General features: G+C 47.0%; 1 protein-coding gene across 11 annotated transcripts; it reads right to left on the bottom strand.

The window, feature by feature from the left end:
* Positions 1 to 48,022: 48,022 nt before the first annotated feature.
* PXYLP1 (2-phosphoxylose phosphatase 1) lies at positions 48,023 to 117,965 on the bottom strand. Of its 11 annotated transcripts, none has more exons than XM_036850982.1 (10): positions 117,896 to 117,965; positions 117,281 to 117,495; positions 116,552 to 116,700; positions 84,334 to 84,377; positions 83,223 to 83,396; positions 80,330 to 80,461; positions 64,558 to 64,716; positions 63,130 to 63,256; positions 55,162 to 55,301; positions 48,023 to 50,447 (listed from the first exon to the last, which is right to left on the bottom strand). In XM_036850982.1, exons 6-10 carry the CDS (start codon positions 80,406 to 80,408, stop codon positions 49,510 to 49,512), a joined length of 1,443 nt encoding a protein of 480 aa, XP_036706877.1. In that variant the 5' UTR covers positions 80,409 to 80,461; positions 83,223 to 83,396; positions 84,334 to 84,377; positions 116,552 to 116,700; positions 117,281 to 117,495; positions 117,896 to 117,965; the 3' UTR covers positions 48,023 to 49,509. The 11 variants fall into 11 exon arrangements, with proteins under 11 accessions (XP_036706877.1, XP_036706878.1, XP_036706874.1 ...); XM_036850983.1 differs by lacking the exons at positions 83,223 to 83,396; positions 84,334 to 84,377 and adding exons at positions 101,380 to 101,472; positions 105,352 to 105,497 and having other exon boundaries at positions 117,281 to 117,426; positions 117,896 to 117,964; XM_036850979.1 differs by having other exon boundaries at positions 117,281 to 117,426; positions 117,896 to 117,964.
* Positions 117,966 to 135,512: the final 17,547 nt, after the last annotated feature.

Raw genomic sequence — 135,512 nt, 5'->3', positions numbered from 1 at the left:
CATTGCCTTGGTATTCAAGGCTTTCCACCCTCCAGCCTCAAACTACCATCTAACTTAATCCTTTGCTACTTCCCTATAAGGCAGACAATCAAACAGATCATGAGTGGTTCCAGAAATACAACCCATGCTTTTCTGCTTCTCTGCCTTTGCTCCTATGTTCCCTTGGCCTAGAATGACCTCTCTCACCACCTTGGTCTCTCAAAATTTAACTTGCCTTCAAGGTCCAGTTCAAATGTTCTCCCTCATCTTCCCAGGCAGAATTGTCCCTTGCTCCTCTGAATTCACAGAATTAGACATACTTCATGTGGTGTTTATCTGTCCCTTTTACAGGCTCATGGACACACAACCTCATTGACTGTATTAGCTCCACAGTTTCCAAATCAAAAGTTGGGTGGTAACAGTGGGTCAGGAAGAAAGAATATTGCAAATCAAGACCATTTCAGAGAGTTTAAGTTATGTGGTTGCCATGATAGTCTTCCCACGAGAGCAGACCATCTCTGTCGGACATAGACTAGTGCTACACGTCCTTTCCTCCCTTGCAGAGTGTTCACCACTGTCTCTCAGGTGGATGAAAGAGCTTGGTTTCCCTTTTTCTCCAGGATGCATGGAAAAATGGGCTTACGTGCTTTTAATGAATGGTCTGTGTTAATGAATTGTCTGGTGGTTAATGAACCCCTGTGTTATATGCCACATAAGTAAAAGCTAGGTTGACTATACACACATTTTTAAAGACTATAAAGGTCTTTTAAAAGAATAAAAGAGAATATTTTTTATAATCCTATGATGGAGGAGACCTTCCTAAATAAATCACAAAATCCCAGGTGCCATGAAGAAAGTCAGTGATGGGGGCTTCCCTGGTGGTCCAGTGGTAAAGAATCCGCCTTACAATGCGGGGGACAAGGGCTCGATCCCTGGTCAGGGAAGTAAGATCCCACATGCTGCAGGGCAAATAAGCCCGTGCGCCACAACTACTGAGCTCGCGTGTCTCAACTAGAGCCCGCGTGCCACAAACTACAGAGCCCACGCACTCTGGAACCCGCACGCCACAACCTCAGAGCCCATGTGCCCTGGAGCCTGCGGGCCACAACTAGAGAGAAGCCCACATGCCGCAACGAAAGATCATGCATGCCTCCACGAAGATCCCGCATGCCGCATCTAAGACCCGACGCAGTCAAAAATAAATAAATAATAAATAAATATTTTTTAAAAAGTCAGTGATGGATTTCTCTCCATAAAAACCTAAGCCTTCTGGATGGCAAAAGATACCATAAGCAAAGTTAAAGGACAAATGACAGACTCTGAGACGATATTTTCAAGAGTTATAATAATTAAAAGATGACTATCAGTACTAACTAAAAAACAACACATTAAAAAGGGCAAAGAATATGAACAAGTGATTCATAGAAAAAATCGAAATGACGAATAGTGTGCGAAAGGTGCTCAACATCGTTAGCACCAGGGAAACGGGGACAATGCAATGAAGGTCTTCTGCTTGTCAGATGGACCACCATGGAAAAGACTGAGACTATCCATCACTGTTAAGCATATGGGGAAAAGATCAAACATATAGTAGTGTTGCATATATACTTTAATATGTATAATTTTTAAAGAGCAATTTCGTAGGATCTAATTATTTTCTGCCACAAACAGGTATTACATTCATAATTCTCAAATCAACTTTTAAAAAACCATTCTTGATGGTTAATGAAGGAAATCTCAAATCCTTCCTATCCCAATTTCCCCATTCTAAGAGGCTTATACTGAGTACACTTTTTTCTTTCTCCCTTTCTTTCTTTCTTTCTCCCTTTCTTTCTTTCTTTCTTTCTTTCTTTCTTTCTTTCTTTCTTTCTTTCTTTCTTTCTTTCTTTCTTTCTTTCTTTCTTTCTTTCTTTCTTTCCTTCTTTCTGCGTTGGGCCTTTGTTGCTGTGTGCGGGCTTTCTCTAGTTGCAGCGAGTGGGGGCTACTCTTCGTTGTGATGCACGGGCTTCTCATTGCGGTGGCTTCTCTTGTTGCAGAGCACGGGCTCTAGGAGCATGGGCTTCAGTAGCTGTGGCTCGAAGGCTCTAGAGCGCAGGCTCGGTAGTTGTGGCGCATGGGCTTAGTTGCTCCACGGCATGTGGGATCTCCCTGGACCAGGGCTCGAACCCGTGTCTCCTGCATTGGCAGGCAGATTCTTAACCGCTGCGCCACCAGGGAAGCCCCTGAGTGCACTTTTAAAGATAATATTCAGGTTGCTTACAATACTGAATAAGGACCCCTGGCAGGATTAATCGTCTTGAAAAGCCCTACTCTATTTCTTTAAGTGAGAATTTAATTTTAAAATTCTCCTTTGTTTGCCTGAACTGATATTAGCCCTATTACCTGGCTTCTTCTTAATATGGTGCACAACCAACTGACTGACTCTATGGGGAGGGACAAGGGTGGGGGAGGGACTGGGGGAGAGAGGGAGGAGAGGACGGGGTAGCTACTGTGTCCCGATTCCCTTCTGCCTGGCTTCCCTTGATCAAGGGTCAGTTGTATGGATGCTTTTCATTTCCCTGCTGTTGGTTTCCCTGCTTTAATATAAGGTTGGGTCTCAGCATAGAGTTTTATCATCTTTACAGTCCACCAAATACGCAGACTTTTCCTGAGCCTGGTATATTCCTTTATCCCACTGTCCTTCCTAAATAGGGCCATATCAGTCCTATAACACATTTGATGAGTTAGAAAAGGGTGTCCCCTCAGGCACAGCCCCCTGCCAGGCTGCAGGGCTCTGTGAGTGGAGCACAGGGGGTCTTCAGGCCCTCCTGACCCCCGGGCCACTATACTAGCAGCCCTGTTCCTCACACCAGCCCTAGACCAACGGCTGCACAGGAAATCTTTGCAAATTGCCGTTTCCTCATTTCGAATGGTCACAGGACACAGTGGCACCTGCTACAGTTAATGCTGCGGACACGTGGCTTGGGTTTCTTTCCTGGCTGCTCCTGCTAAGCTGCCCTTTGAGATTTCATCAGGGGCCCAAATCTCCTGCGTTAATGCTTTTAGCCACCTCACTGCCCCCCCCCAACCCAGCACACACACAAACGCACACCCCACAGGCTCAGTGTTCACCCATGAAACAGAGAGTGACGGAGAAGTCAATCGGTGCCTTATCCTTTTTACTGTTGTGCCCTTATCAGTAAAAAAGAGTGATAAGGTAATTTTCATCTTGACCTTCAGTTTTAAGTTCTGGGCTTGTCTTCCTCAGGGGAAAAGAAATAGTCCTTTGTGCTTCAGAGTCTTAAACAGAGACATTTCTAGGTCCCAGGTTAAGGTCTTTCACTCAGATCTTCGGTTGGAAACCAGTCATATGAAGAAGAATTTTTCAGGATGGTGGAAACAGTTGCTGTTTTGAAAGGAGGGATATTTGGTCCAGGCTTATTGGTGGTGTCCCTGAGATGGAGAATTCTGTGTGCGTGTGTGTGTGTGTGTATGTGTGTGTGTGTGTGTGCATGTGTAGAGGTAGTGGATGCAGGTTTCCAGGGTGGCAGGAGGGTCTGTGTCCCACCATCCCTGCAGGAACTCAGGTGAGAGGCTACCTGAAAGCCAGTGGGGGCTGGACACCACACACTCCTGCTTTGAGAGCCTGGATGGGGGTTTCCATGGATACCTGTGGCCAGTGGCAAGAGGAACATAGCAACAAGAAGCCTCTGCATGGTCCTCCAAGCCAGAAAAGGCCAGCACATGGGGTAGCAGAAGGAGCAGTGGTAACCATGGCGCCCACCATGGCCTACGAATCAGGATATCCCCTCTTTCCTGGGAGCCAGGGACAGGGAGACCCAATAACCATGATATTGGACTCTTCCCCAACCTTGGTGAGTAAGAAATTTGAAGCCAAGTTTAATTTGATTTTAGAGAAATAGAAAAATGTAGCATCCTTTGCACCTGGGTCTGGTGGAGCAATTCTTACCTGTCACCCGCATTTCTCTCTATAATGTAATCTATGGGATTTCCCCTTGGAATGAGAGGGGCTCCTACATTTTGACCAGAGCTTCCTTAACTCCTTCCTCTGATCATAATCTTCACCTCTTAGAAATTCTCTCTTGTCTGAACAACATGCAGGGGACTTCCCTGGTGGTCCACTGGGTAAGACTCCACGCTCCCAGTGCAGGGGGCCTGGGTTCTATCCCTGGTCGGGAACTAAAATCCCGCATGCCGTGCAGCGCGGTCAAAAAAAAAAAAGAGAGTGAGAAGAATCATGAAAATGGGGTCTGGAATTGGGGACACCAGCCTAGACCTAGATCTCGATGACACTAGTAACTCTCCCACTGCCCAGGAGGTACAGCTGGGGACAACTGGATGAACTGCAAGTCCCTACACAAAGGGATTTAGTTCCTTTGAGTCAGAGTTTTAAATTAACACTCACTGCACAAAAAGGCAATGTAGTACGCACTCTGCAGATACAGAGAAGTAAAAGATACGGTCCTTCCAGGAAGAAGGCACCAGCTCGCTGGAGATATAAGACTATGGGCCATGAAATGCAGAATGGGGCTGAGGTGATAGGTAAAACACAGGGAGCCCAGGGAGCCACAAGGACTGGATGAGTCAGGGAAGTCTCCCTGGAGGAGGCATCCTGGGAGGAAACCCTTGTCCCATCCAGTTTCCTGATTTCAGTTGGCTGGAAGAGAGAAGTGGAAGGGAAGGAGAAGTATCCAGGGACTTGAAAAAGGGACAGAGGTGAGAATGCTCACTGCTTGGTTGAGATAGATGGTGATGTTGGGAGTAACAGGGGAACACAGGGAGTTCCATCTGGAGGGTGGGACCAGATTGTGGATGGCTTTCTGGGCAGCAGAGTTCAGACATGAGGTGGTTAAATTTCCAGCACGAGAATTACATGATGAAAGCAGAGTTTAAGGTGGATTAGCAGGCAGCTCCCATGAGAGATGCCAAGTGTTAGAGGTTCTCTGGGTTAGTAATGATTTTTTTGTAATGATGCTTATGGTATGAAAAAAGAAAAGTTGACTTTGAGACGCAAGCATTGTGTGTGTTGTGCATAGAACTTCTAAAGAGGTTTATTCCTTGATGTGACTTAATCTGCACTATTAGTAAAGGAGAGTAAAGGGATTGTTGATTTAGGAAATCAACAAGTCCAATCAGGAGGGTCTGGGTTGGAGAAACCTGGGAACTAGCCTAAGACCAAGTGCCCAAGTGTTAACTTCAGAAGGTGGTCATGAGAAACTGCGGAAGTTGGCTGATGACCATGTTGTCCTGCAAGACCACACTTGAAGGAGGAATAAAGAGAGTGTCCCTGGAGACAACTGCTGGAGTCCAGCACAGCTCCCGAGAAACCATCCCAGCTAAAGGTGAGTAAGTGGCACCTGGGAGCAACCTCACTGCACTCAGTGTCTGATTTTGCCATGTGACCTTACTCATTCACTCATTCACTCAAATGCACTCCTTCATTCAGGTATTTATATGCACTAAGGCGCTATGGAAGGTGCAGACTCCAAGAATGAGACAGACATGCACAGGAATGATGGTAGCTCAGAGCCACTGTTCTCTCTCTCCTTCTTCCCCCTCTCCCTTCCTCACCATCCCCACCCGCTGGAAAACTGAAATCGCTCTTGTATTGGTAGGTGATTGGTTCCCAGTTTTCTTCCATGAGTTCCAATGTCAACTCTTGCTTTCTGTCTAGTAACATAAGTGAAGACATTCAACAAGAAGTTTCTAGAATTCCTTCCTTCTCTGTTCCTTCTAAGGGGTGTGGGTTGGAGGAAGGGTCTTTGGTTTGTCTGAGCTGAGGTAAGGGATGCAAAATGGAACAGGCTGGAGAAGGGGGGAATCACCCTTGGGGGAATGGGGTCAGATCTCCCTGAAAGAAGAGAGGATTAGGGTTGGGTAAAAGAGGGAGAGGAAGGAGGGAGGAAGAGAAACAGTGAGGGTGATGGAGACAGAGAGCTTGGTGGGGAGAGGAAGAGAGAGAGGGTCTGAGTAGTCCTGGTGAGTGAGCAGACGGGTGGGGGAAGGGACGGCTGTCTCTTTGGAGGAAGCTTTGCTGTGTTGTGCTCCCTCCGTGGCCTGCTCTGGGCTACTTTTCAAGGCTCTTGGGTGGGGAGGAAGGTTTTTCCATTGTTTGGGGGTTTTTTTGGGGCTGCAAATCAGTACTAAGACTGAAGGCAGCTTAGTCTTATTTGGGGGTGTTCCTGCTTCAATTATGTGGTCAAGTTTCCTCAGCCTTCTCTGTGCATGTTTGATGTCTGAGCCCACTGGCCTGTGGGCCTGTAGTGATTACAGATGTGACCTTTATGACGACAGCATGGCTTGAAGTTCTTCCCCAGGCCCCTCACACACCGATACTGTTGTTTCTGCCATTTTTTTTTATCCCTTCCCTCTGCTCCGTCTAGCCAGCCATCCCTTGATGAATGTTTCTTCCACTTCTGTTTCCTTCCTCATCTTTCTTTCAACTTGAAAGAAAGCCTTCTTGAAGCTTTCCACTGACCTTCTCCTCATCTATATATCTTCACTCTACAACATACTTTGAATCCTAGGATTCCATGAAATTTGGATTCTGAGAGGTCAGAAGATCACCCGGTTCTTTCATAGCCTATACACACCTCGAGGACAGAAACATAGACGTTTCTGTGTCCCCAGAAGCAGGCAAGGTGCTGGGAGGATTCTCCTTCCCCAAGATAACCACAGGGCTCCTCCCTCACTGCATTCCGGTCTTACAGGGAAAAGCAGCCCTCCTGCCCACTCCCCAGCTCATTTTCCTGCTTTATTTTGCTTTATCACCTGATATATTATACATTGACTTATTAAATTGCTGAATATCTGTCTTCCCTGCTCCCCTAGAATGTAAGCTCTATGAGGGCAAGGACCCCGTCTGCACCTCAGGCCTAGAATCAGGCTGGCATAAATACTTATGAGTATATGAATTCCTGGTAGTTTCAGGTACGCAGTCAATGTGGAACTGAATTAAAGAATTGGAAATCTACTTCTTGAAATATAACCTCATAAAACGAGGCTTTCACTTTGTGTTGAAATCTTGAGCAACCTGAGGTTCAAACTGCATCTTCTCTTTCTTTTCCATGGAGATTTTTAAAACCCTCAAAAAATATCAGCTTAACTCAGATAAAAATAATACATTGTTAGATGAAGATTACACTTAATATTTTCAGTTTATAATATTGCATCTGAGAGAAACAAAAAGGGGAGATGGATGCTATCTATAATTTTTTCTAATTGTTTTGTTTTGTATATTGGACTTGGACTATGTATTTAAATTGGCCTTTGGAATGAAAGTATGTCATATGCCTTTTTTAAAAAAAGGGTGACTCATTTGTCAGAAGAATTCATGAAACATGTAAGTGTAAATGTAAAGCAAAGACTTTATACTTATAAAGGATAAGTGTAAGGCAAGCAACTGGTTAATCGCCCCCCAAGTCAAATGGCAGTGAGGTCAGCTCTGCAGGAGCCCCCAGCGTCCCCTTCCTGAGTCCTGGGCACAGCTCTCTCCCTGACCCAAAGGTAACACAATTCTGACTTGTGTGATCATCTTTCACCTGCTTTTCTTTATAGTTTTACAACCCATGTCTTATAATTTTTAAAGCTTTGTCCAAATAATCATGCACATTGTTAAGAAAAAAATAAAAGCCATGGTTTTCTGTCTTTCCCAGTCCCACTCTGCAGAGGCAACCACTTCTTACCTTCCAAGACATTTCTTCTGGTAGACATCTCCATACCTTTTAACAATATGCTTATGTTGCTATTGCATGATGTGCACATTTTAAGAGGGTGAGAGTAGAGGAGAGAAGTGAGCTTACCAACAGAACAAAAATTTGAATTACATCTGACCTGTCATTAGCAACACTGGATGCTAAAAGACATTGGAGCAATTTTTCAACGTTCCCAGAAAAAAGATTTCAACGTAAAAATCTCTTCCTAGCCAAGGTATTAATTAAATGTGAAAACTGAATACAAGGTGGAAGAAAACTGATTGCCTACACATCCTTTCTAAAGAAGTTACCTGAGGATTTGCTTCAGTAAACCAAGGGAGTAAGACCATAAAGAACAAGATGTGGGGTCCAGGAAGCAACTGAATCCAGGGAAGATACCAAGTGATTCTGGTGCAGGAGACTGGAGAGCAAACTGTCCAAATAGGAGTGTCTCAGGAGCAAAGAAGGGGATTTGAAAGAAAGCCTGACCAGCTAAGGAGATTAGGTAGACTTGAGAATTAAATAATGGCAAAGATTCTCACAAAGGCAAATACAAACTCCAGGGGGGGAAAAACCAAAAAGCTATGCAGGAAAAGACATGTAATCAGAGTGATTACTAGCCCAACGGCACACAATATTTTCACGGTCACAGTAATGTAGACCCTGTTACTCATTTTCAATGTCTAGACTATTGAGAGAGCACGAAAGACTTAGTTTTGGTCTCAGAACAGATTATAAACATCATAGAGGACCTCTTCTACATCCTCGATGTGTAAAATTTATGATTATATGTCTAGAAGACTCATGTCCTTCACCTCTGGGAAACATCTTATATTTCACATTATCTAATTTCTCTTTCTGTAACTTCTGTTGGTCAGATGTAGGACATCCTGGATTAGCCTCTAAGACTTTTTTCTCTTATGATTTCCATCCCTTTGTCCTTTCTCTGGGAGATTTCTTTGAATTTATATTCTAATGCTTCTGTTGAATTTTTTAATATAAATGTGGTTTTTAATTTGAAGGGGCTATTTACACTTCTCTGATTATTTCTTTTTCATTCATTGTATCCTGTTCTTTTACGATGAAATATCTTTCCAGATTTCTCTGAGGACACTAATTGGAGGTTTCTTTCTTCCTTTGTGTTTCGTGTCTTTACTCTTTCCTCTGGGTCACGCCTGTGTTTATTTCCATCTAGCTTTCATGTTGTGACCTTTCTTCACAACATCCTCATGAGGATGAGGCAATAAGATGCTAATTGGTACTTTTTTTTTTGCACATGGATGGGGCTTATTAGTTGTGCGTTTACATTGTGGTGATCTAGCTCTGCCAGTTACTTGCTGTGTGACCTTAGGCAAGTTATCTAACCACTCTGTTCTTCAGTTTCTCCTGGAGTTGTTGTGAACATTAAATGAATTAATATGTAATGTATTCATTACAGTGTTATATGACTATTTACCGCTTCTATTACTTTTACTATAATTACCTGGCAAAGACCCAGCTAGGGAACTCCTAAATCCCAGCATGTCAGGGTCTTATCTTTGGGGCCATTACATTTTGTAGAGAGAAGAACAGGTTGTTGTTTTTTTATTGGAAGGGGGAATGTGTCAGGGGTGGCCTTTCTGGCTGCCAGTGGGGTGAGAGGCCAACTGCTCCTTTGTGCCATTTTATCAGTCACCATAGTTTCAGCCCCATCACTCTCACAGCTGCTGTTTATGAATTGCCTAGTATCCCAAGTTCTGTCTTGCAAAAGATTTCCTTCTCTGTTCTATCTGCCTTCAAATTCCCACTCACATAATATAAGTTTAGCTTCCTCTATTCTCTTTCTTCTGCCATCACTCCTCTATCCACTATCTACCCTCCAGAAATTCTTTGAAATCTCTTATCTGCTGAGAGAGTCCCTTTGCCATTACTGAGTATTTACCACTTTTTAAATGTCATTATTATCATTTTAGTGGGGTTTTTGGTGAGGATAAAATCAAGCATGCTTCATCTGCCATCTTTAAGCAGACATCCATATACTCTCTTGATAGGTACAGTGCCACTTTCTGTGTTTGAAATCCTGGCTCTTTTATATGCGTTTCTTTCACTTGTAGGGCCCTTTAAACTTGGGCAAGGGACTTCCCTGGTGGCGCAGTGGTTAAGAATCTGTCTGCCAATGCAGGGGACAAGGGTTCAAGCCCTGGTCTGGGAAGGTCCCACATGCCACAGAGCAAGTAAGCCCGTGTGCCACAACTACTGAGCCTGCACTCTAGAGCCTGCGAGCCACAACTACTGAGCCTACGTGCCATAACTGCTGAAGTCCGCACGCCTAGAGCCCGTGCTCCGCAACAAGAGAAGCCACTGCAACTAGAAGCCCCGCGCACTGCAATGGAGAGTAGCCCCTGCCCGCTGCAACTGGAGAAAGCCTGTGCACAGCAACGAAGACCCAACACAGCCAAAAATAAAATATAAATAAATAAATAAATTTATAAAAACCAACCAAACAAAAAAAAACTTGGGCAAGATGCAGAAGGGAGGGAAGACAGGAAGTGGTAGCCAAAGTGACTTGCTATAGTTGAGGGCTCTTAGAAGATAGTCTACTAATGCGGTCCCCTCCTGGAATGATACAGTCGATCTGAATTTGCAGTCAGCAGCAGAGAGGGTTTTAGGCAAAGGTTCAGGAAAGATATTGCAAGTAATGATAAACGTAAATCACTTAGAGAGGGAGATATAAATTACTTCCCAGTTTCAGTGTAGTTATTATGAGTATTTCTTTTACTGAAACTACCACCAGATCATTCCTCTGTGATATTATTGCTGCAAGTCAGTATGTACATTAGCTCAAGAATGAATGTGAGCTATTTTTGCAAAATACAAAATAGTGGTAGTTCTATTTTGAAAAACAATCATTCGTGGGCTCATGATGCACTATTTCCATTACATTTATCCTGTGAATGTACTGAGTAAAATTAGGCCACTGCTTTGAAGCTCAAGATGGTAGAATTCACAACCATTTATTTATTTAAGCATTTTAAAATGCTTCTTACTGGCAAAGGCTTATTACTGGCAATAGTAACTTCAACAGATTCTGAACTGCTCTTCAAACAAATAATTACAGATAATAATACATTGGTAACCACAACCCTAATTAAAGAATTTGCTAGTGGCTAACTTACGTTAAAGAAAAATACTTTTTTTAAATTGAAGTATAGTTGATTTACAATGTTGTGTTAAAAATACCTTTTAACCATGACATATGTTATCAGTCAGGGTCTACCCAGAACAACAGAAATTACCACACCTATTTATAACAGAGGGAATTTAATGCAGGTAATTGGTTACACAGTTGATGGACAATCTGAGAAGTTTAGATTAGTGACCGTGGAAGTCACTGCCATGCTTGGGCCAGAGGGAAAATCAGAGGAGGTGTTGTTACCAGAGACCAGCGACTGGGGTCACTGATGTCGGCTGGAAGCACAGCTAGCCCTCCTGGCAGGAGCTGGAGCCTTGCTACAGCTACTGTCAGAAATGTCATAGAAGGCCCGGAGGCTTCCTGGGAGAGAAACACCCTGGCCTTTCCCTTCCCCCAGCCCAGTGCTTCTCATTGGCTGAGCCCAGCTGGAACACAGGTGACCTGGCAGCCTGGAAAAACCACAGTGGCCAGTCCCCCTGAGACACAGAGCAGAGCAGGGGAAGGTAAGGAATGGATCTGAAACCAATGGGCCCATGACCCGAGCAACATGTACATAGCATTATACATAGTATGGACATTCCTTAGGTTAAATATATGTGTCTGTGTATAATATAAATATATATGTGTATACCTCTGCAGCTCTGTTTGCACTCAGATTAAATTGGAGCCATAGTCTTGGCCAGTTGAGCCAGGGTTATCTTAATGGGTTAAGATCAGGTTCGAATGAGCCATAAACTATTGCTAATATAATAACTATTGCCAATTAAATGACACTTTTATTTTTTAAATCAGAAAACATATCAACCAGCCTTTGGACATGGAAACCATTTCTTTCCTCTCATTTTATCTCTAATCCTAATTCTAGGAGCATATAATCTAAGATGCACAACTACAATTTCCATGACGGCATAAATGCCCACCCACACAGAATACATACACCGTATGACTTCTAAACCAGCACCACCAAGTTTAAGATTCTTGGGGCTTCCCTGGTGGTGCAATGGTTAAGAATCCACCTGCCAATGCAGGGGACACGGGTTCGATCCCTGGTCCGGGAAGATCCCACATGCCGCAAAGCAACTAAGCCCATGCACCACAACTACAGAGCCTGCACTCTAGAGCCCACGAGCCACAACTACTGAAGCCCGAGTGCCCAGGGCCCATGCTCCGCAACAAGAGAAGCCACTGCAGTGAGAAGCCCGCGCACCGCAACGAAGAGGGGCCCCCGCTCGCTGCAACTAGAAAAATCCCACGCTCAGCAACAAAGACCCAACGCAGCCAAAAATAAATAAATAAATAAATTTATTTTTAAAGAAAAGCTTCTTCGGTAAATGTCATGAGACTATGAAAGAATAATATTCTGAAACCCAGGCTTTGCAACAAAAATGAAGAATAATTCTTTGATTCTTCCTTTATAAAAGCTAGTAGTGGAAGTGCTGAGCTGGCTGTTTTCCCACACTAATTTCCTCCTGGCAGACAGCAGAATAAAACATTCACAGTAGACAGTGCCTTCTTTCAGAGATTCTGAAATCTACCGGGTATGTGTAGGAGCCTTGAGCCTTAGTCTCCTTCAGACCTGAGCACTACGCCATAAAGGAAACCCCAAGAGTTTGAGACATGCCCTTGGCCTGTGCTTTCTAGAAAGTCGATGGTTGGCTACATGGAGCAGACCAGGCTGGGCCAGACTGGACATTGACTCATTTCCTATTTACCCTGAGTCTGAGCGTCTCACCCCAACTCCCCTCTGCTCCTTCAGCAAGACTTTCAAGCCAAGAGGAAATAAAAACGTTAAGAAGCTGTAGACTGTGCTGCCTTTTTTCATCCTCGCCCTTTGTTGCAATGGAACAACAGCTTGGATGAACAAAAGGCAACTGTACAATGAATTCTAAGTAATTATAATAAAAATGGGTAGAAGGGAGAAAAGGAGAAAGAGTAGAATAAATGAAAGGGGAGGAGCTAACAAAGAAACTTCCCAGCTAGTGGGAAACGTTTATTTCAACGCTGCTACCCTCACCGGCACCCCAGCCTCGAGGTTATTCACAAAGAAAGTCTCCTGGTAACCGGTTGGCCCTGCCGGCTGATCCCAGGAAGCCTTAGCCAAGCCAGTTAAGTGAGAGTCTCTGGGGTGAGAAGCCAGCTGTCAGTAATTTTAAGGTCCCTGTGATTCTGACGTGCAGACAGGATTGAGAACCTCCGAGGTGAGCCCCTGACTTGGGCAGAACGTGGTCAAAGGGTGAACGGCAGGAGTCTGGGAGGTGATTGCTCTCACTGGTGAGAAAATCAAGTCACTATTTAGGGAACTGGCTGCCTGTCGGGGGTTGTTCCAGGAAATATCTTCCCAGACAGTGGCCTCAGTAAGCCAGAAACTGCCACCCCAGCCCCTGCGGAGGACAGGCACTCCCTTCTGCTCATAGGCTCTGAGCACAAGTTCTCCATGCGGCTGATCTTGTCCCCTGAGAGGCCTTTGGGAACTCCACGGGGGTGTTTTCAGTTGCCACCAAGATCGGGGCTTGGGGAGGAAGCTAAGCTGTGGGAGTGGGTAAGGGAGGGATGGGGAAGGAACTAATGTTGGAAAGCTACTGCGTGGCAGGCACGGGGACGGGCACCTGGGAGAGGAGCGGGATCCCACCCTCCCACGTCTCCGGCCCCCAACACGCACGCACGCTCACGCACACACCACGCCCTTCGACAGATTTTCTGAGTTCAGGGAGAAGTAATATGCCAGCGCATGCCAGCTCAGAGATGGAACCCGAGGGGGAGATGGGAGAATACTCTCCTTGCACAATGAGGCAGGAGAATTAGTTCACACGAAAGAAGCTCAAAGTTGAACGAACAGAAGCACCGTGAATCGCACATGCAGGCAGATGGGGCTGGGAAAAGAGGACTCTCTCCTCGCACCGTGAGGTCTGCTTGGCTTTAGATCTTGTGGGACGGAAGAGCGGCAGCCGGAGCAGAACTCCACCTTCTTCAATGCTCACATCCCTGCATCCTCCACGGGCCAGTGTTTACCTCTTCCCAGCACAGGTGGTCCAATATCAGCTGTCCAGGCCCGGACCTTCCATCCCCAGGGGGCACCTCTGTGGTCACTCCACACCTGTGTCCCCAGGACTGACTCTGACCAACCCTCTCAAAGCCTTCTATATATATATTTTTTTTTTTTTTTTTTAATTTAATGTTCTGCTTTCCTAGGAGCACTGCATCTCCCTTTCCCACAGAAACCACCAGAGCTTCTTCCCAGACCAGATATCTATCCAGAGTGGCTGCCTCGTCTTTTCAACCCACCCAAATACAGTTTTACCCAGCTACTTTCTTTTGCAAAAGTTCTCAGAAGCACATCTGGGGTGGGGGGAGGCAGTTGCTAACTCTTGGCAATACTCAGTAAAGTCTAGACCCTTGATGACAAGAAGTGTCTAGATATATACCAGGCCTAGCTACCTTCTCGGGAAGATGGGAAATCACTTTATTTCTTCCCTAGGACTGACAGAAGGGCTTCTGGCCTTACCAACTCTGGTAGGCAGAATAATGGCTCCCCCGCAAAGATGTCCACGTCCTAATCCCTAGAACCAGTGAACATGTCACTTTATATGGCAAAAGGGGCTTTGCAGAAGTGATTAAGGTCATGAACCTTGAGAGGGGGAGATTATGCTGGATTATCTGGGTGAGCACAATGTAATCACAGGAGTCCTTCGAAGCAGAGCGCCAGTGAGAGGGGGGCGTGACTATGGAAGAAGGGCCATGCGGACACAATATCACTGGCTTTGAAGATGGAGGACGAGAGCCACGAGCCAAGGAAGGGGGCCAGCTTCTAGAGCTGGGGAGGGTGGGGAAAAGGGTTCTCCCCTGGAGCCCCCAGAAAGAAACACAGTCCTGCTGACACCTTGACTTTAGCCCAGTGGGACCCATGTCAAACTTCTGACACGCAGAACTGTCAGATAATAAGTATGTATTTTATCAATGGTTGTTCAGCAGTTAGTTGTGATTTTGGTGTTTCCGTAAGAAGAGGTGAGCTCACGTCCTTCTACTCTGCCATCTTGTCTCCTCTATCAATAAGTATGTATTTTAAGCCACCAAGTATGTGGTGATTTTTACAGCAACAGTGGAAAACTATTACAGAACTGACTAAAATGTAGCCAAAAGTTGACCACAGTTTAAGGTCTCCTGTCCTGCTATTACTAGAATACAAAGTACACCCGGGTTCCTAAGGTAAATGGAACACATGAAGCAGATTTTATGCTTTGGACGTACAATTTAGAGCCACGTCTGCCAGAGTTTCCAGGATCCAAGTTTTCTCTCCTCTACTGTTAGAGGTTCTTGGATGGAAATGTTTGAGAATCACTGACAAGAGAATCCGTTGGCCTCATTCATGGAATTCACACAAGCGAGCATGCCATGGGGCATACAGACAAAGGAGACAACTGCCATGAATTCGAGCCACGTAACCTTCTCAAGGTCACACCGCGTTTGAGGCAGAGCTTTTGTGAATATTCTTTTCCCAGAAGGAGAATCATACTTTGAAATCTGCCTGGCCCTGGCTCCACTGTGGTTGCTCAAGATGTCAGTCCATTTCTTTCTCAGCAGTGGCCCCAGAATCTTCAACCTGCTCTGCCCTGGAATCGTCAACCAGCAGGGGACCTAGGCTACCACCCTCTGCTGGTATGGACCAGAAGACCATGCGTGAACTAGAAGCCTTAGCATGCTGTGGTCTTAGGTGCCATCTCCCAGCATCTGTGGCCACCAAGGAAGAAGCAATCCACCTGCTCGGCCCTCTTCGCTCTGAGTCCTTCTCCTCCACCATCTTCCCTCCCCTACTCCTGGGAGTTGGCCAGCCTTGCGGCCTGGTCAGCTCATGTTCTGGCCTCATGTCATCATCTAATCTCCAAGGGCCCTGTGACTGCTCCCTGACGCTCCCGCCACACTGACGTTTATGACTTAACACCAAGCCCCAAGCTCCCCAGTGATGCTGCTGCCCTGCTCCTTGGACGGAACCCCCTGGAAGCTGAGGAAGGTCACAAGATTACACTGGAGTCTGACCCCACTACTGGGGTCGTGGATGCTATGATTTGCCCATTTTTTTCCCTTTGCCAGTTTTTTAATTGGGTTATTTGTCTTTTTATTATTAAGTTGTAAGAGTTTTTACATATTCTAGATACAAGTCCCTTCTCAGAAATATAATTTGCAAATATTTTCCCCTATTCTGTGGGCTGTCTTTGGATGCCTCTTAATCATCCTTACACCCATAGTCTCCAGCACAGTAGGTATTTAATAAATCCTTATTGAATTCAATTGAATTCCTCTTAGGTCTTTTAGGCAAAGTCTTTCACCATCTTTTTTACTCTCCACTCAACTTCAACTTTCTTTCTTAGAGTATAAGAAAATATAAATAAAAATGAACAATACGAACAATGTGGACAGGACATACGCATCTTTGGAAAAAATCTAAAATGTAAGCGGTGGGTTGTTTTTTTGTTTTATTGGCCGCACTGTGCGGCTTGTGGGATCTTAGTTCCCCGACCAGGGATCGAACCCGCGCCCCCTGCAGTGGAAGCACGGAGTCCTAACCACTGGACCTCCAGGGAAGTCCCTTAAAATGTAAGTGGTTTCTACACAACAGATTTTAACAAAGCACTTAACCTCTCCAGGCCTCAGTTTCCTCCGCTGTAAATTGGAGAGCGCCTTTGGGAGCTTGAACTTGGTCATCTCTAAGCTGGCTTCTACTCTAACATTTAACAAATTTAACAATAAAAGAGGTCAAGACCATTCCTGGTGGCGTGCTGGGCTTAAAGCAAGTCACTTAGAGTAATTACCACGTCTGTCTTGCTTGCTGCTATATTCCAAGCACAAAGCACTGTGAGCTACACATAGTAGATAATCAGCTAGATGAATAGTTCTACTCAATTCCCAGTAAACTCATTAAGCGCCACACCTGTAAATGTATCAATGACTCCCAAATGTATCTCTAACGTGGATTCTTTCTGATGTATCCATTTGCTGATTCAACACTTCTGTCTTCAGGTCTAACAGTCATCACATGCTAATGCCAAAATAGAACCCTTGATTCTCCACACCTCCCCAGATTTGCTCCCTAACTCCCTGCCCCATACCAGGCTTTCTCATTTCAGTAAATGGTACCATCTCCAATGAGGTGCTCAGGCAAAAACCCAGGAATCATTCTTAAGTGCTCTTCTTCCCCCTTAAGGGTTATCCAATTCATCAAAAAGCCTTATCAGTTCTACCTTCAAACCATACTCTTAATCAGACCACTCTTACCCTCTCCCCAGCTTACCACTCTGGGCCAAGCCACTATCTTGTCTTCCTGGGATTCCTACAGTGGCCTTCTAACTGATGTCCTTGAATCTACTCTACCCTGCCTTCAATCATCCTTCCTATAGGAGCCTGGATGATTCTCTAAAAATTTAAGCCATGTCATACTACTCCCGTGTTCAAAACTCTCCAATGACTTCCTATCACACTTGGAATCCGTCCAAAGTCCTGACCATGGCCTAGAAAGCTCAAGTGATCAGGGCCTGTCTTCTCGCTGATCTGACCTCCACATCTCCCTGCCTCGTTGTCTCCAGTCCAGCCTTGCTGACGTCCATATGCTCCTTAGACATACTCAGCACGCTCCACCTCAGGGCCTTTGCACCTGCTGATGTCTCCCTGGTTCACCTGAGATTGCAGCATGGCTCGCTCTCTTGCTTCGTTCAGGTCTCTGCTTGAATGTCACCACCTCAGGGAGGCCTTAGCCAACACCCTTTCTAAAGAAGCCCCTTCTGGGACTTCCCTGGTGGTCCAGTGGTTCACACTTTGCCTCCCAGTGCGAGGGTGCAGGTTCCATCCCTGGTTGGGGAGCTAAGATCCCACATGCCTCGCAACCAAAAAACCAAAAAACATAAAACAGAAGCAATATTGTCACAAATTCAATAAAGACTTTAAAAATGGTCCACATCAAAAAAAAAAATCTTAAAAAAAAAGAAACCCCATTTGCAACTCACAGTCCCCTTATTCTGCTTTACATTCATTCACAGTACTTAACGTCCTCTAAGTTACAGTATCTGTGTGTTTACTTCTTAATCGTCTCCCCGACTAGAAGGTAAGCTCTATGACGGCAAAGATCTCCTCTTTGTTTATTGCTTTGTTCACTGCTGTGTTCCTGGTGCTGGGTACCATTTCCAGCACATTACAGACATTCAATAAATATTGTTGACTAAATAAGTAAATCATTGGTATCACAGTTTATCATCTGAGAGCAAGCCCTGGGTTTGTGCCCCAACTCTCCACTCGACAACTGAACAGCTTGGGCCAGTTGTCTAACTTCTCTAGGTCTCAGTTTTCTCATCTGTAAAAATGAGCTAGTGATACCTATTGCGAAGGATGTTGTGGAGCTTAGAGATAAGGGATGAAAGTGCCTGGTATTAGGTACTCACTGCATAGACCTACAATTACTCATAAAAATAAACATCCTTCTTCATGCATTGCTTCTTTCAGGGACAAAGGTGATCATCAAACCTGCTCTCTTAGAACCACAACTTATTGATGGAAAATGGTACATTAGAGGCTGAGGAAGGAAAGGAATCCATTGCAGTGCAGGAGACTCAGAGAGCTGGGCTTATCCACTAGCCAGAGTAGCCAGGCTTAGAGATACTACTTCCAAATTCAAGTCAAGGCACTGCTTTGTCTTGCGGACAGCAGCAGGGTTGGAGACAATGATTCAAAACGACTTCAGCCTTTGTCTCATCTGGTCCTGTGGTCTGGTCACAGGACCAGAGCAAGCAGTTTCCTACGCTGCTGTCTGCTAAGAGGCCCATCGACACGGTGAAATACTGCGAGCCGTCGCAACGGAGAAGGCATTTCTACGTGTGCGGACACGCAAAGAAAGGCCTTCAACACATGTTGCCGAGTGAAAATCTCAAGTTGCAGATGAGATGCGTGTGTACAAACACACACCAGCAACACTCTACTAGACTTGTATACAGGTTTCTATATACGTATGGAAGCACATAGAAACCGATAGAAACCATTACCCTCATTTTCACAGAGAAGTGGGCAGGCGACTAAAACTGGAAGTAGGTGTCAAAAGAGACTTCAGCTTTATCTAAAATAAATTTCTACAAAGAGACGATTACTTCTCTAATTACAAATTAATTTTTAAAACTTCCCAAACAAGCTGATGCTAAAATACCACATTTAAGGTCAAATGAAGCAATTTACTTTCCCCAACTAGCAGTTCTCAAATGGGTCAGTCTTAGCCCCAGCGGGTGTTTGGAAATGCCTGGTGGCACTTTTTTGACATCCAGGGTATTGTCATTTAGTTCCCCAGGGACGAGGGATATTAAATGTCCTAGTGGGTGAGAAAGTCCCACACCACAGAGTAGGATCCCGGCCCAAATGCCAACAGCGGTCTTGGTGAGAGACACTACAAAAGCTTGGATTGGTTGTACTTATAAATTCATCTGTGACTCCCCATTAGGAATTTTCTGTCTTTGATTTGAGCTACCGAGATACCCAGCCCATGATCCATCTGGATATATAAAACAGTAAATTTTATACCTGACGGGCTAGGGAAGGAAGTTGAAAAGCATGCCAGTTGCTCTGGCTGGGAAGCCCAAATGGCTTGGGTTTTATGTCTCCATGTAGAGCGTGTGAATATTTCTGAGAATAAGGGTTGTCTAAGGCACCAGCAAGTGCCACTGTACCTAGCTGAGGCCTGAAGACAAATGTCCCACCGGTCTGCAGTCAGGCCAGGGCTGACAGCCTTCCAGGGAAAGTTGGCAGGGGTCCTTTTCCAGTGGTTAAGTGTTCCCATACAGGACGGGCTGCCCTCAGACGCCCAGCCCTTGGGAAGCAGCTCCCAGCTCACAGTAATGAGAGCTAGAAAGATAACGATAGGCAAAAAAGAACGAATGTGTTATATTTTCCCCTTCAATTCCTACTCTCTGACACTGTTGTGGTACATGCATTCATAAATATTAATTGGGCATCTACTAGGTGTCAAGCATTGCGCTAGGCGCAGGATATAGCAGAGAATGAGACAGCTATCCTTACGTTCTATCTGGGAAGACATCATAACTAAACAGATATACGTAAATCAGATCATTTAAAATAGTGATGACTGTTAGGATGAAATAACATGGGGTAGTGTGATTGACAGAGACTAGGGGTGGCGTCAACATATCACAGAGGCCAGCAGAGACCTCTGTGGGGAGGCCGTCTGAGGAGGTGAGCTGGGCCCTGGGAAGAATAACTGTGCTGGCTTTGGCAGCCGTGGAAGGCCTGTGTCTGTAGGGGCTGTTCTTCCAACCCAGCTGCCTAGGACAGCAGATGTGGACCACACCTTTACCTGCTCCATGGCAAGGAAAATTATGATGAGTAATATTCACACTTCTTATTTTGTTTCCTAGCTGTCTCCACCCAGGATTTCACCTGCATCTGAGAAGCTGATTTCATTTGTTTAGGAGGTGTAGAGGTAGAGTGTACTGGCAGACAACTAGCGTGGGATTTTACAAGTTATTGTCACCTAAAAACACTTGTATGGCACTTATCTTGTGCTTCACAAATGTTAAGCCATTTTGTCCTCACAACAAACCTATATACCAGGCCCTGGGGAAGAGTATTATCCTCAGTTCATGCGTGAGGATGTGGGGCTGTTTCTCCCATCACAGCCCCTTCTGTGACGGTGCGGTGTGGTCCTGCATCAGCACTGGGCTGGGGGACATGGCAGCAGCAGCCGTGGTGTCAGAAATGCAGATTCTTGACCTGCCCAGGCTACTGAATCAGAATCTTTTCTCTCCAGTGATTCTTACGGATGGCCAAGTTGAAGACCATCGATCCAGCACATCTGTTCATTTTTAGGGAAATGACCTGAAGGGTGAGCCTTCCATTGTTAGCTAATTGTTCAACATCAGCTACGTGTTTTGTGTTAAGGTACCTTTTCCCTTCCTTAGTTAACGTTCACTTCTCAGGTAGAGGAACTAAGCATGGGTGGAATCAACCAGTTAACCAAGGCACGTCTAAGCAGGACATGGTACATGCAGATGGCCGGGGTTGCTGGTGCCTGGGTTGGGGAAGGTACAGGGGAGAGGCTGCAAACTACAAGATATTGTTCCTGCCTCAGAGAGCACCTAGTCCCCGTGCGGAGAAAAGATAACAAGCGCCAGATGGGGAACAAATAGAGGTACTGTGCTTCTACAGCGACATCCCATCCCAGGAACAAATAACTGAGGTCAGTGTAACCATAATATATCCTTGGAGGAAAGAAAGAAAGAAATGAGGCAGGGGGAGGGAGGGAGAAAGGGAGGGAAAGAAGGAAAGAAGGAAAGAAAGAGAGAAAGAGAGGGAGGGAGGGAGGGAGGGAGGAAGAAAGAAAGACAGGAGGGAGGGAGGGGCAGGCAGGGGAGAGGAGGCTGGGGAAGAGAAGGGCAGGACAGGGGGATGATCTTAGGTTGTGAAGTATTCCCCCCACATTCCTATGAGGAGATGCCTCAGAGAGAACATGCACTTGCCCATGGAGCTCTCTAGCTGAGAATGGATCTAACATGTAAAGATTTTTTTTCATAACACATGGCTCCCTGAGCACACAGTAATCACATCCCCTGGTTGTCAGCCAAAAAACACAGTCTGCTCTGGTGCTAAAGGAAAAACCGGCTGTGCCGGGTTTGCTGAGAGACGTATGGGTCCCATACCTTATGGGTGATTTAAGGGATTTTCCAGAGATGTTTTGATGACATGTATTTTCATCTTATGTGCTGGCTTCAGACCCTGCCCTGTACGTAAGATACCACACTGTGTAGGAAGGTCTCCTGTGTTCTGACTTCCTCTATTGCCAAAGCTGAGAAGCTTGTTAAGCAGACCCTGTCCCACACTGCAAAGTCCACCCTGGGGGAGAAGAAGCGAGGCTGCAGCCTCCGGAGGAAGCAAGAGGCTCACAGCTGTTGATGGATTCTGACAGTGCAATTCCCCCCTGCGACACCCCTGTGCTCGCACAATGGACATGTGGGCTCAGAACCCCTGCAAACTACAGCGCAGGGTCTGTTAGCCGCTTGCCCTGTTGGGCTTCCTGTGGCCAGCCTGATGCCCTGGCGACCCCTCGCCTCCACTCAGCGCCGGCTGGACCCAGTCAGCCCCAGGGTCTCCCTCTTACAGCGTGACCTGCGGGGCAGTGGGTCAGAGGCCCGCAGGCTCTGGCGCCAGGAGGACCCATAGACTCTGGGCTGGTGGCCACCTTGAGGACAAGGAGGGGGTGACAAGCAGAGGCCGGCAGAGAGAAGCTGGGGTTGAGGGAGGCTGAGCTGAGCAACCAAGAGGGTGGGTGGCTGCCCCAGCCTTCCTCCGCCGAGCCTCACACCGCCCGCCCCTCTCACTGAACCGGTCCGCTCCGTTCTGTCTCCCGCATCCACCCAAGGCTTCACCGGCCCTGGCTTCACGCCGACCCCCGGGGGTCTCCGAGGCCTGCACGGAGGAGACAGGTGTAACCACGTGGACGATTCACGTCAGAGCTTCCATCACTTGTGACCTCTGGTGACCCAAAATGCAAACTTCTAGAATTTAGATGGTCTCAGCAAGTTCATTTGTCTCTTTCTTACAAGTCAGATTTTTTTTCCTGGTTCTGTGTAAAATGCCCACCCTTTGGGCCAAACCCTTCCTTTTCTGATGGTTTCTCAGTGTTACAGGTGCACTGTTCAATGGTGGGCATGAATTTTTTTCCTACTGTTTATCACATGAGCCATGGAAATAATAACAGCGGGATGGCAATGGTTTTCAAAGTTTCAGCACAGATTTTTTTTTTTTTTTTTTAATGTTACTTGAAACTTCCATACAGAAGAGCTATAAGCCTAGTTAGCTCTGGGTTCCTTCTCTCTGCGCCCCTCCCCTACTCTCAGCTGCAGGCTCCCCTAGAACCCAAGGGGCCTGGGAACAAACAGTAGGTGCAGTGCTCAGGGCGGCAGCTTGTTTCATCCTTATCTCAGGCAAACATCAAGGAGCACCCGTTACATATTATAGACATACCATAGCCTGCCCCAAGCTCTGGAAATGCTCTGGAAACACAGCAAAGTGAAAGACCTGTCCCCAGCACAAAGGGGAGGCAGGGCAGATAAGATACCAGCAGCCATCAACCTGGCCCGGTACAAGGGTGTCGCAAGTACACTTAGGGCTACGGGCTCGGAGATGGGAGGAGAGACCAGGCGGGGCTTGGGCAGGGTTTCTGTGTATTTACATAAGAAGAGAAAGTAAAATCTGAGGGGTGGGAGTGATGGGTGCATCCAGACAAGAGGCGCGGGCAAGGGTGGAAATGTCTGTGAGGTGTCCAGGGAGTGCTTAGCTGATGAATTTGGTCGGAGAACAGGGCGTTTGGAATGGGAAAATGGGAAGGAGGCAGAATTCGAACGAAAGGCCAGGAAAATTCAGCTCATTTCAGAGGCCATGAAGAGCCGTGAATGATTCAACTTAGGAGAAAAAAAACATTAGGAAAAAGAAAAACAAGATAAGAGCAAGAATCAGACGTCGAGCTGCTCAGATGTGCCGTTTGACACGGTCTGCAGGAAAAGAGAGTGGTCACCAACGGGAAACGATGACACATTTCCCGCTGCTGACCCTCCCCCAAAAGGGTCACACGCCTTGAGATCAGTGAAGGCAAAATGCATTATCTCCACTTATTCATCAGACATCAAGCAGCGTGGTGACTCATGTGAAGTCACCCAGCTGAGGACTCCAGGGGTCTTGACTCACAGGCCTTCCCAGAAGAATCCTCTCCAGTAAGAACACATGATCTCCAGACACTTGTGCAGCGGCCAGTGAGAACTAGTCTAGTCTCCCACTAGATCTGTGCTTCTCAGACCTTACTCTTTCTGCCCAAATCCAGGAATGGGGAACACCCAAACTCTCTCCCAGCTCAGCCTCAGCTTATAGCCTCAGCTTACGACACACAGCCAAAGGAATTCAGAGGAGAACAGCCTTATGTTGAAACCTCTCCAAGGTCATCACAGTGAAACACCCACTCATGACATGCACACACAGGCATTCTTGGAGCAGACATGAGCAACAGTGATGAATGGGTCCTGGAAAGGTGCAGGCTGCACTCGGCCTGCCCTAAGGGAAGGGCCCTGATGCTACAAACTTCCCTGGGGATGACGGTTTAAGATGTTCCCTCACCAGGCCCAGTTTGATGGTAAAACATTTGGTCTGGCCAGCTCTCTCTGCCTCTGTGTCCCCTACGTAATCAAGAATCCACAGATGTGGGGAAGATGGGAGGGAAGTGAGGTATAGAGTTGAGCATCCTGCACAAGTTTCCCGGACAAGGCGGTACGTGGCCCCCCTCTCATCCTGGTCCTCCAGGTGCACAGGCTCTGCTTTGTCCAACAGCTCCACAGGATGGATGAGAATGACATCATCAGAAAAGAGGACAAAAAGGAAGGAGGACGGCACCGTACATCCCCCATCGGGTGGAGGAAGGCTTTCCGGAAGGTTGTGCTAGACTTCCCAGCACCTGTGCTGAATTCCTAGGAGTCTGTCCCTGAGGCTCTGGGGGCCGGGGGGGGGGGCCACCATGGTGACCTTAAAGTCAGGACAGCATGTCAGCCTTAGTTCAGCCAGTGACTCAGCACTGATGGGAAGGCCAAAGCTCCCTGAGGTCACCGGCTGCAGTCAACACTGGGCTCGCCCCCCTCCCAACGCCCGTCCCCGCGAGGAGGGAGCACAAACCCCCCCTCCTGGCGACTGTGCGTGCCACGCACACAGTATACATGCCTCTTCCACAATATGCATGCCATCCCTTCACTGGTTTGCTAATCCAACTAGTTTCCTAAATTTACAAATATAATAGTGTGCACCTAATTTAAAAAAAAAAAAGTCTCAAACAGTACCACAGGCTGTCCAATAAAAAGAAGCAACAGAGGTTTAAGGATAATTTTCTAGTTCTTGACACATCGGCGCAAGGCAGCTTCACGGCACTTCCGCACTTCCGGTTTTGTAGCCGAGGAAACTAACCCACTTCGCCTGTCCTTCCACTTCTGCTCTCTTCCGCCCCATCCCTAAGCTCCGGGCCCCGGACTATCATGGTTCCATGGCAACAAAGTTTATAACGTCTTTGTTCTGTTCTAGAAATAGAATTGTTTGTGCTTCATCTAGAGCTTGATTCTTAAAATTAAAAACAACCAGCATTTATGATATTCTGATTGTGTAGGAATTGTTCCCTCCAGAGGCAAGTGGACACCCTCAGAGAAGCACATGCAGACGCGCCACTAAACTGCTGCTGCTCTAAGGGAAACGAAATGAACTAATTGGGAGGACTGGGGAAGTGATGGAGTGAGGCATTCAAGTTGTTTTTCCGCGGCACGATGAAGGCATTCCTCTAACTCCTATCCTTGAGTTGGCATGAAGGATGGGAGGAACAAAATCACGGGCCTTCATTCATGGACTATTCATCTGTGTTTTTTGAGCACCAATTATGTGCTGCGTACTATGCTAAGTATGTAAGATGCATGTAAGAGCAGTTCTCGCCTTCAAAATCTCCCTAGGGAGAAGGAGAATCAGAGGCAGTGTGCAAAGAGTGAACACTCCAAGAAGACAGGGTTTTTTGTTCTGTTTTCTGTTCTGTTCACTGCTGTATTTTTAGCCTTTAGACTAGCCAATTACTGAATTAATGACTGAGCTCGATGCCTGAGTTATGCACAGTGGGGGTGGAGTGGCGGGGGGGAACAGGGACTGGATTGGTAGGGGGGCACTTAGAACGCTAAGGAGGATCCCTTAAGGCGCCTGCCTCAGGCTTGAAGTCCCAGAGAACGTTGCCAAAGAGAATTTGGGTCGGATATTGAAGCCCAAGTAGGAGGAGGGCACGGAAAGAAATTGGGCAAGAGAATCCCAGTCATATGGTAGAAGCAGAAGGTGAGCTTGGGAACATGGCATGAGATGAGGGGAGAATGACAAGCGGAGGCTTGTCATTCACAAAGGGACTTGTGTGCCGGGCTGACGAACTTGGCCTTTATTCCAGGGGTGACAGGTAATCTTGGAGGGCGTCTGCAGGGGAATGGCACGGTCAGGTCTGTGTGTTAGAGACACCCCTGTGTGGGCAGGGTGAGGGGTAGATGGGCTGGAGGTGGAAGTCTGGCTAGGGGACGGAGGCTGTCTCTGGGATGAGACATGGTAAGAAGCCGAGCTAAGGCTCTGAGGTTGGAGAGAAGGGCTCAGCTCTGAGAAACATTTAGGAGGTAGAATCTGCACAATTCGGTAGCTGAGGGGCTTTGTGGGATAGCTCAGCACAGGGTGAGCTCCTGATCGGGGTGGCTGAGGGGTTGGTGGCATCATTCACAAAAAGAGGGATTAAAAGAGCAGAGGCTCAGCAAGTTTTGAGGAGCACTGAGCACCTCTGCGTGTTGTGCATGTGGGGACGTTTTAGACATGTGGATCTATTTACAGGTGAGAGAATTACGGCAAGTAAGTGGTAGATGAAGCCGAGGACAGAAAGACGTAGGGCAGTAGGTACATGAAAGTGTATGAGAAACACCACCTGTAAGGATGGATAGACACAGAGAAGTCCATGGAGACTGGGAGAGTTGACCGGGAAAGAGAGTGTCACTGTTTCATTGCAGGGGTGTGTGTGTGAATGAATGAATGAATGAATGTGTATATTAAATGATTTATCCCTGCCTTTCTTCCTGGCTCCTCCCTCTTGAGGTAACTTCAAGCACTAGACTGTACAACTAGAATCTGGTCCCATTAATCTTGGGGTAACAGCCACCAGAAGCAGCACCTAATTCTTTTTTTTTTAATTAATTAATTAATTTATTTATTTATTTATGGCTGTGTTGGGTCTTCGTTTCTGTGCGAGGGCTTTCTCCAGTTGCAGCAAGCGGGGGCCACTCTTCATCGCGGTGCGCGGGCCTCTCACTATCGCGGCCTCTCTTGTTGCGGAGCACAGGCTCCAGACGCGCAGGCTCAGTAGTTGTGGCTCACGGGCCTAGTTGCTCCGCGGCATGTGGGATCTTCCCAGGCCAGGGCTCGAACCTGTGTCCCCTGCATTGGCAGGCAGACTCCCAACCACTGCGCCACCAGGGAAGCCCCGAGCACCTAATTCTTGATGTGATTACAAAGTTTCTCTTGGGTTTTCAGGAAATATTGGAAGTCACGAAGAGTCTCAGTAGTTTTCCAACCTGTGGTTTCTCTGGCAGTTAGTTAGCTTTTTTTTTTTTTAAGTAAACTTTTTATTTTAGAATAGTTTTAGGTCTAGAGAAAAGTTGATACGATAGCAGAGAGAATTCCCGTGTACCCAACACCCAAGTTTCCCCTACTGTTAACGCCTTACCTTAGTGTGGTACATTTGTCGTAACAAATGAACAAATACTGATACATTATTATTATCAAAAGGCCATACTTCATTCAGATTTCCTTAGTTTGTAGGTAATCTACGTTTCTGGTTCTAGGGAAGCATTCAGGATACCGTATTACATTTAGTTGTCATGTCTCCATAGGCTCCTTGGGCTGTGATAGTTTCTCACACTTTTTTTTTTTTTTTTAATGACCTTGACAGTTTTGAGGACTACTGGTCAGATATTTATAGAATTTCCTTCAGTTTGGGTGTGTCTGATGTTTTTCTCGTTATTAGACTGGGGTCATTTGTTTTGGAGAGGACGACCGTAGAGGCCAAGTGCCATTTTCATCACCTCACATCAAGGTGCACGCTATCGACCTGAGTTATCACTGCTGATGCTGACCTTGGTCACCTGGCTGAGGTTGTGTCTGTCAGGTCTCTCCACTGTAAAGTCACTCCCTGCCAGCTTCCATACTGTGCTCTTTGGAAGGAAGTCATGCTGTGCAGCCCACACTTAAGGAGTGCAGAGTTACGTTCCTTGTCTTTGAGGGACGAGACAGTTAGCTCTTGAAATCTTATCCTGCATTTCATTTGAAGAAAATCTCTTCAGCTTCCTTTCCTGTCTTTCAGATACACTTTTAGGAACACAAAGACCTGTCAACTATGGAGTCCAACTTTAAAGGGACCTTTTCCAGGACTTGACATTTCTACGTACGAGGCTAGAATAAGTGAAAATCCCCCACAAGAGGGAAGAATCAGAAAGGAAGTACTTGAAACGAATAATGCTGTTTCATTGTATTATATAGAAAATGTCCTACTTTGTTACAATAACAGCACTCACATCTATAAACCAAGAGTATCACAGTAAAGACACACAACATGGTCAGAGATTGCATCATACAAAGGAGGTAAGGTAAAGAATTTTACACCAAGACTGTAGAAAAGAAGATTATTATTTAAAGACATAGTGAAACTCCAACAAGAATAAGTGCCACGTGAGTCAGGAAACACAGCGCTTGTATCTTAGCATAATAAATTTTTATAATTTAATTAAAAAGTACTGTACTCTGGTAAGACAAGACCCCATCCCCCTGCTTTGGTTCTCTCCAGTGTCTGTGTGCTGCTGCCCCCTGGGGCCTTGCTACAGGGTAAGGAAAAACAAGAAGTGACAAGCCAACTGTTTTTCTCTCTCTCTCTGTTTTCCTCCTTATTGCCTGGACTTTGAAGTTCAGTGTCATATAAACATTAACTTGCTTCTTAAATAAAGCCGCAAAAAGCAAACTGTAATCTGAGCATATGATTTATCCAAACTCTTTCCCATGAGTTCTAAGGATTCTAATTTCTTCTCTACCAGTATGTCTCTATCTCATAGAGTTAGTTTTGAAATAGTCTTAAATTATTATTATTATTAATTATTATTATTATTTTGTTATTGAAGAGTTCTCCAAAGAATGCCTATCACAGATGACATTAGGTGGTAATATCCACTAAGTTTCTTTTTAAATATATTTAAGTTAAAAAATAGTTTAATTTAAAGGAAAAAAAACATGTTAAATGGCGGTACGAGTGGCAAAAAAACAGGACAAAAATGATCACTGACTGAAGTTTGGGACCTACTGAACTCTTGCACTAATCAGTTTCACAGGTGAAATTTATTGACACAAAAGCCTGAATCATCTTATTATAACTTTGGGAACACCCCACAGCAGCTAAGATAGTAAATTTTTTTTTTCTTTATTTTTTGGCAGTCACCAGTCATCATCTACCTACATTACCAACAGTTTTCTTTTATAATACAGTTGTGCTGATCATAATAGTCTAAATCACTCTGGCAAATCCTTCAAAACAAATTACATGCCTCATTAATACAATCTTTGCAAGACTGGTGTCAGAATGGATGTTTCTCTGAATTTGTTTTGGAAATGTTTTTAGATTTTTCTCCTATGTTGTATTTTATTTTCCCCAAATTAAAATGACATAAAATTATAGTGACTTTTTCCTAACATTGAGAACTTTAATATACGTCACTATCTGAATTGCTGAAGAAACAATCCCTTTTGAGATCTTGATTTTATAAAAACGATAGAGCTTAATTATTCCCCTTCTACCTCCATCACGGTGGTGTGTTCTTTTGCCATGTATGTGTCATTTAGAGTTATTTTGCTGGACCTGAACTTTGTAGCCTGTATGATCTTAAATAAATGAAAGATTGATACTAAAAAAAAATGCTAATTTCCATAATCTTTTTCTTTTTCTGCACTGAGATGTTTTTCCTTGACACATAAGAAAATACTTTTGAGTGGTTAATCCCTCTCAACAGCAGGAAGTCTAGATATTTGTAAATTTATTTAATGCACATTAGTTTCTGATTAGTTGACCTTTTCTAAATTAGTTGACCTTTCTGATTAGTTTCTGATTAGTTGACCTTTTCTAAATACCATACTGACCAGTTACAGTCAATTCTCTCACCTCCATGATTGGCTTGCATTTATCCATAAATAAAGTCCTTGATTGTTTTAATTTGCTTTGGAGAACTGGGCATAGACAGAACAAATGGCTATTACATTACAGAGTTTTGAATTTATCTTAAAATATGAGCAGTGCTGTTTATGCTTAAGTTCCAAAGAGCACTTTTTTGTTGTTGCTATTCTGGTTGTCTACTATTTATTTTATCTTTATAAATACATCCTTCAATTTGTAAAGTGATTTAATTTGTTTTATTGATTCTAAAATCAATAAGATGCAAGGTGTCAGTGATAATGCAACTAATTAGCTTTGAAAACACAACTATGTTATCACCATATTATTTCTAAATAATAAATTAGCATTCTTTCCATTCATGGCAATCTCCAATCCTTCCCTTTTTCTCTCCTTCCCTCCTATCTTTCCCTCCTTCCTTCATCAAACATTTATTAAGTATCTGCCTGTCTGGCACTATGCTAGATGTTGAGAATCAATGATGGATAAACTCTCAGTGCCCCATCAAGCTTATTCTGTTGATTTAAAATTTTTTCCTTTTTGTTTATTCCAAAGGTCATTTGGACAAAACACACTAATGAAATGCATGGGAAAGAAAGCAAACATGGACAGCTTTCACTGAGTTGGAGGAAAAGTATGTCACCAACCTTTAGCTGTTGCAGAGAAATCTTTCTTCTTTGGGGGCTCGGGCTATATCAAGAGTTCTTCTTTTCCCCAAGAACTGGCTCTGGGGCGGGCATTCTTCCTCCTCTAGCATAAATAACCTTGGCTGGGAATATTTGGATGGACACCAGTTGGATGAGACCCAGAGCAGCAGGAGAACCCTCCTGGAAACCTTAGGTGTCCACACTCGTTTGGTGTGGCCGCATGAGGCCTCTGGTACAGAGCTCCTGTAGAAAACCACAAATGCACAGGAAATTGGGGAAAATCAGATAAAGGCAAACCATTAAATGACACATGAACAGAAAGGAAACAGTTAAGAATTAACCCAAATTAATTTAAGGCTATAAGAGCGAGTGGTGCAACGGTTTAGTTAATAAGTAGCTGGTCTCCAAAGCTAGGGCATTTGAGCCAAATGACTAAGGGCTTTTAGAGCCATCAGGGGGCAGGTGGAAGGAGAAATGGACCCACCACAAAGAGAATCACAAATTGCTGTGGGAAGTAGGAGCAGGTACTGCATCTTAGACCCAGATAGATTCATACACACACTCATCTACCCATACATACATCTATTGATCCATTCAGCAAATACTTGTTGAGTACCACTGTTCTAGATGATGGTGCTGAGGATATAGCAGTGAGCACAAGCTTGAAATTCAGGAGCCTGCTGGAGGCACAATGAGCAATTGGCTGGAATTTGGGGAGGGATTATACAAAGAAATAGGCAATGCTGAAACTCGAGAATGGGAGCAAATATTTGCAAACGATGCGACCGACAAAGGCTTAATTTCCAAAATATAGAAACAGCTCATACAACTCGGCAACAAAAAAACAAACAAACCAATCAAAAAATGGGCAGAAGACCTAAAGAGACATTTCTCCAAAGAAGACATGCAGATGGCCGAGAGGCACATGAAAAAATGCTCAACATCACTACTTATTAGAGAAATGCAAATCAAAACTACAATGAGGTACCACTTCACAACAGTCAGAATGGCCATCATTAAAAGGTCTACAAATAACAAATGTTGGAGATGGTGTGGAAAAAAGGGAACCCTCCTACACTGTTGGTGGGAATGTAAGTTAGTGCAGCCACTGTGGAAAACAGTATGGAAGTTCCTCAGAAAACTAAAAATAGAATTACCATATGATCCAGCAATCCCACTCCTGGGCGTATATCCAGAGAAAGACATGGTTCAGAAGGATACATGCACCTCAGTGTTCATTGCAGCACTGTTTACAATAGCCAAGACATGGAAACAACCTAAATATCCATCAACAGATGAATGGATAAAGAAGATGTGGCACATATATACAATGGAATACTACTCAGCCATAAAAAAGAAGAAAATAATACCATTTGCAGCAAATGGATGCAACTAGAGATTATCATACTAAGTGAAGTAAGTCAGAAAGAAAAATACTATATGATATCACTTATATGTGGAATCTAAAATATGACACATGTGAACCTATCTATGAAACAGAAACAAAATCAGGAACATAGAGAATAGACTGGTGGTTGCCAAGGGGGAGGTGGGTGGGAGAGGGTAGCAGTGGGAGTTTGGGATTAGCAGATGCAAACTGGTATATATAGAATGGATAAGCAACAAGGTCCTACTGTATAGCACAGGAAACTATATTGAATATCCTGTGATAAACCATAATGGAAAAGAATATGAAAAAGAATGTGTATATATGTATAACTGAGTCACTTTGCTGTACATCAGTAATTAACACAACATTGTAATTCAACTTTATGTCAATAAAAAAGAAAAAAAAAACCTTGAGTCTGCTGAGTTTGGCTAGTTTCTTTGGAATAACAGGGTTCAAAGAACCTTCTAGTGGAACAAGCTGTCACCTACTCCCTCATCCTTTCCCTAGTCTGAGGTTGTCTCCCCCTTTTTTCATTCTCTCAGCCTTGCAAGGCCATATCACTATCCACATCTTTAGGCTCAGGACCATCTATACTCAGGCCTCCAGATGGCTAGCTTCTTGCTGTGTCCTTTGCTCTGTGTGTGCACATCCCTGTTGTGTCTTTTGTGTGTCCAAATTCACTCTTCTTATATAATAAAACCAGTCAGATTGGATTAGGACCCACTCTAATGGGCTCATTTAACTTAATCACCTTTTTAAAGGCCCCATCTCCAAATATAGTCACATTATGAAGCAACAGGTGTTAGGGTTTTAACATACAAAATTTGGGAGGATATGATTCAGCCCATAACCCCACGCCTCCACCCGCTGAAGATTCTTGCTGTTTGGTTGCCCTGTGATTCACTGTGGAAAATAGCATGAACCACAGAGAAAGCCAGTGACCATAGGGCCCTCTACTTGTTAAAATAATGCATGACTCAAACCAAGAGAGAAGAGAAAGAGATCTGCATGTCCTTATGCATACTTACACTCTATTGCAGAGAGAGCCTTCATTCATGCCCTCCCAGGATCTGAAGCAACTTCCCAAGTTTTAAGAGTGACAGACGGGGGGCTTCCTTGGTGGCGCAGTGGTTGAGAGTCTGCCTGCCGGTGCAGGGGACACGGGTTCGAGCCCTGGTCTGGGAAGATCCCACATGCCGCGGAGCAGCTGGACCTGTGAGCCACAATTACTGAGCCTGCGCGTCTGGAGCCTGTGCTCCGCAACAAGCGAGGCCACGACGCCCACGCACCGCAATGAAGAGTGGCCCCCACTTGCCGCAACTAGAGAAAGCCCTCGCACAGAAACGAAGACCCAACACAGTCAAAAATAAAATTAATTAATTAATTAATTAATTAATTTTTTAAAAAAGTGACAGAGGAAGTTTCTACTAGAGGCAGCTGAAATGTCTATTTTGTACCTAGGATCACGTGGGAAAGAGTCACACCCTTGACGGTCAGATAAAGGAGTCTTCAAAGATCTCAGCTGATTTAGAGGCAAACTACAATGTAATAACAGAGCCAAGACAAGAGGAAGTAAAAGAACTCTGCAAGGCACAGTTGGTAGAATTCTGAAAATTAGTGTTTCCTGTTTGCGTCAAACCTCCTGCTTCCACAGGAGCCTTGCTCAGTGTTAACAGGTCCTGTTTGCCAGTGGCTCTGGGTCAATTCACTGAAAGCCAGTTGTTTCCATTTTACCTTCCTAGTCCCTGCCAGTTCCACCCGTCCCCCTGAAGAAACGAAAGTTTCTTCAGTTGTTTCTAATCCGTCTCAGTCCTCCCACTGCCATTTGTTCTCACTTCCCCCAGTCCTTTCAAGCACCTTTTGGTTCCTCCAAACCCTCGACCCTTTCCCCCTCACCCATCAATCCCAGTCTGGTCAAATCACTCCCAGTCCCACAGATCTCTCCCCGTCCCACAGATCTCTCCCCTTACACTCCAGCCCTTTAGCCCCTCCCACTAAGTCATTCCCTAGCCTCGCCCACTCTGTCCCCCTACTAGTAGCTCCCCCTACTACCTCAAAGGAAACACAAGTGTTTTAATGGTGATTTTTTTAAGGTTTTCTTGTTTTTTTAAAAAAATTTTTATTTTGTACTGGAGTATAGTTGATTAACAATGTTGTGTTAGTTTTAGGTGTACAGCAAAGTGATTCAGTTATACATAAACATGTATCTATTCTTTTTCAAATTCTTTTCCCATTTAGGTTATTACAGAATATTGAGCAGAGCTCCCTGTGCTATACAGTAGGTCCCTGTTGGTTATCTATTTTAAACATAGCAGTGTGTTCATGTCAATGCCAAACTCCCCAACTATCCCTCTCCCCCACCCTTTCCCCTAGTAACCATAAGTTCGTTCTCCAAGTCTGTGAGTCTCTTTCTGTTTCATAAGTTCATTTGTATCATTTTTTGGTTAGAATCCACATATAAGCGATATCATATTATATTTGTCTTTCTTTGTCTGACTTACTTCACTTAGTATGATAATCTCCAGGTCCATCCATGTTGCTGCAAATAGTATTATTTCATTCTTTTTAATGGCTGAGTAATATTCCATTGTATATATGTGCTACATCTTCTTTATCCATTCATCTGTCAATGGACATTTAGGTTGTTTCCATGTCTCTGCTATTGTGAACAGTGCTGCCACGAACACTGGGGTGCATGTATCCTTTTGAACCATGTTTTTCTCCAGATATATGCCCAGGAATGGGATTGCTGCATCATATGGTAGCTCTATTTTTAGTTTTTTAAGGAACCTCCATACTGTTCTCCACAGTAGCTGTACCAATTTACATTCCCACCAACAGTGCAAGAGGGTTCCCTTTTCTCCACACCCTCTCCAGCCTTTACTGTTTATAGATTTTTTGATGATGGCCATTCTGACTGGTGTGAGGTGATATCCCACTGTAGTTTTGATTTGCATGTCTCTAATGATTAGCAATGTTGAGTATCTTTTCCTGTGCCTCTTCGCCATCTGTATGTCTTCTTTGGAGAAATGCCTATTTAGGTCTTCTGCCCATTTTTTGATTGGGTTGTTTGGGTTTTTTTGATATTGAGCCGCATGAGCTGTTTGTAAATTTTGGAGACTAATCCCTTGTCAGTTGCATCATTTGAAAATATTTTCTCCCATTCTGTGGGTTGTCTTTTCATTTTATTTATGGTTTCCTTTGCTGTGCAAAAGATTTTGAGTTTAATCAGGTCCCACTTGTTTATTTTTGTTTTTATTTCCATTACTCTAGGAGAGAGCTCAAAAAAGTTATTGCTACAATTTATATCAGAGTGTTCTGCCTATGTTTTCCTCTAAGAGTTTTAGAGTATCCAGTCTTACATTAGGGTCTTTAATCAATTTTGAGTTTGTGTATGGTGTTAAAGAATGTTCTAATTTCATTCTTTTACATGCAGCTGTCCAGTTTTCCCAGCACCATTTATTGAAGAGATTGTCTTTCCTCCACTGTATAGTCTTGCCTCCTTTGATGTATATTAATTGACCATAGCTGCGTGGGTTTATTTCTGGGCTTTCTATCTTGTTCCATTGATCTATATTTCTGTTTTTGTGCCAGTACCATACTGTTTTGATTACAGCCAAATTGCCTACCAAAAATTCTGTACCAATTTAGACTCATATTAACATGGAACTCTATGAAAATTCTTGATGTCAGAAACACCTTCACCAACCCTATTACTCTTTCTAACTATCTGATAATGTTGTAAAAATAAGCATATTCCTGCTGTTTTACCTTGTATTTATCTTGTATTTTCTACTACTGATGTTGAAAACCTTGCCAAATGTATTTCAGTCAACCGTATTTCTGAATCTGTGAATTGCCTATTCATATTATTTGTCCATTTTTTAACTAGGTTGCCTTTTTCTTATTGATTTACATATGTGGGCTATGGCTTTTATCTTTTATATGTCTCATGAATATTTTCTCCTAGACATCTCTTCTCTTCTAACCGGGCTGTGACAGACTGAAGAGCCCTTAAAATGCTGTTATGCAGATATAATGGAATACTGGCCTACTTAGATTTTGGCCAGTATTCCAAAACCTTAGAAATGTTCAAAGGTTGTTTTAAAAATTCCATCCACTATGAATTGCTGTAAATTGTATAAACAGGCAAAAGCAGCAAGTAAGTAGGGTGCATTGATCAGTAAATTGGGTTTCAGCAAATGGGTCTGCTTCCTCTAAGCGTATCTGTCTCAATACCTCAAAATGTGGCTGCATTTCTTTGTTTTATTTGTCTATTTCCCCTTCATATTCATTACCTTTATTCATTTTCTTTTTTAGTCACACAGCAATACACTTTATTGTGGAAAGATTTAAAATATACATATATATGTAGACAATCGTAGCAGACATGTTTTGTACCTGGCCAATAGGCATTCCCCCTTCACCCATGATAGCCAAGCCCAGATTTCGTTCAGGTATCCATTCAAACCTAGTTGGATTGTTGAATTCTCTAATTTACTACTTGATTCATGAATTTCTGAGAAAGTTACATTAAGAGGAGGGGTAGGAGAAACCCAGAAACCATGGTTTCATAGCTCTAGGTCCTTCAGTGTGACTGCGGGTTGCTGGAACCACATGGGTGACCACACTGGGAGAGGGTCCACTCACTCAACAACGGTGTAGTGAGCCTGCCTTTGTACCTGTTGTGGGTTCCATTTAGATGGTGCTCATACAAATTCTAAAAGGGGTCTAAAGTGGATTCAGTGTGTGGTAGTTTGCAGAACTGGTGAGCTGGCAAGCCCAGTTGATATCTACTCTTGTAAGGGCCTTAGATGAGAGAAGTTGGCAAAGATGTGATGCATGACAGACCTTGGTATCCTGCTTGACCTTAGGGGAGAAGGGACTAAACCAGAGCAGGGAAGGTCTTTTTATGAGGGACTTTGTACAACTTGAACTGACAGCCTGGTGAATGTGGTGAGATTGCGTATGTGGCGAGAGGTCTGGGGACTCTCAGGTTACAAGTCAAATATCACAAATACGTTGTTGATACAGGCTCAGAGAGCCATGAAACACACACAAAATTCTTCAGAGCCCAACAATGCATACTTAGGCCCAATATACCAGACGAATATGCTGCAAAACAGACACAACGCTTACAGAGAGGAAGAGGAATCTTCTCTTCCATGTGTTCTTTTAATTTTTTTGTTATAAAATATTTCACATACAAAATAATTTAATATGTAAGAGATAAAGAAGGTGAATAAATATCACATATCAATCATCTAGCATAAGAAACAGAATATTACCAATCCCTTTGAAGACCCTATGTATGTTTCCATTTAATACCCTGAACTGAAAACTGAACACAATGCCTACACCCCACTTCATACGTCATTGGCCAGAACTGCACCGCATGCCCATACTTAAACATGTCATTTCAAGGGTGACAGGACCATCGTGATTGCTTAGACAGTGGTTTTCAAACTTTTTGGTCTCAGAGCCCCTTTACACTCTAAAAATTATTGAGGATGCCAAAAGGCTTTGGTTTATAAGGATTTTTTTTAAAGATTTTTTTGATGTGGACCATTTTTAAAGTCCTTATTGAATTTGTTACAATACTGCTTCTGTTTTATGTTTTGTTTTTTTGGCTGCAAGGCATGTGGGATCTTAGCTCCCTAACCAGGGATCAAACCCGCACCCTCTGCATTGGAAGGCAATTCTTAACCACTGGACCACCAGGGAAATCCCCTGTTTATATGGATTATATCTATCAGTAATGACCATATTAGAAATTGAAACTGAGAAGATTTTTAAATATTTAATTCATTTAAAAATTACAATAATAAATCCAATACTTGTTAATGCAAACACACACACACACTCACTTTTTAAGAAAAAAACAAAAATTAATTACTGAGAAGGGCTGCACTGTTTTACATTTTTGCAAATCTGTCTAGCCTAATAGAAGGCAGCTGGGTTCTCATACTTGCTTCTGCATTCCAGTCTGTTCTAATATTGTTTTGGGTGAAGTATATGAAGAAAATTTGGCCTCACAGAGATTAGTTGGAAATGAAGGTAGTATTTTAATAACCTTTTCAGATAATTTTGGATATTCTTATTTGATACTATACCAAAACTCAACAAATGATAGCTTCTTAAAGCTTAGTAGCAATGTGGAATCTAACACTACATCAATGAACTTTTCATACTCTGTTACATTAAAAACCAGTTGGGCTATCTTGCAATCGAAATAGATTTTTTTTACCCATGCATCATGGTTTTGTAACATCATGCATTGGGCATTTGGAAAATATTGGTTCACTAAATGTAGTGCTATTAAAATATGTCCACGTGTTCTTTGGTCCTCCTCCCTTTAGGAGGTGGAGATTAATTTCCCTCTTCTTGAGTATGGGCTTTACACACGACTCATTCCTAATGAATAGAATATGGCAGAAATTACAGAATGTGACTTACAAGGGTAGATCATAAAAGACATCAGTGCCTCTGTCTTGCTCCTTCTCTCCTGGATCACTTGCTCTGGGGGAAGCTAGCTGCCATGTTGCGAGGATACTCAAAGCCCTATGGAAAGGTCCACATGGTGACAAACTGAGTCTCCTGCCAACAGCCATGTGAGTGTGCCACCCTGGCAGCAGACAGTCTAGCTCCAGTCACACTTCCGAAAATGTGAAAAGGTGAAATAGGCAGTGGGGCCCAGACAGGCGTTGCTGGGGTCTGAGGGATGAGGCTGGGACTGGAGGGTCTGAAGAAGGAGGCTGACTTTCTCCAGAATCCAAGCAATTAAGGACATGTGCTGGACGGGCCCTATATAGCCATAAGGCTGGGGCCACAGGAAAGTTATCCTCTTGGGAACCGGGATAGCAGGTCAGGAACCACAAATTTCCACCCTCCCTGCTACTGTCCACACCTGTCCCCACTGCCCACAGCTTCGACTCCCGCAGCTACTGCTGGAAGAAGCAAAAGAGCTGTGGGACCCACAGGGGGAGCCCTGTGGGTTATGCCCTTAGGGCCAAGGTCTTCACTTCTTCCCAGTGGAAGATAGGCAATGCAGGATTGGGAATAAGGGGTACCTGAGACCATCTAGCCATTGGCCTCTATCCCCAGAGACGCCCAGAGGTGGGAAGAGAGCACGCAGCGGCGGGAGGGCGACAAAGCCGCAGCGGACAGAGTGCAAGGCTGCAGCGGGCCTGACCGTGCGCGCCAGAGGGAACGGAACAATGCACTGAGGGATCTCGCCAGGTCCTTTCCTTCTGAAGTCCCGGTTTCTCTGACTCACGAACGACCCCTGGAGGTAGACAATACTCAAAACCTCGCACCGTTCTACTCCCTCCGAAACCAACTCCACTGCCGGACTCACCCTACTTCCGCTTTCAGGAAAAGAGCGCAGTTCCGGGGTGGGCCCCGCGAGGTTTTGTGGGAAATGGAGTGTTGGTCAGGAGGATTCTGGGGGGTCGTAGTTCCTGCTGGTCTTTATGCGCACGCGCATTTCTGTCTACACGTCCCGGCTTCCAATGCTCCGCGGCGCGGGAGAGAGATGTGTGCGCTTGTGCGTGGTGGGCTTCTGACCTACGGCGGCTTAGGCTTTGTCCTGTGGGTAGGGGTCCCGAGGTGGGACGTGACAGACGGACTTGGGTTCTCTGTCAATTACAGTTGCCAATTGTAACTGGGCAGTTACAGCAGCAAGTGATAATCTCCGCGATGTGAGGGTTAGGAGCAACGCCTAAGGGCCAAAGCTCGGGGTGTGGCATAGGACCAGGCCCAGGGGCGACGCATCTAAAGCCCGGGGCCTGAGAGAGGAGAGTTCCCAGTGAGCAGGGCTACGGCCATGCAGGGACCCTCGAGTCGCATGGAGGAGATGGGCGTTATCCCCTGACAGTGTAAATCTGTTGTCGGTTTCGGGTGGGGCGCGCTGCCATCCTAACTTCATTTTTTAAGGTCACTGTGGCTGCTGTTCGGAGGGGTGGCGAGGGGAGGGCATTGAAGACCGAATAGTAGTCCAGGGAGAGGTGATGGGAGCCGATGGTGACAGTGGACTGAGGGGATGACGGGGGTTCAAGGAGGGGGAGGAGTAGAGGATTCCCAGATTTCTGGTGTGGGCTGCTGGCGTGTCTGTAGATATTCTCACTCAGTGAAATTCTTACTGAGAATCTGTTTCAACCTCGCCCAAAGACTTGAGGGGGTCCACAAGTGAGCACACATGTGTAGATAGTCACAAAACTATTCAGATGTACACTGACCCAAAGGATATTCACGCACATAGCAACACAGCTCTGTTATGCCCACCCTTGTGAGCACACTGGTGTGTAAATACACACAGCCACATAGTTCCTCGTAATCACACGCTCACACATACTCCCTACCCCAGACAAAGGCCCTAGTAAATGTATCCTTTGTCTCAGCTCAAAGAGTCTCTGCCCAGAGCGGAGGGTGCCCAGCATCTTGGGCTAAGGGTAGCCTACAAACCAAAAGGACACACATTGATATCCTTGGGCCTCTCTCTGGAAAATTCACACACAGCTCAGCCTTCATTCTTCCACCCTACTACATCCATGTCCACTATGACTCTCCCAGTCTTCCTAGTTACCTTCTTGCCACCCTGGCCCGATGTGAGAGAGAAATGGGGCTTGAATTTAGGTAAGGGCTTTGCCTATCTGAATGTGTTTGCTGAGGATCTTCCCCGAGCAGTAGTTCTGAAGATATTTGTGTATGCTGGATTCTTTTGAGAATCCTGTGAAAGCTGTGAACCCTCTTCCGAGAGAGCACACATCTTTATAGCCACACTGTTTGGAAAACAGAATTGAAACCCATCTGTGGAGCCCTGGTTAAGAACCTCACTAGAGGTAGATCAGAAGGTCAGTTTCCTGGTTGCCCCCTCTGCAGTCTTGAGGTGGCTCTGGAGGGGAGACGAGTAGGCCCCCAAGCCCGAAGAGGAATCAAGGTATGAGGAAGGGGGCAGCCTCTCCTCCCATCCAAGTGTTAGCCCTAGTTAGAGCCAGGCTGTCAGTCTTGTCAGTCCTCTGCTGGTTAGTGGGTGAGTCGGCCAGGCAGACAGTTCAAGCTTATCAGGTGTAGGGACTTCCCTGGCGGTCCAGTGGTTAGGACTCTGTGCTTCCACTGCAGGGGGCCCAGGTTTGATCCCTGGTCCGGGAACTAAGATCCCACAAGCTGTGTGGCCTAAAAAAAAAAAAAAAGCGTGTCAGGTGGTGTTGAGTTATTTAGGCTTAGTAGGTCAGGTAGACTGTAGGTCAATCAAATGATTTGTGATTTCGAAACTTAATCAGCCAGTCAGTTAGGATTAATTTTTCAGATGGACAGTAGTCCATCAGGATCCATCAGTGAGAAGGTCAATTTAATGGTCTGTCCATCAGGGAGCCAGTTATGAGACTGCTAAACAGCTGGTTCATCAGTTAGACAAAAGGGCAGTTGGGGCGAGACAGTATGGAGACAGTGTGTCTCTACTCACATCTTGAAGACAGCGGACACAGGTGGAGAGAAGAGTTGACTCCTAGGCCACCAGAGGGAGCTTCAGTTTGCTGGGAAAGAGGCCTCATCTCTGTGGGGAACAGGGAAAGAGGGAAAACTGCAGAACAGGGCTAGACGGAGTTGCCACTAGAGGGCGGTGTGGCGCCCCTTCACGGGCACAGGGTGCCCCTGACCATTTGTGGAAGCCCCCGTCTCTGGGCAGCTTCTGAAGAAAGGCTCCTGAAAGGACTTCTCATGTGGGGAGTGCCTAGCCAAGACACACTTGGCTCCATGCTGGGAGGAAGCAGCTAGCTGCTCACCAGGAAAAGGATTTGCCGTTCCTAAGCACTGGGGAGGAGGGAGGATGGAGGAGGAGTGCCTCACTGGTGGGCCCCAGGAGCAGGGAGGGGTGCAGCTTCCTCCAGCGGAGCCATCCAGGGCAGGATCTGCCTTCTGTCGAGGTGCACGTCACTTCCCGGGCTGCTTCTCCTTCAGTGCCTCGAGGGGCCATGGAGGGGCCAGACCAATGGCCTAAAGCCTCCAGACTCCCGTTCCTTTGCTGAATGCTGTGCTCAGCTGCTGCTTCTGCAATGGACAGCCACTCTAATAACTAAAGCAGGAAGCTGGAGGTTAGACATAGATGATGACAGAAACATGAGGAAAGGAAGAGCAATGAGCTTCCTTTCCCTTGAGAAGTAATTGAGATGTTTATGTAAGGTGCCAAATACGACACTGTCACAAAGGCAGGACTCAGAAGATTCAAGTTCTTTCCTCTCCCAAAGAGAAGTGCATGAGCTCAGGGAGTTGTATCTCCCAGTTACGCCTAGAGCATGATGCTGTGCCTCCAGGTGGGCTTCCTGGCCTTAAAAAATGGCCAGGGGGGGCTTCCCTGGTGGCGCAGTGGTTGAGAGTCTGCCTGCCAATGCAGGGGACGCGGGTTCGAGCCCTGGTCTGGGAGGATCCCACGTGCCGCGGAGCAACTGGGCCCGTGAGCCACAACTACTGAGCCTGAGCGTCTGGAGCCTGTGCTCCGCAACAAGAGAGGCCGCGATAGTGAGAGGCCCGCGCACCGCGATGAAGAGTGGCCCCCACTCGCCGCAACTGGAGAAAGCCCTCGCACAGAAACGAAGACCCAACACAGCCAAAAATAAAAAAATAATAAATTAAAAAATTAAAAAAAGAAAAAAAAAAAAGGCCAGGGGCAATATTCTGGTTCTAGCTGGTTTCGGTGACTCTGCACAGTTGAAGCATAAGTGGGGGCAGTAATGGAGGCTCCATTGTGGAGGTGACCCTCGTGCGCGGGGCTTTACCTGCGCTCTCTTGTGGGAGGTGTCGTCCTGGTTTACAGGTGAGGAACCTGAGGCCTAGAGAGACTAGATACCTTGCCTGAGCCCTCATAGCTGGGAAGTGATACAGAACTGGATTTGAACTCGGTCTGTGTGGTTCCAAAGTGCTTTCCTTTTCTGGGATCTGGGGAAGGGGACACAGGTGGGGAAGGGGAGGAGGGTGAAGGACTGGGGGTTGCTAGGTCCTGAGGGAGAGTTGCTGGGGGTGGCTCTGGACAGGACTGTGCCTTTCAGAGACTCTGCAAACCTGACATCCCACATGGTGATACAAAGACCCTTTTTCTGTCTCCCAGGTGTGCAAAAAAAACACATCACAACTACCATCTGTGGACAAGCCCTTCAGTCATGTACTATTGCAAGTAATAAAGCTGAAGTGGTAAGTGGGAGCCAGACCATGAAGGGCCTGGTGAGTCACCTTGGGGAGCTTGGATTTTCTCTAGAAGGCAGTGGAGGGTTTTTAACAAGGAGTGGCATGATTTGCTTTGCACTGACACAAAGGTACAATCCATATATGGCAGAAATTGAGTATGTATTTAGTGCATATTAGTAAGCGCTCGCACATACTTCACGTGGGGCTCCGGGAGGAATGTTTAATATAATGGTACAGTGATCCTGAGCGAGGGCTCAGGGGTCAGGCTGGTTTGACTCCCGGTTCTGTCACTTCCTGCCTGTGAGGCTTTGGCAAATGACCTCTCTGTTTCTTTCCTCCTCTTACAAATGAGAGATGAGAACGATGATTTCTAAGCCACAGGGTTGCTGTGAGGATGAAACAAGGTTATGCTTACGAAACACAGCACAGCGCCTGGCACGTTAAAGCGCTCAACGAATGCTGGCTTGTCCTCACCCTGTGCATCGCCTGCTCCAGTTCCAATCCTCTCGGCCTCGTGTCTTTTCCCAGCCACTGTGTGACCACCAGGCCCCGCAGGCTTTGATCTGCAGCATCTCCTTCTCTTGCTTCCTGCCCGAGGGCTTCTCAGATGCTCAGGTGGACCCACTCATGCATGTTCCACCCAGAAGCGAGGGAGACACAGCTGTGGACAGAGCTGAGGGATAAATGTACCCCCCCCCTTCCCCCAGGTGACCAGTGAGGAGGTGCATTTCACAAGGCTTCTGGGAGGTCCCTCGGCTGGATGGCCTACCACCACGGTCAGCTCAGTGTGCATCCTCGCACTGGCTTTCCCCTCCCTTTTCCCCCTCTCTGTCCTTCACCTTTGTTCCTGGGGACCACATTTCCTATTGAATACCTACACTTAAGGTTTTTTTCTCAGACTCTGCTTTTCAAAGGAACCCAGGCTAAGATAACCATTATAAGATGATCCTAATTTCTTTGAAATGCTGCATTAGAAACTGCTAGAAACATGAACATCTGGAACAGCGATCATTCCCTGGGGTTGGGTAAACTCTTGCCTACACCCCAAGTTCCCAGTTTTACTTATTCACTTGTGTGAGGGTAGAGGAAGGGGTGAGCTAAGGAAGCTGGGAGAGCTCTGTAGTCCAGCCCAGGCCCGAGTCTGCTACTCACTAGTGACTACGCCATCCTAGGCAGGTGTCTGCCTCTGAGCCTCTGTTCCTTACCTGTAAAACGGAGATCATAAATGCCTACTCATACTCTGAGACAGAGACTCTTCAGTTGAGTGCTTGGCCCAGTGTCCAGCCCCTAATATGTGTTCAATAAACAGTGAGTTTTACTGTAACAGCCCTCTGTGTCTCCTGTTGCTTCACGTGTGCTTACTTAGCTTCCGCATTGAAATGGTAAGCCTCTCACGGGCAGTGATAGAAGAAATTTGTGATCAATAGCTACATTGTCTCTTTCAAATAAACGACTCCAGCTTTACTGCCCAGACTAGCAGAGGCCTTAGTCCCTAGGATTTGCTTGCCTTCCACTGCAGCTCGGTTCCCAGGAAGCAGACTCTGAGACAGATGTGGATGTAGGAAGTTTATTGGCGAGTGCTCTTGGTGTCGACACTGTGAAGGAGGGGAAGGAAGCAGGATGGGGCAGAAGAAATGGGCTGCAGTGCAGTCACAAGGCCTCAACAGACCCCGTGGGGAGCGCCAAAGCTGGGATGGCCCCTCAGGGTTGTCCCCAGGTCTTTCAGTCCCTGCGCTGCCCCGTCAGTGGATGTGGCTGCCTGGGAAAGAGGCACCGCCAGCCTGCACACTCCCAGCCACTGGGGAAAGAAGCCCTGAAGTGGGGAATCTGGGTGGGGTAGTATCCGCCACACTTCAGTTCTAAGGGGTGGCTTTGGAGAATGTGACAGTCACTGCTGGTTCTCTAACCAGTATCTACTTTCCCCTTCTTCCTTATTAAGAAGGCCTGATTTGCTTGAGACAGCAATGTGCCCAATAAAAATACTCCCTTTCCTAGACTTCTCTGCAGTGGCAGTGGCCTAACGGGGACCCCATTCTGTCCAGTAAGATGTAGATAGCAGCCTGGGTTCCTGATGACATGGTGGAGCCACTGGAGAAATTGGAAGGCTTTATTAGCTTAATCACTGTAGACAGTTTTCTGTTGCATGTGACCAAACAGTCCTGGATGGTTCAGAGATGCGTAATCATATTCTGCTTGAGAACATGGGTCTTTGGGTTAATGGACGACAGCTTTGAGCCTCAGCTCTGCTGCATACTAGCTAGCTATGTGAAACTGCAGAGAAGTCACTCCATCACACTTCCCTTTTTCTCTAAAGTGGAAATGACAGTACCACCTAATGCATGTCTCATACAACACTAGGGTAACCAACTTGTCCCTGTGTGCCTGGAACTTGCCCGCTTTTAGCACTGAAAGTCCCTCATCCTGGGAAACTCCTCAGTCCCAGGCAAACCAGGACAGCTGGTCACCCTATTAAAACACTTCCCAAAATACCTACCTCCTTTACAAATGGAAGACTGGTCCCGAAGGCTAACAATTATATTTGATGCTGCCCCCTAGTGGCTGAGTATAATATAACATCACTGCAAAAACGAGTTTGTAAAATTATTCATGTAAGTAGTTTTTTCTTAACAAAAACTGTAACCTCAGAAGGTCAGAGGCAGAGTTGGAATATTCTCCTAACCATTTAGATTTAAATTTATAGCTGTTGTAATCCCACTATATTTTAGTACTCACTGATACTCGCCAGCAAATATGGTATATTGTAGGGTTACTGGGAGGATTAAATGAGTGTAGGAAAGCCTCTGACACGGTGCGAGACAGTCCAATGTGCTGTAAGTTTCACTGATGTCATGTAAACTTGGGTTAGACTCTGCACTTTGACTCTTCCTTTGAAAAGTGACTGTATCCTTTTCTATCCCTCTCTCCCTGTTTCCTCATTGAATTAGGAGTAATAGGACCTCCCTCGGAGGGTTAGGGTTAGGTTGATAGACGCTTGTGGGGCGCCCCCCCCCCCAGGGAAGCAGGACCCCAGAAATATTGCCTTTACTACTGAGTTCTCCAGAAGCCAGGCCTCAGGCCACCCCTCCCTGAGGGGCTTTGCAGCCCTGGGAGGGGCTGTCCCGGGGACACCTCCTCCTCCTCAAGGCCACGCTCAGCTGCCAGTAGGGCTTCACAGGCCTGGAAGGCCTGACCAGACACTCTGATGAAGTCAGCTGGCTCCTCTTAAGCCAAAGCTCTGACCACTCCCCTGAGCTGGCCACTGGGCAGGCACTATACAGGGGCATGACCCCACGTTCAGTTCAGTGGCCTTGAGCAATGCGAGCTAACTGGTGCCCAGGCCAGAACTCTGAGCGAGCCCCGAGCCACGCCAGACCCACAACGTAAACCCCAGCTGTCTTCTGCTTTCTACTTATGTTGTGTTTAAACACGCTTAGACTGCTCAATCTGTTCAGAAGGCTTTCTAAAGATTCAGAGAAACGGAAGCATCTCTGCCTATCCCGCGTCAGTCTCTATGAGTTCTAGAAAAAGGAATCACTCAAATCTTTCAAACATCTAATTCTGCTATAGCTACAAAGACCCTCAAATAGGCTTAACAGCAATATTGGATTAAGTTCTTCAATTCTATTTCTAAGTGAATTTAGAGGAATAATATGTACTCTACTCATATTAATCAACACATACAATTGCTGGTCTCTCTACTTTGTTCTGTGTATCTCAAAAGCCTTGTAGTCCTATTTTAGTACCTTGGTGTTACATTTCAATTTCATTCATTTTTAATTTAAAAATATGTCTCATCTATATCATGAAATCATGAATTAAAAGAGCTGCCTGCCTTTCTTTCTCCTTCCTTCCCTTTCTTCCTTCCTTCCTTTCTTTTTCTTTCTTTTTTTCTTCCTTCCTTTCTTCCTTCCTTCCTTTTCTCTTTCTCTCTCTCCTCTCTCTCTCCCCCTCCCCCCTCTGTCTCTCTTTCTCTCTCTCCCTCTCTCTCCCTCTCTCCCTCTCCCCCGTCTCCCTCCCTCTTTCTCTCTCTCTCTCTCCCTTTCTCTCTTCCTCTCTCTCTCCTCCTCTCCCCCTCTCTCTCTCTCCCTCTCTCCCCTTCCCCATCTCTCTCCCCCTCCCCCCTCCGTCTCTCCCCTCCCTCTCTCCCCCTCTCTCTTCCCCCCTCTCCCCCCCCTCCCTCTCTCTGTCTCTCTCTCTCCCCCCCCCTTTCTCTCTCTCTCCCCCCTCCCCCGCCCCACCACCCTCTCTCAATGTGGAACTCTCCAAGATAGATATACTGTTATGGGAAACAACTTAATGAGAAATATATCTAATACATATTGTTAAAGGGAACCTCACCTGGGTGCTCAGTGTTTGTTTATGGAAATGAAATGTCTCAGAAGTTGATATTGAGGAGGATACTTTAATGCCATGCATACCCAATGTCTTGGGAGGCAAAACCTCTATCTACACTTTTAATGTTGGCTCGTATGCAAAATACCCACCTTTACCAACAGATGTTGTGAACTGATTTTTAAAACATCTTCTGATTCACCTTTATTTTTAAATCTTCAAGCTGTGTTTAGCAGTGTTGATTCAGATAGATTGTGAGTGGGAACAACAACAAAAAAACCCTGCTTAGGCTTTAAATACTCGAGAGAGGATAACACACTATTTTCAGCAATAAAAGAAGCTCTGGGGATACATTTTCACCCAGTCCAAGGCCACCAGCTGTGACACATCCTCTCGGCCACCGAGCCCTGATGCTGCTGTCAGAGAAGGACGCTGCAGCCCCTCTGTGGCCCAGTGCAGGACTGCTGTCCCTTCCCGTCACCCCTGAGGGCCCAGCTTGGCCTGCAGCTGGCCACACTAGGCTGGGGCCTGGCCCTCCCTTACCCACGTGCACTGTAGCGCAGCGGTCCCCAAGCTTTTTAGCACCAGGGACTGGTTTCGTGGAAGACAGTTTTTCCACGGACAGGGTGGGGGGACGGGGAATGGTTCAGGCGGTAATGCGAGCGATGGGGAGCGGCTGTAAATACAGATGAAGCTTCGCTCTCCTGCCTGCCGCTCACCTCCTGCTGTGCAGCCGGGGTCCTAACAGGCTGCGGTCTGTGGCCTGGGGGTTGGGGACCCCTGCTGTAGAGCTTTCTAATTTAAAATGTTTTTATTTGTTAAAAAAAAGATAAATTAAAAAAACATATGAACTCACTTGAAAGGAAATAGAGTGACTTACAGGTACAAACCATGAGTTGTGTGTACGAGTAATCTTCAAAAATTTATTAATAGAAACGGATGTACTCAAATGCAACACTGGACAAAAAACAAAGAGAAAAGGCTGGAATACCAGCGACATCAGGGAATCTCACTTTATATTTCTTCGCACAGAACTAGCACCATTTTAGTCAGAAATCACAGATTTAATTATAATTGCTTCTAATATATAAAATACCTTATAAAGATTATTTAACTATCTAGTAACAAAGTTCTTCCAAAAACTTATTTAAAAATCAATTCGAATTTACCATTTGAAACACGAAAATGGTTTAAAAGTCGATCCAATTCTACTGCTTGTCGAAGGCAATGAGCCATAATTGGTTTTATTGGAAGAAAGTGCCTGAATTCAGCTTCTGGCTCCCCTCTAACCCCCAGGCAGATACAGTAAATTGAATATTTCATAGGAATCAGAGCACATCTAAAACTGGTCTTAGAAAATATTTTCCTAGACTATAAAAATACTAAATGGAATACAAAAATTTCAGCATGTACAGCAAATAGACTACAGCAGACAAATATTTAAGACATACTCAAAACTATCTTATACCATAATCATCATGAACATCAAGTATTATTCTAATAATTTTTCTATGATTCATTTTGATTCAATGTTTATTTCCCCTCAAGTTTTGTTATAATGTCGGATACAGACACAGATTCTGTGTTTCTAGCAGAAGTTACTGGAGGCACCACTGAATAATTCTGGGTATTCAACTGGTTCTCTCGCAAAGTGCTGGAAGTGCAATTGTAGTAGAGCCTGGCTTTTAGAACAGGGGTCAGCAAACTACAGCCCTCGGGCCACACCTGGCCCACCGCCTGTTCTGTGCGGCCTATGAACACAGCCATGCTTATTCATTCACGCGCTGTCTGTCGCTGCTTTCAAGTTACAAGAGCAGAATCGAGTAGCTGTGACAGACGCTATATGTGGCCTTTTGGTCCACAATGTCTACAATATTTACTATTTGGCCCTTTACAGAAAAAGTCTGCCTACCCCTATTTTAGATAAATCACTTCAGGAAATTGTTCACTGGACAAGGACAAGGTAAGATTGTCCCAGATTAAGAAACTTCTGGCTGAGGTTTGCTGGTTCCATCATACAGTACCAAGGCAGATCAAAAGAACACACATGTGGATTGGCAGCTTTGGATACTGAAGTGTTATTCTAGCATCCTAAGCAAAGTCTGGCTATGATAAAGTACCTTCCTTTCTCTGTGAACTGGCCATTGTGTACCAAGTAACTCACGTACCCAATTACAGCAACATACTCACTGTTCAACCCTAAATCTACGTGGCCCCCAAGCATGATTTCCGGCCTTTAGAAATCACCTTGTACCCTTAGCAACCGAAAGAACTAGAAGTGGACCTTTGCCATCCCTCTGTATTGGCATAGATTCTGTTAGCGCCACACCACGTACCTTTTAGGATCCTTCCCTGTGACACGCATCATAATAATTAGTGCTACCACTACCCAGGGCCACGAACATGTCCCTTTTGACAAAGCGGACGAAGTTTTCGAGGGGGCACATGGGCTTGGGAGACCGCCTGTGGTGATCCTGGCAGAACGAGGTGTGGAATGTGACGTCGACACCGTCGTAGAGAATCCGGACGGAGTGCTCGCCGGGCTTCTCCCTGTCTTGCCAGAGCTCAAAGATCAACCTGGCCGCGAACCTCGGGAACCTGGCTTCGGTAAGGCCCAAGGCACTGAGAATCGGGGCCAGAGTGACGTCGTGAGCAGAGGAGAGAGCAAAGAGCTCCTCCTTCCGGCCCTCCGCCGCGCGCCGCATGCGGCCCACGGTCTGGTTCAGGATGGGGTGGGCGCCCAGGAGCGCATAGCCCAGATACAGTTTCTTCTCCTGCCTCTCTCTCTCGTCCTCTATCTGATGCCTCTTGATCACCTTGAAGTGCTCCATGTTAACACAGCCGTTCCTGGTGCAGGGGAAGCTGACGTTGTGGCAGAAGAGGCAGAGCATGGCGTCTATGGGGTTGGCGGCCCGGAGCTGCTTGGTGGGCGCGTCCACGATCCTGGCCATCTCCTCGTAGGTCCTCTCCAGCTGCCTGTTTTTCAGACGCAACAGGTACTGCCGACGCTGCTCCTTTTCCAGGTACTGGTTCCTCAGCGGGCAATAGCAGTTCCCAGAGCAGAACAGAGCGCTGGGCTGGTGCCGGAAATAAACCTTCTTCCAGTCAAAATCTGGGAGAAAGCCATAAAGCAGAGCCAGCCCACTCTGCAGCGTCCGGCTTTTGCCAGTGGTCTCCAAGTGAAGCTGCTTTGTGGACCAGTCATGGGGCAGGAGTTTGTGTTTCTTCAGATAGATGTCCCTCAGCAGCTGGCCATTCTGCAGATGCTGCACAACCCCTGAAACACAAGAGTGCCACCCGCTTGCCTCGCCACCAGCTTAGCAAAAGGAACAGCACGGGGAGTCGAGGCCCGTGCAACTCTGGAATGCTTTAGACAGCGAACGGTGACATCCTCGAGCCTGGCCCCCAGTGCGTGGAAGCCCCGAGAACGGGCTCACGTCAGCGCGCAGAGGGAGCCCCTCAGGGTTATCCACAAAGGGGCGAGCAGAGTGGGGCCCTGTCCTCTGGACCCACGCCTTTCCGGGAAGCACAAGGACCATTCAGCTGCCTTGATCCCTCCCTTTTGACTGGGTCCCTCCCCTGGAGGAGGGTTGTGACTGGCGGGGCTCAGAGGGTAGGAACCATCGCACTGGTGGACGTCTAGGAGGTAACTGGCAGGGGCCTAAGGAGAGCTTTCTCCCTCCTGCCCTGGGACAAATCATTGCTCAGTGTGCCTGAGGAGTTCATGGAAATCTGTCACGCAAGGAGAACAAGTCACTTGCTGGCTGCCTAGTCCCCTCACTTCGGGGACGTTCCCTCCTTCACACCGTCCTCCCTACTCTCCCAGCTGAAGGCTCTCTGCTCACCTTCTGGGTACATTCTGCCCAATCCTGCTAGGGCTTTACCTGCTCATCAGCAAGGACACTGTCTCTGTATGGATCTGGAATGATCTCCCAGATACTCAGAATATTTGGGGAAAAAAAAAGCAAACTGCAGAACAGTATGTTTATTATGCTGCTTTTAAATAAAAATGAGGGGAAAATAAGAACGTGTATTGGCAGCTGCCTGTGTTTTGCATAGAAAAATTTTGCAAGGATGCACAATGGTTACCTGGGGATGATGGGGGCTCAGAAATGGGGGGGAGGTGGAACATGGGTAGGAGCGTGAATTTTAAGTTTACCTTTTAGTTGTTATAGTTTCAAACTACACACAGGAACTATACCACAGTATAGTATCTTGAAAAAAGAACATCCAGAATCTGTGTCTGCTCCCGTTCCCCTCTGGACCTACCCTGTATTCTGAGGCTATGTACATTAAGGTTGGCGCACTTACTGTGTGCCAACCTTTCTCCTTTAATCCTCACAAAAACCCAGCAAAGAAGGCATATTATTATTATCCCCCTTTTCCTTATTTTACAGATGAGGAAACTGAGGCCCAAGCCATTCACAGTTAAGACGTGGCCGAGCAGAACTCCAGCCCCTGTCGCGGCCCAACCTTGTGCTCTTAGTCCCTGCTCACAGCACCTCCTCCCTACACGTTCCTGCAGAAACACTACCCATTCGGGGCTTCTCCTTCTCGCCAAACACAACCTGCATCTTCATGACTCTGTTCACGCCCTTCCCTTTCTCTTCTCAGTGAAATCCTCATCCTGGCTCCAATACTACCTTCTCTGTCTCCCTCCTCCTCCCCCGCTCCCCAGAGGTCCAAAATTAATCATTCCCTCCTGTTTGCACAGGCCGCTGGACCGCTAAGGCAATAGCTGCATACACTGAGCCTAGCATATGCTAGCACTGTGCTAGGCGCTTTACACATGCTGTCTACTGCAGCTTGCCACCAGCTCTGTCGGGAAGATGTTATGAGCCCCGTTTCACAGGTCTGTCTACTCCAAAACCCGTGTTTATTCTGTAAGAGCCTGCGACTCGCAGCAACACCCTCAGGGGTCTCCATGCGCTGTACCACTGCAGCTGCAGGTTCCTTTAGGACAGCATCTTAGTCATCCGGCCACCCCCCCCTCCCCTACATGCGGCAGCTGGCAAAGCATCTGGGACAGAGTAGGCACTAATGATCAGTCGCATCTTACACAGCTCCTGTGGGGTGCCCAAAGTGTGCCACTTACAAATGATGATTCTAACAGCGATGTGAAATTTCAAATAGAAGATAAAAGTGACCACTAAACGAGAACGAGGGAATAGGAGCAAACAACCGCAAAAATGATTTCTAGGGTAATACTAATTCAGAAAACGATGATGATCATAGGTCAATGGAGAAGAAAGGTTAGAATGAATAGCTGCTCGATGCAATTACCCTGACTTCCTAGCCAGCTGACGGACACTGACCCTCAAGGACCCCATTAGATTCCCTCAGGAACCTGAACATGTAAATTCATCTCTACACGTGGCTAGGACTGTCTCTGTTGACAGACACACAGCAAAACCATAGAGGCAGGGACAGACAGCTTCCTTATTGCTGGCACCAGTCTCTGGAGGTCTGGTCATATTCTTGCCCTTAAGAGTCTGTGAGTCACCCTGAATCTTTATAATAAATGTCCTTTTTTCGCTTGAGTTGGTTTCTATTACTTGCAATCAGTGGTTCTAGGCAAGCACGGTTCTGTCCTCAGGGAGGGTTTGGTCTGTCACAATAATATGGGGAGGCACGTTCCTGACCCCTAGTGGGTGGGGGCCAAGGGCCAGACAGTCTTCACAAGGAACTGTTTTCTGTTCCACGTAACTTTTTTTTTTTTTTTTTAAAGCTAGGATTTTTTTTTAATTAATTAATTATTATTATTATTTTTTTATGGCTGTGTTGGGTCTTCGTTTCCGTGCGAGGGCCTTCTCTAGTTGCGGCAAGCGTGGGCCACTCTTCATCGCGGTGTGCGGGCCTCTCACCATCGCGGCCTCTCTTGTTGCGGAGCACAAGCTCCAGACGCGTAGGCTCAGCAATTGTGGCTCACGGGCCCAGCCGCTCCGCGGCATCTGGGATCCTCCCAGACCAGGGCTCGAACCCGTGTCCCCTGCATTGGCAGGCAGATTCTCAACCACTGCACCACCAGGAAGCCCCCACGTAACTTTTGAATGTACAAGACATTCCCTCATGTGAAAACCCTGTTTAAATACTTCAATCTCAAATCTGGTGTTTTGTGTCTATAAACACAAAACCATTTTTGCATAACATTAACATCCACTGAATTTTCCAGAAATGCAATATAAATTAAGGGACACCTGTCTTTTGTTCTGATCACAACTTGTCAAAAAAATCATGTCCTGACACGGGGTAGTAGAGTCACCAATATGCATCCCTTGATCAGTCTGCATTTGTAGCTGTCACACACACCCATCTACACTGAAGTGCAAGCAACTGATTATTTCATCCTATTTTCTAACAAAGGTGTGCTCAGGCATTTATATTGAGATATACAGAGTTATATAATAAATTAGTTTCCTGTTGTTTCTACTTCATATTACAATTAGAGTGCCTGATATAACTGTTTTCTAAAATTATGTATATAGAAAAGTTATATTCAAATTTCAGTTCAGGATAGTTCAGGGAGCACCACAAAACCCTTGTTAATAAAAGGGGGCGCTGGATCTGGTAGGCAGAGAACTCCTGTTTTAAACTAATGCAGAGGGGCTTCCCTGGTGGCGCAGTGGTTGAGAATCTGCCTGCCAATGCAGGGGACACGGGTTCGAGCCCTGGTCTGGGAAGATCCCACATGCCGCGGAGCAACTGGGCCCGTGAGCCACAACTACTGAGCCTGCGCATCTGGAGCCTGTGCTCCGCAACAAGAGAGGCCGCGACAGTGAGAGGCCCGCGCACCACGATGAAGAGTGGCCCCCACCTGCCGCAACTAGAGAAAGCCCTCGCACAGAAACCCAACTCGCACAGAAGACCCAACACAGCCAAAAATAAAATAAATAAATAAATATTTAAACTACTGCAGAGCTTGTGCACGTGAACTAATTAGCAAAAGCTTTTGACAAAACTCCTTATTCAAGGCTAGTCCTCCAGAGACTTCAGCTCACCCCACTCTGTCACTCAGTATCCCCAGTAATGGGGAAACCAACAGGGCCAAGTACAGGACAGAGACCTTCCTTCCATCAAAGCTGAGGTCCTAAGATGCTGGTGGATCAAGAAACAGAACGTGGCCAATTGGTCGCCTTGATTCCTCCAGAAAGGCTGGTGACCACGCAAAAGTCCTTTAAGGTCCCAGACTGAAGAAGTAGGAAGCTGGAACCTCTTAGGGGACCACCAGTTCCTTCTCGTACTGACAAAGGTGACCCCACCGTTAAATCACCAACCTACGCTGACAGTGAACTGGCTGCACAACGGTACGAACAGGGCTGCAGAGGGAGAGATGGGCTTCCGTGAGGAACACACAAGCCAGACAAACTCCATGCTCAGTGGGGCTCTGCCATATGCGTGTCTCCCTGAGACCTGGTGCATTAAAACCTTTCAGCTGCTTTGTCTGAAGTAGCTAAGAACATGGGACTGCTTACATAAATCATGGTCCATTCACAGTGGAATAATATGCAGCTGTCAGAAATGACGTTGATGAACATTTATTGATAGGGAAAGATGATCTCAATATATTGTTAAGTAATAAAGTAGGTTACAAAACAGTGTTTAGGAAGATACCACCTGTGAGAATGAGCGTGAATGAGTGTGTGTGTGTGTGTGTGCATGCCGAGTGCATGCAGATATAAACACAGGAAGAAAGATTATTAATTTCTTTGGTGGGATTGTGAGTGCTTTAAATTTTCTTCCTTTTGCTTAATTGTCTTTCCTGCTTTCTCTTCCATGAACATATATGGTTTTTGTAATAAGAAAAAAGGTTATTTTTAATATTTAGAAATCACACGTTGAATTAGATAACCTGGTGGGCACACAGCTGCTTGAGGTGCTGGCCCTACTCACCCCTGCGCCCACAGCGTCTTTCCCAGGAGGCCCCGATACACGCGTCCGCCAAATCCAGGAGCGGGTGGGAGACTGAGTAGGGGAGAGGCAGCTCCACATACCTGTCTGCGTGAGCTCTCCCATCTCACACAGCTGGTGACTGGGGTAAAGAGGCAGGGAGTGCAACGGGCTTTCGAAAGAGGCTCCGGATCCTTTGGACATGTGACTCACGAAAGCCTCCAGTTTAGGGTGATACGGTTTCCTAAAGAGGCAACACAGAGAGAGTTAGTGGTTAGCGTGCTCCAGAACCGTCCGTGACGATTTCAGCCTCAGCAAGCAGGATCCCAAGTGAGCCAAGCCCTTTCTCACCCACAATAATAGTACATTCCAGTTTCACGATTACCTGCCCGCTGCCACCTACGCATAAAATCCCCACTCCGTAAGGCCAGCCCGAGACCCCGCCCTCCACCCAAGTGCCCATCATCCTCAGCACCGTGGGAGTCAGCGCTGACCTCATCCGCCCGGTTCCCCAGGCCTGCACCACTCCTGTCTCCCCCTCCCGGAGGCCACCAACCCCCCGACCCGAGGCAGCCAAGCCGAGGCTGGGGGTCCTCCTCGATTTCTCCCTCCCCTGCGCCCTGCACATGTGCCCTCCTGGGCTTCTCTGCCCCCCTCTCCTGTATCCCTGCATCCCTGAGCAGGGTCTGCCTCAGTCAGCTTTTGTCTGGATGGCATGGGCTCCTCCTTGGCCTGCCTGCAGTCTAATTTTGCCTCCTCCACAGCCAGTGAGGTCGACGTAGAAGGCAAGCCCGACTGTCACTGCTCTTCCACGGTGCCACCTTCCCAAGAAGCCACGCACAGCCGTCAGTCTACTCTGGCCCTGCCTCACTTTGAGGCCCAGGGCTCCCTAATGCTGCGCTCTGGCCACGCACAGCATCTGCCTTCTGTGGGCCCTGCACACCTGTTCTTTCATGCTTCCAAGACTTTCCACATGCTGCCTCTTCCTCCTAGAAAATGCATCCCGACCTTCACTGGGGTAACCCTTAATCCTTAACCTATGTGACCTCTGGAAAATCTCCTGTGAAGAAAATTAACTGATTAAGATAACCCAGATCTCTACAGCTCACTATGCATTTTGCACATATGGTATCTCATTGCATGTGGGGTAGGGATGAATAGTGAAAAAAAAAAACACACCAGGTTATTTATGAGATCTGACATTATTTATATTTCTGCCATGTAGTACACATGGTAAATCAAGATTTATTGTTCTAGTCACTAATACACAATTTCCCTGAATAATGAAATGACCTATGAATACATACGCAATTTCTCTGAATAATGAGATAACCTATGAGTACACACACCTTTTCTTTAAATAATGAAATGGCCTATGAACGTTTATACACTTTACAGCTAAACAGAGGTGGACAGATAGAGTAGTTCCCAACTAAACTAAATCAGCACGAAAAGAAGCAAAGATAAATTGTTTAATGGCAGACCCCTGCTGTCTGAAAGCCTAATTTACTTTGGCAGTGCTTTTACAATGGCTGCCAAAATGGGTTTATCTTTCAAAAACATAAAGCTAAAAAAAAATCCATTCCAGAAATACGTTTTAAAATTAGAGAATGCTAATCCTGACATACAGTATATAGTCTAATAAATCACCCTGGATTGCTATAGGGCATTATGGCTTTCCATAAAAACAGAGAATGTGTTATTTTCCCTGAGGCTAAAACACATAAATATTTGCAAACTGGGAAAGAAAATGTCCAGACTGATAATGAGGCTGCCAGAACAAATCCACATAAACAAAGGCTATCCATCAACAGGAGTCAAATGCTCTGCTCCAGGCCATTATTTCAGGTTGGTGATGTTTGAGGATCTAAGAAAAGCTTTGCTACCAGCTTTAGAAATGAAATTTCACTACTGAAAGTTTTCAGGGAATCTGACTCATTAATGATGCATTAATATCTAACTGTATTCATGGAAACTTGTTTTTGATATGGAAAGATGACGATTCATGGAAGAAAAACTTCACTTACGTAAGAGAATAACAAAAGACTTTTAATCAGGAATAGGACCAGGAAACCTCAGTCCCTGGGCCTGTCCTGGATCTGAATGACCAGATCCTGAGGCAGGAGATAGATGGGTTCCAGGCTGAGCAGCTAGAATCTGTCCCCTGTGGACAGATACTCCAAGATAAAGATAATGGCGGGAGCAAGGAGGAGCTGAGTCCTGCTTGGATAAAAGACAAAGAGACCACATATTTCTCATTCTTGAGGTCAAGGAGACCCCCAAGCTACACATGCGCAGAAAGGATCCTCAGGGGAGGGGGTGCTAGACCATAATATGTTCTGTCAACTTCTCAGGGAACCTAGCGCCTGAGTGCATCTTGGCTAAAAGATGCACGTGCACCCAGGGTAGGGCCTGAGCCAGACCAGATATGGACTCAAAGCCAGACAAAGCAAGATGATTGGAAACCCAGAACTGCCTCCCTATAAGTGATTTAACCCACCCCAAAAGCCCACGGCTCTCTCCTTCTCTCTCTCTGAGCCCGCCCATGCTTTCTCCGCACGTATCTTCTCTCCTAATAAACACTTTACTTGCCTCACTACTTTTTGTCTCTTTGCTGAATTCTTTCTTCAAAGCAGACAAGAGCCAGGGCAGCACTGTGGTCTGGGTTCGATCCCTGGTCAGGCAACTCAGATTCCCACTTCAAGCTGCCACAGCCAAAGCCACCCGAGATTAGTCCTGCCTACCGCATCTACTGCTCCAACCCTGCAGCGGAGAGAGTACCCAGCACACGGTAAATACCTCAGAAGCACACAGAAATGATTTCAACTGGGAAGTGCCCCAACCTTCGATGCTTCAAGAAAAGTGCAAGCCTTCTTAATCTGTAGCAATGAATATGGCAAGTTCCCATAGTGTTTATTAAAGTATCCAGATTTTGATGGAAATATTAAAAATAAAGGCTGTTGTGAGTGATACTGTTACTTGTAACAGACTCTCTTTGACCAAATTTTAGTCTCCTCCGAACCCTCTTCCCAACCAAGCCTTGACCTCCGGACTTTCATGTTCTTTGGATTTATATCTGTCTTTGCATTGCCCATTTTCAGCAAAAATCCTGCTAAGTCTGTTTAGCCAGAATCTCCCACTTTTGATATCTGATCACCCTTGATACATGATCAAATTCCTCACCCCCAGTGGTATCTGATCACCCTGGTCTGCCTTCAGCAAGAATCCTGTGGAGTCAGTTTAGCCAGAACCCCCTGACCCCTGATGTCTCCTCATAGTAATTCCCCATCCACTGACCCACACCCTGCTCCTCGGCTATAAAACCCCACTTGTCCGTGCTGTATTCAGAACTGAGTCCAGTTCTACCCTTCTGCATTAACTCCTGAATAAGATCTGTTTTTACTACTTTATCTGTTCTCTGGCTCTGGTTTTTCTTTAACAGCTATATACTAAAATCTATTCTCCTCTTCTTGGGAACTTGGTTAGAGCCCATTTCTGAAGTCCTAGTGGTCAGGTAGAGCCACGTGACTAAGTATTCTCCAGTGGAATGGAAGGATGTATGCCAATCTGTGTTTAGGCTTTCAGATCACGGGCGTGCCCCCTTCACACTCTCTTCCTTCCTTCTGGCCACTATTCAGGCACTGCAGCAACCCAGGTTCAGTCACGTAGACATGCCTAGGGCACGGTGGGAGCAACAACCTGGAAGGAACCTGGGGCCCTGAATGACCAGGTAAAGCCAAGTTATACAACCTGGAACACTCATCTCAGACCTTCATGCAGGAGATAAACTTCTATTATCTAAGGCAATGCATTCTTGGTCCTCTTTTTTATTTTTTGGACGCACCACGTGGCTTATGGTTCACGGACCAGGGATTGAATCCAGGCCCACAGCAGTGAAAACGCCGAGTCCTAACCACTGGACCACCAGGGAATTCCCCCTTGGTTCTCTTTATTATAACAGCATGCAGCCTAGCCTTACCCTGACCAACACAGAAATGATTATATCTGTGATGATGAATTTTTCTTCAGGAAAAACCCACGTTACTGTATTCTCATTGGAAATCTATTTTCATATTGAAAATGGAAAGAACCAGCAGTGCTACCATCTTAAGCCTTCAAACCATTCACTTCAGAGGTCTTGTTTACATTTTTATATGCATTTTTCACACCTATTTATGCCACAAAACATACATGGAACCCCAAGGCTCATCTACACACCTGCAAGAAAATTTATTGTGCTTTAGCCATAATCTGAGCAATTACTGAGTTTTGTACAGATCATTAAGACAAGCAGAGAAGAGGTATAAGACCAGTGACACTGTTACCAGAAAACACAATGCAAAAAAGCTTATATGACTAGAAACCATAATAAGTTCATAGCACGGGTTTTTACAATTTATGCTAATTAAAGAATTTATTATTTTATATTATTAATAAAATGAAACTCTAAAAAGATAAGCTTAATATACTCTTCTCAGTCTTTAGCTTTCTGGACCTTTCTGCTCTGTTTGACGTGACTACCCACCCCCTCCCCCTTCCTGAAGCTCTGCTTCCTCAGCTCTCATAACATCACTCTCCTGCCTCCTTCCTGCTGCAACTTCTCCATCTCCTCCTGGGACCCTCCTTTCTCTCTGCGCTGTAACTGGCTGGTGCTCTTACAGGGCTCTGTTTTGGGCCCTTACCTCCCTCCAGAGGTTCTGTATGTGATACCGTTCAAGTCCACAGCTTCGGCTGCCATCTATGTGCTCAACTCTCAAGTCCACCTCTACCTGCCAGCCAGACAATGTTCCTGAGCCCCTCGACTACTCACAAGGAGGCAGCTTCCACTACAAAGACTCTGAGAGTCGTGGAAGGTGTCCTTATGAAGGGAAACACTGGGGTGTCCGGCTCCTGCTGATTCAGCTCACAGCGTGCCCGCCGCCAGCCCAGGCAGTGTCCTTCACCAGACGGGAGTAATGGGCACAATTCAGGACGCTCCGCCTTTGAGGAGGCCATGAAAATTAATAATTCGTGAAGCCGAGCTGGCACCTGGGAAGGCAGCAGGCACAGCTGGTGACCCAGATCCCACAGTCCCAGGGGATTCGGAGGCCCAGCGTGGGTCCCCTTAGCTGGGAGCCCTGCTCACTCTTACACTAAACGTGTGTTTATAATGACAAGTCAACTTTTATTGTTATAAAAGATGGAATTCATTAAATGCCATTAATTAATTAAACATGCATACTCCACCCACTTTCTATAAAGGATTGAAAGTAGCTCCTAAAAATACAGAATGTACTTGTATGAAATAGAACTAGACCAAAAGACCAAGGCCAGGGGAAATGAGGCAGAGGCAGCTGGGGCAGCTGGTCCCCAGGAACTGCACCTCTCAGGTGGGAGCTCCAGAAGTGGCCCCGTCAGGGCTGTGGCAGAACGAGGGGCCCCGGGACCCGACCTGGCCCTGTGACCACGACCACTCAGAGAGGAAAAGAGGCCGGGCCTGGGAGATTCCAGGCTGCTTTGGTAAATGAAACACCATTTCTCAAGCACTCAGTGGGGACCAGGCTCAGCACTTTACTCCATCACCTTAGTAGACTTCACAAGGATGTTTTAGGGAGGTGAGATGAGTCCCCTACATACAAACCTTCAAAGCTTTCAAAGATGCGAACATACGTTCGCATGTCCAATCACATAAATTAGTTCACGTGTCTGGTGTCATCTATAAAAGCTGGGTACCTCGGCTAACTCTGTTGGACTTACAACAAACTGGACTTACAAACGCGTTCTCAGAATGGAACTTGTTTGTATGCAGGGGACTTACCGTATTACTATCCGCATGCTCTCGGACAGAATACTGAGGCTCAGAGAGATGAAGGGATTTGCCCTACATCAAACCGGTGACAATGGCCTCAGAGGATTTCATGGTCAAGACTCTAATCTCCTACGATAGATACATGATAGGCAATGATGACCTGTGATTCCCATTGGGCTCCTGAATTCATTCTGCAACCAACCCAGTCCAACAACTATTACATGCCAGGCTCGGGCTGGGCACCAGTGATATGGAAGGAATAAGACCCAGTGCCCTGAGGGGCCGGTGGTGCGGGCAGAGCACAGACAACGATGCTGGGAGGACAAGTCGTAGAGCACCAGCACGCCCACTGGAGGCCTGCACGCCGCCCGGCGGCCCTGCCCACGGGGCCCTTCCCTGGGAACAGCCAGGTGGCCCTCAGAGGCCTCGCGGGGACCTCTCCAGCAACAGCTGACTGGCCTGGGGGCAGACCCATTCTCACGCCCGGGAACCTGAGGCCCAGCCAGAGAGAGGGGAGCAGAAGCTGCGAGCTGCCGGCTGAAGCGTGGCACCTCCCACAAAGCCCTTGAGGCTGCTCTGGGTCCGGCCAGCTCAGCGGCCTAGTGGCCCGCCTGTCCCTGGGCTGTTCAAAGTCCTGTACAACGGCAGGACTGTGCCAGTTGTTAACACACCGACACTCCGCTGCGCCCGAAGGAGCAAAGCCACCCCTCCCAGCTGCCCTCCCTGTGTCCTCCCGCCACCCTGGGTGCTCCAGCCCAGAAACTAAAGGGTTAATACCCAGCACAGCAAGTGGCCTCCACCCTTGCCTAGTCCTAAGCCAGTTAAGGTCTGGTCGTTAAGTATTTTGTTCTGAGATTCTTCCCATACGTCCCCCTTTTTCAGGTTGAGTGAGGCGGTGGCAGTGTCTGATACAAGCAGAGAATCCCAGCTAATGCACTGGGAGAGGTCTCCTAGAAGGCGTACCATCTCAGGGGGCCTCGAAGGAGCTTTGGAAGGGGGCCAGCAAGCCAAACGGCAGGTGCAAAGGCCTGAAGGGTGAGGGGCTGGCAGGCAGTGGTTGGCAGGGGCCGAGGGTCCCAGCAGAAAGGCCAGCACAGAGGGCTAGAGACGAGGAAGAAAGCCAGGGACTGCCTGGTGCTCTGACATGGGCTGCACTCCATCCAGGGTGTTTCCCAGCCCATGGGACACAAGGACATGCATCCGTACTTGCTGAACACAGAAAAGAAGACGTAAATCCCCAGGCTGCGAGGTTCGTGGCCTCCAGCAGGAAATGAAAGCCTAGAGTCACGTGGCATTTCGTGATGTTTTTACATAAAATGGTTCACTCCATCTTCCCCTTGATATTAGACAATAAGAAGGCTGAGATGCAAAGGGTTAACCTGGAATTCCCGGGTCCACACTGCAGTCCGCTGTGAAGGGACAGCCCTGGCTGCAGGGAGGCAATCCATGGTTCCACCAGGCTGGCGTTGCCCGGGGCAGGCTGGCACCCAAGGCGTTCCATCAAAAGAATGTCATCCCCACCGAGCACTTCCCCCGCCTCCTCTCCTCATTCAGTAAACTCTGCTTGGGAGGTTATGCGTCCCCTGACACATGTGCTGAGGCCTGGCCCATCACTTTATTGCTAACTGTGCCTCTCATTTTAGAGCCACGCCATGTCCACATGCACAATTTCTACTCTCTTTTCAAGTATTTTTCATCGTAAGGGCTCTCAACCAAGGGCAGGCTGTCTCTACTCCGGTGAAGAATGAAAAGGTTGAAGTAAATGTCTTCCGGTTGTGGCTTTGCAGCCGGTAATGTGCATTCTCCTTACCATCCCACTTATTCCTCACCCCATCCCTGTCCGGGCAGCAGCGTCATCCCCATTTTAGAGACAGAAGGCTGAGGCTCAGAGAGCCTAAGGGACGGACCTGCTCCCCTCAACGGAACGGGCACGCCAGGGTCCGAGGACTCCTAACCCAGTGCTCACTGCACCCCGTCCCAGCTGTTCCTCAAACTGAAGAACAGCAGGGTGGGAGACTGCAGAGAGCAGGCTGGCCTGGGCTTAGATCTCAGTTTATCTGCTGTGTGGCCTTAGACAGGTGTTCTCACCTCTCTGGGCCTCTGTCCTCTCAACTGTGAAATGGGATTCACCTGCAGGATTGTTCTGAAGATCAGACTCCTGGCAAACAGTACTCACTGGACGAGTGTAGGCCACTCACCGATTCTGTAATTCTCCAGTCAGCCTTTTGATTTCAACAGAGGCAACAGATTCTTGAAAATGACTTTTAGGAAAACTGCAATTTACCTGTTAGCCACCAGAGTGCAGTCAATTTCTGGGCGCTTCGTTTTGGGAATGACATACAGTGGGTACCTGTCCCCGTGTCGAATGAACACATGCACTGAGACCAGCTTAAAATGATGCGGAGCGTGACCTGCGAGAGAGAAGCACACTGTCTGGTTATCACCCAGGAGATGTCCATCCCTTGGACCTCGCAGACCATGGTGGAAGGGTGCTGTGCTGGGTGGGAGGCCTCTCACTAGCCTCACAGGGCAGAGGAACGTGAGAGGGCTGGTTATGCCCCAGCCCCCTGGAAGTCACGGGGAGGCTCTGGGGTGTGGCGGGGGTGAAGGTCACACCTGACCTCCAGTGAAACGTGGGCAGGACGATTCATGTAATGGATAAAGAAGATGTGGCACATATATACAATGGAATACTACTCAGCCATAAAAAGGAACGAAACTGAGCTATTTGTAGTGAGGTGGATGGACTTAGAGTCTGTCATACAGAGTGAAGTAAGTCAGAAAGAGAAAAACAAATACCGTATGCTAACACATATATAAGACACAGACGTAGAGAATGGACTTGAGAACACAGGGAGGAGGAAGGGTAAGCTGGGACGAAGTGAGAGTGGCATGGACGTATATACACTACCAAATGTAAAATAGCTAGCTAGTGGGAAGCAGCAGCATAGCACAGGGAGATCAGCTCGGTGCTTTGTGATCACCTAGAGGGGTGGGATAGGGAGGGTGGGATAGGGAGGGTGGGAGGGAGATGCAAGAGGGAGGGGATATGGGGATATATGTATACATATAGCTGATTCACTTTGTTGTGCAGCAGAAACTAACACACCATTGTAAAGCAAAAAGAAGACTATTCATGTAGCCTCATGCACATCCACAGACTAGGGGAGGCCCACAGAAGTACCGGAAACAATGACTTCTGCTTTAAATCTCCCTCTCGCAAAACACAGCAGGGCACAAACAGATAAATATTCAACATCATTCTTTGATACACTTTCAAAAAAGCAAAGCTCAACATAGAAATCATATTTTCCTACACTTTCACTTCAAGACACCAGCAGGGCATGCTGTGGAGGTCCTAAGCCCGGAGAGAGCCCGCCCGGGAAAGGAGTTAGCTGAGGATGACACCCTAGGGCCAGCCAAGGCCACCTTTCCGTCCCACTGCTGTCTCACTGATAATCAGGATGATGGCAAACATTTGTGGAGGGCTAATCATGAGCCTCGTGCTGCTCAAAGAGGTCACTTAATCCTCCCAGCAGCCCTGTGAGTAGGCACTGCTAGCTATGCCCATTTTACAGACAAGGAAACTAAGACCTGGAAACTCACTCAAGGACACAGCCTAGTGGCAACTGCAAGATTTGGGCCCTAGCCGTCTAGCTCCTTAGATGCTGCCTGAAGATGGTACCACGTTGGGCAGCGCAGCCAGGCCTACCTTCCATGCTGCGCTCGGCCACACGTGGAATGTTGCAGTACAAAAGGGCTTCGTAAACGGGGTCCATCACGGGGGGCTCCGTCACCGGGTCAGGCATGATCCTCTTTCGATTCTTGCTAGTCACTCCATTCTTAGCTGCCGACACTGGGATCAGGTGGACTGCAGAGAAAGCAAAGCAGGTCACGACACACATGGTCCTGGGCGGGGGGCGGGAGTTAGGGGCTAGGGTGCACAGGCCAGCTGGACGGGCCCAGAGGGCAGCTGGATTTTCACCGTAACTATCGACTCCCTCAGAATTAGGCTGGACTTCAATCTAGCAAAAAGTCAGCTTCAACTGTTTCTTGAGCCCCCTCCAAGCCCTGCCTCTTTCTCTCAATGCCATTATCCTTTCCTTATCAATAATTATCTATGCAACACCAGGTGGGTTCCCCAGAGAGAGGGGGCCTCACCCGTGGTGGTAAAGGAAGAACTTACACACTAACTTCATGCAACCCGATTACTTCGTTCTGAACACCCTCTGAATTCTGGTAAATACTAAGGAGGAAAACCATCACCTATTGAGTGCCTACAAAGTGCTAGACAGGTGTCTGACGTAGCTCATTTAATATCATCTGCTTTGCACTTTGTGGGCCCTTGAGCCCAAGCACAGGCAACCGCTCATTAATCCTCAAGAGACCATTTTACAGAGCAGAGAGCCAGGGATCCAAGGGGAGGTTGAGGCAGCTGCCCAAGGTGTACATGGTGGATGGAAAGCCATCTCCAGTTCACCCCTCTGCCTCCAGACCAGGTTCTCCCCCACTGTCTGCTGGATATCACGGGTGGGCCCTGCAGTCTGTTCTGTTTGTTCATCTACTGCTCTTTCTGTTGGTGAACCACTCCTCCCCCCGCACGTGGTTGGGTTGAACTGTCAATCACATCGTCCTGCCGCCTTGAGAGAGGTACACTACAGACACGGGGAAAGGGGCTCCTTTTCTCCTGGACGCTGATCTCTAAGAATGGAAACCTGGGGCTGCCCCAGCCATCTGTGGCTCATGGGCAGCCTCTGCAGTGGAAGAAAATGAGGCTAAGTAGAGATAAGCCAGACCAACAAATGAAGAGAGTTATCAGAGAGAAAGAGGAAGGAAGACCTGAGGACATCCACCCTTTGAGCCCCTGGGTCCAGATGTGGTTAAAGTGTCCATTAGACGTTCCAGTTCTGTAAGTCGAGAAAGTCGTCTTCTTATTTCAGCTAGTTTGAGTCGGGTTTCTGTTACTTTCAACGAAATGAGTCCTGGTCCATACACTTTATCAATTATTTATAAGCAGTTGTAAGTCCATCTTCTGGGTCAGCGGTCCCCAGTCTTTCTAAGAGTTCCCAATTTGGAACTCCCTACATAATAATAGTTGGATGTTTAGCATCGCCAACTGAGGAAATACACGGAAATATGTGTGCCCATGAATCATTTAACTTCTAAAAGGCTTATTAATCATCATATAATATATATGCATACATTTGAACAATAGCTAAAACCGGGCCCAATCACCAGTCTAAATCCACTTAAATTCCCTAGCTACTCCTACAAATTCTTCTGTAAATATTTAAAACTTCCCTTTGGCAAACAGATGTTATAAACAAAAGTAAAAGATAAGCAATCCACTGAGAGGAAAATATTTGCAACATATACTACAAATTATTAATATCCAAAGTGCACAGATCTCCTACAATCAATAAAGGATATAAGCAGGCTAATTATAGAAAAATAAATACCAGTGGCAATAAACACATGAAAAAATGTTCAACATTATACATACTTGAAGAAATATAAAATAAAACAATAGGATGTGATTCACCCCCACCCCACCAGACTAAAAATTCACATTTTAACAATAATATCAGTACTGGCAAGGGTGTGAAACCTACATTTCCATATACTGCAGGTGAGAGAGGAAACTGGAAGGACTTTGCGGAAGGAGTATTTGGCAGTTGCCACTAAAATGTTACATGTGCTTTATCCATGACCCCATTATTCTACCTCTTGGAATCTATTCGACAAAGATATCAATTCCCATCACCAAGACGTATGGCCAAAGAGATTCACTGCAGCGCTGTTAATAACAACAACAAAAAAAGGGAAATGACCTAAATATCTTTCATCAGCAGAACAGAATGTTACATCCACAGTGGAATATTCTGCCACAGTTAAAAAGAATGGAAAAGGATCAAAGATAAATGAAATGAATAAACCAAGTCACTGGATATTTATGTAAGTCTTTTTGTGGAAAGAAAAAATTAACCATAAATGTATGAATATTATGTAATATACACTCTTATTATGTAAATGAACAGAAAAATGTCTACAAGGACATCCATCACAATGCCTTTGGGGAATGGGTAGAATGGGGTGTGAAGAAGTATTTTCACTTGTTTTTCTGTAACTGTCTATATTGTTTTACAAATCCACACGCATACATATGTAGATATGGATTTACAACAAGCGTATGTTACATATATTCTATAGGTATAGAAATATATGTATATTTCTATAATGTCTAGATATACTTTTTTTTCAATAAGCATATTTTCGTTCATTACTTATGATAAAACAACAACCACAGAGCTAGAGTTGGCCCTTCACCAACTCAAATTAGCCCTTTGATTGGTCCTAGAGCCACTTTCTTCCTAACAGCTAGAAGGGCCCAGAACTGCTAATACATAGCTCCGGTGTCCAGAGGTCATTTACCATGGGAGGACTTGTGCCAGATCAAGAGAATGATGAAAAGTAGATGTCCTAAGGCAGTATGTTAATGACCCAGCCCTTCCGGCTGTGCGGCACCCCTCAATCCTTGACTCTGCTCTGTTATAAAGTGGTACCAGGTTCTGGCCCCTTGGCCATGCCTCAGGGCACACTCCCTTTGAGTCTGGGCCAGGGAAAAGCGAAGCTAAGGAGACAAGATAATATGAGTGACACAGGGACAGAGGGGCATGGGTCCCTGCACGTCCCAGAGTCCCCACAGTTTGCTGGCTTATCTGAGAGCACACGGGGTTAGGCTTGTTGGGGCTGCCGCCTGGGAACTGCTATAAGCTGAATGTTTATGTCCCCCCAGATTCACATGTTGAATCCTAACTGCCAAGGTGATGGTATTTGGAGGTGAGGCCTTTGGGAGTGATATGGTCAAGAGGGTGGAGCCCTCACAAATGAGATTAGTGCCCTTATAAAAGAGACCCCAAAGATCTCCCCCACCCCCATTCCTGCCATGTGAGGTTACAGCAAAAAGATGCCTTCTAGGAAGTGGGCTCTCACTAGACACCAAATCTGCCAGTGCTTTGAGCTTAGACTTCCCAGTCTTGAGGACTGTGAGAAATAAACTTCTGTTGTTTATAAGCCAGCCAGTTTACTGTATTTTTATTCAGCAGCCCAACAGACTAAGATAGGAACCACCCACAACTCAAGGAAGCAATGGTTTGAAAGCCACAGGTAAAGAAACCTTCCATCCAGAAAGTTTTTATCTGCTGCTTCCTCTGGCATCTGGGCCTGTCAGCCTCACCCACTAGCTGTTGAGATTACCTTCCACTGTTTTGCACCTTCCTGAGTCACCAGGACACAGAGTCAGTCCATGTGGGGTCCTTTGAAGGGTCCTCCAGATACCAGACAATCAGGGGAAGTTCTGATGCATAGAGGCCATGGGGTGAGACGTCTCCCCAGCTCCATCTCCCTGCGTCCCCTCCCCTACCTTGTTCTCATTGTCCTGAACTGCTCAGAGCTGCCCCCACTCCCACAGGATGCTTTTCAGGATGTTTCCCTCCCCTTGCTTATGCCTCTAACCTCACCCCAACCTCTGTTTCCCAGATCTGGCCAACTCCATAACTCATCCCAGGGGTCACCTCCTCCAGGAAGCCCACCCCGAATCCCCAAGTAGTTTGGACATCCCCCTTCTATGAGCCCACCTGGTTCTTGCTGCTCTCCTAGCTCACACTACAGTACATGTAAGCAGAGGTGTCCACAGGTTATCAACTCGCCAACCCAAATGTCCAGAGGGCCAGAACTATGTCTCTTTCAAGTTTATATTCCCCCAGCAACCAGCACAGGGAAGGCCCTCCATAAATACTTGTTGAATTAAAGGTCTGCCCTGAGCCAGGCACTGTGCTCCATGCTTCTGGTGAAATACCTTCTTGAATCCTCATGTGGGAACACTAAGGGAAAGCAGTCACCTGACCAGCCCTGGGGGTGGGGATCGTCCAAGCAGGTTTCCTCGAGAAGACACCCAAGCTGGGACTGAAAGGCAGAAATGAAGCTGGCAACACGGGGAAGAGGAGAGGAGGATGAGGGAGGACAAACACAGCAGACAAGAGGCAGCAAGCTGGCTCTAGGTACCACTGAAGCCCGGTCCAGTTGGTCCCACCAGGGCTGATGCGCAGGGATCCGGGGAAAGGTCGGCTGCAAAGGAGCAGACCTGGGCTGGAGGCACCTCTGCCCCGGCTGCTGCCTGACTTGCCCATTAGGAGTCCTGGGCTTGCCTTGTTCATCTCAAAGCGGGCTGCGGGGCAGACGCGGGGGCTGGGGAGCAGACTCCACACCTGGGGCCTAGTGCTGCAGGATACTGCTTCTCCTGGCAGGCCTCCCCAGCTCCTCTGATGCCCTCAGGACAATTAGGAACTCTGCTGATCCCACGCAGATGACAACAGCTCAGAAGAAAAAAGGACTGTGGGAGCGTCAGAAGGAACAGTGGGCAGGCAAAGAGATGGAAGGATAACAAGTTTCATCATGTAGGTGTAAAAAACCCCATGAACCTAGATGAGTGCCCTGGGACCACAGTATTACTGTGGCCAACATGAATTACAGAATAGGAGACGCCTTTAATTGATAATTAACTCAGCACCAATGGGCATGCAATTTCTTTGTGGTGTGATTTCCCAGCAGAAGAGAACACTTCAGAAGGCACCCCGTGGATATGAGTCTCTCCCATTTATGTCTGCTTTACTTGCTCATCTCACCTACAGTCATTTTCATCCTGTCCTCACATCCATAAACCTTCTTATATAAAAAGGTGCCAACGAGGTCTCAATGTCAAATAATGGCAGAGAACATGACCTCTAAAGCAGTTCCTCGGGCCCCCTCGTAAAAGCAACTAGCAAACTTCTTAGAACCACAGAGTAAAAGAATCAGGTGCTGTTTCACGTAGGCCCTCCCCGTCTCACCCGCACCCTCCCCAATGTACAGAGGATGGATCCGTGTGCCTCATTAGCAGACATCCCTGTAGCTGTGACTAGAATTCGAGCCAACTGGCCCACACTGCTTTTTCCAGCCTTGAACTTCATCCTAGGAAGAGCAACCATCAGCCAGGCAATGGACCGCAGGCAGAGGCAGGTCAAGGGACTGGCCTGGGGTTCCACAGCCTGTAAGCCAGGCCTGCTGACCTGCCAGGCCGGGTATTTATGCATCTCCCATCCAGCCATCCAACATTTATTGAGCACCTGCTGGGAATTCTTCAGAGAATAAAAGACTAAGGTCTCTGCCCTTCTGCAGGAGCTTACAATCCAGTTGGGGATGGTGTTAAGATATTAAATAAGAAGAAGGGAGCAGAAGGGCGTATGGTCCTTAGAGGGAAATGCCCTCAGTCATGGTGCCTCTGCACACCCTGGTCGTTGGTTTGGGGGTACAGGTGCAAGAATAATACAGGAATGACTTGGATAGAAAGGAGATACTGGGAAGTACCACAGGAGTGCTCAAGAAGAGCCTCAGGGGACTTCCCTGGTGGTCCAGTGGTTAAGACTCCACGCTCCCAATGCAGGGGGCCCAGGATCCATCCCTGGTCAGGGAACTAGATCCCACATGCCGCAAATAAAAACAAAAAAGATCCCGCATGCCACAACAAAGAGCTCGTACATGGCAGTGCGGATCCCGCGTGCCACAGCAAAGACCCGGTGCAGCCAAATAAATAAATAAATATTAAAAACAAAAAAACAAAACCATACCAAATGTTAAATTCAAAACACAACACAGTAGCATTCATATAAAAAAAAAAAAAAAAAAGAAGAGCCTCAGGTGAAATACGGCCTATCAGCTAGTCTCTGCTCAGCAGCCAACGCTATGAACATGTCTGAAGAGAGATGTTTCATCCAATGATGATTTGCTTCTTTTAATTTTTATTTATTCTATTGACGGCCCCACGGAAGAGAGGAAAGGAGAAAAACAAAGAGTCCAGGGTCAGGGTCAGATCATGGCTTAGCACAGGCCGCTAGGCAGAGAGCGCCTTCCCGTCTGGCCCCGGGCCTCAGGCCCCCTTAGTTACTTCCAGACGCCCAGTGATGCCCACAGTCAGCGGGTCCTGTTACAGCCAGGTGTGTGCAGCCAGCTCACTCCCTGGGAGTCACTCCGACTTGCGCGAAGACAGGCCAGTGCCTCTCCTCCAGGGCACTAAGCCGGTGCTCACGGCCTCCAGCTCCTCACTCCATATGGGGGCTCTGGCCCAGGGCAGAGGACAAGGATCCACCTGCTTCCTGGCCTCCTCCCAGCAGCTCTAGCCTGAAGAACCCGCTGTATGCAGGCCTTTACAGGAGATTTTGATGGAGCACCGTGGGCCCACGCCTGGGTCAGAGCTCCGCCCCTCCTTCCCTTCTGTGGGTGGCTCCTCTCCCATGCCAATCCTGTGCTGTGGTGGGCGCGGTCATGCCCCTCCTCCAGGACCCTCCCCTTGCTATCCTGACGGCCCCAGGGATGGGACCTGGCAACTAGCCCACTGTGCCAATAAAGGCCCTTTCCAGGAGAGAGAACTTCTCCATGTGGAAGAGTCAGTTTTACACGGAGTCAGGTGACCTCGGAACCCGCACCTCCTGCCATCCGTGCCCTAGTTGTTTAGTTATCCTGCTGTTGTTTAGTTGTCAGCTCTTCCTCTGATTACACAGACACGCTGGCAGGTTGCAGACAGGTGTCAGGGACACACACACAGGTGTCCCAGGGCAGGTGGGCAAGTGTTGGCTGACCTCTGTCTCCACGGCTCTGCACTCAGCTGCCCCAGAGGTCTCACCACTGACTGCGCCAGCAAAGAACCTGGTGGGGCCAACATGTGGCCCCAGCACCTGCTTTTCACCTTCCTAGCTCCACAGCTTGACTCACGCTTGTTGGGACCTCAGCCCCGGGCTGGTCACCTCCCTAGGGGACTACAGTCACCTCTTCCTTGTGCCACTCAAGTCTGTCCTCACTCAGCCCTGGGGCCACAACTCCCTTAAATAATTCTGCTTATCCAAGATGGTGCCTTCTCATAAGTTAAACACCCCTAGTCCTGTCACCTGATGTCTCCGATCTCTTCCTCCCAATAGTCCAAAAGGCTCTTGAATTCTCTCCTTCACTGGCCTGCCAAAGAATGATTTGCTCTGACAGGTAATTCCCACAATTCCCTTTGTGTTCCTCAATCCACTAAGGCATCTTGAATGCCCTTTCTGTCTCCAGCCTGCACTGAACATAAAAATGTGTGTAATTCTCAAATAAAAACCAGAACTACACCACCAGAGCCCCCCCAACAGGGTGGGCCTCGTGCGGCTGAGGACCCAGTTCCTGTCCTAGGCTGTCTGCAAGCTCTTGTCTCCTCCCTGCCTGACCCCCGTCTGACAACTGAGACCCAAGTCCACAGGACGGCCAGAGTGCAGGGGCAGGAGACCCACCGTGACCTGAGCCTGAGCCCAGCTGCGGACTCCTGGAGGGGCCAGGAAACCTCACACTCCTATGGGACCACTGGTAACTGGCCTTGACCTAACCGGGTCCCTCGGGTTAGACGCTGCGAGCACCAAGGACTCCAAATCATGACAGAGACTAGAAATCAGAGAGACGTTCAAGACAGGTCCCCAGAAAGAGCTATGAAGAGAACCTCAGACATCCTTAACCATCTCAGGGCCTGGATCCCCTCTACCTTACCTCTGAGAATCCGATAAGAGCTACTGATCCTCAGCCCTGAAAAAGGACTGCATACACTTACTTTTAAATTTGATTTCTCGGGGTTCACAGCACCCCTGAAACCATGTGAGACAATGCAGATGTCCATGAACTCAGGCTAAGAACTCAGTGTACCTGGAAATAGGTTTCCCATTTCAACACCCTTGAGAAGAGATTTTTTTCTTTTTTACAAAATGAAAAGGGATCTTTACAATTCATATAAACACGTGTTCATCCTAAAATAGCCATCAATACTAAGGTATAAAAAGAAGTGAGTCATGCATATTCGTCCCACCCAGAGAACCCACAGTGAATGCTGCAGTGTGTGTGTGGCTGGATGTCCTGGCAGAGGTGAAACTGTCCTCCTGTCCCTGCTCCGGTGGGAATGGTGACAGGGTCACTATGGCCCAAGGGCATTGTTCCTCCTTCCCCAAGAGCAAAAAGTTTTCTGTCTCAAAGGTCTGCACCCCATTGAGGCCACCAAACCAACGGCTCAGAGAGGTGGGTCAAGGCTGGTCATTTGCTTCTGTGAAAAGGGTCCAAAGGAAGAGCGGTCAGGTGGGTGGGAAAGCCTTGGGGAGGCCACCTCAGTGAGAGACCACGCACTGCGGGGGGCAATGGGGCCTCAGGCATCTGGACGCTGTGAAGACTGGCCATCTCACTCTCTGCTAGATACCTGAGACTGGGGAGAAGCAAAGCGGGGTTCCAGGTTCCCCAAGAGGCAAAACCCCTGGCCAGTGGGGTCCAGCCCCTCAGATGGCATAGAAAAAAGAGGGAGGGAGACAGGGAGGGCAAGAGGTGATGCCGGAGCCCAAAACAGTTAATTCAGAGAGGGCCCTGCATTGTGGCCAACTCCCCGTCCTTCCCACTCCGGGCGGCCTGGCTCTGCTGGGCCCCAGTGAGGCATCGTGTGCCGGGGCCACACTGGCAGGAAGGATGGTGAGACGGTTCCAGAGCTCTCTCTGTGTGCATTCCTGACTTCACCTTCTTATTCGGGATTCAGATTCTGTCCCCCAAGACCCCACTGCTGATCAGTCTCAAAAACCTGCCCCTCCAACCCCTTCCCCATGGTGGGACGCTACCAAGACCACAGGGCTCTGCCTCTGATTACAACTACCTCACTTCAAGTTTTTTTTTTTTGTTTAATGTCGTCAGCTTGGAGCACTGTTGCCAAGACAACAGGAGTGGGGCCCAAGCTGATGAGTGCAAACTCCACCTGGGCAGACTCTCACTGCATCCCTCGCTCACCTCCACTCAGTGGGTGTTCCAATGTCAACATCCTGCAGCTTCCTTTCCTACTTTGTCTCTCTCTTCATACAGTCTTGGCGATTGGCACATGTTATCCTGAATTCACTGACTCATTTTTACTAACACTTCCTAGTTTTACTAACTAGCCTGGATAGTTTCCTCTCCTCTAAAACGGGAGATTCCCCTTATCAATATTGCTGACTACACACACACACACACACACACACATAAAAGTACATGTCCTTTTAGTAGATATATTATGGACAACCTTCCAAGTCAATACAGACAGGTCTATGTAAACATGGTATAATGGATGCAGCAGTATTTCCTGTTGGACACTTTGGTTGTCTACCCCTTTTTCCTATTATAAGCAGTGATGAAATAAACATCTTTGAGCATACATCTCTGTCCTCCGTCTATTCTTAGGAGAAATTCTCTAAGATCAGAAACAAGGAAGGAGGGAAGGAAAGAAGGAAGAAAGGAAGGGAGGGAGAGAGGGAGGGTGAAGGAGAGAGCGGGAAGCAGGGAGGGGGGAGAAAGAAAGAAAGAGACAGAAACAATGTCTCCACCCTGGAAGAAAACTAGAAAGAACCCATGGACATAAATGTGTCCCATTTTTAGTTCGTGGAAGGGCCTGCGTGGTACATGATACTCTCACCTCCTCCAATAATAACTGTGACATAAGCTTAAGACGTTATGATAAAAGCTGATTTGTCAGATTTAATTTTGTCACTTACCTACAGAATTTTTCCTACCCAAAGATATTTAACTCTATGTGGTAGCTGGGCATGAAACATTCAAAGAAAAAGCAAAATTAAAACTCTCAGAAATCAAAGAAAATAAATCTCCAAGAAAAGGATCAAGATTAATTTAAAAAATACTAAATAAAGAATTTATTTAGAACCTATGAACCCTTAGGTTAAAAATGCAAGCCCTCATTTTAAATTTCTCGTTTTTTGGACTTTGACTCACCAAAATAAAGACCCAGGAAGAACCTTATTGTGTTTTTAAAATACACAGTACATTAGAGCCTTGGCATCCTAAGGGTTGCATCCCCAAACTTTTGCCACCAAAACATATTAAGATCTTCATGAATCCCCAAATTTACACACGTCACCCGGACACATGCTTTCCTCCATAAAATGTACACAGGACAGAGAAGAGAGAATGACAAAGCCCCGCAGCTTTGCAGGGCGGGACGCAGGACCAGCCCAAGGTGCCCACTCACAGCTATGATTACGTGCATTTGTGCCTCAGCAAAATCCCCGCCACCATACGCCACGGACCTTCGGGGGTGCCCACGAAGAGCTGCAGCTGCAAATGCCAACAGCCGACCTCGAAGGGCGGCAGGCTGAGGCCCCAGCTCTTCCCCCTGCTGCGCTCCCACCCGGCTGCCGGGGCTTGTCCTGCTTCTCTGCTTGCTCAGGGTGCTCTCCCCGGGCCTCCTCATCCAGGGCCAACAGCTCCACGTGGTCGACCTCCCAGAATGTGCGCCGGGTACTTCCTTCGGCCTTTGGCACACTTAAGCCAGGTGGAGGGGCCATCTGTGTGAGCGGCTGCGTGGACGCATGAATGAAGGCAACATCCACTGAACCACCGAGCCAGAATCCTACACGGCATGGCAGAGCCTTCCCTTCTCTTTCTTCACCCCCATCCCGCTGCACCGCCCCATCATTTAGCTGAAAGTCCACAGAATCACCTGATGCTCTCAGCTTTGCTCCTTCCTTTCGGGGCCAACACCTTCATCGGAGCCACTCCCAGCCTTTAACTGGAGGAGGAAAGTGGCCCCGAGTTGTCTCTCAGTATCAGCCTCCCACCGGCCTCTGAATGGGCAGCACCCAAACTCTGTGTACATTAGAACCCCCAGGGAGTTCTACTCCCACAGTTCTGATTCTATGGGGAGGGGCACAAATGTGCTCTTTTTTTGGTTTTGGAACATGCCTTTTAACAGACGCCCGGGGCTACTCTGATTAAAGTGCTCAGGAGACCACTCTCTGGCAAACACTGTACCAGACTGTGGTCTTTCCCAGACAAATCTAATGATATGCTGTCTTCCCTGCTTCAGTGGCTCCCCATACTTTCACGATATAACACGGTGATGGAGGTGGCCTGGGCCTTTGTCCACCTTCACAGCTACACACCGGTGACTAACCTGGTCCGGCTCTCTCCTGCCCTGCCTTTGCACACCCACCTCCATCTGCCAGGAATGCCCTTCCCAGCTTCCTCTTTGGACAACTCCAACTCATCCCTCAAGGCTGAAGCGCGGATGTCACCTCCTCTGGGAATGAGTCTTCCCTGACCTCCTACGCTGGATTGGCTTCTTGTCCTTCATCCGCCCATGTCACCCTGTCACGAGTCATCTCTCATTCATTTTATTTAACAAACGTGCATAGAGTGATTATTATGTGCCAGGAACTGTTCTAGGTGTGTTATAAATACCCTTTACCAACCCAGTGAAATAGGAACTCTCATTATCCCCATTTTACAGATGAGGAAACCGAGGCACAGAGAGGGTAGGGAACGTGCCTGAGCTCACATAGCTGCTAAGTGGCAGGACAGGGACTCGACCCAGGCAGTCTGGCTCTGGAGTCCACGTTCTTTCCCACTTCCTCGTGGGGCTGCCTCTTTCCTGTCCTAGCATATTGTACACTGTGTTCCAAGTATCTGCTCGGGATTCTCCTCCACCAGACAGACAGCTCCTGTGGCTCCTAGGAGATGAAACGCCCAGCCCTGGCCCAGTGCACAGTGGAATGTTTGCTGAAGGACAAAGCTATGCAAACTCATGGCACTGGATCAACAACGAAAGGTAAAATTCCCAGAACCTCAGAGTCTGAAGAGGTTTTAAATGGGATCAGGTCCAGTGACCTGCCTACTGTCCTATTCTGCATAGAGCGACGCTCCAGGGTGTGCACACAGCCCGCTCCACCTCCGCCTGACGATGACATTCAGGAAGTGTCACTTGATGCTTAACTAAAATGTGTCCCCCTGGCCACCAGGCCACACAGAGCTGGTCTAACTCCTCTTGCAGATACTGGATAGAGATAGGGCTCTTCAGATATTGAAGACGGCCTTCACTATGGCTTTCACTTTGGCAGGTTAACCCTCCCCTCTTCTACCTGGGGATCTGACTTTCCAATCCGCCTTGGACATCTCCCTTAGGAACCTGCTCTGGTCAACCAGGGCCCTGCCCAAGATACAGGTGCCCAGTGTAGACTGACCCCTATCATGGCCAATGAACCCTGATCAAAAAGAAAGAAATGCATGATATACTGTTTCCAAAGCTCTCTCCACAAGTGGCTGAAGCAGCCTTTGGGACACCAAGAGCCCTGGATTCTGGTGATGATGTATCATGACAGGACTCTACTGTTTACATCGACTGTGCTTCCCCGAGCCAAGGGTTTTCCCACAAAATCTCCGTTCTCACGCCAATGCTTCAAAGTAGCAACAAGGAACTCCATTTTACAGAAGAAGGAATAGAGGCTCCAGGAGGCCACACCTGCCGAGGGCACACAGCTGCTAAGTGGCAGAGCGGCATTCAAACCCAAGGCTGTGGTTCCAGAGTCTGCGAGCTGAGCTCCTGCCACGCTGCCATTCTGGGAATGGTGGTTGGAACGTGGTGAAAAGAGCACAGGATAAGCATGAAGGAAAGGCTGGGTCAAAGCAGGAAAATGGACGATTACAAACGAGCAGAAAAAGCAGCAAAATAACAAATCATCCACAGGTTTTCATAACCCAGTGGTCTTTTCCTGTCGCACTGAAGGAGTCCCTCAATTTGAGAAGTTATTTTTCCACTTGTACACATTTTAACTAGAATAACTAATGATATATATATATACCTTACTTGTTCCCTTCTTCGATTTGAATATCGGGAATTTCAGAATCCCTCTATTTCCAAACTCAAAAACATCAAGGACTTGAAAACACAAAATGAATGATTTTCATTAATGTCTACTAGCATACAGGGAGTCATTACTACCATTTAAAATAAACGTAGTTTCAGAAACTATGAACTGTGTTTTAATCTTTTTTGTATCCTTTCCCTACCACCTCTACCCCAACAGTGTAGAAAAATATCCAACACACATAAGCACTTAATAAATATATGTGGGTTCACATACACACTTTCTGTACCGAGAGGAAGAAATGTTTTTTAAACAACCTGATTTTTTTCATTGTAACCTGGGTCTTAACTTTCTCATATTCAGAACATCAAAAAAAGAAAACTATCAACAAGACAAAATAAAATATACAATCATTTCAGAAAACAAATAAAAAAATATTGTTCATTTAAAACATGAGAAAACCAAGTTCTATTTGATTGCCTCAAATATATCACCTAAAACAATTATATGTGCTAATCTGGTATTCAAAAATAAGTCAAAAGAAACGGTAAAGAAAAAAGCCCATATATTTTAGGGTAAGGATGAAAATATAAGTGTTACTTAAGCAGACACCTTTGTATTACGAATTAGTCCAGTTTCTTACACCATAATAATTAGCAACCAATAAAGCGACTAAAAAATAAAGCAATTTAACTCAATTTTCACACGGAAATAGTTAAATTCCAAAGTTGCAGTTTACCTAGAAGCAGAAGAGCAGTCAGAATGTTCATATCTTAATGTCTTCCCGAACTCCAATGTATTCAAGAATAAAGACCTCAGACCCAGGCAGGCCAATTTACCCTGCAAAATTTTCCCGAAAAACAGGACGGCTGAAAAGTGGCTCTCCTAAAACAGAAGGTACTTTCAGAAGAGTTATATAAGCGAAACACACAGGCCAATTCAGTGATGCGGAAACCACCCCATGCAAGAGAAACGCAGCAAGCACAAGTAACCCACATTCACGTCTCAGAACCTGTCAGGGTCTCAGAATAACAATCAAGGTTGATTGTAACATCCTGCCTCTCCAGTGACAGGATGGAAAGTTTTTAATGAAAAGTTATAAACAAGTAAATAAATGACAGTCCTAACACACTTTCTGGAAAAGATTCTTTTTTTTTAAAAAAACAGTTTATTAACCATCTGGAGTATCTTTAAACTTTAAACAAGTATCTTCTCTTGACCTCTTTCCTTATTCTGGAAGGACAAAGTGAGTATTTTTAATTCTCTTTACTGTTTGAAGTGCCTGTCATATGCACTAGATGTGTGCATGGAATATGTCACAAACTGGAGGTGAAGCGGAGAAACTTGTTCAAAGCCGCTTCCCTTCAAACAACTTATTCCAAACGCCAAGTCTTTCCCACGTCCCCCAGCACACTCAGAGCACCCTGCTCTTGCAGCCGCCTGCCCTTGCTTCCGTCAAGCAGACAGTGACAGCAACGCCACCTCCTCACAGAGATGTCCCAGGCGGTGATGGGGGCCAAGCCCTTGTCTCCCACCCATCGGGGTGAGGTGGAAAGTGGAGGGCAGGTAGGTGGCAGCAGAAACACAATCGCCGGCATTGCCCAGATATTTTCTCGGCTTCAAGTACACAGCAGCAGAAGGATAGGGAATTAGGGTCAGCCTGCCTTCCAGAGCAGGTGTAGATTCATTCATTCTCTTAAACATTCCTGAGACACCTCCCGTGTGGTCGGCAGTGCTGGTTCCCGTGATAAAGAGGGAAACAGATGTGGGTCCTGCTCTCAAAGAGCAGACTGTCTTGTAGATGGAAAAGACACAGGAACTGAAAAGTATGATACCGCACGGCTAGTGTAAGGAGGGGAGCACGTTCAGGGCACCCCGGATGTACAGCCAAGAAGCCCAGACCCAGTTAGGGAGTCATGGAACGTTCCTGAAAAAGAAAGGGCTGAGTGAACCATGTGGAGGAGAAGATGGAAGGGAGGTGAGGAGGACAGTCCAGGCAGAGGGGCCGGCAGGATCTGGGCACAGAGCACAACCTGGATGTGGAGAGAATGCCAAGCCACTCGACAAGCCTCTGGTGTAAAGTTCAAGGTGAGAGAGGGGCCCCAGGGAGGCAAGGGGCCTCCCGGAGACCCACCGCTGAAGGGTTATAACCAAGAAGGTACCAGACCAAATCTGTTATTTGAGGACAACCACCTTCAGGGAGCAGTGGGGCACATAGATTTGGGGCCCAGCCTGAGCACAGGCTCCCAGTGAAGGGCAGAGTACAGGCAGTGAGGCCCACGGACTGGCTTCCTCAGCTGTGCTCACCATGTGGGGTTTCCCATGCACGGTCCCTGCTGTCCAGGGGCTGAGTTTGGTACTGGGACCTAATCCCCCTACCCTGCCTAATAACGGACACCCAACCCCCAAAGAACCAACTGGTGGGCCAGGCACCTCTGCTGTGTGACCTGGCACGAGGACACGAGCTGACCACTCAACTGTCTTCGCCTTGGGAACCTGAACTAAAGATCCAGGAATAACCAGGCAGTTTAGGAATCCAGGGAGAAGCCAAAAACGAGTCACGAGGCTTAGTGATTGCCCTTGTTCCTCACAGGCACAGAATCACAGCCACCCACCGCCCGGGCTGACAATAAAAAGACCGGGTTGTCTGAAACCTCACTGTTCATTGAAAGAACAAAGGCTTTGGGACCTATGTGCTTCCTCCCCATGGGGCCTTCTATTTCAGAGAGAAGCACTCCCCCTGCCTCCAGGACCCGCCAGCCCAGCCACACTCACAGAACTGGAGGCTGAGGCTCACGAAGGCCAGCAGCGCAGCCAGGGCCAGCAGCAGCACGAAGCGATTGCGGAAAAGCATTATTATTTGTTTTATCTTCTCGTCATGGTTTCACCCCGAATCAGAAACACATCCTGTGAAGAGAGGAGAGGCAAGAAACATGTGTTCCAACGTGGAAAACCAAGTTTGTCAACTGGAAATAATCTAATTAGCCCCATCCTCCGGCAGGGAAGCGTGAATCCCCTTCGGAGAACATTCGTGCGCTGTTGCTGATGTCTTTGCCCCCAAACTAGCCCAGCTGAGAAGGTGCCCTTCAAATTAACAAGTGGGAACGGTCTGTGAATGCTTCGTTTATCTGACCTCAACAGAGAAGGAGATTTTACAGCATGGTCTTTCCAAAGAAAAACGGACAGGATGTTTATTGAGCACGTACAGTGTGCCAGACACATGAAGTCTTTACAAGGACCAGCAAATGCTCACCCCATTCTGACCCCCAACTTCCAAATCTTCAACCGTTTCTGATGAACACTTCGCTACGATGACGCTGCTTCTTTAACTTCGATCGTTAGCCTGAATGTCAATCACTGCCTCATGCCCCACTTTAATGCCTTTAGGGACAGCTGGGCTGTGTCGATGACCTGTTCCTACACCAAGTAGGAACATGTGCTAATTAGAGACTTCCCCGGATCCTGGACCACTGGGCCTATTTCAGCTGTATCCATGGGTCTTCCTGCAGCCCCACTCACCATTCTAATTTTCTCTGACCATGTTAGAACTGTGCAAAAGGACTTTAAAAAAATGCTGAATGAGGCTCTAAATGTCCCTCCTGTGAAAAAAGTGAAGGGTTGCTATGGGTTTTACCCCATCAGTCTTAGATACCAAATTTATTTCCTGATTCTCACTGGGGTTTAAAATAGAACTTGAAAATCGCAGCCTCTTCACAAAAGGTTCTTAACCACAGCAAGATTATAACGGTTATTTCAAACCTGATTTTAGTGGCAGAATCTTTTTCTCCTTCAAATACAATAGAAAAGCAATCAGATAAAAGCTCACCTGCTAATGCGGTGAGGGCTGCACAACTCTATGAATATATTAAAAGCTATTGAATTATATCCTTCGGGTGAGCTGTTTGGTATGTGAATTATAGCTCAACAAAGCTGTTAAAAAAAAAAAAAGCACATGTGCAGGGAACGACGCAGGAGCCAGAGCCCTGGGGTCTCTTGCTTCCCAGCTGCCCTCCCCCAACTCACCCACCTCCACACCCAGGGCCCTACAAGGGGGTTTGAGAACCACTTCTTTAAAAGAGCTGTCAGACTTTCTACCACAAGAGAACAGTGGCTAAAAGACTGACGAAAATACACTTGCACCTCACAGCTGAGCCTGTATGTCCAGCGTCCGGCAACTCTGTTAACAAATGGATCCCAATTTATACCTTCACATGAGCACTGCTTCTGTCCCTTTAGTCACCACTCCTATCCAGGGGCCAGTACTTCATGTCCCAAGGTGATCTATCCTCCTGGGGACACTCACCTCCCTGCCCTGGTGGGGACTCACCAGCCTCACAAGCTCTCTGGCGTTTCTGGCTAAAACAACACACAACCCTGGTTGATCCCACCCAGGATTTAATATATTTAGGACCCCAAATAAATGTTTTCTGTTTCCAAAACTCAAACTCCCCATGGCCTCCCCCTGGGGGTGTTTGCAAGGACACCCACAGACCCTGAAAGCAGCCCACCAGAATCTACCCTTGGTGAGAGGCCAAGGCCAGGACTTCTGCACTGAACCCCCAAGGTGGCTGAGGTCACAATGAGAGACAGGATGTGGGCCCATCTGACTGTGGCCCTGTAGTTGTTCCCTCCTGAGGCAACAAAGAAGGTGAAGCCTTCATGTGGACAAACCCCAATCCCAGATATAAAGCATCAAGCCTGGGTGGCTCTGGGCCGCTGATCCAGGCTGGCGAGTTCCTTGCCTGGGGTGTCTGGGAGGCGGCCGAGTCTATTCGCTCGTACCCTCGACCTTGGGGGTGTCCTCGGCAATGCTCATCTGATGGTTCGACGCAACCGTCCCCCTCCCCGCCCAAAGGAAAACAGCCTAAGTCAAATCCAAGTCACAGTCTCTCTACCCCTCACCCTGGACAGGTTCTGCTGCCTGGCCAAGCTCCCCAGGGATGAGCATGGAAGGCACCGACATTCAGCTACGAACACTGGCCAGTATTTCCAAAATATACCCCACCCGGGTGGAATGTCAGCGTTCCCTGGAGCAGCCTCCCCTGGGCAGCTTCCAACCTTTGCTCCACTCCTCCAGGAACCAGGAACTTCTAACTGCTCAAACCCATCCATTCCCTTAGGATTCCCGTGATGTGCCCTGAGGACAGGCTTGGTAATTCCTAACATGCAAGCAGAAAATTGAAACTCAAGGGCACAAGGTTATTAAGTGGTGATGACAAGATACGAAATGAGATCTGTGCCTCTAAAGCTCGTTCTTATGCCTTACAGTGTCATCCCCACATGTCCACATACTTGATTCTAGTTGCAACCCGTGTATCTACGCAGAACAAGTTAACTCTTGGCCTGTGCCAGCTTCTTAGCTACCTGAGGACGGCTGGCTGCTTCTGGCTCACTAGCCTGTGCATTTCAGAACCCTGTCACTAACTCAGTAGTTCCCGATTGGATTTATTCTACTTTACAATGACCCTCTTATAAGGGGATCCTTTTAATTTGGGGAAGGTGAGTGGGGTGTGTGGAAGGAGATTAGATCACAGAACGTGGAGAAGGTTCAGAGCAATGTCCCCCTTTCGGTGTCCCTGTTCCCCCAACAATAAATATCCTGGGGCTTTCCTTCATGCCTTCCTGTGCCTTCTGTTATGCTACCACCTTCTTTTGAGGCTAATACCACCTTTGGAAGGGCTCCATTTCCTTTACACGAACATCTTCAAGTGTTCCTGCCCAGCAGATGGCCTTTGGGGCCTTTCAGAGTTCTGTTAGGAGGGTTCTGCTTTTCTTGCTGCCTGAAGATGCTTCTCTGTGGGACCACATCAGCAGCACGTGCAGAGAAAGGGCACACGGCGCTCTGGAGGCAGACAGAGCTGGGTCAGAACCTCGAGCTTGGCGACCATGGGCCAAGTTACTTAATCTCTCTGAGACTCAGTTTCCTCATCTGTAAATTGGGACTAATTACCCGGGGATGTTGTGAGGCTAAGTACAATACCCAGCGTATGGTAGACGCTCAAAAGAAAATGGTTGTCAGGAACTTCCCTGGTGGTCCAGTGGTAGAGAATCCTCGTTGCAATGCAGGGGATGCGGGTTCGATCCCTGGTTGGGGAACTAGGATCTCACATGCCGCAGGGCAACTAAGCCTGCGTGCCGCAGCTACTGAGCTCACGCACCTCAACGAGAGAGCCCTCGTGCCGCCAACTACAGAGCGCACGCGCTCTGGAGCCTGCGGCCATGACTAGAGAGAGAAAAACCTGCACGCCACAGCTAGAGAGAAACCTGAGCAGACTGCGCACCGTAACAAAAAGATCACTCTTGCCTCAACAAAGATCCCGTGTGCCACAACTAAGACCCAACGCAGCCAAAAAACATAAGGAAAATAAATAAATAAAATAAATAAATATTAACAGAAAATGGTGGGCTTCCCTGGTGGCGCAGTGGTTAAGAATCCGCCTGCCAATGCAGGGGACATGGATTCGAGCCCTGGTCCGGGAAGATCCCACATGCCGTGGAGCAACTAAGCCCATGCGCCACAACTACTGAGCCTGCGAGCAACAACTCCTGAAGCCCGCGTGCCAGAGCTACTGAAGCCTGTGCGCCTAGAGCCCGTGCTCTGCAACAAGAGAAGCCACCGCAATGAGAAGCCTGCGCACCGCAACGAAGAGTAGCCCCCGCTCACCACAACTAGAGAAAGCCCGCGTGCAGCAACGAAGACCAATGCAGCCATAAATAAATAAATAAAATAAATAAATTTTTAAAAAGAAAGAAAATGGTAATGAAAATGGCTTCATTACCTACTCATCTTCTGTCAGTTCACTCTGCTGCTTCCTCCCTCCTCCTGGGAAAGAGGAAGAGTTTCTTAACCTGTTTGCTGGTTCCTCCAGCTATGTGAGTGCTAAAATGGTCACCTGTTCTCATCCCCACCCGTCCCTCTGTCGCTCTGGCTCAGATGCCACCTTCCGCCTTGCACTGTGGGCCTGGGATGCAGCCTTGCTGCCCGGGGGAAACCACCCATCACTGATTTCTGAGCCTGGTGGTGTCTCTTGCTTTAGAAGCTCGGGAACCAGACTTGCCTCTTGGTTGCCCTGCATTTGGCTGTGGGTGGTGAGAACTTTCTTCTGGTGCTGGGCGGGGTCTGACCTTTAAGCACTTCCTGCCTCCAGGCTCTCGAGAGATTTTCCACCACACTTACCGACAGATGAGGCCACTAGAACTGCCTCTTTGCACGAGGGTGAGTCACAGCCTGGTTCAGAGTCGTCTTCAGGTGGGCATCAGGTGGAAACAACTGCTTTTGCTAAGTTAAATCTCAGGCTTATAGACAGGTTTGATTTGTTGCGGTGACGGCCCCCAGTCTGTTCATGCCTTTCTGTATCCACGGCCTCCCAAACCGACTCTAAGCTTGGACAAGGTATATGCTTTGGCCAATGGGACGATAGCAAATAAGCTGCAAACAGAGGCATGAAAAGTACTTATGCATTAGGGCTTGTCCTCCTTGGCTGCTTTTAGAACACCAAGACCACCGTGTGAAGACGCCCAGGCGAGCTGCTGGACGATGAGAGACCACATGGGGCCAAGGCAAGCAGTCCCGGCTGAGGCTCTCTTCAAACCACCAGCCTGCCAATCACCACACATGTGAGCAAGGCCATCCGAGACCATCCAGCCCAGCCATACCACCCGTAGATGGAGATCGGGAGAGTCAGCCCAGACTAAAAGGACTGCACGGCCAACCCCCAGATCACAGCAAATATGTAAAGGTTGCTGTTTTAAGCCACTAAGTTTGGGGAGCTTGAGACCTGTAAAGCAAAAGCTAACTGATCCAATAAGAGAAAATACCCTGGGTTTTTTTTTTTTTAAAACTTTGGATTTATTTATTTATTTTTGGCTGCGTTGGGTCTTCGTTTCTGTGCGAGGGCTTTCTCTAGTTGCGGCGAGCGGGGGCCACTCGTCATCGCGGTGCGCAGGCCTCTCACTGTCGCGGCCTCTCTTGTTGCGGAGCACAGGCTCCAGACGCACAGGCTCAGTAGTTGTGGCTCACGGGCCCAGTTGCTCCGCAGCATGTGGGATCCTCCCAGACCAGGGCTCGAACCCATGTCCCCTGCATTGGCAGGCAGATTCCCAACCACTGTGCCAGCAGGGAAGCCCCTACCCTGGGTTTTTACCAGGAAATTCTAAGCCAGGGTCTAGATCCCTATATCCTCATCTTTTTTTTTGCAGGCACCACATACCAAAGCTCCATCTCATCTACATTCTTCAATATGCTGAGGGCTTTTGGGGAAAGGAGCTATATTTAGTTCCAGATTTAAAACACCGAGGATACGTTGGGTTAACCAGATGGCTGGGATCATATGACTGCCGTACTGCTTTTAGTTTTGGGCTATTGACATCTCCACGTTATCTGTGGCTTTTCATTTGATGACACAGGCCTCCATCTAGGGACACCCACCGTTTCCCCTTGATATGTTCTGGGTTTCTGTGCCCCTACCTTCTGACTCTCCCTTGGCAGACTGCAAATGGCAAATAATGGTCAGAATCTCATTACTGCCACTGTGCTAGGACCAGCCTGGTGGCACAAAGCCTAGGGGCCGGGGGGAGGGGGAAGGGGGCAGCACATTAACACCGAACCTGGGATAAACATATACATGCCTTCTCCTGGAGCTAATTTTCCTAGAATACTTGGAAAGGAAGGTCATGTTCTGTTCTTTTTTTTTTTTTTTTTTAATGGCTAAAGAATAACGATATAACTACATGGCTTTGAAGTTTGCATTTGCAGCTGGAGCTAGGACCCCAACGTGAGAACCCGATGTATGGCTCCGCCCTGGGGTGTTTCTTCACTTCCTCAGTGGAGGAGATCTTGGGAGCCCTGATATAGCGGAAAACATGAGGCTTCAGAGACCGGCATATCGGTGTCAATTCCCTGCTCTGCCGCTATTTTCTTCTGTGTCCTCCTGACAACTTCACTTTGCTGAGTTTCAGGATCCTGATCTTTAAATAAGATTAGGGATAAGCACATAAAAGAGCAGGAGTAGGACTTCCCTGGTGGCATAGTGGTTAAGAATCCGCCTGCCAATGCAGGAGACACGGGTGTGAGCCCCGGTCTGGGAAGATCCCACATGCTGCAGAGCAACTAAGCCTGTGCACCACAACTACTGAGCCTGAGCTCTAGAGCCCGCGAGCCACAACTACTGAGGCTGCGTGCCACAACTACTGAAGCCCGCGTGCCTAGAGCCCGTGCTCCGCAACAAGAGAAGCCACCTCTATGAGAAGCCCGCGCAGCGCAACGAAGAGTAGCCCCCGCTCGCTGCAACTAGAGAAAGCCCGCGCGCAGCAACGAAGACCCAATGCAGCCAAAAATAAATAAATAAACAAATAAATAAATTTATTAAAAAAATAAAATAAAATAAAGAGCAGGAGTAAACATAATACGCAGAGCACCTGGCACAGAGCAGGGAGGTGCTGTGTGCGACCCCCAGCTCTGGAGGAGCCACACAGACCTCTGCCCACCAACTAAACACAAAGAGTCGCCCTTTCCTGGAGCTGCTGCTTCTGCCCCATGCTGTGGCTCCCCTTCCAAACCCTGGCCACGGGCCACTGCCTTATTCACGAGCCCAGCCCCACCCGTCAGGGCGGGCGGCCACGTTTGCAGCCCGTTCCTGGCCCGCCCCACCATGCCAGCCTTCCTTGGGGCTGACTCAGCTGTGGTGTCCCACCCTGCCACAGGTTTTCCAGCCTGGAACATCTGTCTCAGCTTCTGTTGGGCCCTATCCTAAGAAGACAGGATTACCAGCCAACGGGCTCTCTCCGTCTCTCTGGCCCAAGCTCCAGCCCCATTCTCCAGAGACCCTTTCTCCTTTTCCATCCCTAGCAAGGAGGCTCTCAGCCACTCAAGAAATCAAGCATTCCTTGGGTCTCCTTCTGGTCATATGCCTGCATATTCCCTCCACAGGAGTTCGGAGCACGCACGCCCCTGGGATCTACTGCAGCTCCTCCAGATAACCCAGAGAACTTGTCCAAGTCATGCCAAGAGACAGCCAGGACTGGGCCCACAGCAGAAACCCCACAGCCTGCTCACAGCCCAGAAAGCAAAGTCCACAGGAAGAGTCACTGCCACATCAGCCGGGTGAGATGCTGCGGGATTGCGACCTACTTCAGTACAGCTCCCACCTCCCCTAGCCGTCAAACATCTCTCAAGTCCCATCACCTTCCATGGAAGATGCTCTTGACTCAATATGACATCATGACCAAATCCAATCCCTGTAAATACTTCAGTGGAAACCACTGTTTCATGTTGCAGGATGAACATATTAACAGTTACCAATCATCAAATGTCTACTGGGCCCAGCCTTAGTCCCCACTGCTGAACCCACATGGTAAAAATATCTTAAATCCAGAAATAGAATTATTACTCTGAATCCCTGAGGAAGCAGCGAGAAAGAAAACAAACAAATAAGCAAACAGAAAATTCAGTTAACTTAATTCAACTTTACAACAGATTTGAATAGTGAAAGAAAATATTTTAGAATGTAATTCTGAAAAAAAGCACTAGTAAACAGGCAGTTCCCATTACTGTATTATGGTAAATACCATTTCTGAATTAAGAGAAAAAAGGAATATATCAAAGGCATTTTTACAAGCTACCATTCTACCACCAGAGATTTCCAAAGCCCAAGCCCTGGCCTGATTTTCACCTTGTAAAAGCTGGAAATGCCACGTCTGGTGACTCCGGTCTCAGAGTCCCCTTCAAAGTGTACAGAATTTAGGGTTTTAAACGTGACCATGACCGTTTGAAAGAAAAATGTGCTTTCAATTATCTCATATGTGTAGTTAAAATACCATTACCAGGAATAGAAAGACGGTATTAAAAAAAATGCTTTAGATGTATTCTATACTTTGATATATATTTTTTCGGTCCTAATCATTTTGGCCTAAGTAAATACAGCATTATAATTAACAAAAAACCCTCAAGTCTATAATTGTGAACTAAATATGAACCAAGCAAAGGTAAAAGCTGCATCTTCGTAGTCCTCCCCCTCCAAGGTCACCTCAAAGTGGAGTTTAATTGCAAAATCAAAGACGCCTGGCTAAGAATAAACCAACCTTAAAGTCTGATGAGTGAGAGCCTGATAGATTCCAGAACCTCCTGGAAAGCACCAAGGGGGCTGTGAGCTCCCAGCAGTCATTCACATTCCAGCTATTCAAACTCCAGCTAACCTGCAGGTTGGGTTCTAAAGGCCGAAACCGATTCATTCATCCAGTCAATCAGTTGATTCAAAACAACATATTTCCCCAAAGCCAATATGTGTCGAGCACCATCCAAAGTGCTGAGGACACAGGATACAGGACACAGTTTCTGCCATCTTGAAGCTCACAGCTGAAATGTACTTATGAGAGAAAGGATATGAGATCTAGGAATTGCTTTAAAATATTCTGGAAGGGGGAGCGGCGGGGGAAGGTCAAGGAGGAATTAGTGAAACAAGACTGGCAAACTGTTGACAAGTGCTGAAGCTGGGTGATGAATCCTAAGGGCACATCGTATGATCCTCTGTGCTTCTGTGTATGTTTGAGGTTAAAAAAAAATTTTTTTTTAAGTGTTAAAAAAAAAAAAAAAAAAAAGGAAGCTCACAGTCTGGTCAGTGGAGCAATGAGTAAATAGAACATTTGGCCTGTGAAACCAGTACCATGATGGGGAAGCAGAGCGGGGGAGGGGAGGGGACCCACCTAGGCCCAGAGCGGGTGGTACCGTTTCCTGTGGAGAAAGCTGGGCCCGAGCTGAGCTCAATCTTCAAGAGCAGATTGGAGCTGACGGGTTCACAACTGCATTTTAGGAAAACATGTGCGTTTTAGGAACGAACCAAAGCAACAGCACTAAGTAAGACTGTCCTGACTCTAGGAGGGTTTGCATCTCTGTGAGTGAGAGGAGCCAGAGCAGGGAGGTGGACTGGTCCAGGCATCACCCCACAGCTGCACCTGCAGTGAGTCTGCTGCACCCGGGGACAGCCCGCTGCCCAGGGGCCCCACCAGGGCTGGGCCAGGGGGCCCTCACCTCATCTGGGTCTGCTCCGCCACGGGGAGTTTGCCTGTGGTCTGGCGCCGACAGGTAGTGGCTACAAGGGCCTCACTCCCCCCACCCAGGCCAGCCTATCAGTGGACCCCAAGGAATCCCACCACCACGGGACTGGACTGCTCGCCCACTGATGCCCACTCCCTTCCTGGAGTCCCCTCAGGGCCCAAAGCCGCTGACCTCCAGTTTGGAGCAAGAGGAGGGGTCTGATCTCAGGAGCCAGGCCACCAAGCAGTGCCAGCTTGAGGAACAGGCCTACTTCGTGGGCTGACCCTCATTTTCTAGGGCTGGGATTCCCTATCTCTTCCCAGCACCAGCCTCCTCTGGGAATACAGGACAGGAGGAGGCCCTGAGGCCTCCCTGCCCCTCTCAGCAGGGGTGACACGTTAAAGGATGCTTGAGAGCCACGCAACGTGCCTCCCCTGGAACATTCTGCGCTGTGCCTCACACCAACCCTCCCGGACGCCGCTCTCACCCACATTACTCTCCTCCTGAAGGACAGCCTGTCTTCTACCTTGGGCTGGGGAGGGGTGATGTAACCCAAGACAGCGTCATGCCCAGATGCGACACGGAGTGGCAACACAGGGTCACCTTGGCTACAGGGTCACCAGTCGGGGGCAGGGAGCAATCAACGCTGCAGATCACGCCCGAAGCTGGCCCTGGATAAGGGCAGCATCAGGCCCAGAGCTCTCTGGCCCTGCTTTCCGGGCTCAGTGACCTGGCCACACCCCACAAGTCCCACTGCAGGCCCCAGTCCTCCTTCTCACGACGTAGAGTTAAGTATGTGGGCTCCGGGGTCAGTTGGCCAGGTCTAGAGCCCTTCTCTAACACTTCCTGAGCCACAGCTGCCCCACCTATGAAATGGGAACAATCCATCTCATAGGGTGCGTAAGGCTCACGGGGTTAATCCTTGTAAGGGACACAGCCCGGTTCCGGGCTCCTAACAAGCTCTCAGTAAGTGTCAGCAGTGACTTCTCTTATGGCTTTAACACCCACCACCCACATGTGGGGTCTTCACCCTGCTGCCACCTTGTCTCTGTGCCCACCCTAGAGATAAATGCCCGCACTGCGGCAAACAGACCAAGTCAGTTTGAAGAGGTTGTAAACACCACCTGGTTCAAGTCCCCTGTTTGACTGGAAGACAGGCCCAGGGCAGGTCACGACCAGCACAAGGCTCCAGGCTGCTCAGGGAGCCCGGCCCTCCTGGCACGCACCCCTGCTTCACAACCAGAGAGTGGCCGCCAGCACTCTGCCTTGGTCACGTTCTTCCTCTTCACTGCAGAGGGCACATATGTGGCAGACACTCCTAACTGTCGTCCAGTGTCTATTCTCACCTTCTTACTAGCAGAATGCTCTAGGTTTTAGCTGGACACGTGGCCACCCAGCTAGAGATAGCTATTTCCCAGACTCCCTTGCAATTAGCTGTCATCATGTGACCAGGTTCTGGCCAATGAGTTGTGATTGGAGGTAATATGTGCAATGCTGGGTCAGAAGGAGGCTGCCTACGCTACCTGACTCTGCCCTTCCTCCTTCCCCCCCTCCCACCCTGGCATGGTGGTGAGCCAGCTTTCTCGATGCCCAGGGAGACAACATCCTTGTAGATGACAGAGAAGAGCCCTGGGTGACCCCGTGGGTCATCCATCTCCTTAACTGCCTACCAGCTCAAACTATTTTGGGAGAGAAAAATCAATCTCACAATCTTTTAAAGTCATCGTTATTTCTGTAATAACCTATATGGGAAAAGAATGTGAAAAAGAATGGATACATGTAGATGTATAACTGAACCACCTTGCTGTACACCCAAGACAAACACAACATTGTAAATCAACTATACTCCAATATAAAATAAAAATTGAATTTAAAAAGAAAAAAAAAGTCGTTGTCATTTCTGTTAAAGCAGCCAGAGCAACCCCCTAACTAGAACTCACCACTAGCTCTAAAGAACATGGGTCCTCTCCATGGGGGCTCCCTCTGCGGGGTGTGATGAATAAGCACATACACATTCATGACGAACTGCATTAGGCTCACCACTGCCCAGGCTGAACATCACTCTGAGATGTGATCTAAATGAGACATGGCTGGGGTAACCTTTGTTCTTTTTGAGTTACATTTTTTGTTTTATCTCAAACAATTCATGTATCTATGAAGATGGCTTGGCTGCAGGTAATAGAAAACCCTGCTAACGCAAAGGGACCCATCAACATTCTCACGTGAGTCACAGTGCTAGGAACTGTTGCAGCAGGGTTGCTTAATTCAGCAACTCAAAGGCATCATCAGGAAGTCAGGATCTTTCCATCTCTGGGCTCTCTGCCATCCTCTGTGTTTGTCGTGTCCCTAGGATGGCTCCACTCAAGGATCACAGATGGTGAGCACTTTCCAGGCATCACCCTTGGCAATATGCAGAGGCAGAAGGGATGATCCTGCACATTTCTACTGGACGCCAGGACGCCTTTCCCAGAAACCCTCCGGCGGACTTCCCCAGACGTCCAACAGCCAGAACTGTGTCACATGCCCATGCCCCAGACTGACCACCAGCACCAGGAATGGACCGCCGAGACTGGGTGAAACCAATCAGGATTCACCTCCTGGCGGAGGCCCACGCAGGGAGGGAGATGGTGAACAGCATCAGAGTTCTGTTAGGACTGAGGGAGGCAGGGGATGTCTGTAACAACCCACAGCTGGAGAAGATTTGACAACCCACATAATTACTCTAAAAAATTATTCTCAAACCCAGTCATCTGATGACAGTACCAGCCCTTTTCAGATCTAGCAACCAAAGCACATGTCGTTATAATTACACGTTTAACGAGCATCAGTTTGCTTGGGTACAACCAGCAGAGCAGTATCCCTCAGACTACTGACTACATGTTCTACTGACAAGACTTTTTTTCCATATTTCACATGTGCTGAAATATGCAGCATGAAGTATTTAACTAGCGTTTCTTTCCAAAAAGGATTTTGAGGCAGATAATCTGCAGACTTAGTATTTTAAAATCCCTGAAATGGTAAAGTGTTTTTTTGCCCTGCATTTGTGAGCTACACATGCCCACCACTCTTCCCTTTGAGGTTTTTTCCAGCTCGACAAAGGATAAACTTGTCAGGGCTACTGATCGTTTCTCAGGACCAGAAGAGACTGAAATAAATAATTCAGCAAGCCAGGATCTTCACTTTTATGTACTCTTCAGTGATTTTTTTTTTCCTGACATTTGGGGAGAAGTCTGGGTGCCAGCCAACTTGGCTGCTTTGCTCTTTCTTAAGTTTTAGAAGCAACACATCTGAAACTGGCATTCTTATTTTAGAATGTCAAGAGCAATGATAAGTACCTCAACAAAAAAGGGAGAACACGCAGTTGGCATGCCTTACTCACCACAAAGCCACTTACAAAAATACAGCTGATTCTTTTTATTTTGCAAGCAAACTGTGTCAATTAAAAGTTTCTTAAAATGTCAAGGAAAGCACAAAAGGAAAGCACAAAAGGCAGGGCTGTAAAACTGGAACTATAAGTGATGTACAATTGAAGATTTCAGTGATGAAGTCAAAATTTTAAAGGAAAAAAAAAAAACAAAAAAGCTCACACTGTCCTGAGAATCTCAGCTGTCCAAAGTGAACCAGGCACGCCTGAAAGTGCAGGTTGCCAAGGCCACTTATGCTTTCTGAAAGCTGCATTTTTTCTATGTTAACAGTACTACGTGGAAATAGAATTTTGCTCTGGGTGGATACATGAATGGAGCGCTCATCCATGCAACAGATCAAGGCTTTTCTCCCAGGGAGGCCTTTTTCAGGCTGGGAGCACACTCACCTACAGAGCTTTGACAAAACCTGTGCTCACTGCTGGCCCATCCCGTGACTCGGTCATGACGAGGCGTGGGGCCCCAGGTCCCCTGTGTGTCGACATCACTGCCAGCGCTGGTGGGCAGGAACTCCATGCCTCTAAAAAAACTTTTAGAAAACTGCTGGGTGAGTCAGTGGGAGGCTGGTAGCATCAATGTCAATACAGAATGAGCCCTCCTGCCCAAGGAGGTGGTCAAATGGGCAGTTACCTGCTGGAGGTGCCGTGGAGGGGCTGCCATGGGTGACCTGTAGGAGCATCCATGTGCTGAGATCCAAGGATTCTCTGATTCAGATGTTTTGAGAAACTCTCAAAACTGGTGTTTTTTGTTTTTGTTTTTTTGGTTTCTTTGCATGTATAAAGAGACAGGTAGAGCAAAAGCAGAGCTAAGAACACGGTCACAAAGAATCACAGACATTTATCTTGGAAGGAATCTGAACTGCTATTTAGTCCCAGCTCCCTTCCCATAAAGTAGGGAATAACACTGTAATAAGCTCCATTTAGATTGATTCAGCTTAAAGTTGTAATGAAATACAAGCCTCAAGGTCAATGGTACTCATATATATAATGGTGAAAAGCTAAAAACTTTTCCTCTAAGATCAGAAACAAGATGAGGATGTCCACTCTCGCCACTTTTATTCGACACAGTACTAGAAGTCCTAGCCAGAGCAATTAGGCAAGAAAAAGAATTAAAAGGCATCCAAATCAGAATGGAAGAAGTAAAACTGTCTCTATTTTCAGATGATGTAATATTACATACAAAAAACCCTAAAGACTCCACCAAAAAACCTGGAACTAATAAACAATTTCAGTAAAGGTACAGGCTACAAAATCAATATGCAAAAATCAGTTGCCTTTCTATACACTAAAAATGAACTACCAGAAAAAGAAATTAGGAAAATAATCCCATTTACAATTGCATCAAAAAGAATAAAATACCAGGAATAAATTTAGCTAAGGAGGTGAAAGATCTGTACACTGAAAACTATAAGACATTGATGAAAGAAACGGAAGGGAAAATAAATGGAAAGATATTCCATGTTCATGGATTAGAAAAACTTAAAATGTCCATCCTAACCAATGCAATCTACACATTCTATCAAAATTCCAATGGCATTTTTCACAGAAATAGAAAAACAACCCTAAAATTTGTAAGGAACCACAAAAGACCCCAATTAGCCAAAGCAATCTTGAGAAAGAACAAAGCTGGAGGCATCACACTTCCTGATTTCAAACTGTATTATAAAACTATAGTAATCAAAACAGTATACTACTGGCATAAAAACAGATACATAGATCAATAGAACAGACAGCCCAGAAATAAACCCACGCATATATGATTAATTAATTTACAACAAAGGAGCCAAGAATATACAATGGGTAAAGGATAGCCTCTTCGATAAATGGTATTGGAAAACTGTACAGCCACATGCAAAAGAATGAAACTGAATCCCTATCTCATACCATACACAAAAATTGACTCAAAATGGATCAGACTTGAACATAAGACCTGAAACCATAAAGCTCCCAGAAGAAAACATAGAGGGTAAACTCCTTTGGCTCCTATGGACACCATAAGCAAAGGTAACAAAAGCAAAAGTAAACAAGTGGGACTATATCAAACTAAAAAGCTGCTGTACAGCAAAGGAAATCATCAACAAAATGAAAAGGCAACCTATGTGATGAGTTAAAATATTTGCAAATCACATATCAAATAAGGGATTAATATCTAAACTATATATAAAGAACTCATACAACTCAGCTGCAAAAAAAAAAAATCTGATTTAAAAAAGGGAGAGGAACTGAATAGACATTTTTCCAAAGAAGACGTCAGGTACCTGAAAAGATGTTCAATACCACCAATCATCAGGGAAATGCAAATCAAAACCATAATGAGATATCACCTCACACCTATTAGAATGGCTATTATCAAAAACGCAAGAGATGACAAGTGTTGGCGAGGGTGTGGAGAAAAGGGAACCCATACGCACTACTGGTGGGAATGTAAATTGGTGCAGCCACTACAGAAAATAGCATGGAGGATCTGCAAAAAATTAAAAATAGAACTACTATATGATCCAGTAATTCCACTTCTGGGTGTATGTTTGAAGGAAACAAAATCACTACCTCAAAGAGATATCTGCATCCCATGTTCACTGTGGCATTACTTATAATAACCAAGATATATATCTATATCTACATCTACATACATATATTACATTTTCTTTATCCATTCATCTGTTGATGGACACTTAGGTTCTTTACATACACACACACACATACACAATGGGATGTTATTCAGCCATGAAAAAGAAGGAAATTCTACCATTTGTGACAACATGCATGGATCTTGGGGGCATTAAGCTTAGTGAAATAAGTCAGACAGAAAAAGACAAATATGGTATGATCTCACTTATATGTGAAATCTTAAAAAAAACACAAAAAACAAAAAACTGAACTCACAGAAACAGAGAACAGATTGGTGGTTGCCAGAGGTGAAGGGTGGGCATTAGGCAAAATGGGTGAAGGTGGTAAAAAGGTATAAACTTCCAGCTATAAGATAAATAAGTTCTTGGGATGTTATGTACAGCATGGTGACTATGGCTAACAATACTCTACTGTATATTTGAAAGTTTCTAAGAGAGTAGGTCTTCAGAGTTTTCATCACAAGAAAAAAAATTTTTGTAACTCTGTGAGGTGATGGATATTAACTAGACTTACTGTGGTGACTATTTAGCAATGTACACATGTATCAAACCATTATGTTGTACACCATAAACTAACACAATGTTGTATGTCAATTATATCAATAAAACTGGAGGAAAAAAGAAGAGAGGATATAAATTGATGTTGAGTAAATATGAATGTACAGTGTTAAAAAATAAAATAACCAAAAGAAAAGAGAGAAAGGCAAACTTGAAAGTCACATGCTATAGAAGCAGAGCTTCCACAAGCTTGGGGCCCCAAATCTGTGCGCAACAGAGCTCCCACCACTTTCACACACCACCATCCTTGATCCCATTGTCCTGGAACCAAACTGGACCATTTTTGTAAGGGAAAAATAATCTATTGTGTTAAGCCACAGAAATTTGGGAGTTTATTTGTTATAGCAGCTTAACACTAATCCTAACAGTTACTTGTCCATATACATAGGCTTTTAAAAAAAATATTTATTTATTTATTTGGTCTTAGTTGCTGGGTCTTAGTTGCGACACGTGGGCTCCTTACTTGTGGTATGCGAACTCTTAGTTGCAGCACGCATGTGGGACCTAGTTCCCTGACCAGGGATCGAACCCAGGCACCCTGCATTGGGAGTGTGGAGTCTTATCCACTGTGCCACCAGGGAACTCCCATACACATAGGCTTTTGATAAAGATTAAGCAAAATATTCACGAAACACCTGAGTCACAGTAACTCAGTAACAGTTAATTCCTTTCTGCTCATGGGTCTGCTACCCACCTGAAAATACACCAATAAATTTTTTTTTTTTTGCTTTGGAGCAAGCATTTTCTAGGAATATTTAAATGTACAGATTAGGGCTAACCCCCTAAGCTTAGTATCAGGCAACATTTTCTGGAGAGTTCTGACTATTTACACCTTTAAATCACTCTTGTGATCTGGAATATGATGTTTGCCTTGAACCCTAACTTGGAGCTGAGAGAGGGAGAGACCTCGGAACAAAGACAGCCACCTCACTCAGTGGATGGCAGGTCCTTTCAAGTTTTCCAAAGTGAGTCATACTTACTTGTACTTTACCAGGGGTTCTAAAAAAAAAGTCAGCGGTGCTTAATGAGAAACATGAAGGAAGAAGCTGTCGATGCAAGAGCTTTTGAGAATGCCAAGCATGGGGATAGTCACGATCCCTGTTTACTCACCAGTTTCCACAAACTCAGGCTAGATGAGCAAATACCTATTCTGTATTCTCACCATAAAACTGAGTTTCTAAATTGAGTTTCTAAGTATGTCTACTAAACAGGGCAAAGAGCTATCCTGTAATATTTAGAGCCTTAATAGTCATCTTCCAAAATCTGTGGCGTTATTAGTTGGGCACTATTGTGTGTATTACAGGACATCACGGTGGTGGGAATGTTTGCTGTGGATCGTGTTCAGTAACAGTGCTGTGAACTGTTGGTTATGGAAGATTGGCTTTGCCCACCAACCTTGTGATAACTAACCGCAGACTGCCATATCACTAGTCTTGTTACGACTGATCGAATCAGGGTGGAGATCTGTTTCTTTTTCTCAAGTTACGAACATACCTGACATCTTCCTTTGTAAGAAAAATAAACCATTCTAACATTCATTTAAAACCATGTTCAAACAAAATCTTGTTGTCCCCAGAAGGACGGTCTTCTATCATTTTCCCAGCAGGTGGTCATGAGAACTCTGGCCCTTTAGTGGTTTCCCATAATGCTCTTGGGATGATGACCAAACCCCGCCCGTGGCCTGCAGGCCCAGCCTCACCTCAAGCCCACGCACGAGAGCCCTCCAGCCATCCTGGCCGTCTCTCAGCCCCACAGAAGAGCCTTGCACCTTGGAGACTTGGGACCTGTGTCCATGCCTGTCCTCTGACAACCCATTAGGAGGTGGGGCAGCTGGGCAGACGCCTGCGGTGCTAGTCCACAAGGGGCACAACCCCTCACAGGAAAGAACCTGAGGTGGAGAAAACTGTACCCTTCTGAAGCTGCTCGGGCAGAGGAGGGAGATGGAACCCCCAGGGGCCATTAGGCTGCCTTCTTTCAGGAAGACTCTGGTGAGTGAGCCATAGCAGGCAGGTAAGTTTGAAGCCAAGGCTGAAACGTTCAGGAGAGCACAGCATGAGAGCGTGGTGGTTTTAACGCCATGTCCACAAATTCTCTGTCACATCTCCCACCAGGAGTAGGTTCTAGGTCTTGGGCACAGGCGTTGGACTGCCTGGAGGAGTAGAAAGGCATAGAAACGATGCTGTGTGAGCTCCAACACCAGGTCAGAAAAGTCTATGCAGATTCTGCCTAGCTCGCTCTCTCCTGGGTCACTTGCTTCAGAGCTCTGAGGCCACGACGCAGGAGAGACCACATGAGAGGCCAGCCGGGGATGGGGATGCCTAACAGCAGACGTGTGAGTGAGGGAACGTTCAGAAGATTCCAGACCAGCCACTGCCTGGATGACTGTGTGAGAGATCTGAGTGAGAATCACCGGCTGGGCCCGGTTCACCTCCAAACCATGAGAATGAGAGTAAAAGGATGGTTGTTTGAAGCATCCAGTTTGAGGATGATTTGTTTTGCAGCAACAGTGAGCGGCATGAGGCTAGGGACTTTAGTCCTGCTCTTGTATCCCCAGTGCCAGGAACGATGCCTGGCCCAGAGAAGGTCCTCAGTCAATATTTGTCGGATTAATGAACGAATGAATGAACAGAGAATAGGCTCGCTCCAGCCACCAGCAATCTATCCTCCCTGCCTTCCTCCGGCCGGCACGCTGCTTCTCCTGTCCCTCCCTCTTTCCTACCTTGCTGACTCCCAATCAGCCCTTGGATCACTTTCTCAGGGCAGCTGCCCTTGAACTCCCCTATCTAGATCAGCATCCGGTCTGATACTGTCAAGTCACCCTGTGCTTCTCCTTCGTGACACTTCTCAGCACTGTCATTACGCAACCAAGCACGCTGAAATTCCTGGCTGGCCCGCTGTCACCCGTGATTGACCGTAAGCCACCCGACAGCAGGGACGGGGTCTGTCTGTTCACAAGTGTGTCTCCAGCACTGGACAAAGCCTGGCACAGAGCCGGCTGACGGCACGTCAGAACATTGCTGGAGAAGGACGATATTCAGCTCAGCTGTTTTTACTCACAATAGCTGTGACACCAAATGTGTGGGGCTTTTTTCTCACACCAACCAACTTTACAGTTCTCCGGACACCAGCTCTGGGTGTCCCACAGTTCAATTCGCTTCTGACACTGACCGCCCAGAGTTAGCTTCAGACCCCACACGTTTAAGGGCTCAGTCCCAAAGACTGCCCCACTTCAGATGCCAGTCACAAGTCTTGGTCCCCAGGCTGCCTGCTTCTGTCCTGCTTTGGCTACAAAGCCAGGGGGGTTCCTACAACCCCCTACTTCAGGTTTGATCATTTGTTAGGACAGCTCACAAATCTGGAAACAGAATAAGTAACTCTGTTACTTACTACAGATTTATTATAGAGGATACAACTCAGGAGCAGCCAAATAGAAGAACTGCAAAGGGCAAGGTATGGGGCAAGGGCACAGAAGCTCCACGCTCTCTCCAGGCTTGCCACCCTCCCGGCACCTTTCTGTTTGTCAACCTGGAAGTTCTCTGAACCCCGCTGTTTAGAGTTTTCTATTGAGGCTTTATGTAGGCAAGAGTGATTAAATCACTGGCCACTGATGACTGAATTCAACCTCCAGCTCTCTCTACTCTCCCCTACCTGGAATCCCGGGGGGGGGCTGATCATTACAACCCTTTAGTCATTTCTCGGTCTTTTAGACACAGGCCCTCAGCCTGAAGCTATGTAACCTCCCCACCACAGCCTGTCATCTCATTAGCGTAGAAAGACACTCTTGGCACTCGAGATTCCAAGGGTTTTAGGAGCTGTGTGCCAGGAACCTGGGACAAAGACCAACTATTAAGTTTTTTATGATACCACAACAGCCAATCCCATTATTAGAAGCCGCAAATTCTTAGAATTCTCATTAATATTGAGCTAGAATTGGCCTCTAACTACTAGCCTATCTGCCACCAGGCTTTCCAAATCTACTCACACCCTGGTCATCCTCACCACACAGATCCCGGGAGACCCAAGAGGTTGAGTGTCTTCTCCAGGTCTACACAGCAGTCAGGGGAAGAGCTGGAATCTGGAACCAGCAGTTCAATGCTATTCCCATTACACTACACTGCCTCCTGGATATTTTCACGGATGTTAAACGCTCTGTAACAACAAACAAAGCCGGGCGTTTTTTATAATGGAACATATGAAACCGGTGAGGCTTCTTAACATTGAACACATGGTGCTCGATACCTACATGAAACAAGAGCTCACGGTGATTCTTTAGGCACCTCCCTGCCAAATGCCTACAGGGTGAGCCCCTGAGCAAACATCGAATTCAGATTTCAATTTGGCTCCAGTTTACTGGACAGACCCTGTGTCAATTCTCTACAGAGGGTTTCTTTTCTCTTCCTTGTCATTCCCAGGGTCTTTGGAGATGGAGGACAGAAGTAAACTCCAGGTGATCTGCAACAGTTCAGTTAAGACACCACCCCCAAACAACTGAGCTTTTGAGGACAACGCAATGACTGGGAAAAGAAAATATGAAAATTTTAATGTGACTTAATGTGAAAAAGAAAAAAAGCACACAGAACCACGCACTGCATGACGCTAATATATATGTATATGCTTGGAAAACTAGGATGGAAAGATATACAAACTTTAAAATGACATGGCATTTCTCACCCTTCGGATAGGCAAAAAAATAAAAGATTGTTCATCTCCAGTGAATGCTAGTCTCGACAGGGATGAGTTCTTTCACATACTGTTGGTGAGAGGGTTAACTGGCATGGAATTTGTAGAGAACCATTGGTCTTATTAAAACAATAAACAGGGCTTCCCTGGTGGCGCAGTGGTTGAGAATCTGCCTGCTAATGCAGGGGACACGGGTTCGAGCCCTGGTCTGGGAAGATCCCACACGCCGCAGGGCAACTAAGCCCGTGCGCCGCAACTACTGAGCTCACGCGCCTCAACTAGAGAGCCCGCATGCCACAAACTACAGAGCCCACGCGCTCTGGAGCCTGTGTGCCACAACTAGAGAGAGAAAACCCACACGTCACAACTAGAGAGAAGCCGGCGCACCACAATGAAGAGACCGCGCCCCAGTGAAAGATCCCACATCCCGCAACTAAGACCTGATGCAGCCAAAATAAATAAATTAATTAATTAAAACAAACAATCTCAAGACAGAAGACTGGCTTACATTTCTTTAAGCAGGTGGTGGGATCTTAGAAGATTTCTTTTCTCCTTGGTAATCTTCTGCATTTTCCAAATTTTCTTAAGTAGACATGTCTTACTTTTAAAATCAGAAAAGAAAGAAAGCTGTAAAATTTATTTACAATGTAGTTAAGCAAGAAGTCACAAGGTGGGTACAGGATAAATTATAAAGAGACCAGTGGTTTTGAAAGAGTAACCCCTTTCAAAACACAATGCATCACACTGACTGATTTGCGTATATTGAAGAATCCTTGCATTCCTGGGATAAACCCCACTTGATCATGGTGTATGATCCTTTTAATGTGCTGTTGGATTCTGTTTGCTAGTATTTTGTTGACGATTTTTGCACCTATGTTCATCAGTGATATTGGCCTGTAGTTTTCTTTCTTTGTGACATCTTTGTCTGGTTTTGGTATCAGGGTGATGGTGGCCTCGTAGAATGAGTTGGGGAGTGTTCCTCCCTCTGATATATTTTGGAAGAGTTTGAGAAGGATAGGTATTAGCTCTTCTCTAAATGTCTGATAGAATTCACCTGTGAAGCCATCTGGTCCTGGGCTTTTGTTTGTTGGAAGATTTTTAATCACAGTTTCAATTTCAGTGCTTGTGATTGGCCTGTTCATATTTTCTGTTTCTTCCTGGTTCAGTCTCAGCAGGTGCATTTCTAAGAATTTGTCCATTTCTTCCAGGTTGTCCATTTTATTGGCATATAGTTGCCTGTAGTAATCTCTCATGATCCTTTGTATTTCTGCCGTGTCAGTTGTTACTTCTCCTTTTTCATTTCTAATTCTATTGATTTGAGTCCTCTCCCTTTTTTTCTTGATGAGTCTGGCTAATGGTTTATCAATTTTGTTTATCTTCTCAAAGAACAAGCTTTTAGTTTTATTGATCTTTGCTATCATTTCCTTCATTTCTTTTTCATTTATTTCTGATCTGATCTTTATGATTTCTTTCCTTCTGCTAACTTTGGGGTTTTTCTGTTCTTTCTCTAATTGCTTTAGGTGCACAGCAAAGGAAACCATAAACAAGACCAAAAGACAACCATCAGAATGGGAGAAAATATCTGCAAATGAAGCAACTGACAAAGGATTAATCTCCAAAATTTACAAGCAGCTCATGCAGCTCAATATCAAAAAAACAAACAACCCAATCCAAAAATGGGCAGAAGACCTAAATAGACATTTCTCCAGAAAGATATACAGATTGCCAACAAACACATGAAAGAATGCTCAACATCATTAATCATTAGAGAAATGCAAATCAAAACTACAGTGAGATATCATCTCACACCTGTCAGAATGGCCATCATCAAAAAATCTAGAAACAATAAATGCTGGAGAGGGTGTGGAGAAAAGGGAACACTCTTGCACTGTTGGTGGGAATGTAAATTGATACAGCCATTATGGAGAACAGTATGGAGGTTCATTAAAAAACTAAAAATAGAACTACCATACGACCCAGCAATCCCACTACTGGGCATATACCCTGAGAAAACCATAATTCGAAAAGAGTCATGTACCAAAATGTTCAATGCAGCTCTATTTACAATAGCCAGGACATGGAAGCAACCTAAGTGTCCATCAACAGATGAATGGATAAAGAAGATGTGGTACATATATACAATGGAATATTACTCAGCCATAAAAAGAAATGAAATTGAGTTATTTGTAGTGAGGTGGATGGACCCAGAGTCTGTCATACAGAGTGAAGTAAGTCAGAAAGAGAAAAACAAATACCACATGCTAACACATATATATGGAATCTAAGAAAAAAAAAAAGGTCACGAAGAACCTAGTGGCAAGACGGGAATAAAGACACAGACCTACTAGAGAATGGACTTGAGGATATGGGGAGGGGGAAGGGTAAGCTGTGACAAAGTGAGAGAGTGGCATGGACGTATATACACTACCAAATGTAAAATAGATAGCTAGTGGGAAGCAGCCGCATAGCACAGGGAGATCAGCTCGGTGCTTTGTGACCACCTAGAGGGGTGGGATAGGGAGGGTGGGAAGGAGGGAGACGCAAGAGGGAAGAGATATGGGAACATATGTATATGTATAACTGATTCACTTTGTTATAAAGCAGAAAGTAACACACCATTGTAAAGCAATTATACTCCAATAAAGATGTTTAAAAAAAAAAAACGCAATGCAACATGGAACTTGATGTGTTAGAAAGATAAAGGCAGAGTATGCTAGGAGGGGCCTCATGCCCCACTCAGCAGAAGCCCCATCACACTGCAGAATTCAGGGTTCTAGGAACACCATTAGGAAATGCACTGTACAAACAGACTGGGGCTGCAGGGGGATGGCAGTGGCTTGTGCTAGAATGGCCAGAGAGGGCTTCAGGGAAGCGGCAGAAACTGTGTTAAAACTAAAAGGGCAAGGAGGACATCAGTGGGCACGCCTGATGTGAGCAGGCATTTGGAGGAGGATAAAGGTTGTGTGCAGTGGTACAGAGCCGGGGGGCGGGGGGTGGTGGGCAGCCAACTCCTCCCTGAACTGTCGACTGATGACAGGCTTTATGCAGTGACTCATCAGTGAACAGGTGGAGAACTGCTGGGACCAGACTAGGTTCCCGCAGGAGAAAGTAGCCATGCGAGGTTCCCGAACGCATCCATGACAGGATGAAGGTGGCATTATGGAAACGTCACTCTCTGCTGATGGGTACATCCTGCATATTCATCCTACCCTCGAGTTACAAGGCACTGACAGAAAGAAGACAGACCACCTTCCGGGCCACTCAACTCAAGGTTTTGTCACGGTTGTGCTGCACTTGGTCAGCGTTATCCTAGAAGTAATCCGTATTCCAAGGGCAACAGGGCTGGGAACCCCAAGCCGCAGCTCACGATACCTCCCCTGGGATTGAGATCCAGGCTGTGGCACCTCAGGCAAGTTGCCTTACCTCTCTGAGCTGCAGATTCCTCACCTATAAATGGTGATTCAATTATTTATCCCACGAACAGCTACTGAGCATCTGCTATGTGGCAAGCACAGTCATAGAAACTGGGGATGAGTAGTGACCAAATCAGTCCAAATTCCTACCCGCGTGGAGCTTACATTTTAGGGGAATGTAAAATTCCCCATTCCTGGGTTTGTGGAAGGGATTAGATATTTCCTGGAAAGCACTTAGGGTATTAATGATTCTTCATCTAATTCCAATGTGTGTGGGGTTTTCTTCCCCACAGCACCAAGCATTTCTCCAACACCAGCTGGTTGTTCACCCCACCCCCCAAGGCGCACCCTGAGGAGACTCAGGATGAGAAAGCACAAGATACTGGCCCTAGATAGCTGAGGTGCGTATCAAAGGAATGATTTCAGTGAGCCCTGACTTTTGCATCTTCCCAAACATAGAAAAGCACTAAATTCTTTAACTTGAGATATCTGGTTTTCTTTAATTAACAGTAATCTTTTGATGTTCTGACTGTGTGATCTTTGTAGCAAAAATTCCTATATATCCCGGCTCCTCCCTTACCTCTGCAGAAGCAGTCTCTCAGAGTATCTGAGATGCTGTGTCCTGGGCTTAAGTCCTCAGTTTTGTCTGCCAAATAAAACATAACTCTCAAATTTTAGGTTATGCATTTTTTTCAGTCGACAAACTCAACTCTGACACCATCTACCTGGAAATAGCCTCGGATCTCACAAGTTATGGGCTTAATCCCACAGGACTGTCCCCTTACCACTTCAGATGCCAACCGCAAATCCAGGTTGTCACCTGTGCTTCTAACTGGCTATAGATTGAAGGTTCCAACGACCCCCCTCCCTTTGGGTTCAATTAATTTGCTAGAGAGGCTCACAGAACTCAGAGAAACAATTTACTTACTAGATTACCAGTGTATTACAAAAGGATATGACTCACGAACAGCCAGATGGAAGAGATGCACATGGCAAGGTATGTGGGAAAGGTGTCATAGCTTTCCCACTCTCTCCCACTCTCCCTACGTCTCCATGCGTTCACCAACCTGGAGGCTCTCCAACCTGTGTCCTCTGGGTTGTTATGGAGGCATCATTGAGGGAGGAGATAGATGGGTCCCAGCTGAGCAGCTGGAATTTGTCTCCTGAGGACAGATACTTCAAGATAAAGATAATTCTCTGCAGGAGCTGATCCCTGCTTGGGTGAAAAAGGAAGCCACATATTTCTCATTCCTGGGGTCAAGGAGACCTCCCAAACTACATGTGCACAGAAAGGTTGCCCAGGGGTCAGGGAAGGGAGGAGGTGCCAGCCCATAATATGTCCTGCCAGCCTCCCAGAAACCCTCACACTGGAATCCATCTTGGCTAAAAGATGCGCGCACACATTGGGCAGGGCCCTAAATCAGATCAGATACGGACAACTAGCAAGGTGATTGGCCAGGGGAAACCTGGAAAAATGCCCCATATAAGCAATTTAAGTCACCCGAAAAGGGCAACTCTCCCTCTGAGTCCACCCGTGTGTCCTTTTCACGCGTACTCTGCTTCTAATAAACACTTTACCTGCTTTACAATCTCCATCGCTTTCCAAATTTTTTTTTCAAAGAAGACAAGAACCAAGGTCATCACTACATAGGCATAACTGATAAAATCACTGACCAAAGGCAACTGATTCAACTTCCAGCCCCCAACCCCTGCCCAGAGGAGGTCAGGGGTGGGACTGAAAGTTCCAATCCTTTAATCACAAGGTTGGTTCTCCTGGCAACCAGCCCCCATCCTTAGGTTCCCTGGGGGCTTTCCAAAAGTCACCTCATTAACGTAATAAAAGACACCTTTCTGGTCTCCTCTAGGAAATATCAAGAGTTGTAGGAGCTCTGTGCCAGAAACAGTGACAAAGAACAAATATATATTTCTTATTATAAATCACAACATCACAGGTTGTAACGATCCTCCTTCTCCTCGTTTTATTATTATGCACATTCCCTACAGCACTTGGCTCCAAAAAGGTACCCAATAAACACCATAGGACTGGCCTACAGATTGAGATCCCTCTATCTGGAAACCAAGTGCCCTTCATTCAGCCCTGAGCTCAGACTAGCATGAAGCTTCCTCTCTCTGCACTCCGCACCCCGCCCCCAGCACTGTCAATTCCACCTTAATAAACAGGGCTGGGAAGGGACAATGAAAGAAACCACGCTTGCGCCCATTTGTCACAGAAAAGGCAGCTGACCGCTCTTCCAAACCCTGGCTCAGCCCTCATTTCCTTGGGGAGATGAGCAAAACTTTTCAGGCTGGTGAGAGCTGGTCCCTTCTCAAGTAGTGCTGACCACGGTCCTCACCTGGACACGAACCCTGGATGGACTGCCCTGTGGAGATGACTCAGCCCCTCCGATCAGGCCGGCCCAGGGCAAGGCCAGTCCTCACTTGGTGGATTTCAGCATTAAATGTTCATTCCAATGAGCTCATAGGTGGGGAATCGGCACAACCAATACATATTCATTCTGAGCCAAGTGGCCAGAAGTTTTGGTATGAGTTGAAAGGAGAAAAAAAAAATTGAAGCAAACTTTAGGACCTTATCCTTGGGGCTCCAAGAATGAGCTCCACCAAAAATCTAGCTGGCGCATATCTTGATATGTAGCGACGGTTTCCAGCTTTCCTCACCAACTACACGCTGATGTTCTGGTGCCAGCGTCTATTTTTACAGCTTGTGTAATGCAAAGGACCAGACGGGAGTTGGAGACAGAGGGAGAGGGCACAAGAGGCGATGGCACAAGCAACGGGGCCCACATCCTACTCGGCCTCCAACAGCAAACCCTTCCGAGCAGAGTCTAGGACAGCAGCCAAGCCCACCCTCCTCTGCAGTCTCATCCCCCATTAGAGCCCAGACCTCGAGCTCCCTTGGGGCTGGGACTTTATCTGCCTTGTCCACTGCTCTAACCCCAGGGCCTGGAGCACAGGAGTGTGCAATGAGTGAATGACGCATGTCCCAGTGCGTCAACTCCAGTGCACTGCACTCCTCACTGTTCCCCCCAACCCCAAGAGCCCCTTCCGCCAACTCAGCGTCTGTGCCATTTCACTCTCTTGGCCCAGATGCCTTCTTGACCTTGTTAACTCTCGCTCATCCTTAAACTCAGCTCAAATCCCACCTCCCCCCAGAAGCCTTCTCTAAACCCAAGGCTGGGTGAGGTCCCCCGACACTGGGCAACCACAGCCCTCCCACAATACTCCTCAATGCCACAGGCTTGTGTCAGCTTCCTTGCCTACCTCCCCCAGGGCTCGGTGGATGCGGAGCTGAGAAGGCAGCAGGTACTCATTAGGTGTGTGCGGGAAGAAGGAAGGGACGGAGGGAAGAAAGGGCACCAAGAAGGATGCTGTGGATGGAGAAGCACCTGTCACTGAAACCTATAGCAAACTGAACAAGAACAAAGCACTGAAACCCAATAGATCAATGAACCATTGACCAACAAGGTAACCGAGAAAAGATAGCAGGAAGTGGTAGGAAAATGCTTCTCAGTGGGTTTAAGTGGGAAGCTGAGGTCCCTCTGCTGTGGCCTCTCCTCCTCTCTGGAGGAGGGCTGGGTGGGGGATGGAGAGGAGGAGAAACGTTGGGAGGCTGGGTGAGTGGGGGCACTTGGAAGGCTCATGAGCAAGCAGTTCTCACAGGCTCGAGTTCTCAGAGGCTCCTCTGGTCTCGAGGAGGCTGAAGGCCGTTTCTTCTGGGGTAACCTCCAACTGCTGAAGGGAATCCACTAGGACTCACTCCCTCAAAGCTGTTAAGAACATGGCCTGAGTCAAGAAAGAGGGATAATGAGGGCTTTCCATTGTCCTGTTAGTCCAGTTCCCAAAGGCGGGAACAGAGGCCAGGATTTAAGACAGAAGATCTGGGAATAGAGACTATTTTTGGCTGGAGCTTTCTTAGCACAGCATTTCTTTCCAAGACAGACACCTCCAGTTGCCCCTCAATATTCATTCCTTCCTTGCCAACAGAATCTTGACTTGGTGGGGGGCAGGGGAGGGAAAGTGTGGCAGAGATGGCCAGCTCACCATGAAACCCATCTCCTCTTCCTCCTAGGCACAGGGCTGGACCACATTTCCCAGCCTCCCTTGCAGGAGGTGTGGTCATCTGACTAAGCCCTGGCCAATGGAATGTCAGTGTCTCCTTCCTGCAGCAGCCATCTTGCCATCATGAAGAAAAGGCCAAGAAAATAAGAGTGTCAGTCCAGACAGACATCAGCTGTTGAAACCAATGCCAGCAACCACCTACCTTCAAACATCTTGTTACGTGAGAAAAATAAACCATTATCTACTTATGCCACTAAGGTAGGGTTTTCTGTTACTTTGCAGCCAGACACAATCCTAACTGCTATGCAACCATTCATTCATTCATTCACCCAACCTTTATTGAGGCCTATTTCATGCCAGTTCTTGGGCTAAGGATGAAGATTCAGGGGTGAGCTGGGTGTAGCCCCTACCCTCCAGAAGCTCCCGGTCAAGCTGGGGAGAAGGTCCCTGAGCAGACAATCTGCATGCAGTGGGAACGGATGCTGCAGTGACACACAATGTCCTGCAGGTGGCGGCAGCGTGAGCACTGGGCGGTGGGTGCGCCCTGAGGCAAGGAGTTCCCCACTCCCCTTCTGGCACTGGGCACACACAGCAAACACCCCTCAAGCTAAAAAAGCAAGTAGCAGGAACGTGCTATGCTCAGCCAAGCCAGCCAACTGCAATTACTTACTGAACGTTGAGTCCCTAAACACCATCAATTAATGCAACTGTTTCAAGATAATCAGCAGTCATTAGAGCAAGATGCACAAGAGGAGAACATAAAAACTCACACGCTGCTAACTTAGAAATGTTGGAAATTATGTGAACCGAGGATGAGGCAGGCTGGCTTAGATCCTCCTGCCTGTTGATATTAGGATCTCCTAAAATATACTCTCTTTCTCAAAGACAGAGTAATTTTTCACCTTGAAGACAGAGCCAGAAGAATCAAACCTCTAAGCCATGACCTTCAACCATAAATGTCCAAGCTCCGATTCTCAGGTCTGTGTTTCCTTTAAGAACTGTGATGGAGACAAACTGGTGACAGAAGTCAACCCCATCTGGGAAATCAAGAGGCAACCAAACCAGAGAAGTTAGAGCAGCTAGGGAACAAATCAGAAACTAGAGAAAAGGTTTTCCTCCTTTTAACTCAATGCTGCCTACACACAAATTTTTTTTGTTGTTGTTGTTAATGAATGGCATTATTTGCCATTTCTTTACTTTCCAAGAATGGGGAAAGTGTTTTAAGAAAAAAAGACAAAGCCTCATTGACTTCAGATTCCAGAAGTTTAAAAATGAATAAAATAAGCAGGCTCTCCAATAAGAGAGCTGATTATCAGGTTTCCAGTCTGCTGACTTATGAGTACAAAGAACTCCAGTGTAGAACAGCGGGTGTGCTAATCACGCAAGGCAGAGAAGCGCTCAAGTTCTGAGGCAGCAATCACAGGTTTCTCTAGTCCTCAGCCCACCGCTGGGGGCCACCGCAGGATGGCAAGGGCTAGCTGGGCAGGCTGCCACGCTGGAGTTTCTCTGTAGGACACATGGAGCAAGGAAGGGTGAGGTCTGAGGTGGAAGGAACCTCCCTTTCCAGGACCTCTGATTAAACCCAAGCCTATCAACAGTTTCCCAGAGACCTTCAGATGAAGAAGATTCCAGCTTTGGCAGACACAGGACACATGATAGTGTTAAAGAGAAAACCACAGGCCCAAAATGGCATTACTTGTGTTAAAACCCATTATCATGGGTTTTAACTCAAACCTAGTTTTTATTACCTAACCTAATTGCAGCTTCAGCCTTCCCCAGAAATGTAATCTTAATTGGCCAGTCTGGAATTTTCTGGCCAGCACCAATGACATAATCTGTCACATGGGTCCCCTCTATCCCCCCGCATCCCCCAAAGGAAGTAGAGGTAAACGACATGATAGACCCTTGACCCTCACCCAGAAGAAGGTGACCTAGCCTGAAGCAACCCTTGACTTTCTTTTACTAACAGCCTCCTTGCCCCTCCCTCCTTCTATTTATAAAAACCTTCTACTTTGTGCAGCCCCTCAGAGGGGGCTTCTATTTACTAGATGCGATGCTGCCCAATTCAATTGAATAAAGCCAATTAGATGTTCACATTTACTCGGTTGGATTTTGTGTTTGAGCAGTAGTCTGGCCTCTGCCTCAGGTTAGTCCCCTACCCGCCCTCAGGAGCAGCTGTGCCATTCCTCACTCAGAGAACTGGGTCTCTGATAGAATCGTGGGCTTCCGGGGCTGCTAGAGAGTCAGCCCAGAACAGTGGTCAGGGCATCTGGTGCTGTCGACCAGGACCAAGAATAGCGCTGGCAAACCAGGAGAGTAAACACTGGGTTTACAGTCTCTTATCACGCGTCCCACTAACAACCTGAGGCCAAGAGTGATAGTTAAAACGTGAACAACCAGCGTGTGTCAGACACAGACCAGTCAAATGAGTGCCTGTCTTCAACAGCTGGCAAGGCCACGTCACCACTGTGTACCAGCTGAAGATCACCTGGTAGCCGCCTGCCACCACCCCCAGTCATGGTGAACCCTTTATAGGCTACACCGCAGCCTCTCATGGCCATAAAAGGCTGCCTGGAGCCAGGTGAGTGCCTGGGAAATGCCTGCGCTATTATTCCTGTCCTTCACTGTGAACTTAAGTATGATATCCTCCGTTTCATGAGGACGGAGGCTATGAGTATCTTATCCGTCATCCTATACCCACCATCTCAGTACAGTCGGTTGGTACCAAAAATGTTTTTTGGATGAATACGTTAAGGAATGAATGAATAGTAAAAAAAACAAAAACAAAAACAAACAAAAAACAGCTAACGTTTAAGCATGTACTATGTGTTCTAAGTCCTTGTCATGTACCATCTCATTTCAGCTTCACAACAATACCATGAAGTAGGTATTATTATCATCACCTCCACTTCACAAAAGAGAAGAAACCAAGGCATAGAGAGGTTAAGTAACTTGTCCAAGGGTACAAGTTTAATAATGATAAATCCAGGATTTAAAGCCATCTGGCTTCAGAGCCTACATGCTGAACCACTGTACTGTGCTGAGTACACAATCACAGGAACTTCTGTATTAGGAAGTCATCAGAAGAGAACCTCTATACAACATTGTAAATCAACTATGCTTCGATTAAAAAAAATTAAATTAAAATAAAAAGAGAACCTCTGACATCCACAAACCCTGAAAAATCCTTCCAGACAGTTTCTGATGGTGCTAAGCATACACTGTTTTTGTTTGTTTGACTTACAGAACATTGTAAAGATGTTCTGTAATTTTCAAATAACTATGTAACCACACTGAGTTATCAAGCAACTGTAGCAGGAACATCTAGGTACATAGTATTTCTCCACTCAAGAGATCTGAATTCTAGGGAAACTCTTATAAATACTCTGTGGTCCAATGTCTCCACCTCTAAGAAGATCCCAGACTTGCTAGAAGGATTGAACAAGATCATGGACATAGTTGCCTATTTAAATGGTAAGCTACTACATAAGCATAGTATATGATCATAATTATTAATATATTTCAATAAAATGACAGACCAGAATTTCTATTACCTATCAATGTATACTTGCCAAAATTCTGTACTTGCATATACTTCTACAGTAGTTCCTATTTATATACTCCACATTTCAGTAACAATGTTTAAAGCTTAATTTATTTCTGTAAGACTGTGTCCCTCTGTTATCACTTCTGAGTTTCCAGACATTTCTACTTTCTCTACCTTAATCCAACTGCTCCTTTCATTTTAGAAGCATAAAGAGTTAACAAGGCAGTAAATGTCTTATTCTAACTTCAGATTCTCCTACATTAGCAGCCGACACAATTAGCAAACAGAGCTTCATTTGAGCTTTATAATTAAAAAGCTCAAAATGATACTGCTCTGTCTCTGAAGGCCTGAAGTTTGGTGCTAGATCCAAGAATGAGGTGGGTCTAGGAAAGTAAGCTGTGGTTTCTGTTAGCTGGAAAGACACATGTCTCCATGTAATTGAGGGGCAGTTCAAATAGTATTCAAACTATTTGTAAACTGGGTGTAAATGATGACTTTGACCACACACAGGAGAGGAGAGGAGGGGGAGGCGGTGTCAGAACCCGGTGCAATCATTTTCATCTTAGTCTGTTCTTTAAAGCTCTGGTTTCTATGCTGTTGATTGTGGCTCTCTCTAAGGAAGTGGGTTACACACAGAGATAGAGAGAGTGGTAAGCAGATGACAAAAAGATGCCTCATAATACAGAAACATGAACACATACGTTGGGGAAGTGACTACGCAAATACACACAGAATTTGCAAGTTCCTAAGTTGCTACCACTACATATTTGAGTTGCCCAACCTCTCCTCCACCCTAGTACCAGCACAGAGGTGGCTCGATCAATGTGTGCAGTGCAGGAGGATGGGGCTGAGGGACGAGGAGGGAGGGAGGGAGGGGCCGGAATGCAGGGATGAATCCCAGATACTCCTTGCGGAGTAGAGGACATGGGTGAAGGCTGCCTCCTGGCTGCAGGAACCACACAACTAGGCTCCTCCAAGTCCTTTCTCAATGCCTTTTTTTTTTTTCTTAATAAATTTTATTTATTTACTTTTGGCTGTGTCAGGTCTTCGCTGCTGCGCGCGGGCTTTCTCTAGTTGCAGTGAGCAGGGGCTACTCTTCATTGCGGTGCGTGGGCTTCTCATTGCGGTGTTCTCTTGTGGAGCACGGGCTCTAGAGCACGTGGGCTTCAGTAGTTGTGGCACGAGGGCTCAGTAGTTGTGGCTCGCAAGCTCTAGAGCACAGGCTCAGTAGTTGTGGCGCACGGGCTTAGTTGCTCCGCAGCATGTGGGATCTTCCAGGAGCAGGGCTCGAACTTGTGTCTCCTGCATTGGCAGGCAGATTCTTAACCACTGCGCCACCAGGGAAGCCCTCAATGCCTTTTTAATCATTAACAGCGGGCTTCCCTGGTGGCGCAGTGGTTGAGACTCTGCCTGCCAATGCAGGGGACACGGGTTCGAGCCCTGGTCTGGGAAGATCCTACATGCCACGGAGCAACTGGGCCCGTGAGCCACAACTACTTAGCCTGCGCGTCTGGAGCCTGTGCTCCGCAATAAGAGAAGCCGGGATAGTGAGAGGCCCGCGCACCGCGATGAAGAGTGGCCCCCGCTTGCCGCAACTAGAGAAAGCCCTCGCACAGAAACGAAGACCCAACACAGCCAAAAATCAATATAAAAATAAATTAAAAAAAAAAAAAAAGACCTAAAGAAGAAATACATGGCGAATATCTTACCAAAAAAAAAAAAAAAAAAATTCATTAACATCCTCCATGCTCCTGCGATGTCTCCTCTCTTCATTACTGATAGCCCTGTTCCTTTTCCAAAGCCAGTGGCCTCCCTAACCAAGGCCCAAGAAGATTCGGAGCAGCCTCCTGGTTCTAGGGATGAAGGCTGCTTACTATCCTGGAGTCTGTGGCTCAGTTAGGCCGCCCTGGCCCTCCTGCCTTTTGCACTCAGAGCAGACCTACAGGTCACTCCCGGTTCACGGGTGCCTCCTCATGGCTGCCCTGCAGGATCTCCAGGTTGAGGGGCCTTGGCAGGCCCTACTCCATCTGCAAGGCTGCCCAGCAGGCTCAAGAAGGGTCTGTGGGAGGCTGCTTCTGCCAACAGGCCCACCATCCTACCAGAAGGCAGCTGTTGTCTCTCCTCCACCCCCTAAGTGCAGGGGCACAGACCCTCCCAGCCGCATCTCTTTTGGCCACACCCCTGAACGCTCCCCCACACCGCATCTCAGGTGTGAGCTGGCTCCCCCAGGCCAGACCCCAGACCACTGTCATCACTCAAGCCACCTTTTCCAAAGGGGCACAACCCTCATCCCAAACTTCAAATGGCTCAGTGCTCTCCCACCTCACTATGTCCAGCCCTCGCCTGGCTTTCAAGGCTTTCTAGGAAGCAGAACGGTGGGCCCAGCACACCTTATTTCAGGTAACTGTGGGGCCGTTTCTCCTATCACAGCGACTTTGCTCCGAATGGCAACCCCTCCACCTGAATGTGGGCCCACGTCCTCATCCACCAACCCAGAGCCTCGTCCCAAGGCTGAAGTCTACCTCTGTGAGTTTTCAGGACCTTGGCTATTCTGCTACCCTTTTTCCTACCCCCTCCATATAGCAAGTTCTCTCTCTCTCTTCCTCTCTCCCTCTCCCCCCTTTCTCTCTCACTCACAAACTGCAGGCATTAATTAAATGTCTTCTAGAAAACAGATTTTCACCAGCTGCAGTTATCCTGGGTATGAGCCAGACCTGGAGACACAGACAGTCCAGGTGAGGAAGATAAGCCCATGACAGCTGTGAACCTGTGGGCAGTGCGGGTTCCCGCATCAAAGTGACATGCTGAATTCCACCCCTTTCCATACTCCTGAAAAATGGGGACACAGGTTGCTCCCACCCCTTTGGCCTCTGGCCGTTCTCTCCAGAGCTGGCCTTTGACAGAGGCCAAAGAGCTAGACTTTGATCTACCTGCCAGTGGGTCACGGCCACCTCCCACAGACAGAAACACCTTCCCCAAACACCAGCCTCCCTCCCCCCAACAGCACAGCAAATCAGATTGCCCGAAAAGTGCAAGAAGAGGTGCTCCCAGCTCTCCCTGGGGCGGGCAGTGTCCACTGGAGTGAAGATGCTGTCGTCTGAAGCAGCCAGCGGGGCTCCCCAAGTGGCTTCCCCCACCATGCGCGGGGATGAGGGATGCTGAAGGGGGATGAGGGATGCCGAAGGGGGATGAGGGATGCCGAAGGGGGATGAGGGATGCCGAAGGGGGCTGAGGGATGCCGAAGGGGGATGAGGGATGCCGAAGGGGGCTGAGGGATGCCGAAGGGGGATGAGGGATGCCGAAGGGGGCTGAGGGATGCTGAAGGGGGCTGAGGGATGCCGAAGGGGGATGAGGGATGCTGAAGGGGGCTGCGGCCACAGCTCAGGGCCCTAGAGGTTAAGCGGTGGAGGACTCACCCCTCAGCAGAAAGCCTTAGCTCTCCGCAGTGCCCATCACCCTCTCACCCCAACTGTGGCATGAGGACAACTGCTTTTCTTCGTGGAAATTCTGGAGTGCCCCCTGAGGTTGGAGACCCAGTTGTCAAAGCCTGACCCATAAATTGAGCTCTCTGCCCCAAATACACACAGAAATGAATGTCTCTCTTGAGATAAGATATTTCTTTAAAATCTGATGAATCGAAGGATAATGTTTTGGAAACAGTGCAGCACAACGGAAAACCACGGGTAATGGACTCAGCCTGGATTCAGGAAAGACAACCACTTCTTTACTAGACAAACACTGAGCACCTGTCACTTAGAGGGTGCCAGGCTGGGTGCTGGGGCCACAAAGATGGTTCCACCCCACCGCTGAAGGTGACCCTGGGCAGTGGGGCATCTGACGTTCAACAACTCATCACACAGCAACCTGGCGAGGGCTGAGGAGATACCCACAGGAGTGTGTGGGCACTCAGAGGGAGCCTACCCAGCCCCAGTGTGACCTTGGGCTAATTACCTACTAATTCACTACTCAACAGTGAACGAATATTGAGCTAATTACTCTTCGAGTCAATCACTAAAAAGAAAAGAGTTGCAGATAGCGCAGTTCCGCAAATGCTCCTAATGCAGTGCTCCGAAGGTCAGGTGGCCCGTCTAGGCCCTGGTGCCCAAAAGTAGGCTCCCAAGCGTCATCAGTGAGGACGGGCTGGCCAGGAGCTGATCTGTAGAAGAGACATGACTCCTACAAGCCCTTTCTCTAAAATAGGCAATTAACTTAATCCAAGACTTACTGAAAGCCAGGAGAAGCAATGGGGCAGGTTCATGCACTGGCTTTCTGGCTGTCACCCTGCATCTCTACCTCTCTCCAGGGAACACGAGGCTTTTCAAACCACCTGCTTTAGGACTTCCCTAGTGGCGCAGTGGCTAAGAATCCGCCTGCCAATGCAGGGTACACAGGTTCGAGCCCTTGTCTGGGAAGATCCCACATGCCCCGGAGCAAATAAGCCCGTGTGCCACAACTACTGAAGCCTGCGCACCTAGAGCCCGTGCTCCACAACAAGAGAAGCCACCGCAATGAGAAGCCCACGCAATGCAATGAAGAGTAGCCCCCGCTCACCCAACTAGAGAAAGCCTGTGCTCAGCAACAAAGACCCAACGTAGCCAAAAATAAATAAAATAAAATAAATTAATTAAAAAAAAAAAACCCACCTGCTTTAGATCCTCTTCGCACAGATGTCCAGACGGGGCACCAACACCTCCGAGGAGGAGTTGTTGCCAAGCTCCGTCCGCAGTCACGTCACGTCTGCGAGGCTGGCTGGGCACTGCCTGCTCCACACTCGGGCTCACCCGCCGGCCTTCTGCAAATAGCAACAGATGTCCCCAAGTTGTGGAGCCTTCTTGAGGCTCCTTTGGCCGTCCACCCCACACTTGCCCATTCGCACGCGATCTGATTCCGCAACTCTCCTGATTTTACTTTTCGAATGCTTACAAAGCATCCCTGTCTTCCCACGAAGGCACTGGCCACCCAGGCGGTGATGTCCTCCCTCCACACGAAACGTCCCGCCGAAGCGGGAAAATATGGCTCCACATCCTCCGGCACTGCTAATCCTTTAGCCACCCACACTTAAACCTTGAAAGACCGCTGCAGCCGCCAAGAAGGCCACCAGCTCGAAGCACAGCCAATTTCGTGTGTGTAACAAAGCCGGCTTCTTTAAAAGACTGCGACCTAAGCAGGTTCACGAGCAAAAACAACGCCGGGGGTTGTAAACCACGCAGTCCTAACCTGAGCATCCCGGAATGTTAACCTGCGCACGCAGCGGCCCCCTCCGCTGGGCCCCGGGACTCCCGGGGGCGCCGGGCGCAGGTAGCTGCCGGCAGGAGCCGGCCCCACCCCCGAGGAAGACGGCAGAGAACTTGCCGTCACCGCAGCCTCCTTACCTGGAGACCAGCCGGCTCGCCACGGCCGGGGAAGGGGGATCCTGCGAGCTCCAGTTCCGGCAGGGATCAGGCGGCAGGAGTGCGGGGGCCGGGCAGGAGCGGGCTGGAGGGGCGGGACCGCGGATGGAGGCTGGCGAGGTGCGGGGCTGGAGGTGGAGAAGCAGGACGCAGCGCGGGTGAAGGGAGGCACCCACCGGAGGCTGCGGGGCAAAGGCCTGGGGAAAGGGCGGCGGAATCGTAGGCCGGGTTAGGGGGCGCTGGGGCTAGGAGAGGGGGCGGTGGATGAGAAGGCGGGGACTGGGATCCGGGCGCGTGGGCGTGGGGGGGCGGCTTGGGGAGTGGAAGCGAGTCGGGGGCTGGGGTTTGGGGAAGGGGCGTGGATGGAGGAGGGAGCTTAGTAGCCGCGTTCAGACCTGGTGCTCGCAAGCGCGCCCCCGACCCCCCACCCCTCTCCCACCGGAGTCACGCCCGGTCGTCCCGGCCTTGGCGCGTCCAGAGGACCCCTTCGGTCTCCGAGACCGGCACCCCAGGACACCCGCCTGCCTCGAGCCTCCGCGGGAGGCTCCGCTCAGCCTCAAAGGCAACCACCCCGACCGCGGCCCGCGCCGCGCTCACCGCCCATGGTCCCGGCCCGGCCCCGGCTCCGCCACAGCGCGCCCGGTTCGGCGCTCGCCGCCCGCTCCGCCCGGCGCAGGGGGAGGCGAGGGCGGCGCGCAGCGACTTCGGGGCAGCGCGACGGCCGCAGCGCCCCCTAGTGACCTCGCCGCCCTCGAGCTCCGCCCCGGAGGCGGCGATGCGGTGCGGCCCGGGCGGCCGGAAGGGAGCAGAAGGGGCTGCGGAGAGGACACTGATTGGAGGAGGTCAAACACAGGCCCCAGAGACGGGCCAGTCTTCAGAGATCCCAGCGTGCGAAAGTCACGGTCACGGGCACCCTGAGGGCGCGGGGACCGCGGCTACCGGAGCGCAGGGCCTCTGCGCGCCTAACAACGCGGGACTCGGGATCAGGGATGCGTGGACGCACGCCTAGGCCGGGTACACAGACACGGCCTGGAGCCCTAGTGTGGGTGCCTGTGGACAGTGTGCCTGACCCGGCGCCACCCGGGGGCCGGTGCTGAGCTGGACGCGCGTGTTTGGGGTCCACCATTGCCGGTGACTGATCCAAACTGTCACGATTCTCGCCACCTTGCCCCCTCCCCCCTCAGGCTACTCCACGTTTCCCTTCCGGCTCCCACCACATCCGGCCCTGTGTGTCAACTCTAGACCTTCACGCTGCTGTCTCTGGGTGGCCTGCCGGCGCCCTGGCGAGGTCGCGGTCCGGGCAGCGTCTCTCCCCACCCCTTCACCGTCCCGTGGTTCTCAGCGTTCTCGGAGCTACTGGAGAGCCACAGAGCACTTGACTGATTTCTGTAACTCCCTGTTAAGACACCCGAGAGACGTGCAGTTGAACTTGATATGATATCGTATTGGGGGTCATTTCTTTCAAATGTTGGGTCCCAGCTGGTGGTGATTCCTACCTGATTTCTCTGCGCGAGATGATCTGACCAACTGCGACTGTCAGAGAGGACTTTGGTGTCAGTTCAAGATCTGCAGTGACCCCTACGTGCCCTAGAGCAACTGGTCTTGCGGAAAATAGGCTCCTAAGTATATTTACCATTGACCTCCCGGGCGCACTTTCTGGAGGAGTTTCTCACTTGGCCTCTGCTTTCACTCCTGTATTGATGGCTCCCAAATCCACACTCGACACGGAGATACTTTACCCATATTTCTACCTGCTCTCTGGTTTTCCGCTTAGAACTTTCCATCTCAGTTCAGCACTCCCAGCACCAAATTCTATCTCTTGCCAGCTCCCAATTGCATCTGCTCTATGGTCTCACCATTTACGCAGCCCCCTGGTTTGCCTTCCTCAGCTGAAGGCTCAATGTCCAGGGAGGCTTTGCTTCTAAATCCTGATAACCTGCTTTTCTCACCCCATTTCTGGGATGCCACACTGTGCTCGGCTCCTCCCTGCCCTGACCACTGACACAACCCCTCCCAGTCATGAGCCGCACCTCCCAGCACAAAGTCCTTTCACTGTCCGCCTTAGCATCGCCCCAGACTCTCCCACTTGGCTCTCAGCCCACCGCACCCCACCCATCACCTCTCCTCCTTCCCTCCACAACCCCGCTGACTGTCCTCTCACTAATTCCAGGCTCTACCCCTCCCTTCCCTGGTGCTGCCTCCTCCCTCTTCCCTACACGAGTTAGGGCGCTTCCTGCTCTAAATGACAGGCAACCCAATTCACACTCGCTTAAACAAAAAGGAATTGATTGACTCACATAAATTAAAAGCTCAGGGCACGTCTGCTTCAGGCCCTGGAAACCAAAGCCTTCAAGGACTCTCCATCTCCCAGCTTTGCTTCCTTCCATGTGAGCTATACTCTCAGGCTCCATGCGAGACCCCAGGCTCACAGCCTCGCAGCAACAAGGCCAACAGAAAAACGGCTTCTCTTTGCCCACTGTTCCCGCAAGCCTGTGTCCCGACTCTGCTTGGCACGACTGGGTCACCTGTCCATCCTGTTCTCCCAGCCACGGCGACCCCTCCCTCTCTGCTACCTTCTCATCCCCCACAGGGAACCAGTGCCTGCTCCTGGATCCCTTCTCTGTCACAGTGGGACTGAAGGTGACACGGGACACCATTGCTAACCATTTCCCCGCAAAATATACCACAATACGCTTCACCTAGCTGCAGCCTTCCTGTGTTGGCACAGGGTGTTTTGTTCCAAACCAGAAGTGGGGCACAGGCCCTCTCTGTTTACAGCTTCCTCCTCAGCCTATCTGGGATTTCTGTCTGTAAGTCAAGACTTGGTACGGAGATGGCCTCAGGCCCCTCAGGGAACCAAGTGAGTCCCTAGACTCACCCTCTCAGTCTCTTTCCTCACTTTCCCTGTTCTCTGATGGTTTAATCCCCCCTTCCATTCTGAAGGAGGTGTCCTCTCCCTCCTCCCTGTGGACTTTGGGTTCGGAGCGGTACCCACCCTTCCCTGCCCCTGGGGCAGTAACACTTCTTGGCTGAAACTTAAAGGAGGAAGGGGCTACAGGAAAGAAAAAGATTTCCACAGGGAAAATATATATTGGGAAGCATCTCAAAACCATTCCCCCCATTAAACCTCTTTCCTCTGTTGCCGTTGAGGTAAGATGGGGCCTGAAGCAGCTGGTGACCTTCTGGCCAGCACCAGGGGATGCCATGCCAAAGCCGACACAGAGGAAAACAGAGTCGAGAGACAGGCAGCTTTCTGTTGCTCCTAAAACCAGGACCTGGATTTTTCAAGTACATGTCCAGTAAATCCCCACTTTTCCCCAAGCAAACTGGAATTGGTTTTACTATCACTTGCAGCCAAGAGTCCTGAGTAGCACAAACCCATAGCACAGCTCCTGGCACATTGGTCCCTGCAAAAGAGTAACTATCAGCATCATTGTTCATCGGATACAGGAGCAAGCTATGCCCATCGATGACCATAAAACAGAGTAGAAAGAAAAAAGCACGCTGCCATTTGTTCAAAACCTTAGTCTCCCCTTCTATTCCCAGCCTTTGTCCTTCCCACACACACATTTTGGCCCCCCCAGGGAAACTCAAAATTTGTTGAAAGTCGAACCCTCCCATCTTATAAAAATAGTCCCAGACTCAGCCAAGTCATGAATATTCTGCCAGGCAGCACTTGCTGTCGTTTTATGCAAGCAGTCCCTGCCTGAGCAGCTGGGAGCAGGTGCCATCTTCAATTCAGTTTCAATCCGTTGAGCAAAACAAAGCTGAGCAAATATTTGTACAGCCTCCTTTGTCCTGCACTGTAGACTTAGAGAAACAATGGGCTACTGCTCCCACCCTGAAAGGGTTGACTGGGGGAAGACAGTTAGTCTCTGACGGAGTCTGGGGTAACTTAACAATACCAGGGAGGCCCCTAGGGGCCCAGGTGAAGTGGTTTATTAGCACCAGGTTCTAAGTTCCAAAGGTCTGTGCCGCCCGCAACCCTGCCTTCCCCCAGAGTTACACATCTGTACAAAACATTTCTTTTGTGACCACCACAGTATCTAGATGACAAATATTATTCTTAAGTTCCATGTACCATGGGTTTTGTTTCTCTGATTATAAAAGTTCCCATTCATTGTGAAAACTTGGGAAAAGACAAAGTACACATAAAGATGAAATTTTTAATTATCTGCAATAAATTGGTGTCAAGTAATATAGTAAACATCAAACTAAGATTTAAAGTGAGAAGACTAATCCATACATGTTTCCATTTCACCACTGGCCACCCCAGGGCCTCAGGGAGATAAATATCCTGCAAAAGGTTAGGGGTCATTTCTTAGGTTCTTTCAAAAATCCTGCGCTCTCCCTACCACACGTATCCTTTTCAAAACTGCAATCCTGGCCTCCCAGCTCCAGGGTGGTCTGCGCTCTATTATTTATGTGTGCATGATTCATTGTACTTGCTACCAGCTGCAACCTCTTCTCCCCACCCCAGCAGGCTTATTATACAAGCCCCTGCCCCTCCTAAGAGCAGCCAGGGAGCGCAAACTCATTTTACCATCTATCTGGGTGAAATCTAATTAGAAAGGCAAATCTGGAAGAACAGAACACAAAATAACCACGTTAAATAAAAATAAGAGATGGCTTCAAACCTGACCTTGAGCCAAAAAAATCACAAAGAACTGAAGTAATCTGCTGATTCATAGATCTAAATATTCATTTTTGTCCTCTCACCTCTGAGCCCAACCAAAAGATGTTTCTAAGGAAAAAAGAAACAAACAAGCACTAGATGAGCTCACACAAATCTTATTTAGAAATCATAAAAGGACAACAAGGATTTCGGCTGTCTATTTCATCTACAACAGTGCCCAAAGTGCCAGAAACAGACGTATAAAAATTGGATGCATGGATGAATGGGCCAGGAGCCCATCCCTCTCATTTTACAATTAGAAGCCAAGCAGAAAGGAGACAGGAGGAGAGTGGGAATCTGGTGGAGCTTTCTGCGATCTCACGGCCGCTTGGGAGACAAAAAACGGGAGGTCAGTGTCCATGAGAGAAGTGGGGCCCAGCTGACACCCCAGACTTCCTGTTAGGACCCAAAACAGAAAAGATGGAAGCTAGGAAACAGCCTTAGAATGCTGAAAGGAAGTCATTGCCAATGTAGCATTCTATGCTCAGAGAAAACGAGAGACAGAGGGTAATCAATTTGCCCCAAATCAATCACAGTAATGGAAAAGAATGTACATTCTGCTATTATTGGGTGGAGTGTCATACAGATGCAAATTAATTCAGTAGTGTTTTTCAACTCTTCCAGATCCTCACTAATTTTTTTTTCTACTTTTCTATCAATTATTGAGTGAGAGACTTCCCTGGTGGTACAGTGGTTAAGAATCCACCTGCCAATTCAGGGGACACGGGTTCGAGCTCTGGTCCGGGAAGATCCCACATGCTGCGGAGCAACTAAGCCCATGTGCCACAACTACTGAGCCTGAGCTCTAGAGTCCGCGAGCCACAGCTACTGAAGCCCGCGTGCCTAGAGCCCGTGCTCTGCAACAAGAGAAGCCACCGCAATGAGAAGCCAGCGCACCGCAGCGAAGAGTAGCCCCCGCTCTCCGCAACTAGAGGAAGCCTGCGTGCAGCAATGAAGACCCAACTCAGCCAAAAATAAAATTAATTAATTAATTTTTAAAAATTATTGAGTAGTTGACGTCTACTATAATTACTATAACTAATTTATTTCTCCTTTCAGACCTATTAATTTTTGCTTCATGTTTTTAAGCTTTTATTAGGTGCAGAAATGTTTTGGATTTTTATGTACACTTGATGAATTGCCCCTTTATCTCTTTATCCCTTTTAATATTCTTTGATGTGAAATCTACTTCATCTGATGTTAACATAGCCACTCTAATTTTGTTTTGGTTAGTATGGTACCTCCTTTTCCTTCCCTCTTCCCTTTAATCTATTTGTGTCTTTATATTTAAAGTAGTTTTTTGGTAAGCATCAAAAAGTTGTACATTGCTTTTTTATTCAATCCGACAATCTCTGCCTTTTATTTGAGGTGTTTAAACTATTTTTATTTAATGAGATTAATAATTTGGTTGGGTTTAATGGTATCACTTTACTATTTGTTTTCTGTTTGTCCCATTCTATATTTTTTTGCTTCTATTTTGTTGAGTATTTTTTATTATTTCTTTTTACCTTCTCTGCTTATTTGTTATATCTCTTTGGTTTTTTATTTCCAATGGTTGTATTAGGGTTATAGTATACATTTTTAGCTTATCACAGTCATGATAGTTTTGTTTTACCACTTGATGTACAGTATCAGAAGCCCATTAAAATATACTTCGATTTCCCCCTCCTGCTCTTGGCAATATTGTTTTCATACATTTTCCATCTACATTTGTTACAAACTCCATAATACATTGTTATCATTCTTGCTTCAAAACATCAACAACCTTTTAAGGTGATTTTTAAAATAAGAAAGAGTCATTTTATACTTACATACATATTCACCATTTCCGGCGATCTCCATTTCTTTGTGTAGACCCACATTTCCATCTAATATCATTTTCCTTTTGCCTAAAGGACTCTCTTTAACATTTCTTGTACTATATGTCTTATGGTGATAAATTCTTCCAGCTTTTCTATGTCTGAAAAATATCTTGACTTTGCCCTTGTTTCTGAAAGATATTTTCTCTGGGTATAGAATCCTAGGTTGACAGTCTGTTTCTTTCAGTCCTTTAAAGATGTTGCACCACTGTCCTCTGATTTGTATTGTTTCCGACAAGAATCTACTGTCATTCTTCTCTTTCTTCCTCTTTATGTAATGTCTTTTTTCCTCCTGCTTGCTTTTATAATTTTCACTCTATCACTGGTTTTAAGCAATTAGATGATGATTTGCTTTGATGTAGCTTTCCTTTCATTCCTCCTGTTTGGGGCTTAGTGAAAAACCTCTCCACCTGCCTTTGATGAGGGCTCAGAAGAGTCCTTCCACTCTTTATTTTCCCAAGAAACTAAAGCACTATTAGATCTAGCTGCTCCCTCAATACCCAGAGCACACAGTATATTCTCACACATCTTACAGGGAGCAAGGAGCTACACAGCCCTCACCCTCCCTCCTCTGCCCCTTCTCTCTATCTATCCTACCTGCCTCCAACACCCTATCCCACTCCCTTGGATCCTCCCTGGGTTGCAAAATGGTCCAAAGGAGAGAAGTTGAGTTGAACCATATCTGGGGTGGAGTGGAAAGCAGGCCTGGGACAACTGGGGTGCTCCCTGCTGTTCTGGAGAACCAAAGAGGGGATGGACCCAAGTCCCTTTGGAAGAGTGAGTGGCCAGCATAAGGGCAGTGTGGAGGGGTGGGCAAAGAATGGAGAGGTTGCAAGAAGCCTCCAATCCCCATTCATTCATTTATTGAGTGCCTAGGACATGCCCAGTACTGTGCCGGGGGCCTCGAAGACAACAGTGAATCGTCACTGCCAGAACAGCTTCCAAGGCTTGTCTGAGGAGACATCTGGCCAAACAAGCAACAGATCACAATGTGATCACTGTGGGTTCAGCAGGAAAAAATGTAATCCCATTTTATGTAAGGGATAAAAGTAACGGCTAGAGAGGTTAAAGGACATGCCTGGGTGACCCAGCAATCTGGTGGTTGAGTTTGTATGAAATCAAGGCCCAAGGTAGGTTCCCCCAACCCTCGTATCACTGCAGCCCTCCCCCAGAGATCAAGATGCCCCTCACAGGGCAGAACTGTCCAGCATGCATGTCATGACGTCATGATTCTTCACCAGGGTCCTTTGTGCAGGTCCCAGGTCCTTCAGCAGGGTCTGTACAACCCAGAGGTGGGCCCCACGCAGCTCCTGATGCCCCACGCGGCTGTGCCTTGTCACTGCAGTAGGCCTGTAAGCTTCTCAGATGGTGATGGCGCTGAATCCCCCAGAGTTTCTCGCACATGCCTGGCGATCAATAAACGTCTGCTGATCAAGTTCCTGTTAATGAATGGCAACGACTTCATCAGTAAATATTGATGGATTTGAGGCTCCTGCTCACTCTGGACAACAAGCCAGGGCTTTTGCCAAAGGAGGCAGAAAAGAATTTCCAATAAGCTGGATGTGTTCCAATCTCTTACATGGACAAATCTGTAATTGATTCAGAGGGGTGTAGAAGGGGGTCTCTCTGTTGTCATGGTGACTCTGAAAAAATTTTTTTCTTTAACGGCATCTCAGACATCAAGACTCTGAAGCAATGGCCCTTTTAAAATTGAATCATATTAATAAGATCTACCCAACTGAATGATGTTTCTTTCTTTCTTTCTTTTTTTTATTAGATGCATTATTAACTTGGCTAGCAGCAAGACCTCATAAATGCAAAATGCCTATTCAAGAAGAACACCACTTCCAGCACAGAATAAATAAGATACAACTCATTAATTCCAGAGATCCTGGCATATAAAGAATAAGCTCTGTGAATGGTGGTCTTCGGGTTGTAGATTCTTGAAGGGACTGGGTTGTGTGTGGGTCACTTCACTTGAGTGAATCCTCAAAACCTGGGGCAGCCCACACAGGCTAGCAGACCAGGCTGATGACAAAGTATCAGAAGGAAGTTGGGGGGAAAAAAACAAGTAAATTTCACAGAAGTTCTACATTGTGCAAGAGAGGAATTGCAAGAATATTGAATCTTACAGCCCTCCTGCCCAGTGCCATCTTTTAACATTGGATTTAGTAATATTTGGCGTTTATTGAGCAAGTAATTTGGCAGATAGACCCTAAAATGTCCCCCAGTGATCCCCACCTCCTGATATTCACACCCTTGCGTCACCCCCTCACCTTGAGTGAGGGCAGGACCTGTGACTTGCTTCTAAACAATAGAATAGGGCAAAGGGGATGAGATGACACTTCTGTGATTATGTTACATAAGACGTAACTTCTGTCTTGTTAGCTGACTCTCTCCCTCACTGGCTTTGATGAAGCAAGATGCCATATAGTGAACTACACTATGGAGAGACCCCCTCTGGCAAGCAACTGAGGGCAGACTCTGGCCAACATCCAGAAAGGAACTGAGGCCCTCATTCCAACAACGCTGAAGAAACTGAATCCAGCCAACACCCACGTGAGTGGGTATCATACCTTCAAATGACTCCATCCCTGGCCAACCCCTTGATTGCAGCCTCATGAAATATCCTGGAGCAGAAGACTTAGCTAAGCCATGCCTGGATTCTTGACCCACACAAACACAGAGATGATAAATACGTGTTGTTTTAAGCCACTAGCTTTGTGATGAGTTGCTGCACAGTAATAGATAACTAATACAAGCACCTACCGATGTTCTAAGTGACATGGACACATTGGTAGACAAGACAGAGAGTTTGCTGTCTTCATGGACATTCCCTTCTAGTTGTAAGTAAGTAAAGTAAATTAATAAATTATTAATAAATTATTAATAAGTAAGTAATTATTCTTTATTGCCATGAAGAAAAGGAAATTAAGGCAAGAGAATAGAGGAAGAAGTGGATGGTATTTTAGATAGGGTTAATGAGTAATGTTGTCTGAGTGGAGGGAACATTTGAGCAGAGAACTGAAGAAGTGGGCATATCAGAAGGAGGAGCATTACAGGCAGAGGAAAGAGCAAGTCCACAGGTCTGGGTGGGATCAAGATTGGCAGGTTGAATCCCAGTTAGTACAGGGAGTAAGAGCTGAGCTCAGAGAGTTAGTGGGGTCAGATCACAGATGGCCCTGCAGGCCGTGGGGAGGGCTTTGCTTATATTGGCCACGTGAGAGGACACTCCCTGAGCCTTCTGAGCAGGTAAGTGACATCATCTGACCTGAGGGTAAGAGTCTCTCTGGAATACCCAGAACATGAACTGCACAGAAGCTACACAGGGCATGGAAAGTGACAAAGAGCCTCTCATCTATTTTTCTTCAGGGATTCTCCCAGAAGCCCTTTGGAGTAGATGGGGCAGGTACAGGAATTCCTCCCAAATTTTGCATCCCTCTAGTTCAAAAGGCTGATCTATATGGTTGGACTCTTGAGTCCTTTTCCCACACTCAGGAGCCCCATTAGAATGGAGACAGAACAAATGGTGAGTCACTCCAGACATGACTCAGGGGCCCTGATCATAATGTCAAGAAGGTTGTGAATATTTGCATGGGAGATGAAACAGATGAAAAACAGTGCTTTTCAGATGCACAGTATTTGCAGCAAGGCAAGTAGATGTATAGAAAACTTTTTTTTTTTAATTTACGAGTATCTTTTTGAAATTATCCAGAAAGAAGATTCTGAAAATGTTTCCTGTGAATGAACTATATAGGACACATTATTGCTAACCTAAAATGTTTCAAATGTCATTAAGATGTGGGTGTTTTTTGTTTTTTCGTGTTTTTTTTTTTTTGAGTGGTACTCTATTGTGTTCTTTTAGAGGCTATATAAACATATTAGACTTTTTAAATTTTTATTTATTTCATTTATTTATTTTTGGATCTGTTGGGTCTTCGTTGCTGTGCACGGGCTTTCTTTAGTTGCGGTGAGTGGGGGCTACTCTTTGTTGCGGTGCGCGGGCTTCTCATTGTGGTGGCTTCTCTTGTTGCAGAGCACGGGCTCTAGGCACGTGGGCTTCAGTAGTTGCAGCACGCAGGCTCAGTAGTTGTGGCTCGTGGGCTCTAGAGCTCAGGCACCGTAGTTGTGGCGCACGGGCTTAGTTGCTCCGCAGCATGTGGGACCTTCCCGGACCAGGGCTTGAACCCATGTCCCCTGCATTGGCAGGTGGATTCTTAACCACTGCGCCACCAGGGAAGTCCCTAGATGTTTTTTATACTCACATTTATTATTAATCCCTCAACCTTATTTTTTGTAAGGTTTGAGTTCCACACATACAATATTTTTGTTAAGTAAACATAAAACTCAGGTTTGAAAGAGAAATCTGTGTTATCCCTGAACTTAAAGAGTTTAAGTAAAGGGCCTCTATGTTTTCTCAGTGGGTCATGCTGGCTTGGGCAACGGGAGAGGGAGAAGGCAGCAAACCTAACCATATTGGAAAACAGGTGACTGAAACCTCACCCTGCCCTCCATCCATCCCCTCATCCATCCACTCATCCACTCATCCATCCATCCACTCAGCCATGCAGCCACTCATCCACCTACCCATCCATCCATCCTTCCACTCACCCGTTCATCCACTCATCCATCCATTCACCCATCCATTCATTTATTTATTCACCCATCCATCCATCCAACAAATATTTAATGAGCACCAAACAGAACCAGACGTTGTAATAGAAAGCTGGAGACGAGGCAGACACTGCCCCTGTCTTCATATAGTCTAATCTTTGTTCTCCACACAAATTTGGGTACCTTTCCTCAAGCACCGAGTCCTCCACTGCTCTTGAGCTCCATTTATGCAATCACACGTCTCAGCCTTGCTGGCGGATGTCCAGATAAACTTTGCTCTCCAGTCTTGGGGACCAGAATCCAAGAGATTCCCTCAAATCACTCTCTGAGACGGTTGTGGGCAGAGTGGATTAGCAGAGGTCTCAGAATCTGGTCCAAAGTCCTTCTGGTGCCTAATTCACAAAGAAGCTTTTCTAGGTACCAATACTAATAGCACAAAACCTCTGAAACAAATACAGTAAGTCCCTACATACAAACCTTCAAGTTGTGAACTTTCAAAGATGCGAACGTATATTCACGTGTCCAATCATGTCAGTTAGCTCTATTTGAGGAGGCACTGTTAGTTTTTGAGGCACAGGACCTGAACGTAAAATGGTACACAAAGTTGGCAGCACCCGTTCAGAATGCAATCCAGTGCTACCGTGTCATCTATGACAAGAAAAAAAAGAGCTACTACCCAGACATCACTGGACCATTTTTTTAAGAGGGTAAGTAGAATTGAATCCAGCAAGGAACCAGGACCTGTGCCATCAACGTCAGGCATGAGCGAAATTGCAGCTTGCCCTCCGTCTCCTATTGCTGACGATCCTTCAGCTCTACCATCTCCCACCTCCTCTCCCTCCTCCAGTCAGGAACTCTTCTTGCCTGTTCACTTGATGCCAGCCCCTGTATGCCAGCTGTTGTACTGTACTACTGTACTTTTCAAGGTACTGTACTGTAAGATTAAAAATGTTTTCTTTATTTTTTGTTTGTTTTTTATGTGTTATTTGTGTGAAAAGTATTATAAACGTATTACAGTACAGTACTATATAGCCGATTGTGTTAGTTGGGTACCTAGGATAACTTTGTTGCACTTACGAACAAAATTGGACTTATGAATGCACTCTTGGAATGGAACTCGTTTGTATGTCAGGGACTTACTCTATTCAAATGTGTTGAATAATTACTACATGCTAGCAGCATTGATGAGTATATTCTTATTTTCAAAAACTACATGGTTCTTCTAGGTCCTGCTCCTCTCTACTGCTTCTGCCCTAATTTTGATGTGTTCCCCAAGGTTAACTTCTTAGCCTTCCCCTTTATGTACCCTGAGTGATCTCATCCACTTCTTTCACCAAATCTGAATCCTGATCCAACTAGATTTCCTAAGCTCTTGACTTGCGTGTCTGTTTTCCTGCTGGACCCACATGTCCCAAGAGGACACAAGCTCATTGTGTCCTAAACCAAACTCTTATGGCAAGTACAAAAGCAAGGTCCCAGATCCCTAAGATCTGATGAATGAAATCCATAGGGAATGTCTCCTGGACTGACCAGAGTCAGAGAGACTAGAGCTATTCAGGAACATGAACCCAGCTCAAGAAACAGGCATCAAAGAGAGGGTGAGCTGCGAAGAAAACCAGGGGCTCAGGGAGAAAACTATGTTATTGTCCAAGGAGATGAGACTCTGGATAGAGGGGTTCTGGGCAGTCCTGCCATAGAAAGAGACCTTGGCCGTGGGGTGGGAGATTATTTTAGGACTCTCTGGTTCAGGGTCCATGCTTCCTAAGCAACTGAATGATTAAAATGTTACCTCCTAAGCCCATTGATACCTTCAGAACCTTCATGACTCCAGATCAGGAGCCCACTCTGTGAATACACCCCCTTTCAGGGGAGGGGGTACACCGGTCTCCTGTGAGTATGGTTAATGTGAGCCAGATGCTGAAAGACATCATTCTGCGTGGGCTGAGAACCCTAGCCCAGCCCGAACCTGGACTCCCCAGGTTCTGGTGGCCCAGGGAGGCACCGTCTGTTTTGTACGGCATTAATGACATCCAGTTGATACACATTTGCACCAGGTGGGCAAGACCACCTTCTTGCTGTGATTTCCAGGACTATCAGTTCTGCCATTTCCCTTATTTATTCAGTAACACCTGAGCATTCACCCATAGGCGCCATCACTCCAGTGGCTAAGGTTTCCATGCTGTTTAAATCCAGTTTGCACATGAGTATAAATGTGTTCAATTTGGGGAGTATTTGCTAAAGATAAACACCTACTCCATGATCCAGAAATTCCATTTCTAGGTCTATACTCAAGAGAAATGAGTGCATACATCCAGCAAAAGACATATATAAGAATGTCCATCATAACTTTTTCCATTATAGCAAGAAACCCAAATGTCCATCAATAGAAGAATGGATAAAACACTGTGGATATCCATACAATAAAATATTACACAGCAGTAAAGAAGAAGAAAGTAGTGATACATGCAGCAATATAGATGAATCTTACAGACATACAATGAGTGAAAAATGTCAGACACAAAAGGCTCCATACTCTATCGTTCCATCCATATGAAATTCAAGAACAGGCAAAATTAACGGTAATAGAGGTCAGAGTAGAGGTGACCTCAGGGTGGCGGATACTGACTGAGAAAGGGCACAGAAAAACCTTCTGGGGGCTGGACATATACTTTATCATGATCTGGGTGGTGGCGACATGAATGTATTCATATGTGAAAATTCATTGGCTGTACATTGAAAAATAGTGCACTCTTGGCAATTTACTTCAGGTCACCCTTTTTCAACGTCAAAAAAGAAAACAAAAATAGGGGAAATTTTAAAGAATGCAGTTAGTCCTGAGCAGGGTATTCCTCGAATCCAGGAAGGACAAGTGTATTTAATCTCTCATTCAGGCTCTAATCAAGCTACATTTTTCTTAAGAGGCAAATAGTAAATATTTTCGGCTTTCTGGGCTATACCAGCTCTGTCACAATGACTCACCCTTGCCCTTGCCCCAGGAAAGCAGTCACAGACAATAAATAAATGAGCTGGTGTGGTTGTGTGCCAATAAAACTTTATTACAGAAACAGGCAGTGGGTCAGATTTGTCTGCAGACTGTAGTTTGCTGACCCTTGGTCCAATCCCTTGGTGGTGACTTTCTGGGAAAACTAGGTTGAGACCCCTTCAGGATTCACCAGAGAAGAGTGCAATGATCCATTAGTCATGTCTGTCAAAAGAATGAATATATATATATATATATATATATGTATAACTGAATCACTTTGCTGTATGCCTGAAACTAACAAACATTGTAAATCCGCTATACTCCAACAAAATTAAAATTTAAAAAATAAAGTAAAAAAAAAATGACACAGCAGTCAGGCAATCACGTGGCAGTGGGGACCAGCCAGTTCCTCAAACTGAGCCCCCGGGAACCCTTGCTTCACAGAAAACAACCCCTCTTTGTCCTTCCCCTCTAACCCAAGTCCTCCTCCAGCATCTGCCTTCACTGTCCAGCCCCTGGGCCACTGCTCCACCGCAGGTTTCCTCGCTGCAGGTAACTCACCTCCTTCATGCCTCATAACCCGTCTTCCTACTCCTCCTGCCACTCCCAAACCACCTGTCATGAAATCCCCTCTCCTTGGGGTTCTGCCATACAACCACATCGCCCTCTACCCCTGCTTAGGGCTGACTTGTGTTACCCTCCGGGCTGCCTTCTTCCTCATCCCAGGTACTGTCACTAGCCCGGGGGCTCCAGTGCCTACAGGGCTGACCCTCCCAATATCCTAGCCTCTCAGGTCTTAGACGGCTATGTTTCCCAGGACCTTCACCTGCTCCTACCTGAGCCTCCCATTCCCATAGCCACACTGCAGACCTCCCGTCACGTAGCCTTAGCTGCTCTCCACGATGAGCATCCTGAATCCCCCTGTTACACGTTCTAAACCCAGCCCGTCTTCAGCTCTCCCTCCCTCCTCCCCCCCACCCCGTACCTGCCCCTCACCTCCGAGAGATCGGCACGCATTTAGTAGACTCCCACCAGGCTTCACAGCTCTTCATGCAAGCTTTCCTCCCTCTCACGGTATCTTCCACCACCTTGCCCCTCTGTAATCTTATTCAACCCGCCAAATCCCCAGTTCTGAAGGAATCCAAGTGTCTGCTCCACTGTGCCCACCTCCCCGTGGCTGAGAGCTTCTGGGGAATATCCCACAATTTCTGGCTGGCAGCATATAACCCCATGGATGCAACTCAGCTGGGTCCTCAATGCTGCAGGAATTCTGCCCCCAAAGTGCCACAGCAGGTCTTTATAAACCTCTCCAAGCTCCAGCCCCGCCCCTCCCCTCACACTCTCAGCAGGTGACTTTGCCCCCACTTCTAAGGGGGAGGGGTCTTTCAGCATCCTGCTGGCACATCATCAAATGTTAACCCCCTTCCCACATTCACCCTAAGATTGTCTGCACATACCTGGGGGCTCATATCCTCCCATCCCTTCTGGTCCTGAGTGCCTGCCTCAGTGGACCCCTCAGCCTTACTCCCATCCCTCCTGCTGGCTGCCCCCTCCTCCCTACTCCATACCTCCCCTTTTTTTTTTTTTTTTTCTCCCCTTTTTTGATGCCCACATAAAACCACTGTTGGGAAGAAGACTTTTCCTCTTCCAACCTGTGTCCTATGATTGGGGGCCTGCAAATTAACTGAGAAAAGCCAGACTAACAGGAGAAAAGACAAGGTTTATTTTCACACGTGAAAGTAGGAGCTCCCAGTAAAGGAAAAACTCACAAAATAGTTCAAACTAAAAGTTTATATATATATATATATATATATATATATATATATATATATATATATACACATATATATATATATATATACTTAACAAAAGTGAGAGTTAGTGCTTCAGTGGGAGAGTATGGTGGGAAACTCTACTGGGCTTTTTTTTTTTTTTCCGTGCCGGGCAGCATGCAGGATCTTAATCCCCTGACCAGGGATCGAACCTGTGCCCCCTGCAGTGGAAGCACAGAGTCTTAACCATTGGACCTCCAGGGAAGTCCCTCTACTGAGCTTTTTGATGCTATGGGGAATGGGCAGTTGGTCTTCTAGGCAGCTGTATATTCGTAAGAAACTCCCTGGGAGGGGATTCAGCAGCTGTGTTTTGGGGAGGCTCTACTTTAGTCAGATAAGGTTTCTTTCTACAACTTCTGTAGCTCAAATGTTTTCAATTTAAAATAATCTTTATACCAACTCTGGGGATCTGAGAAGGAAGTCATACCACTCATACAAAGCATCATGGGTATGGTAGATTTTACTGATCATTTTGGCCACCAATGGAGTTTAGATCATAGAAGTACAAACAACCTAAAATTGAACGTTAGAATTTCCTGTTTGTAAAATTCCCTCAGTCTAATTGACTTTTGCCAATTAGAGTACGTCTCCGGGGCGCCACTCTCCCTTGCCCTCTGCTTCGCTTTTGTTCACAGCCCAGCAATGGCAACACTCTTCCCCCACTTCTTTTTCAGAGCACTGTTGCCCTCCCCAGCCTCTACACTTAAATCACCCCAGACCTCCTTTTACGTGGCCAAAGACCACGTATTCAGCTAAGCAATGGGCACCTTCTGTGAGTCTCTGCAGTATCCCAGTCTCTGCCAGGCTCAGGAGAAGGAGAGAAATTCCTTCCCCCTCTGACCCTCTGGTATGAGAGAGTGGTGGTGGGGAAGAAGCCACAGCCAGTTTTGACTTTATTTATTTATTTATTTATTAACATCTTTATTGGAGTATAATTGCTTTACAATGGTGTGTTAGTTGCTGCTGTATAACGAAATGAATCAGCTATACATATACCTATATCCCCATATCTCCTCCCTCTTGGGTCTCCCTCCCACCCTCCCTATCCCACCCCTCTAGGCGGTCACAAAGCACCGAGCTGATCTCCCTGTACTATGCAGTTGCTTCCCACTAGCTACCTATTTTACATTCGGTAGTGTATATATGTCAGTGCCACTCTCTCACTTCGTCCCAGCTTACCCTTCCCCATCCCCGTGTCCTCAAGTCCATTCTCTACATCTGCGTTTTTATTCCTGTCCTGCCCCTAGGTTCATCAGAACCATTTTTTTTTTTTTTTAGATTCCATATATATGCGTTAGCACACGGTATTTGGTTTTCTCTTTCTGACTCACTTCACTCTGTATGACAGACTCTGGGTCCATCCACCTCACTACAAATAACTCAATTTCATTTCTTTTTTGGCTGAGTAATATTCCATTGTATATATGTGCCACATCTTCTTTATCCATTCGTCTGTTGATGGACACTTAGGTTGCTTTTGTGTCCTGGCTATTGTAAATAGTGTTGCAATGAACATTTTGGTACATGACTTTTTTTGAATTATGGTTTTCTCAGGGTATATGCCCAGTAGTGGGATTGCTGGGTCATATGGTAGTTCTATTTTTAGTTTTTTAAGGAACCTCCATACTGTTCTCCATAGTGGCTGTATCAATTTACATTCCCACCAACAGTGCAAGAGGGTTCCCTTTTCTCCACACCCTCTCCAGCATTTATTGTTTGTAGATTTTTTGATGGTGGCCAGTCTGACCGGTGTGAGGTGATACCTCAGTGTAGTTTTGATTTGCATTTCTCTAATGATTAGTGATGCTGAGCATCCTTTCATGTGTTTGTTGGCAATCTGTATATCTTCTTTGGAGAAATTTCTATTTAGGTCTTCTGCTTATTTTTGGATTGGGTTGTTTTTTTTTTTTGATATTGAGCTGCATGTGCTGCTTGTATATTTTGGAGATTAATCCTTTACCAGTTGCTTTGTTTACAAATATTTTCTCTCATTCTGAGGGCTGTTTCTTCAACTGTTTATGGTTTCCTTTGCTGTGCAAAATCTTTTAAGTTTCATTAGGTCCCATTTGTTTATTTTTGTTTTTACTTCCATTTCTCTAGGAGGTGGATCAAAAAGGATCTTGCTGTGATGTATGTCATAGAGTGTTCTGCCTATGTTTTCCTCTAAGAGTTTTATAGTGTCTGGCCATACATTTAGGTCTTTAATCCATTTTGAGTTTATTTTTGTGTATGGTGTTAGGGAGTATTCTAG

The sequence above is a fragment of the Balaenoptera musculus genome, chromosome 4, assembly GCF_009873245.2.
Source record: "Balaenoptera musculus isolate JJ_BM4_2016_0621 chromosome 4, mBalMus1.pri.v3, whole genome shotgun sequence".
Taxonomy (NCBI): Eukaryota; Metazoa; Chordata; class Mammalia; order Artiodactyla; family Balaenopteridae; genus Balaenoptera; species Balaenoptera musculus.
Note: the sequence above shows the minus strand (reverse complement) of the source record. Positions and strands in the feature narration are given on the sequence as shown.

Excerpts from the sequence above, each read along its gene's own strand:
- PXYLP1 (XM_036850982.1), bottom strand. The coding sequence starts at position 80,408 with ATGCTTTTCCGCAATCGCTTCGTGCTGCTGCTGGCCCTGGCTGCGCTG. Across the intron at positions 64,717-80,329 it reads GAGCCTCAGCCTCCAGTTCT|TCCACCTGATCCCAGTGTCG; the intron begins GTGAGTGTGGCT and ends CTTTCTCTGCAG. Across the intron at positions 63,257-64,557 it reads GGCCGAGCGCAGCATGGAAG|GTCACGCTCCGCATCATTTT; the intron begins GTAGGCCTGGCT and ends TCTCTCTCGCAG.